Genomic DNA, 142023 nt, shown 5'->3' on the forward strand with positions numbered 1-142023 from the left:
AGTACTTGCTTAAATTCTCAATTAATGTTTTACGCATAAAATGGTCCACTTGAACCAGCCTTCACTAATTCCAAAAGTAAACTCCTTTATCCAAAACAGAAACAAAGGATAAGATCAAAATTTCAGTATCTCACCTGCAAGCAAGCCAAAGTTTCTCCAAAAAATAATGTATTTCCATTTGATAGCAGGCAGATCCGATCAAAGAGGCCAAACACTTCAGTACTGCTCTGGTAAATGGTAAAGATAAGAGTGAAACCAGTGCTGGCAAGTTTCTTTAGTGTAACCATCATCAGAAGAGCAGAGACACTGATCAAAGCAAAGATAAAAAAATTAGCTACAAAGTGACAAAAAAGTAAACACTACCTATTAACAAGACAAATCACTACAACCACGCATGGATAGTGCCAGACCATTTACCATGGATCTGAAAAAAAAAGGACAATTGATACTGTTGGATCCTAAAATTTGAACAGTTCAACTTTCCTACCGTCGCAAGTACTTCAACAAGTAGAGAAAGTGGTAGTCCATATTCATTCTCACATGCATAAATGATCAACCAAGTTTATTTGAAATGTTCCAGTACCATATAATCTACACTATTTACTAGGTAGACAAGTTGTTGCTCCTAACTTCCTGTCCATGAACAAGTATTACATTTCACTAATGTAGATAGCAGAAACTTATATAATTTATACATGGTAGGCCATGTAAATTGAATGTATTCAATTCGAAGTAAGACACTTGAAATTAAAATGGGGAAGAAAGGAGAAAATATAATGACCTGTCAAGATGATAAAGAGGCTCATCTATAAATAAGATATGGGGCCTCATCACCAGCTCCCGGGCAATGCTAACACGCCTTCTCTCACCATTAGGAAGGCCATTCATATAACAGTGGCCTCCAATCAATTTATTTGCATAATCACTCAAGGACATTGCATGGATGGCATCCTCTACCACACTCTTTTTCTGGCAGAAGAAACCAGGAAGTTGAAGCAGTGCAGCATAGTATAGATATTCTCGAACAGTGAGGGACCCAATCAGAGTAGTTTCCCTTTCAACAAAGCCCTGCAAATTGAAAGTCCATCTTTCATTGAGAAAGACAGCAAATTTTTGTTTGTTCCCCTACTGCATAGCAAACATTTTTTTGTAGCAGAAATTAACTTCCAAGATAAAGAGTGACCAAGATTACCATGAAATTTCTTACTATGTAGGAAAAAAACTTGTCAAGTTAATAGAGGGATGGACTAAGCTTCAAAGCTAGTTCAAGGGCGTAAAACCTACAAATTTCTCGTTCATAATCTTCATTACTGCCAACAAACTCAATGCCTAGAACTAGGGTTGGCTACTAGTTCAGGTTCCTGGAACAAGGGACCTGGGACCAGACTGCAAGGTCCCCGCAGTTCTGGTTCCACTTCTTATCTGATTCATTTTTTGCTTTGATCTGATCCAAAGGTTGATTTATTTTTCTTTATGTGAAAAAAAAAAAAGAAAGAAAAAGAGCTTGTTTGGAACTAAACCAGACCAGCTGGTTCCAGTACTCTTCGAGAGGAGAGAGAAAATAGTCTTATTCCTGACAATTTCAGTTCCAATTATCCCGAACTGGATCACAGCAGCGCCAACCTATAACAGACAGCCAGAAATGGGATTGTCCATATTGATTTTAAACAATGTTATCAGACATAGGCCTAATCACATTTTTTATTTGAGAAATGAAAAAAATATGAGCATCCAATATAGGTCAAGAAACAAATCTCTTTTGAGCTAGACACATGGCTAAAATTATATCAAATGTAGAATCGAGAATGCACATCAATTATCATGGAATTAGCAGTCAACATCTAAATTGGTAAGATTGCAGAATCTAGACCAATCTTCGTTTTTATTTATATTTGTTTCTCTTTCTTTCTTTCTTTTTTCCTTTCCTTTTCTTGGACAGCAACATAAATGCACTGCATTAGACTTGAAAGAGCTTATTCTTATAATAACTGGACCAGCTTTTGGCATATAAGAAATAAACTGATGTCAGCTCCTTGAGGATCTTTCTTTTAAGTGAGGATCTTTCTTTTTGTACCAAATAAATAAATAAATCATATAAAGAGAAGATCAAGTGTGTATGATTAGAGGAAATCAAGATTTAGAAAAACAAATAAATAAATTGCTCTCAAAAGACTTAGAACTTACATATGCACCATAAGGCAAGCGTGATTTTTTGCCATTCACAAATATTTCACCATACATTTTGGCTGAGTGATGCAACCTTCCTGAAACACAGAGACAAGCTTGTTCAATTCGAAACACAAAAAGATAATTAGATTTTAGAATAATTAATTCGGCCTTCAGCAGCTGTTCAAAACCAATATCAAGCTAATAAACCTGCAATAGCCCGCAACAATGTGGATTTCCCTGACTTTGCAGGACCCATGATTACTGTCATCGTCCCAGGCAGTGCATAACCACTTGAGCTCTTTACAACTTTATCAGAGTACTTCCTTTTACCCCTGATTGTAACAGTTAAGTCTTTCCAGACAACGGAAGATCCTGCAATCTTTCTCGCAACAACTGCATTCTCTGGCAGTGGTGGTGATGGCAATGAACCGCTATTGAGCTTTGACAGAGATGGGGAAGCTGGTGTTGCAGCAACATTGATAGAGTCACCCCCTTCCTCCACCCTAACATCGATATCTGTATCCTCCCATTCTGGTGAGTCCTCAAATGAGATTGGTTGTCTGAGTGAACCGGGCTTCCGCAAGTAAAAAAAGTTACTTGAAGGCACCCTGCTCGCAGGACTACTGGCTGAAGATGATGAAGATCTATAATTATCTGATTGAGACTGTATCTCCTCCATCTTCTACACTTTAGGACCTCAAACTGTCAAAAGCAACGTTACACATCTGAAAGAATGCTTAATGTGCTTTCCCAACTTAAAAGTCTTCAGCACTATTATTCACACATTTCCAACTAAAAGGTGACTGCCAGTTCCCCTTCATCCATGGAAAAAAACATCACCTGCATAACAAGTCAAGGATAATGAAACGAAGAAATGTAATTCCCAATGATAAATGCATGCACTTCGATTTTTGTACCACTACACGTTGTGCACAACAGACAAGAACCCATCAAAAAGAAATGCAAGATCGTTATTTAATCAATTTGCTATTTTGAAAAATCCACTGTGACAAATCAGTTAAATATAAACCATTGCGATTCTGTAAACAAAAACAGTTAAATGACGTTCCATTTGGACTGGCAGCTCGTATTTTAAAAGAAAATAAAAGAAAAGTAAGACACAGATATAAAAATAAATACCAATTCTAAAATCTGCTAACCACAAAAATAAACAAGATAAAATGAGGGAAACCCAACTAATATAGACGGACATCATTGCGTTCAAGTTTTCTTTCCCTTCTGTTATCTCATTTTCTCAGCAACCTAACAGATAGTAAGAGCGCAACTAACTTTCCTAGACCTTAACTTCCATAGAACACGACGACAAAAGTAAAATAAACAGAAGAGCAAAAACCCATAAGGGCCAAAACCCCACCTCAACTAAACTTAGCAAAAAGCCACTAAACCCCCGCTTTCGTTACTTCACTTCGATCCAACTAATCCAAGATCACGTAATAGAGAAAAGAAAAAAACAAGATAAACCCATTTCAGAACTCAAGTAACATTAACTCTTTAACTTGCTAAAAAACAAATACCTGGTGTGCCCAGTTGTTTAGTTGCGAAGAAAAATGAAGGAAAAGCTTCAAAAGATTAAAACTTTACAAACGGTCTCAGCTTCAACACTACTCTTCAGCTCATTTGACTGAGTTTTTTTTCCATTTGCTTTCAAAACAAACAAACACAAAGCATCCAATTTCACTTTTCCTTTCCTTTATATCAGTGACTAAATAGAATCCAATAACAGCAACCACATCAATCAAAAAGCAAACTCCAACAGTGAGATAACAAGATAAACCAATAGAAAGCTGGAAGAGGAGATTGTAGAGAGAGAGAGAGACAGAGACCTGGATCTGAGTGAAGAGATCGCGGGATGGATTAACGAGAAAAGAGTGAAATAGTGGAAAATGAGAGAGAGAGAGAGAGAGAGAGAGAGAGAGAGAGGCTAGTGTATTAATTATGGAAGTTCAGTGGAGAGTGGATACTGCCTGACCCGCTTTTCCGGGTTTTGTATGCGTTGTTGGATTTGCTTGGCATCTTTCGCTTTATCATTTTTTTTCCTTCTCTTTTGTCTTTTTCATTTTTTTTTCTCTCTTAAATGTTTTCTGTTTTCTAATATTTAATAATTATTTAATATTACTATTAAAATTATTACCATATTCAATAGCGAGTAATATTTAATTTAAATTAAAATAACGATTAAATTGAATAAATTTATTTTTTAATTTAATTTTATTTTTAAAAATTTAATTATTTAGATGTGATTTAATTTTAATAAAAAAATTAATAAAATTAAATTAAATCGATTTATTAATACTATTATATTATTTTAAATAAAATCATTTTCTACACTTTAATATTTTTATTAAAATTTTTATATATAAATTTATTAATAAAATTTATTTTTTAAATTAAAATTAAATAATAAAAATAAATTATTTTATTAGATTATATTTTTCATAAAAAATATTTTTTAAATAAAAATTAATTTCTGTAAATAAACACAAATTTATTTTTTACTTAAAAGATTATTTACGTTAAAAAAATTACGACCAATAAGATTTAAGAACCATTCTCTCAATCAGTGTGGAGGCAATTTTTTCCCTCGTATTTTAAAAAATTTAAAACGGAAAAACAGAAAATGCAGAGAGTTTTCAATAATTTTTGAAATGAGTAGCACTTTATGGCGGGTTAATAGAAATGATTGCGTTTGACCCGACCCAAATGGCGTGTGGGTCACATCTGAAAATTTATATCTTTCAATCTGCTAAATTATTACTCGCCAGACGATTCTGCTCAATAACAGGACATAAAGCCAAGATGTTCATACTTTAAATGCCCTACCACTCATTACGCAATTAATATATATTTTCTTTTAAAATAAATAAAAATAATTATAAATCAATGTGATGAACTGCTGCCTCTAGTCTGGATGGCAAGGAAAGCATCTGTAGATTCTGAGGTTTCAAGATCAAATCCCCTCCCCTACTTTATTCCCTTTTCTTTAATAAAAATAATCACATATATATATTTAGTTTTTTTTTTAATACTGCCAATAATTTTTTGTCAAACTTAAAATTTGTTAAAGATTTAATTGATCGACTAATAATGCTCAATTCGATAATCAAAATTACTATTTTTATTTAAATATTTGAACCGGTGGCAATGTGCAATCTCTTCGTAGATTTTAGCGACCGATATAATATTAACATTAAAATTATACATTTATTATTTAATTTAATTTTAAATTTTTGTTAAAAATCTAAATGAGTTAAATGATATAATTGTTAAAAACAAATTTATAATCAACCTTATGTTAGGTCTATAGTTCATTCATTTTAATATTTTATTTAAATTTTAAAAGTTAATATTGTTGATTATTTTTTTATGATATTAAGAAATTATCGCTATTATTAACGATCGAATAATATAAATATTATTTTAATATAAATTAAATTATAGATTTTAAAATAAAAAATAAAAATATAAAATATTTTTTATATATTTTTTTAATAATATTGAAATAATAATGATTATGTTTCATAATAGCCAAAGTTTAGCTACCACATGTACTTCATTATTGTGGAAATATATATATATTAAAAAAATAAAAATAAAATAAAATCCTAGTCTTGGTTATTGGAAACTTCATGGATAATGATTTGCCTTGCTATTCAAGGCAAAATAATAGCTTGCCATAAGCGTCCTTTTCTTTTTGGTAATCACCATAATTTATATTGACTATTTGCATATCCATTTACGAAACTACCCCTTTATTATTTAATTAGAAAAAACATTCCATTAATAGAAACTATGAAATTACAACTATGGCGGTACAGTGACAATCATTCCAAGCCCAACAATATAAGCCCAAGGCTTTATTTTCATTTTAAATTGAAGGAAAAAAAATAAAAAGAGAAGAAATTTTATTTTGAAAATTGTGAAATTATTTTTAAAAAATAAAATAAAATAATTTTCCTTTCTATTATTTATTCAAAGCTAAATAGAAAAAATAAATATTTTTTATTTTAGTTAATGTCCTAAGCTTCCTCTAAAACTATCCAAACAAATCATTAAAGAAATAAATATATGGATAATAGATTTTAAAATTCCTAATTACATAAAATTTCTTCCACTTTTTCTTGTCCCGATAGGTTTTCCCTCTTATGACGAATGAGGAATAAGACAATCCTATTACGGTCACGGATCTTAATCCCAACAGGAGTTTGAAATTGCCAATCCGTAAATCCAATCATAACTTTCTATTTTCTACAAACAAGATAGGCTCTCCATCCAACCTCTCTCTCTCTCTATATATATGTACACACAAACTAGCACGGACTTTCTTTTTCTTTTTTCTTCGCCAAAAAAAGCTCTACTTCTACACGATATTCCAACGAGTACGATGTCTCACCAAGCGGAATCTTCTGATTCGTGAGTTAACTCGTCCCGTACCTCCATTGATGTTGATATATTTACCTTATTTTTTAAATTGAGGTGCTAATTTTTCTGATTATGTGTTCTTTCGGCAGGAAATCGGCGAAGAAAGACTTCTCGACGGCCATTTTGGAGCGGAAGAAGTCTCCTAATCGGCTGATCGTTGATGAGGCTGTTAACGATGACAATTCCGTCGTTTCGATGCATTCGGAGACCATGGAGAAGCTCCAGCTTTTCCGCGGTGATACCATTCTTATCAAGGTATGTACAGATGTAGTGCTTATGTTAGAGATTAGGGATTGAATTTGTAAGCATAGTGTTAGTTTTTGTGATAACTATTCCTAGGCTGCTGTGCTAGGGTTATGGTTTGGATAGTCTTTTGTTTAAGGGTGTTTTGGGTGTTCTTTTGTTGTGGAATTATTTTTTTTCTGTTGTTGATACATAGTGGGATAGAATTTGTAGTGATACTATGAGCTGTTTTCAATTTCAATTTGAGGTTTAGAGTTGGGCTCAGTGTTTGAGATAAACTCCACATCGTAATAATAAACAAAAAGGAAGCAATTTAGAGGTGGAGTACTTTGCTATTGCTATATCAAACTTCAGTCTCTAGGCTAACCTACCCCATGCCTTCATAGTCATTCACAAGCGAAAGGTTTTCATATTGAGCAGAGAGTAAATGGTTACTCATACTGATCAGAGTATATTGTTATAAGCTCTCTATCAATTTTACGTTTTATCTGTTGTCATAAAGCCTTATTACGTTTTTTAAGTTTGCTATCAGTGATTTCGGAAGTAGAGGCTTTTTTTATTTTTATTTTTATACTTTGGTTGAATTCACTGGCTGCTTGCTCTTTTGACTTGTTTATAAGTTTTAAATAATTTGGTTTGCAGGGAAAGAAACGGAAGGATACAATCTGCATTGCTCTTGCTGATGACACCTGTGAGCCGCCCAAAATCAGGATGAATAAGGTCGTTAGATCTAACCTGAGGGTTCGACTTGGAGATGTTGTATCTGTGCACCAATGCCCAGATGTTAAGTATGGAAAGCGTGTCCACATACTGCCCATTGATGATACCATAGAAGGTGTCACTGGGAATCTGTTTGATGCATACCTGAAACGTAAGTATCATTCCTTTCTCTTGATCATTGTTTTTGGCTGTTTGTATATGATCTTATGCTTTAAAGACATCATCACATCAAGTCTTGTTCTAGTGTTTGGTTAATTTAATGATAGTTAGGACCTATACTCCATCCATATTCTCAGAAAAAAAAGTTACTTATACTTCTAATGAACACTGGAATCACTAATTTTCATAATCATTATCTTGCTTGCACAAGCACACTAAAATTATGAGTTAGGAGAGTTCTGATTTTGAATTATCTTGTCTAGCTACTTGAGGGTAGTTTGTAGTGTTTTTACATTCTAATTGCAGGGATCTTTTAGTGGAAAAAGCTTTACCAAATACCACACAAGTTCTTGTCTATGATGTAGAAATGGATTTATGTCTTTGTTACCTAGTGAGGTCCTTTGTACACACTAGTTTTGGACCTTTAGAATAGGAGCCATAAATTTATGGGAACTTCTTTCTTTTCTTTTCTTATTAAATTTTAGGCCAACTGGAAAATAAAACCAAACATTTGTGTCATTTCGCTGTTTTATCCAAATGTTTCAATTTTGACCAATTATCCAAACATTTCAATTTTGAAAAAAAAAAAAGAGCAAAAATTGGAAATAAATTAGTGTTGCTTGTTATGTATTTACAGCTTATTTCTTGGAGGCATATCGCCCAGTGAGGAAAGGGGATCTTTTCCTTGTTAGAGGAGGGATGAGAAGTGTAGAGTTCAAGGTCATAGAAACTGATCCAGGAGAATATTGTGTGGTCGCGCCAGATACTGAGATTTTCTGCGAGGGGGAACCTGTGAGAAGGGAGGATGAGGACAGGCTAGATGAAGTGGGATATGATGATGTTGGTGGTGTTAGGAAGCAGATGGCTCAGATACGTGAGTTAGTGGAGCTGCCGTTGAGGCATCCTCAACTTTTCAAATCAATTGGTGTGAAGCCACCAAAAGGAATTTTGCTATATGGGCCCCCAGGTTCAGGAAAGACATTGATAGCTCGAGCTGTTGCTAATGAAACTGGTGCATTTTTCTTCTGTATCAATGGTCCTGAGATAATGTCCAAGTTGGCTGGAGAGAGTGAAAGCAATCTGAGGAAGGCATTTGAAGAAGCTGAAAAGAATGCTCCATCCATCATCTTTATTGATGAGCTTGATTCAATTGCTCCCAAGCGTGAGAAGACTCATGGTGAAGTTGAAAGACGGATTGTCTCACAGCTTTTAACTCTTATGGATGGGCTCAAATCTAGGGCACATGTCATTGTGATTGGTGCCACTAATCGTCCAAACAGTATTGACCCAGCTTTGAGAAGGTTTGGAAGGTTTGATAGGGAAATAGACATTGGTGTCCCTGATGAAATTGGGCGCCTTGAAGTTCTACGAATCCATACAAAGAATATGAAACTCTCTGACGAGGCGAGTCATCTTTAAACTATTTGTTTCTCTGTGTTTATATGTGTATCTTAAGGACTTTAATTGTTTAGATGAGCAGATTTAGGTTGATGTTTCTAACAAAGCATTGCCATTGAAAGGATGAAAACTTGTGTTTCCTAAAGTAGTTAGATTTTTGGAATTCATCACCTGCCATGCTTCAGTCATGAGCTAATGTTTCTACATTAGTATCCTACTTTTTTCTGTTGTTTGTTTTTCTTTGTTGGCAAGTTGACAAAAATGGTTTCCTATTGTTCCAGGTTGATCTGGAAAGGATTGCAAAAGATACCCATGGCTATGTTGGCGCTGACCTTGCTGCCCTATGTACTGAAGCTGCACTCCAATGCATCAGAGAGAAGATGGATGTGATTGACTTAGAAGATGATTCTATTGATGCTGAGATACTTAATTCCATGGCAGTTACAAATGAGCACTTCCAAACTGCCCTTGGAACGAGCAACCCATCTGCTTTACGCGAAACTGTGAGTATTTCTGGGAAGCTCCCTCATGATACAGTGTTGACCTTTTCTGTGCTGTACTCTAATTTTTGAACAAAATTTTGACTGGCAGGTTGTCGAAGTGCCCAATGTTAGCTGGGAGGACATTGGTGGTCTTGAGAACGTTAAACGGGAGCTTCAGGAGGTAATACTACTGCATTATTTTTCTCATGTTTTATCTAGTTTATTGTTCTGATATATTTTGGTGCTTGAAATTCATTTTCTTTTCTTTTTTTTTTTTGCACTGCATAGACTGTTCAATATCCTGTTGAGCATCCAGAGAAGTTTGAGAAGTTTGGCATGTCACCTTCAAAAGGTGTCCTCTTCTATGGCCCACCTGGATGTGGAAAAACCCTACTGGCTAAAGCAATTGCGAATGAATGTCAGGCAAACTTCATAAGCGTCAAGGGTCCTGAATTACTAACCATGTGGTTTGGTGAGAGCGAAGCCAATGTTAGAGAAATTTTTGACAAGGCCCGACAATCTGCACCATGTGTCCTTTTCTTTGATGAGCTTGACTCTATTGCTACTCAGGTTAATTTTTCTGTTGCTTTGATTCTTTATTCAGCATATTCTTATCTTGATATAATATATTATTCAAAAAGTTCTTGTAAGTTTGTATTTTAGAAGATTTTCTCAACTTGATTATTATAAAATGGGTTTCTGCTAGTGACTTCCATTTTGCAACCTAATTATTTTCTACTTGGTCTTTTGGCTTTGTCTTATGCTTTATTCCTTTTCCCTCCATTGTTGCAGAGGGGAAGCAGCGTTGGTGATGCTGGTGGTGCAGCTGATCGAGTACTGAACCAACTTCTCACTGAAATGGATGGCATGTCGGCAAAGAAGACTGTTTTCATAATAGGGGCCACCAACAGACCCGACATTATTGACCCAGCACTCTTGCGTCCTGGCCGACTTGATCAGTTGATTTATATTCCTCTTCCAGATGAAGATTCACGCCATCAAATCTTCAAAGCCTGTCTGAGGAAATCACCTGTCTCGAAAGATGTTGATTTGAGGGCCTTGGCCAAGTATACTCAAGGATTCAGTGGAGCTGATATTACTGAAATTTGTCAGCGGGCATGCAAATATGCCATAAGGGAGAATATAGAGAAGGTATCCTACTGTCTTCCGAGTCTGTTGCCTGATTTGTATTAGTTTTTTCATTAAAGTTCCCTTGCTCTCTAATCTTTAGACTACAATCTATGCATACTCAAAAGGACAAAATGGCAAAAGGCTATTTATGCAGTTGAGGACTGTTTTTAGAATTACCCCTTTTTCCAACCTTGTTCTTCCCTGGTTTTTACAAGTTGCATTTCACTTGCCACTTGGAGTAATTTTTTTATCAAGGGAAATTGACTATTTAGTTCCTGTGTTATAAGAAAACTCATTAGTTGGTCTTTTGGTTTTGAAAAATATATTAAAATGTCCCTGACATTTTAAGAAGTTTATTGATGAGTCCTTCCATTAATTTTAATCGTTAAGTATTGTAAAAAAGTATAAAATACCCTGGATGCAAAGGGACTGATGTATAGACTTTTTACAAAACTGAATGACTAACTAATGAGTTTTTCCAAACCATAGGGGTTAATTAATAGATTTTTTAAAACATTATTGGGACTAACTAGTGAGTTTTTCTATAATATAGGGACTAACTAGTAATTTTCCGTTTATTAATCTGGAAGAGTGCTTTCCATGTGGACATTCAACTACTGTGAAATTATTCAGCTTACAATCTGTTATGTGAAGATGGTGTTAGCATTGGGGGTCATGCTCTAAATTGAGTTTGGGAATTATTGCAGGATATTGAGAAAGAGAAGAGGAGAAGTGAGAATCCAGAGGCAATGGATGAGGATGTTGAGGATGAGGTGGCTGAGATCAAAGCCGCTCATTTTGAGGAGTCGATGAAATTTGCTCGCAGGAGTGTAAGTGATGCTGACATTCGTAAATATCAAGCATTTGCGCAGACATTGCAGCAATCTAGGGGATTTGGGACAGAATTTAGGTTTTCAGAAACAAGGAGCAGTGGTGCAACATCTGATCCTTTCACAACACCAGCTGGTGGGGCTGATGATGATGATCTCTATGGTTAGGTTTTCTATCTACTCAAACACTTTTCCTTTGCCAGAATACATGACATTTGTAGCTTTTGGTTAAAGACCGGCAATTAGTTACTGGGTAGAAGAGTAGCAGCTGTTAAAAATTTTGCTTTCTTGTAATATGGAATTTAGTGTTTCACTGTTCACGCTCATGTCTCTTTTAATTTTCTCTCTCTTTTTTTTAAATGTTTGGAAAGGTAGGAAATAAAAATGAAGAAAATAAGTTTATTTTTCTTTCTTTGAGAAAGATTGAATGGAGAGGAAGTTAATAAAAATACTAATTTGCCCTTGATGTATAAATTATATTTTACTATGACTTGAAAAAATTTATAAATAATAATATTGACCAAAACTGTTAAATTATAATAAATTTCAGTATCTATGAGGGAGAAAAATTGGTTAGCTTATGCAAATATGATAGATATAAATGGAAATAAAGGTAGTAATGTTCATAATTTCTCAAGTAATGGTGCACTTTTCTTCTCTATTAAGTTATTTTCATCTCAAATCCGAAATAGAGCAAATTTTCTTCTCTTATATTTTCTCTCTTCAATCTAAATAAAGAAAAATGTATTTTCAAGTTCATCTATCCTGGTTTCTTTTCATTTTCTCCTTTTCCCTCTACGCAAATAGAGACTTAAGGATCATATACAAGGGCAAGGAAAAACGATTAGTGCGTTTGAATGAGAAGAAAGAAAAATAGAAGGCCAATTAGGCAGAAAAATAAAGTTTTATTAGTTTATGTAAATATATTGAGGAAAATATTAGAAGAAAAGTTATTTTCATGGATTAAATAACAATTTTAATTATATTTAATAAAGCACAAGAAGTATAAAGATATGTTTGTGATTTTTAAAAAATTTCCTCCCACGCACTTTCCTCGAGAAAATTTGACTCAACTATATATCTTAAATTTTCTTTCAATATCTTCTCTCCTCCCTCTTTTCTTTTTACCCAAACAAAAATTGAATGGAAACTAAAGTTATTTTCTTCTTAAATTTTCTCTGCTTCCTTAGTTTCCCTTCACCCAAACATGGTATAATCTCATTTTATTTGCATTAATTGTAAATATATATATATTAAAAATTAATCTAGGGTTAAGAAACTGTTGTTATCTTAACATAAATAGTTAATTTCATCATCATTTTCTTAATGAAACAGAAAAAAAAAAATCAATAATTCATTTAGCATTTTATTGTTTTTGAGAAAAGAAAACTCTCTTGTGAACGCTACCTACTTATGTAATGGCATTAGGGACATACACAAACACTTCCATAACAAATTTAATAAAAGAGAAATTCATCATTTGAAGCATACATAAAAAAATAATAATAATAAATAATTGTAAACTTTCTACCTTTCTTCAAAATTACAAAATTACTTTAAATATTCATATTCGAAAAATTCCAATCCAGACCAAAGTATATAAACATCTGGTTAATGAAAAAATATTAATATATTTATATAAATAAGACCTACCATAATTTTAATATATATATTAATGCATTTGCAATTAATTGATTGAGTGTATACACCCGACTGCAGAGTAGACTTATCCAATATATATAGGCTTTAGTGTCTGAAATCTTCATGAAGCAATAAACAAGTGATCAAGGGTTCTCAATTATCGCTTTATCAGAGCAAGAACCAAATGGCTGGCTGTTGACGTATCTGCTAGGAGCCGATGAATGCCTGAACCCTTTTGGCAAGCAACCGTTGGCTGCATTTCCACCAAAAACTGGTTGCTTGTGAGGCCTCATTTTCACAAAATCTCCACCTTGTGCAATCAAAGGCCTCATGGTGCTTGGAACACTTGGGGGGATCACACGTATACCCTGCACAATAGAAGATAACAGCAGGAGACAGTTGAACAGAAGAGAGAAGCTGATTCTTCTTGTGGGCATCTCTCAGGATTTTAGATTTTGATTGATGATTTCAAAATTCAGGTGATTTTGGGTAATTTTCTGAAAGGTTTTATAGGAGATGAGTAATGGAGGTGGTGATGAAAGTGGCCTTAAATAAGCTTGTGAGTTGCTGAAGAAAGCAGATAAGACACAGCTCATGGCATTACTTAGAGAGTGTGAGTTGGTTGAGGTGGGTTTCTCTTTCTTCGCTGTGGAGAGTGAAGATGCTCGTGAATTCTTGTTAATTGCACCTCCAACTTTCTCCTTTAATTCATCTCCACATCTAACCTAGATTTTTCTTAATTCATTTTCCTATGACTTAATTCTGAAAATATATTTAATTTTAAATATATTAACCGTGAGATCTATAATAATAGCAAACTCTAATGGCATTATGATAAAAAATTTATAAAAATAAAAATATTAGATTTATACTTAAATTATACAATATAATAAAAAATATTAAATTTCATTTTTTAAGTCTAAATTTAATTTTAAATTATTATTAAAAGTCTAAATAATCTCAAATAAGACCAATAAATTAAATAAACCGTAACTCATACTTTAAAATCATAATAAATAATAATTTTATTTGACATTTTTTATAATAATTTAATGAATCAAATTTAAATTAAAAATCGAAATTTAGTATATTTAATCTTAAAGTTAAAATTTAATATATTTAATATTTACTATATAATTTAACAATAAATTTGACATTTTAGCCATTTCTTAAATTCATTAGATTTGGTGTTTAAATATTTAAAAAATACAAAAAGCTTAATTAGTAAATTTTTAAAAATTTAAAAAATTAACTGTTTTCAAAATTATAGAAATTAAATAATAAAATAAATAATGATAAATTAAGAGAAATATTTAAATATTAAATTTTTTAAAACGTCACGATATTTTAATATATTTTTAAAATTGAAAAAGATTTTATATTATAAGAATTAAATACTAATTTTTCTATAATTTATTTACAACTTCGCATTGAAGCACATGGATCAAACAATTAATTGAATTAAATTATGGTCACCGATCCATAGGACTTGAAGAGAAAGTGTTTAGGAAAATCTTTAAACCGAATCTAAATAATTTTTCTCAGTTCCAAAATTAAAAGATTATTAATAGAGATTAATGATATGCTCTCCCAAATATAGAGTAATTTGATTGAAGCTTCTGCTCCACCTTCAGCTCGTGATTCTCATTATTGCTTCCTCCAACTTCATGTAATAAAAGCATTAACTAACCAAATTAACAGAACTTTTTTAGAGAAACTAAAAAAAAATTAATAAATTTTAAATCAATGATACTATTCGTCTCTCAAGACTTTTATACTACAAGTTATTTTTTCTTGTAAAAATTATTTTTCAAAAAAAATAAATAAATTTAATTCTCTTTTTACCCAGAAAATATAATTAACATAATTAAAATAATAAATATTGGTTGATCTTTCACTAGATTACTAACTTAAACGACTTAAATTATTAAATTATTTTTAAAACTAATAAATTTTATTTTTAATACATATTAAATATGAGTGTTATAGTAAATTAATAAAAAAATTATATTTTGAAAAAAATAAAATAACTTATAATAAATGAAAAATTACAATACAAGTCTCAAAATTTACTCTCCTAAAGTTTGAGATCCTGACTTAGCCACTGATAGCATACTTCATCTTGAAAACTCAACCACTTGGAAAACCACCCTATAATATTAATTAAATGGTAATTATATTATAGAAAATAATTATATAATTGATAAAAATAAAAATTAGTAATTAATATTTTTTTTTAATAATTTTAAGATAATAAATTTATATTGCTGCTCAAATACAACCTTAAAATATAATATCAGTGTTAGGATATCCATTAATTAGAGTAGTTGTGGGTGTTAAAATGGGAAAAATATGTATATAAGGATTCTTGGTTGAGCTTTAGGTTTCCTAATAATTTATACTTTGATGGGTTGCTCTTAGATTCCTTTGTTTGTTGGAGGTGGTGGATGGAATTATGAGAAGTGGCTTGATTGCATTTATTTTTGTTCTAGAGGAGGTTTCTGTAATTTACCAATGCATTAATAGTTTTGTTAAACCACTTTTCCAAACTTTTCAACTCATTATAAATCCTTACATTTAGAATTGAGCATTTTATCAATTCGATTCAATCTGATTCAATTTGATTAATTAAACTTTTTGATAGACTTGTTATTTTTTACATTTTATTTTTAATATTTTAAAATTAAGTTAAAGTATTTTAATTTTAGTTATCATTTAATCTCCCTATATTATTAAATTACCTTTAATCGATCACTTTAGCTTTTATCGATTTTTTATATGATTAAAATCAAATCAAAATAATTAAATTTTTAAAAATAAAAATTGAATTGAATTAAAAAATAAAAATTAAATTAAATTTTAAATTAATTCAATTCGATTGATGTTTTTTTATTTAAACCGAATGCTACTCGCTCCAACTTATATTTATGATTTGGTGTTGCGAATTTGCTTAGGTATTAAAAGTGGATTCTCTTTGAACGACCAAAACTGTCATGTAAGGGTTTGTCTTTCAATCCCTTTGAGCCTCTGATTGAATAAGTTTAACCAAATCAATTGCTCGGTTGGAAACATTAATTCTAATGTGGCTGAGCATCAACTTTGTGAACTTCAATCGGTTGAATGATTAGTGAGAATCAGCAACTCTTTGCTATGAAAACATTAGATACCGTTTTTGTCTATGTACGAAATTATTAATGCTCGCCATTTAATAATATGATATTACCATTTTATATTATAATTTTTTTATTGCCATTTAATGATATGATATCATCGTTCCATATTATAAATTCACTCTCCTTTAACCATTTGTCAAGTTAACCTTTTCATCTTGAAATTGTGAAGAACATTAATTGAGTTAAATAAGTTAGACCTGAAATAATACCCAAAGATCATCAAGAAATGGAGGGGATTACGCCAATAGTAACTCCCACAAGCAGCTTGAGCCCCAACAAGAGAATCATTGCAAGATAGCAATTGGAAGGGAATTTACTCGGCCAAGCAAGCTAGATACAGAAGGCCCCTCCTAGCGTTTGGAGAATCCGGAGGGCCACAACCTGCCCATCATTCCATAGTTACAAATCCATCGAGGTTCTATCCGGCAATAATTTATAAAATAGTGTTTAGTGTTTCGACCTTCAAAACACTAATATTTAATTATTGAGATATTAAATTATGAAAAACTATTTCTTGTAACATTTGATTAATCACTACCGAATAAAATAACTAATACTTATTATAACAGTTATTATTGCAAACATGGCTAAAAAAGGCAAGCAACTATGTTCGCCATACTAAAGGTATCCGCAATGACTCAACCTCTTAACTTTGATTAAAATATTATAATTCCATGATATGAACATTATGCCCATGCTCTATCAGTCCAATGTGCATGCATAAACTCAATCATTGAGATAATCTCTTGGGCTTCATGCTCTTTCTAATTCTACAAATGGAAATTGCACGTATGCCTGCATAACTCTAATACGACAAAGAAGCATAGACATGAAAGATAAAGCTACTTGCATAGTTATTCCAATCAATATTGAGGCCATTTTAGTTCCAGATTAAGAAACAAGCTACATACCATACACCAATTGAAAAAGAATGTTGAATGGAGAAGTTGGTGTATAGCGAATCTTCCCTTGTGATAGAATTGATAATAATTGATCCTTCATGTGAAAATATAACTCCAATAAAATAGTCCTAATACCAAGAGATGCTGTGAGACAATAAAATATTCTATCCAGCTAATTTGGTATTTCAGTCAATCACAACTACTTCTATCACAATTAGGGCAATGAGAGACCAACTCTAACTAAAGATTAAACTATATGAATACTAAGTGCTGTTGCTCCCCCTCCTCTGAACTGGTTTGTACAGCACAACTGTGACATATTTTGAACGGAAGCGATGAGTAAAACCAAGAGCCACCATAGAACGTGGGGCCTCCCGGTTCTCAATGTAAAGATGATTGAGAATTACACTCTGCGGTGCAGGAATAGTTTCGGGAGCGTCTACACTTGCTGGGTGGCTAAGCAAGGTGTGTTGCAGGTGAGAAGGGACTAAAGGTGGGTCACGTGCCTCATCTTCATTCCCAGGGTAGGGATTGTTGTAACTCGAATCAGGAGATTTTGGAACTTCAAATCCCATTACTGTTGTGTCTTCCTGCATAAGAACTAAACTATCAAGCCACCATTTAATTTCAATAAAATCAAATGTCACGGTTCTACCTACATGGTCTTCGCCATATTGGTTGCTCATCTTGAAAAGAGATGACAACTGGCTAAGGGCTCAAAATCATCAAAGTTGCAACATCAACAAACCTGAAAAGAAACATTTTCTCCTCCCATGAGCCTTTTAAAAATATGATGGAAAAAAAAAACTTACCCCATGCTTCATTTAACAGTTTGAAATCTGCTACATAGAAGAATCATGCTCCCTTACAACAATCAATGTTCATAAAGGTTCATTATAAGTTTTATGCTGGCTGGCTTTTTACCAAACATAATCCCCATCACCTGATTTGGAAAAAAGAGGCTTTACATTCTATCAACAAAATATTGATGGAATTGAATTGCACATCCATTTGCTGGGCCACAATTTGAAATCACAATTCATTAGCTTAAAGTTCAATTGAAAAAGAGTAGGATTTGTACTCATTTGTTTACCCCAGTAAATTCACTTATTAATGAAACTTCATTGGTTTTAGGTATTAACCTTCAGTTTGCTCTCAAAAATATTGAACATTACATTCCTCTTATACTAACCCTTTACCATTGTCAAGTAAAAAATATCTTTAGAGGGACCCAAGGAGTGCAAGCCCCAACAAAAACATACAGTGAGAATTGTGTGACATATTCAAATTTCCTCCTGGCTTAGTAAAACTAATCTAAACAAAACAAGAATGATGCTATACAAGTACAAGAGAACCTCTGCAAATCCATTTAAAATTAGGCCCCGTTGAATCAAAGTAAGCCAATAGGTTGAACCTCGTAAAAGATTAGGTTCAATGGCTAAACATAAAGTCAAAAGGAAGTGGGGTTTTTCTCATTACTCAACATCCTCAGTTGTAGAAGCATGCATGCTTGCATAAAGTTGGTGTAAGAAAGAAGTGTGAACAGAACACATGGACATGCAAATTTCTTGAAATGAACTCCCATAGGGCCACTTCCATAATGCAAAGGAAGCAAACTGGTTGAAGTCCAAGTTACACAAACTTCCTCAATGGAAGAACCTAGAGCTCTGATTAAGAGCTCAGTTTCTTCTTTAGGATGCAGAGATCTTGATTAGTGGAGAATTAGAAGACTAAATAATGTATTCCAGGGCCAATGATATGCTAAAACCAGGCTTCACTTTACAGAGAAAACCAAAAGGACTTCAGTTTGGAGTCTTGAAGAAGCAAAAATTTCGGAGCAAAGTTGCACTGAGAAAATCCCATGTTTAATTGGGATTAAATTTTAGATGTCTAAAATTCCCATGCAAAAATAAATTGAAATCCAATCCTTAATAATTTCCTTTTTCACATAAAAACCAACTAGATAGGTAGGTATTTTAGATATTTAATTAAGTTTCAGAGATGTGAAGACTGCATCACATAAGATTGCTAAGCATTTGGTCTAAGTCAACAACCAACCTGACTACTTCATCTGATCCAGGATAAACAGTATTGACTCCCTTGCTGATTATGCATTATTCCCTATTAATAGAATTCTCACTAGTTTATCTACCGAGGTTCCTCATTCAGAAAAAAGTTGACATACATGCTCTGAGATTAAAAAGATGGACTTGCCTTTTCACTCTTATCTTAGTAACCTACAGCTGAAAAAGAATCCCAACTTAATAAATAAGTATCCTTTTGTAATTGTAAGATAAGTAAATAGCTAATCACAAAAAGATAATAGTCTTATGGTGCACAGATTAATGACATGAAAACTATTTCATTCGGCAGGCATCAGCAACCAAGAAAGGGCAAGCAGCAAAGCATAAATGATATACAACATAATTGTGTGCGAAGCATGAGTATCCTTTTTACTTTTCAAAGACTAAATACTTGCAAGTAAAAGCATCAGCCACATCAACAAAGATGTGGCTGTGTAATCCAAATAACATCACTTCTTAGAGGAGGAAGTAACACGAAACATAGGCTCCATGGAGTATTTTATCGTTTGAAGCAAATCAACCTAAATGGAACTCAGCTTGTAAATGAATATAGCCTAATAATGCTCAGTCATTCATTATCCACAGCCATTTCACATCCATTTGAAGCTATTTCAAGTAGGGATGAGGATCGGTCGGGTTGGTTCCGTTTCATCTGAAATTTTGACAAAAAACCCTAATAACGAAAACTTGGAAAATCGGACTGAAGCGGTTGTTTGGTTCAGTTCAGTGTGTCGGTTCCAATGCCTAACTTCAGTTCAATGGGTTTCGCAAAATTGCTAGATAAAATAGAAACATCTAAACACGTCAAGGAAAAGGGACCATTTAAGCAATAATATAAGCAAATTATAAAAGAAATCAATGAAAGTGTCCTCCATTTTTAAGCAGATAAAAAAAGCTGTAAATTCCTCAATAGACTATCCAATTGACAGTTCCTCTTTGACTAATTCACAATCAGCTCAATTGCATAAACGAAATTTCGAGAAGTAAACAAAAGAAAAAAGATTACCAGAAAATTAATTCTGGACTGGAAATTGTTTGCTTGGATCTTCGAAAATCTAAAATCCCAACTCAATTGCAACTGCAACTGTACAAGAGCGCGAGGTCTCCAATGAGCAGCTTCGATCTATTAGCGACCAAAATTAGTAAGGAAATCAAAGAAGATAAGAACAGACAGAGGCTGCAACGACTATGATGGAGAGCTAACGAATGCAACCAGCGAGCTCGAGCAGAGAAGGAAGGAAGAGAAGCGACGATCGATCGGAGAAAAGAGGAAAGGAAGAGCCGGAGAGAGGATGCTTTTCTAGGGGAATCCGTCAACAGAATCTAACATGAAGCTTCTCACTCGCAATGTAAATTCAAGTGTCCCGCTTTAAGCTGGTAAAGATTATATACTATTTTTAAAATTATTAAATATAAATATATTAGAGGAGCGTCATAATTTTTGAAAAAAATTCTTAAAAATTATTTATTAGTTAAAAATAATTATTTTTTATTGAGTGTTTCAGATTTACAAATATAATAATAATTTTTAATAAATGAAGTTTGATAGTACGGCCAGTTCCCATTAAGACTTGGTGATACAAGCTCTTATATAAGATACAAAATCAATAATTTTCTGAAAAGCACAATCTTGCAAAACGTTTATTTAATTTACCCAAAAATTATTTTTCCTCCACTCAAATAAACTCTAATCAAAAGTTTTTAATTTTAAATATACTTTCAAATTTATTTAAATATATTTATTATAAAACTAAATTTGCGAGTTCATATATCTAACGCTATTAAAATTAATTTTAATGGTTATTGATGGTTAAAAAAAACTATAAAGGCAAAAGCGGCGCAAGGCCCGGTATCCAGCTGCTATGACTTTAGTTTTCCTGTTTTTAATCGACAGCTAAGATTTCAGTTTGGTTCGGAAAACTTGGACCAGGCACCATAGCCATGGACTTGTTGGTCGGCCCATTTTGCACTAGTACTGACATGTAAAACTTTTAAAGTTTGGGTCTGTAGTCGTAAATTTTCATAATTTTATAATATTTATATTTTTATCTATTATATGAGTTTTTATATTATATAATTGAGTTTATGATGCATTCAAAATTAAAATTTAAAAATTTATTTTCTATTCACTTGAGTTTATAATTAATTTAAACTTTTGGATGATTATATATATATATTAATTTTATGGATGTTATTTGATTAAAATTTATATTTATTTATTTCATATTTATTCGAGTTTATAATTAACTTAAAAGTATCTAATTTAATTTTAGGATGGTATTATATATTTTTTTTATTTTTTAATTTATATATTTTATTTTAATGTTAAAAAGTCCTATTTTTGCTTTATTTTAATTAGATTTACATAGATTGATATTATATAGATTGAAAATAATATAGATTGTATTAACCATGTTTTATTATATATATATAAAATAATAAAATCAATAATTAAGTAGTATTTATATGTAATTAAAAAAACTAAAATAATATGTATAAAATTAAAAATACAAAAGTATATAATACCATCCTAAAAATAGATAAATATATATTTTAGTTATAATTTATAATTAATTATGAATATTTTTATAAAAATTAAAGAAAAATAAGTTAAATAAATATTTCATTACACAAATTAAAATTAAAGGACAATTGTGATATATTTTCTTAAATTTAAAGGCAGTTGTAAAACTGATAATAGCAGAGCTTAATGATATTAAAATTAAAATTTAGAAAGTTTTAAATTTAGAAGAATTATTATTCGTTTTTTATTTAATAAAATTAATTATTTAATTTTTTTATTTTAAAAATACATTAAATACTTTCTATATTTTTAAATCGTTAATTATAGATTTAATTAATTTTTTTATGAATTCAAGTATTTAAATTTAGTTAAATATATATTTTATATCCTTGTATTAATTAAAATTAATATATTAAATATCTAAATATAATTCTATTAGTCATATTATCGATAATTATTAAAAAATTGATATTATACTATTTATTTTATTAATTATGTTTTGAATTTATATAAATTAATAAAATTAAATAAAAATAATTTTTATTATTTTTATAAAAATTTAAAGTTAAATCAGTAAAATTTTAAGTATAATTAATAATAAATCAAAATTATTTATATTTTTATATGAATTACTAAAAATATGATTAATATGTATTTAGTTATTGTAATTTTTATTAATTTATAGGTTATAACTTAATATAAAATAATACTATAATGTAAATATAATTAAGATTTGAGCATAACGATATCACCCATTACCATGCATACTTATCTTGTTTTAATTTTTGGCTTTTTTTGTTTCTTTTATTAGAAATATCTAAGTTTGGGGAAAAACAGAAAGAGCGCTTCTTGCAACTTGTGAAGATATAAAAACAGATTTCAAAGAATGTAACATCAAAGAGTCGTTGTCCCTTGCTATTATAACCACGCTTGACGATGAATCGGGACAAAATTCAAGCTCCCCATATGATTCTTTTTTTATTTAGATCGAGACCTGACGTTTGAGTATAATTCATAAGGTATGTAACGAGAAGTACCATTCTTTATTTTTTATAAAAATAAATATTATTTTTTATTTGACTCTTAAAAAATATAAATATTTTTATTTATTAATATTATAATTAAAATTTCGAATTTAAATAACGATAAAAAGGCAGTTGTTAATAAAAAAAATAGTTGCAGAAATAAATTAAGACATATCATAAAAAGGGCACGCGTGATATTAGAAGAAAAAGTAGCGTGGATTCATGTGGTGGTCATGCAGGGGTTCAGATTGTGACTAAAAATAGGCCAACCTACTATATAATCCGCATGGGATCACCATATGCCCTTCCACTTTTCTATGTATGTCTTTTTGCCAGTTCCCTAAGCTCACCACCAAGAGATCATGGACGCATTATTGCCTTGGATAATTTTGAGGATGCAAAACTTGAATATTGATATTTATTAAATATAAAAAAAAAAAAAAAGACAGAGACAGACAGAGGGTGGAACCCAGGAAGAGGAGAAGGGTCATGAAGTGTCACGTGGCAAGGAGGTCCCATCCGTACAAATTTATTCCATTTCACTCAGAAACAGCCCGTGTTTCCCATGTGACACCCCATGTCCCCTCTCCTCCTTCCCCATATCATCAATTCATGTATACGTCAGCTTTTTTTTTTTTCTACGTTTGCATCATCTCAACTTGCAATACAGTCGAGTGTATATATATATATTCAATATAATTTTAATATTTAATTTAAATTTAAAAAAATATTATAAAATTTACATATTAATTTAAAATTAAAAAATTTATTATTTAATTATTGAGTATTATAATTATTAATAAGTTAATCTCTTTATTTTAAAAAATTTATTAAAATATTTTTATTTTTTTATTAATAAAATAATTTTTTATTAAATTTTATTAATTTTTATCGTTAAAAATATATTAATAGGTTAATTTTTTATATTTTTATTTTATAAATAAATAAATAACTAAATTTAATCCTTTGAAAATTATTAAAAATTAATTTATAAAGGGTCAGTACATATAGAAGTAGTTTTGAAGGCAAAATTGATCCACATCTGCCACTGATCCTAGAGAAGGTTTCATGGCTAAAAATAGTAAGCACACGTGGCATACTTGAGACTCTCAAAAATTCAATAATTTGATTTTCTTTTAATAATAAATCCAATAATTTGATTATTGTATGAAAAACGACCTACACAAACATATCATGGTCCTCAACACATGGAGACTTATGAAACAGCCACGTTTGGATTTACACAGTTCAATTGTTTTGATTTCCAATTATTTTTTAATTATAAAATTAATAATTTAAATTATTAAATTATTTTTAAAATTAAAAATTAATATTTTTTTTCCTTAAATTGTTAATTGTCAGCTGCCAGTTGCATGTGAAACAATTTCAAGTGTATGTAATATTTTGCAATTTGCATGAGTGGCACTCATATTTATAAGCCCTTTTCTTTTGAAATACATTTTTTTATTGGATTTTTTAATCATCTCGCATATATTTTAGTACTCTTGTTTGTATTAATATTGACAAAAAAAATCTCCTTTGTATTAATAATTCTTTTTATTAAAAAAAAACTCATGAAATAGTTATGTAGGGTAAAGAAAACTATAATTAATTAACTTGGTTTTCTTTAAAAATATATATAAAAAAATTATTTTAAATTTTATTTATTTATAAAAAATATTTTATATAAATATCTTAATAAAATTTTTAAATACAGAAAATAATTTAATTTTTTTTATTTAAAAAATACATTAAATGATGAATATATCTAATGAGTTAAATAACGAGGAATAATTTTTTCATTTTCACTATTAAAATAAATATCATTGAATAATAAAAAAATTCTAGCTTAAAATTTTATTTATTTTATGCGCTTAAAATATGAAAGAAGACTAATTGAGTAATTTTCTAGTAGCATAAATAAAATATCTTAATTATTAAAATAAATTAATTATATATTTAAATTCTAAAAAAAATAAGATAAATCCATAAGATATATAAGACTTCACTTTTGAAAATAGATTATAAACCTTTTTCAAATAAATGATTGCTTTCGATACACGTACTCTGTTTATATTTTACTTCATCAATCTATCCCTGGTTTTCTTTTGCCAATGTTTATGAAATTATGCACCCATTTACATTGTTAAGATCAAGTCTGACGAGATCATAATTAAATTAATAATAATAAATTTAATGAAAGAAATGAATTAATATAGCATTATAATTATGACCGCTAGATTTCACTATCCCGATTCAAGGCCAGACCCAATATGACAGCCCATAATCTGAAGACTTTTAAGTCTCTCGCATGAGTCAGGTCTAATCCGCTCAGTTTTAGGACCGGACTCCACCTGAATTCCTCAATCAGGTCGGTCCAGTCTTTTTGGCCCAATGATCAAACTCCCTTTATATTCAGCCTTAATCTCTTCTTTCAACCCAGCTCGGAAGAAGGAAAGGAATAAAAAGAGAGAGGAACACCCTCCTTTCAGACTAAGCTTACAGAACGCTTTTTAACCCTATTTTCTGGATTTTAGATCATCAATAATCATTTAAAATAGATTATGATACGAGCTATTATCATAAAATAAATAATATAATAAATTTCTAACAAGCTGATATATAGTTTTGTTCATAAAAATAAATATTTAAATATTATAACACTCAATCATTTATTAAAATCTGCTCTTTTCTAAAAAGGTTGAATATTCAAAAAGGGAAAGTGATATTAACAGTCTCATGATGAAAGCCACATTCAACAAACAACAAATCCACTATCAAAATTAAGCAAACAACAATGCAAATTAATATACAACTAAAAAAAAATACACAAATGAAATAATATACTAAAACTCCAAACCAAACAAAGCCGATGAAAGACTATTTTGGAAAGGAGCAAAATCAGGCTTCCCTGCCAAAAAGACCAAAGAAGCTGAAGCAGATCGACTCTCTTTCGCTCTCTCTTTTTTCTCCTTGAAACCCTCCTCAATGCCACACAATTTACTATTTATCTATACTTTTAAGGATAAAATAGGCGTTTTGTCTTTAGAGGAAAAGGAAAAATAAAAATAAATGGGAAAATTTACTATCCTTAGTGATATTAAAAGGCCGTGGTAGGTCCAATAGGAAGCAAGGGACCCCACACTTTGAGAGAAAGTTTCACAATCAGGATGACAAGATGGAAGTGACCAATGAGATATACAGCAAAATCTGCACTCGCCACATCAGCTTGTACGGATATGGGAGCTTCAGGTGGAGGCTGTGTGCACATCATTGTATTATCCATCAATTTTCTCTGATTATATATATATATAAATTTTCTAATTATGTAAAAAAAAAAAAAATCTCCACCACCATTCGTGTAAATTCAAAATTTATAAGTTTTTAGAAAATTTATAAATTTTTTTGTTAATTAAATTTTGTTATTACTTTAAATGCTAAAAAATACAGATTTTTTTTTTAAAAAAATATTTTCTATAAAATAAATGAAAATTTATTTTTCATAAATTATATTTAGGCTCAATTAATAACATTTTGAAATTATTTATTCTGTAAATATCAAATTGATATTTAGAAATATATTTGTAAAATCACTTGATAATTTTTAGCATGCTAAAATTCTTTTAAAAATAAGTATTAAACTTTTTTTTTTAAATATTCAGATGCTCGTATGGTAATAGTTAGGGCGGAGGAAAGGTACGGAAAGGGACACGTGCTGTACCGGCAACCGAAAAATACTTTGAAGGGAAATGAAGGTGCCGCAGCGGCGTAGCCGGTGGTGCCGCAACGGCGCAGCCGTTACCTTACTAAAGGAAAGCTCCTGCCTCCGCCACTGATAATATTGATGTTATAAATAAATTATATAATAAAAATGATGATGTAATATTAATGTATGACATGATAGTGTAAATTAATTAACCAATAAAATAAGATGAGAAATGTGTGTAAAAAATTATTTTTTGAAAAAAAAAACTGTTTTGATAATTTTTTTTAAGATTCACTTATTTATTTATATATTAAATTGTTATTCACTTGACATTTTACCTAAAACGTTATACATGGGAGCATTGTTATGCCCTAAAATTACTTAAATTTCAGAAAATATATTTTTTTAGACCATAATTTTTATTATTTTTTATTTATCTCAAAATTATTATTTTTTATATTATAATAGGAAGAAATTTTTATTTAGTTCATATAATATAGAGAAATTCACTAATTTATCTATCAATTTTAAAAAATATATTTAAACATTATTTACATTCTAAAAAATCTATTAATTCATCATTCTGTCAATTTTAACCATTAAATATTATAAAAAAATTTAAAAATATTTCTGATACGAAAAAATTAATTAACAAATTTTTAAAAAATTTGAGAGATCAAATTTTTTAAAAATAAAAAATTAATTACTATAAAAATTAAATAGTAATTTTTTCTTATAATAACATATAAATTCACCATTACAATTCTATTTTATTTTATTTTATTTTATTTTAAAAAAATTTCTCAAAATATTTTTAATTTTAATAAATTTAAAATTTTTTAAAAATATATAATTTAAAAATTAATAAAAAAATATTTTTTAATATATATATATATATATATATATATATATATATATATATATATAAATAAAAATTATTGGAGGAAAAAGAGTGCATAGAATCTGTGAGTTTGTGGCCTTATTCTATCTTATCATAATTATGCCTCCCACCACCAATTTCCATTATCATATTATTATTATTATTATTTATAAATAAATTCATAAACTGTGCAGTCTTTATCAATTAACTGTAAGTTAAATAAAATTCAAACTCAAAACTTTAATTAAAAATGATTTTAATATTCATTAACAAAAAAAAATTATGAACATGAAAGTTTTTCTCTAATGATTATAGTTAATTTTGTAATATTCATGAAAAAGGAAAATGATTCATTCAAAAAATAAAATGAATTCATATTAATGTAAAGAGATTTTTACAATTAATTAATTCTTATTTTATTAATTTTTAAAAAATAATTTTCTATAATAATTAAACCAAATCTAAAATTTAATTAATTTACCATATTTGGCAGCCAAGTGGTGGGATGGCACTGAAAGCACCAAACTCGATTGCTTGTACCTGTAGCTGGAAGCACTGTGATTTTTATCCTTAATTTTAATATTTGTCCAAAAGACAGCTTCACGTGCTTAGAATTTATTTTTTCTTACAGTAACAATAAAAAAATAATATTTAAATAACAATATTAATTATTTTTATTTTTAGAAAATATCAAATAGTATTTATATTTTCAAAGTATTATTTTTTTAACTTATATCATGAATTAAACCATATTGAGTAAATAATAATTTTTTTTCTAACGAAATAATATGAATCAAGATATTTATAGTAATTTAATTTTACCAACAACAGCTTGATTTTCAAGCGAATTTTACTTATAAAGTTAGAGAGTTTGAATCATGTAGGCTCAATTATTAGAAAAGCTTTAATTACTTGATTTTTTTTTTTTTAAATAGAAATGAGATTGAAGAATAAAATATGAGACCTTTCAGATTTACTCAGATACACTTAACACTAAATTAAATCTGTAAATGCATTATTTGAATATTATTAATTGGGTATATAGAATATCATATGATTAATAAAAAAGAATAATTTAATTTTAAATTTTCATTATAAATTAACAATTTAATATAACTAAAAAAATATATTAATAAAATTTTTTAAAATTTAAAATATAAAAAAATAAATAAAATTTCGAATTTATTGTAGTTTGTTAGGATGATTTTATTTTATTTTATACAATTTTCTGATTAAGATGATTTTAATATCAATTATAATAAATAGGTCTAAATTAATTTAATAATTTTTAAATTTATATTTTATTTATTAAAAATGATTAATTTAAATTATTTTATAATTTTATATTAATTATTATATATATATTTTTTTTATACCGAAGATGTGGGAGGTGATATTAATGATTATGATAAATAATTTAAAACTATGTATTTAGTAATAAAATTAAGGTAGTGGGTATAACTAATTAGTCTATGGTCAATGTTTGCATGTGACAGTTGAATAAAATTATAGAAAAATCAAATAGTTAATGTATCACATGTTTACTTAAACAATTAATTCAGTAATTAATTTAATTAATTTCATCCATTGGATACTAATAATATCATATTATAATTAAGTTTTAATACTATATAATAAGACTTCTTTGTCTTTTACATAATTTACTAATTAGATTATTCCAAACAAAAAAAAATTAGTAATTAAAGACTTATCTTCTTAAATTTAGTAAAACACTTTCTCTTTTTTTAAAAAAAATTGTTCTTTAAGATTTTCTCAATGAAAAAATAATAAATATATTAAATTTTAACAAAAACAGAGATTAAAAAAAATTACCTTTTAATTAAAATGTTTATATAAAAACAATGAATTTAATTAATATTATAAAAGTACTTTACTTATTAAAGGGTAAATGGGAAAATGAAATATTTAATAAAAATATTTAAATCATAAAATTTCACTTATTTAAAAAAATTCTAAAAATAAAAAAACAGATAGAGTAGGTATACTATAAAGTTCACAGGTATGCCACGTATTCACAAAAAAATTAGGGTTTTGGGAATCGATGAGAAACAAAGGCAACACTTTGTGCAGGTACTATACAGCTAAGCATCAACCAATAAAAAAAAACCACGTAATTATACTAAAAATACACAAACTAGTATAAATGAAAACCACACATTAAAAAAAAAAACAAGAGGGAGAGTAAAATTTAAAAAGAAACTAATCGATTTATATAAAAACACCTGTCAACTTGTCCTTCCTCTGTAAACTGTTACTATCCTTCTTTAATTTCTCTTCTTCTTCTTCCTATCTCTCTCTCTCAAACCTCTACATATGCAAATTTTCCTTCATTTTCTCGCTTATCCGAGAAAGAAGATATTGGTTTTCTTCTTTTTTCTTTTTCAAAAACTAACTGGGTTTTGTATTCAGATTTCTTTCCTTTTTTTTTTTACTACAGAGTTGCAGTATGTGATATTTATGACTGTTATAAAGTTACAGTCATGAACCAAGAAGAAAAGAAAGAGAGTGATTTCGGCCTGAATCTGACATGGAAATTTTCTATAAATATATCTCGTTGTCAGAGAAATCAGACCCACATAACAAAATCTGTGAATTCCGAAATTACATAGCCAGCTTTTGATTCTGTTTAGTTCATTTTTAGTATGTTTATATTTTTAATACCCAAAGGTTTGGCTCTTTCTTTTCTTTTTTTTTTGGGATAAAACCAGGAAGGCAGATTCTTTGTTGGGCACCCAGTTCACGTAATCCATTTGGATTTTAACCAGTGGTAGCAGGCCACATCAGATCGTGCTCGTGGCCTTGTTGCTACAAAAGCTTTATGAAATTTTCTTCAAAAAATATTTTTTTTTCTTTTTTTTTTCTGCCTTTGTATCCCTATTTATACTCATGAAGGAAGGAACTTTGTGCATGGAGAGATTGACAGTCGTTGTTTGCGGGTGTAGCACCATCAAGATTCACATGCAAATGCACGGTGGTGATTCTCTCTCCCTCTCCCTCTCCCTCTCTCTCTCTCTCCATCAACCAAAGTTCTTTGAAAGTGAGAATCTTGATGATGCTGCATCGGCAATAAACGACTTTACAGAAAGGGAAGATTCGTATACACACAATCTAGAAAGTTTAGCTCTTTCTTTTTTTTTCTTTCTGTTGCTGTCAGCTGATTATGGGTATTTTTTTTTAATCAGTAGCTTTTGCTTTGCTTTTCTCTTTATTTGAGTTTATGGATTCTCTCTTTTTTAGGTCAGAAAGTTTTATTATGACTCACAAATAATGGATTTAATGGGTATCTCTTAAAATAATTTACATGTTTTCCTTTATGTTTTTTGCAGTGAAGGTTAAGATTCAAGAAGCTTTGAGTGTCTGACTTGCAGATCTATGATTATTCAAGGAGTTCCAGGAAGAAGAAGAAGAAGAAGATGGAGAAAGAATCACGATGATGCTTCTGTAATTGAAAAAAAAAAGATTTTCTCAATCAATCACCTTTTATCTATATTGGGTATTTAGTTTTAGATCCATTTATGAACTCTCTATACATAGATATAGATCTTTGATTTTGACTTTTACAGGCAGAGAAAAATATTTCTGAATTTTCAGGGAAAGTTAAAGCTATATAAGCAAGTGGCCAGTTGGAAGTAGCTGAACAGAATCAGCATGAAAACAAGGTAAGAATAAAAAATATTTGCATAAAAATCAAGAGCTTATCCAATTTTGTCGCTACATAAAGGCATGTTGATGATGATGATCTCAGCTAAAATAGGCTTACTGGAGTTTTGGCTTCTCCATCCCACTAAACCTCTGCCTTGACTAGAAATTTTTTTTTTTTTCAAAAAAAAAAAAAGCAGAAACTGATTATTTTATGGATTTGGTCTGGAATTAAGCAGCTAAAGATCATTGAAAAAGAAAACGGTTTCTGAGAAAACTTTGATGATCTGGAAAATCTTTCATGGTATACTGTGTCTGCCATTTTTGTGTTGGCTTTAGCATTCAATCACTCATAAATCAGGTATTGGTGGACCAACTCTTTCTCTTTCTAATTCACTCCTCTTGCAGACATATCTAACCTCGTATACTCTACTTTTCGACATAAAAAAATGTTAGGTGTTATTTGGTTGGAGTTAAATTAATTTAAAATTTTTAAATTTTCATAAAGTTTGGCTTGTATTTTTTACTAATTTATTATAAATTTAAGGAAGTTATTTCTTTCACTTGAAAAAAAAATAAATTTTCTAAATAAAAGGTGGAGGTTATTTTCTAAATAAAAAGTGGAAGATATATGCAAGGGAAACAAGTATTTGCGAGTATTTGCTTTATTTATATTGAACTCTTGACCTCAAGGGAACGAGTATTTGCGAGTATCTGCTTTATTCATATTGAATTATTGACCTCACTAAGAGGAAAAGAGAAGAGGAAAAGAGAAAAGTATTGAACTACTTATTTCAACATTTATTAATTGTAAATTAAGTAATTTAATGGCTTGAAAAATAAAGGATATATTTAAACACTTGAATTCAATATATTGCAGATGATTGCACTCTGAGGCTTAGTCTGGTGGAAAGTGCATCATTGTAATCTTGTGAGGTCAAAGGTTCGACTCCCCCACCCCTATTTCAAAAAAAAATATATATATATATTGCAGATGATTATTCTTGAAGAAATTGTTATACTGACACTACTGTGTCTGAAATCTCTCAAGACTAGCAGTGTGAGATATCAAGAAATCTTGCAAGAGAAAATCTTTTCGGAATTATTGGAAAATTGGAGTAGGACTATGTAAAACATATATAAATAAAAGATATATTTTTTTGTTATTTAAAATAAAAAATTTTATAAAAATTTAATTCATTTTTTTTTCATGAGTTCTCTTATTTGATATTAATTATCATTCCCATTTTTTATGGATGCTGGAGTTAAGTATCAGTTTTAATTTTTTTTGTGCAAGCCAGAATTATGAACTTTACAAGTAAAAACTTTTCAGATAATAATTTTTTGAGAAATTAATTAAGAAGAAATTATACAAAATTACTATATAATTTTATCGATTTTTTACTTTAATTTGTGTTAAAGTATTATATGTGTAACCGGCGATTAGCAAATAGCAATAATTACTGTTATTTTATTTATGTACAATACCGCAATACTATTTTGATATAAATTTAAAATAAAAATAAGTAAAATTATAAAATATTTTTTTATATATAATAATTTTATTCATGTGTATTTAAAAAAATATATAATTTATATAATTGAACGCAATACATTCTTATATTATTTTTTCTAATAATATCCCGAACATATTACTTTATTACTAATTTATTTTATTATGAGATTAATAAATTTTATTTTTTAAATTTATATAAAATAAAAGTATATTAGAAAGCTAGTTTATAAATTATTATCTTAAAAAGAACCTAACCTATAATTTGAGGTAAATAAAAAAATAATTCTTCCAAAAATAACTATGTCTACCAAAGAAAAGAATTTTGAAAAAAAAATAAAAAAAAGAAAACATGTAAACAGTTGAATTTTAAAATGTGTAGGCTTAATAATTTATCTGGAAATGTTTCTTACGACTTCTGCTATGCAAAAAGGAAACAAGGTAATTAACTAGCTTGATTAGTTCAAAGATTTAACAAGCAAACTAGAGAAGGTTTCAATGTTTTTCTTATTTTATTTATAAATAAAGAATTAAAAAATAATAATTTTAAAATATTTATATAACTTGAATGGAAATTAGGTGAAGATGACACTAATTTTGTTGCAGAAAAGAATTGTACATAAAAAAACCCAAAGATTAATTCATTTTCTTGCAAAAGAAATAATCATTTTCTTTTTTTAAGGAAGTCTCATTATGTATTGCAATAAATAAATAAATAATTAAAAATTTTAAAAGTAGTAAATTTTAATATGATTTAACTTTTCTATAGTTTTAAAATTTTAAGTGATTTAATTTTTATTTATTTATGAAAAATAATTTAAAAATATTATATTAATAAATTTATATATTTTTTTAAAATAATTTATTTTTAAATATCTCAAACGCTAAAAATTAAAAAATATCTAAAATATATTTTGTAAGAAACAAATGAATCTTATTATAATCTTATGAACTGAAATATCAATTGTCACACCATAAATATTTAATAATTTTTTGATGTGATTTTTTTAAAAATATCTTTTGAGAAGAAGAGAAGCCACGTGGAGTAAATAGTTCCCTTAGAAACATGTGACTAAGTAGAGTAGATTGAAGATTGAAAGGAACTCATAAAACAAAAGAGTCCAAAGTTTCATTTGAATTCAATCTTTTTAATGCTAAAAAGGTCTTAAAAAGCATATGGTGGTCCTAAATGGTCCCATCTGCTGCCCTTCCATTGGGCATTCACGTGGCGTGCATGCAACTCAAGGACCCATTCCTCTCAACATAATTTTATTTTGTTGGCTATTTCCAATTTCCACTCAATTCATTTTTCTCAATGGGGCCCGAAATCTTCCATTTTTGCTGAAACATAAAGATCCCAAGAAATTATTTTAAAATGCATGCTCAATGATGAACCCTTTTAAGTATATATTAATTTAAAAATTAAATAATTATATTTTTATAAATATTAGATACCCAAAAATTAATAATAAAAATGAATTAAAGTATATGAAGGTCATATGGTTAAATTATATGTTTTACTAAAAATATAAAATTATAAATTTTAATTTCAATCAAAATTCAATTGATTATTTAAATTACTCTTTTTGTGTTAAAATTTTACTTACCCACATATTGGATTTAGGCTGAAAATAGAACTCTAGGACAAAAAAAAAAAAAAAAAAAAAAAAAACTAGTTAGGTTTAGGTTGCTAGAAACTGTAACATTGTTTCCTAGGATCAACTAAAATAATGGGAAACTAACAAGATTGTTAGTTGGTATGGATGATTTTCAAAACTATTGGTAGGACACGTATTAAGACCAACCAAAATTAAGTGCAACAAACAATAAATCCCTAAGGACTAAATTGAATTGTGGGGCCTACCCTCAATCACGCTTAGACCAACTAAAGATATGATTTGAATTATATGAACTATTGCAAGGAAACTATACTTAGTCTATAACTGCAAAAGTATTACTAAAATTACAAGGTGGCTGTTAAACAACAAGTGAATAATATATTTATTTCTGTTGCTATAATAATATTTTTTTTATAATGAATAAAAATACTGCTAAAATTATAAGTTAGTAGATTTAGAATAAGTCACTTATTATAATATTATTATGTATAATAAAAATTAAATTTTATTTATAATAATCTTAAATAGTAATTTTAATATAACAATTTCACACTCTTCTTATAATATAGACCTAAGGGTTGACATGATGATTGGATTTGTACTATTACAAGTGGTATTATCATAGTATGGTTAGCTTGGGAGTTTACTAGATTAGATAAACCAAGATTGTACGAGATATGCTTTCACACTATATTTAGTATGATTAGTTTTATATAATAGTTTGTAACGATGAAAATGTAAGTTTTTATTTTAATATTTAATTTATTTATAATGATAATAATAAATGGAAATAGCTATATAACTGACGGTTGAATTGTAATAGTGGTAGAAAATAGGCAACGATAATTAGACAGTGGGAATTGAGAAATAGTAATAGCAATAGCAACAAGTGAAGAACTGAGGAAAGAGTAAGAATGACTAAATATTGTATATGATAGTGGTAATAGCCGAGTGGCAATGATAGTGGTAATAACCGAGTGGCAATGATAGTTTAGCGACTATTGTAGATACAGTGATGGTAGCATTTCATTATTAAATAGTAATAATAATAGTAGAAATAATTAGGTAACGATAATGACGATGATAACAATGGTACTGAATATGAATAATAATAGGCACGTGTATTTTATACAGAGAGAGCATTAAAGTGTAATTAATTGCCTCTCCCTTCCACAACATTGGCAAAGTTATTCAATATTTGATGCATAATGTATATATTTGATAACCAAGTTTTGAAGACTTTTGATCACATGAAGAATATTGGAATAGAAATTACGAAAGAACTTGAACAGGGAGGGCATTTGCTCGCTTTTCAGAGAAATGAGCAGACGAGTAAGGTATTTAGGTTTCTATGGACTCATTGACAGTAGTTTTTGATGGGCTGTGTAGGAGCGGAGAGATCAAGAGGTGTAGAGGATTAGAGAAGATGGTTAGTAAAGAAACTAAAACCAATACTTAAGCATATAAAGTAATGTCAACACATACAAAATTTTGATAGATGGGTTGTCGAGCTTTGGCAATTTCAAGCTTGGAGATTGTGACAGAAGATGCATGATAGAGATTTGAAAGCAGACACCCACATGTAAGGTATGACAATAAATGGGCATTATAAACTAGATCTGGTGAATAGAATGCTTTCAATTTGATAGGGGTACCACTAGAGATGTTAACTTCAGTGGTGATACATTTTGGGTATTAATAAATGGCATTTAAAAGGCTGGGAAAATAGATAGCATGTGGAAGCAAGACGCAGAGCAAAGGAATGGGGCTAGACCACATGTTGTTTAATACATCGGATTTACCAAGGGGATTTTGTGGGAGATGGCAAGTGGAACAACATGACATCGTTGGAACCACACCGTTTAATCAAGCAAGTTAAGCAGGTCAAATTAAGAACGCAATGGCTTTACGGAAAAAATCTCCATATCATAATCAATCAGAACCATTTCCATTTTGCTTAATTACTTGCACAGAAAAGAGAACACAAAAAGATAAAACCAAATAAAAAAAAAAACGTTCCAAGTCATACAATTGTACCGTGCATTACTATAAACAAGGATGTGTGAATCACCAGATTACTCTCGGAAAGAAGTTAGGGGGTAAAAAAGAAAGAAAAAGGTGAGAAAACCACAAGTTGGCACAAAGTGAACTACTATCTGTGTGGAGTTCCAGAAAGAATTGGGCCACTAGCCACAGACCCATGCTTGCCTATGGCTGGGATGCTAAGGGAGCGTTTTCTCATTTTGAAGCTGCCAGAGTTGGACAATCTTCTTCCAGCCTTTTCCACAAGTAGAGAAGGGTACGAGCAAAATGGCTCCCTCATTGGCTCACTTTTAGTTCTCACGAATCGGTCTAGATTCTGCGCGTGCTTATCTTTTGACTCCTCATCGTCTGACCAATACCCATTCTCTAGCACATCCTGCATTGCGAGGTCATCATACTCTTCATCAGATTTTGTGGACTCCTCATCAACTGAGCCGATCTGTACAATTCATCAGGTTCAAACAAGAATTAATAATGAAGTTCTATACGTTGTTTTAATAGTATTTATTTACAATGTTCATAACTGTAAAGAATTATGAATCAAAGTTTCAAGCTTCATAAATTTCAAGGGCTTGACTGCAAGTTTTTCTTCTCTTTACTTTTTTTCACCATGGTCAAGGGTTTGGGACGGAGGATGAAAGTACGAATGCACCAAATTTCAGTGGTTTTCATTGATCTTTTGTTCTTAGAATCAAGTGAGAAATTCTAGATTTTGACACAATGTACTGAAATATTCAATAAAAATCCTGAATCCGACCTCTTCATGGACACGTTGATCATCATCACTATAATCCTCATCACTGTCCATCTCTGGTGGATCATCGACTTCCTCATCACTGCCATGCACTGAATGTTCCTCCTTGCGCTGAAGAGGCAATGGAAATTGAATCCAATTAGAAAAATAGGCAATATTTTCTCTTAATGCCAACAAAGACACCAAATACTGATTTGAATTTAAGTTCCATTCATCACCCCTTATTCGTAACCAGCTATCCCTGAAATTAAAATGAATAGCTTCAAGCAAGATAAGCCATAAATGCAGTTCAAAATACCTCCTTGGCAGGTCCATCAGACATCCGAGGAGAGCTACAACAAGAAGAATGGTGTTTACTTCCAGTATCGGTCCAATCAGCCCTTGACTCATCAAAACTTCCAGCATGACTAGTACCACCGTCACTGGGCCAAGCACTGATTCCAAAGTGTCCAAACTGAAGATTAACTGGTTCAGCTTTACCAATCTGCAATGGTCCATACATAGGGATCCCTATTCCATTATAAGTTCCACAACCCAACACAGGCTTCCCACTACTATCCACAGAACCAACAGGCCATGCCTTTGCCACAGACCCATCAGTATTAACAAGAGCCATCAAATGCCTAGAAGAACCTTTCCTCTGGATAAGTTGAAACATCCCTTTAGAGCTCATTGAGTTGGCAGCACGCTGGTTCCTGTACTCCTCATCAATGACAGCAACTGTATTTGTGGCAGGATCATAAAGTGGCTCCCCTGCCTCACGCCTGCGAAGGCAGCTGAAAAGCGTTGCATGGATGGCTGCTACACTCTTGTCAACATTTGTGTTATTGATTTTGGGAACAAGATGTTTATCAGCCCGTTTGCAAAGGTAATCTTGGATTGTTCTGATGTTTCGAATGTATTTCACATATTTGTTTTTAGCTGGATCCAACGTCATATACTTTGCACGAACAGCAAATCGTTCCAAGTGTTTGTCTTCATTTGTAATATATATCATGAATGGTATGATTGAAGGATGTTTTTTCATTAGCCCCATCTGCACACGGTTAAAATAAAGGAAATGCTTAAATTCGCTAAGGAAAGACATCTAATGATAAGCATAGCAAAGGTATTTTACTTACCACAAAGTTAAGGCTTAAGTGAACCCCCTCCACAACAACTGATTCTTTCCTCTCCTCCCATGCAGTTATCAGACGATCAAGACTGTCAATCACCATCTCACTTTGTGCCTTGAATCCTTCAACTGCCATCTGTTTAGGACTAATATATTCAGAAGCACAAGAACCCATATCCAGTGCTTGACTATCAGATTTCATCATGGATGAACTATCACATACTTCGTCCTTGGGACGTGAGTTTGCAATGCCAGCCAATTTTTTTGCCTTTTTTTTGGCCTTTGCTTCAGCAACTGCCTTAGGATCCAAATACTCCCCTGCATGATATGTTGAAGCCCAAAGCAGAGGATTTTGCTTCTCATCAACAAAACTCCGCATCATGTGCCGAATAGAGTCTGTTGATATTACCGTAGTAACTCCTAATCTGCTACCCTGCGTGAAACATGGGGTAAACTTTTCATTACATAAATACAGAGAAATTTATCTATTCGATCTGTTTATACATCATGGCATCCCAAGAAAAGCAAACAATAATGATGACGATGATCATAAAGGATGATGATAAAGCAAGATGATAATGGAGGACAAAAATATTGTAATTTTAAGCACAAATTCCAAGATAGATCACTGGTTTACAGGATAAAGGGATACCAGCAATGCAGACAGAGTAGATTTGCCACAGCCACTAGTGCCACACAATAGCACAGTTACAGATTCCTTCCTTTCCCGAATTCTGAAACACAAAAGATAGTATATAGAACACAGCATTCAGACATCGATCATCTTGAAATGGGAGAAAAAAGAGAGGAAATAACATAAAAGATACAAAACTTCAGTGCAAAAATGGATTAGAACAATAGCATAACTAGAAAATTCATTTCAGATAATACTATCACCACCATCTAGCAATGCCCCCAAGGAAATAACCCTCTTTAAGGGTTTCAAACTAAGTGCCAAAAAGTGGGAAAACAATTGCTATAACTGTTTTATATTTTATTATGACTATTAATAATGGTAGATCCTAACTTGAATACTTAGTTGTTCATTGTTCATAGAAAGGTTGACCAAATAATTATTAGAAGTACTGCCTTAAATGTCCTATATTCTGAAGGATAATTCATTTGGGTAAAAATGGGCAAGCAACTTTATTCAACTCTTTCAGCTTTGGTTATCTCCCCAAATGAGGATTTCAACCATGCTTGCTGATCCTCAACCAAAAATATCAATACCAAGGATGGACTAAAAACTCATTATAAATGAGCACACGGCAATCCTCACTTTCTTAGGTTCATTTGGCCCCAAGTAGGGCTCAAATTCAGGATCTCATAACTTTGGAAATGACTTCAAAGCAACCAAGACAAAACTCGTTGCCTTATTGGTACATAGCAATACTCTTTATAGAGGAAGAAAAAAACTACAATCAACTGTTAGCGCAAAAGAAAAATAGTTAAAGGAAGACATGCAGGATCCATATAATTGGTTGCTGCTTATAGATACAACTAATATTTCAATAAAGTATGATGTTTATAGCTTACCTACATGCCAAAACCAAGTCTGCCCTCTGGTTAGGACCTACATACTTGTATTCATTCAGAGAATCGCAAACAACATTTATGAAAGTTTCTCTTCTAACAATAACAGTTGTGCGCCTTTTGTATAATTCGAACGATAGGCTCCTGGTTCCATAATCTTTCCACCCACTTCCTTTTGAAGCATCAACCCCACTTACCGCCGCTTCTTTTGGAAGTAGAACATCACTCGAAGGTTCATTCCTCATCAGCTCAAAAACCCTTTGGCTAGTCTGAAAAGAAAGAAAGAAAGGATACTCAGCAAAAGTGCCCTCTTTCTTTAACAAAAAATTGGAATCCAGTAATCAACAGCAATGTCAAGTTGAACAATGAAATAAGTAGCAACTTAATGCCACAAAAACAAATTAGCAAAACAAAAAGAAATCCCATGACACAGAATCATGATTTCTACCAGAAACTTTACCAATTGTACTGCAACTCAATTTCCACCGACCGGACGCTTCTTCATTTCATGGAAAATATCTAACCCATTTCCAACCAGAACATTTTCAAGGAAATAACTCTTATTTACATTTTAAACAAAATGCAACATTCCAGATTTTCACAAGCTCGTAAAAAGTGAAGGAACCTATAACAGAACCAAATAAACATATTACCAATAGATCATTATCCATCAACAAATTACAACTACATTTTACCCATATCTTGTCTCCATTTTTTTTTGGGTCCTACTCAACTATAAATAGAAATATATGAAGTTCCATTTTATTTCCAAACATTTTTGTAAATTTACTTATTGAAAATATGAAGTTTATTTCATTTCCAGATCATTTTGAATTTTGAAACAAGCAGCAAAAAATGTTATTTTCTCTTTCCAGACACATCGTTTCCAATGACATAAATAGAGCTTTAAAGAATAAAGCTTCACGAGGTTCCCATAATGCATGACTGGACATGCCAGAATACAGTCCAATAGGCAGAATCATGGAATTAGAAAAGGGAAAAATGACCCCTGCTGAATAGAAAGCTGGACTGGTTAATTTTTAAAAAGAATATATCAGATTGAAATTTAATCTACTGGTTCCAATCTTGGCCGAGTTCAGTATAAATTTTGCAGTATCATCCACTTGACCAAAATTACACTTCTAATTTTGTCAATTTAAGCAAATTTGCATGGAGAAAAATAATCTTAAGGGGAAGCTGATTAATTAGATAAAATGGAAGCCCAATTGGATAAAATTGCAACCACATTTCTCTATTTGGTCAAAACTGTCAAAAGTGAAATCACAGGATTAAATTGCAATTTCAAAGAGGTTTATAATTTTTTGTGATTGGTCTAGAAGAAATAGCTCAAATATCACCAGTGTTTTCATCATTTCAAGAAATACAATTACAATATCCCTTTTAGCTATGAGAGCTAGTGGGAAAACATTGATGAAGAGTGTTGGTAGAGTTAGTGCTGCAGAAAATTAAAAGAGTGAGAAAATTATGCTGTCCATCTGGAAATCAATTTAATTAGAAAAACCACATGCATGAAAGTCACTACACGACTCAACCATGCCAAAGCTTGTAAAACACCTAAATTGCATAAGGCGGCTAGTGATTGGATTATAGTGCCCAAATACTTAGCCGCTAAACAATATCCCAATTACACACCAAAAATCCTATTTCACACGACTTAAACAGATTTTTAATAAAATATAGCCTTCTAATCAATGCAAAGCCAAAAACCAACAGAGTACAAGACGCTATCAGGTCAAATAACTGGATTAATTCAGACACATCATATTGGAGGAACTACAAGAAAGATAGCATTCAACACAGAGAAGCGAGGAACTGCCACTACAAAAAAGGCACTAGGGAGTTTAACACAATGTCATTTAACTGGACACTGTTTCCAACAGTAGTTGAACAAGGACACGCCTTACAGTTGAACGGCTCAAAATAGAAACATAAGCACATGAATGAGAGAGAAAAAGGGAGTTGGGGACGGGAGCTGAAATTCTGGGCTCTCGCAGAATAGACAACAGATCCGCCAACCCCAATCATCCAGATTCCACAATGAAGAGAAACCATAATCACACCTCAATCCATGATTACCAGCGGAAATCTGACCGACCAATGAATAGAAAAATGGAGTAACGCCCTAAATTGCAGAGGCGACATCTCAAATTTCAAGTTACCGAAAACAAATAAATAAATAAAATATCAAGAGCATTTAAATATGATATACCTTGAAAGCATGACGTGCTTTACATCCCATGAGTTGCAGAGTGCTCTGCAAAACCGGACGCGTATATCGGAACGACTCTTTCCCTTTTTCATTCTTCTCCTCCTCGTCCACCACCACTATATACAGCAGTTTCGCCACCTCCGCCATTCCTGCAACCACCACCAACACCAACACCAGAACCAAAACCGATTTCACACCGGAGAACAAACAAAACAAAAACTTATGCAGAAAGAAATATCTCATGCAAAGCATATAACAAATCATTTAAAACGCGTTAAAATCACGAATCACATAGCCAAAACCAGCGACTAAGAGAAACAAATGAAATAGACACAGAGATAGAAATCAAAGAAGAATGCAAGTGTAGCAATGCGAGTGATTTGATCGAAAGAGAGGGAATTCGAACCTGAATATATACAGATCTCTCGAGTGTATTGAAGAACAAAAATTACAGAAATATGAAGATACAACAAGAGTAATATAATGAAAACGGTTAGGGTTTATAAGAACAGAGAAGCTTTACGATCCGCCATTTGAAGAACGAAGAAGAATTCGCCATTTCTGCTGTGTCACCTGTCCTCCACGCATCGCACGAACAAAGCCTCCACGAGTCCCTTTAATACGCACTTTCTCTCACTAAAATACCGCTTCCGCTATCTCGGTTTTTCTCTCTCTAGAACAATAAATGTATGAATTGACGGATTTGGGCTTAGCTTGCGCTTGAAATTGCGGGAGTGGTCAAGGACGGATTTGATGGTCATTGACTCGTTTGGTTATATTGCCAATTATAGCGGGAGGGAAAGGTGGGGCCAGTCCGGATATCAATGAGTGGCAAGAATGTAATTTTAGCTATTCTAAGGGATAAAGTTTTGTAGCGCATATGAAAGACACCGAAAATGACCCTTACCCTCGGCCATAAACATTTGCGCCTGCGTTTTCTGTGTTTTTCTTTCGGAAAAAATATCAAAGGCTAGTGGTCCGGTCCCACTCCAATTTTTTATTTTAAAAATTCAATTTTAAATTTAAATTAAGCTAAATTAATCGATTTCAATCTAATTTAAATTATTTTTAGAATTAATTTAATTGTAATAAATCAATTTGGTTTTAATCTAATTTCAAATTAAACTGAAATTTTGCTGCGCTGATAAAAAAAAATTGCCAAAAGAAATCTCACTATATTTTTTATTTAGTTATTAAAAATTAAACTCAAAATTTTATAACTATATGAGACACTTCAGTATTTATTAAATTTAAGTTTTTATTAGTAATATCTAATTTTACTTTATTTAGAAATGCATAATTCAATTTTATTGATAATTACACTTTACTTTTATATTTTTATTGTATTTAAAAAAGAAGTTAAAATTCAAATTCTTATAATTTAAAATCTATATAGTTTAATTTAAAATTTTAATGGCACTTAATTTCTGTAGAAAATTTTCTTAAAATTTAAATCTTTTTACTTTGAATTAAATTGAGAGAATACATTTTATGCAAAAATTCTTATTTTCTATATAACTAATAAAAGAATATTATTTTTAAATTCAAGCAAAATTATATGCTTTTATTGATAATATATTGCAGAATTATAATATAATTATGAAGTAAAAGTTTCATAAACAATAATTAATAAATATAAATTTATTTTAAAAATATTAAAATATTATTATTTCTTTGATAAAATATGATATTGATGTAGTTGAGATAGAGTCGTATTGTAATTGATAAATTTAAAAAAAAATAAAATAATTAGTGTTTATAATAGTTATTTTGAAGCACAGAGAAAATAATAAATATAATAAATTATATAAAATTTAAGAATAATCATATAAAAATATGTATTTGAATTTTTATGTTTATTAATTTTTATATTGTAAAAAAATAGAATTAATTATTAAATTTTTTAAAAATTTAATTTACACAGTGACTAGATAAAAAATTCTACTATTATATATGCGACATAATCTATTGAATTATAACTTTATGTGAAATCTCTTTTTTATTTGATGAATAATCGAATGTATTATGCGATTATATTTGCGGTAATAATTTATAATCTATTTTAAACGATTATTTATTATATAAAAAATTATGATTTAATCTTATAAAATAATACAATTTTCAAAAATGTGCGAATAATTTTTTTATACTAATCAATTGTTTGGACAATTCTTTTTATTTGTTTGTTAAATAATATGAAAAATAAATCTATAAAGAAAAATATTACTATTCCATAGAATAAAAGAAAAAAATCAGAAAATGAAGAACAGTAGATAAAACGACAATTATAAATATGTTGCTAAAAGAATATTATTTAATTTTATTAAAAGCAAATAAATGTACTATGAAGTAAAATCAGGTTGAAAGTGTTTTAAATATTTTTTATAATAATAATAATAAATATATTTCAACATTTAAAAAACATCTATCAAAAATTAATAATATTAATTTTATCAAATAAAATTTAAAAAAAAGTAATTTATGTCATAATAAATTAAAATAAAGTAATGATATTAAGTTTAATATTAAATCAAATAGTCATATGTGAAATTAATAACATGCATTTTCGTTTATTTTATTTTTATTATCGAATTTAAAGTATAAAATGATTAAAAGCCTATGAGGAAGCTATGTATTATGTCTTTTCATTTTATTTTTTATATTTCAGCTTTTAACTTTAAAAGTTAATTTATAAATTGAAAAAAAAAAAAAATCAAATCTGGTGTGGCTGCCCACTAAAAAATTAAATAAGATAAGCAAATGGTTTTTAAATTTGGTCGGATCTGAAAAGCGAAGAAACTAAATAATTAAGGTTTAAAATTCAATCGGGTCAAGTTGATATATTATTTATTTAAATAAAATAATTAATAAATGAAAAATATAGCGGTATTGATTAATATTTATTTTAAATAAATTCAATGGGGTCAAGTTGATATATTTATTTTAAAAAATATATTAAAATATTATTAATATTTTAAAATATTTATTAATTAATTTTAATTATTAAATATTAAAAAAATAAAATATTATTAATATGGATTAAAATTTTTATAAATTTAAAAGATTAATTAATAATTTTTTTTAAATTATAAAAATTAAATAATAAAATATTTAACGATTAAAATTAATAAAAAAATTTAATAATAATAAATTTTTTTATATTATAAAAATTAAATAATAATTTTATCATAAACCAAATCAATCATCGATTAGTTTTCATCAGGTTCTTCCGGATGCTGACCCATTTTTTCATGTTTTAATTGAGTTTCACATTTTCCAGTTGTATGGGTAGATCAGACTGACCATAAGTTTTATTTCCAAATTTCTCAGCCACCGGTTGGACCGGTCAGAATTTCACAACTATGGTTTTATATAAAATATTTTTTTATATATATTTTGAACGTTTGTAAATTCAGAAAAATTAATTAACATAATATATTTCTTGCTAAAATAAAATTGAGTTATACATTTTAAAAACTTTATTAAAATTATTATATATAAATTTATTAATATATTTTATTTATAATTTAAAATCAAATAATATAAATAAATTATTTTATTAGAAAATATTTTATAACAAAATATTTTATACCAAAAATTTAATTAAATTCTATAAAATTTTAAGAATCAGAAAAGGTCAAGACACGACAGCATATGTTGTGAAAGGCATCCTTGGAGAACACAATTTCATATGGCAGTTTTAAACTGTTTGCTTTATAGTAATGCTCACCGACGTGCACGTTGTATTAAATTTTTGTTTTGTGCCAAGTTACCTTCTAATTAAGAAATGTCAAATTGTTGATTACATGGTATTGACTGTGACTAAATCACCATCACCGTCCAGTCTGAATTGTCAAGCTCCGAGTTTTCTTCCCTCTTTTATTTAATTCTACAAATGAAAGGCTTTTTGAATGAGTCAAAATAATTTGAAGTCTTCAAACTTTGTGACACTTTTCAATGCCCCCGTTTGAGAGTTTTAACTATAGTTAACAAGCAATCCTTAAAATTTATTAATTCAAAAAGAATAAAAAACATAATATGAGGATGAAAGATATCAATTTAAATTTCTTAATCGAATTTAAAATGAACTGATATTATTAGAATATAAATAATATTATTTATAAATTTATAAATAAAAATATATTTTACTTTTTTATAATTAAATAAAAATACTTTATAATCGGCTATACGGTAGTAAATCTTCTAATAAAATATAATTAATTACCCTTTTTCTGCAACTTTGAAATTACTTGCTAGGTGAACAATTACATATTTCTGGAAATTCAGAAACTTTATAATAATATATTCACTTGGGGATAAACGAGACTTGTTAATCCAAGTACTAAAGGAAGGATAATAGCTTAACAACATTGTCAGTACATGACCAATCAAATGGGTGCTAAATGAGTCACATCATCATCAATAATCAAAACCGTCAATAAAACTTTATTGAATGGACAAATACCAAATCATATTAATTACAATGATTTTTAATATTATTATTTTATTATAAATATTGCATGCACATTTTACTTGTCAATGGTTTTTTTAATTAAAAAAAATTACTCTTTAATCTTTAAAATATAATAGATTAAATATAATTAATGAATTTATTGATCTGTTTTTAAAATTCAACATTTTATTTTTATCGTGTAATTTCATTAAAATTTAATATTTTTTATTAAAAATTTATATTAAATTAATAATTTATATATGATAAAAATAAAAAAATTAAATATAATATTAAAAATATATTTATCAATAATAAAATAAAAAATTATTATTTAATCATTATAATATAAAAAAAATTATTAATTTATCATTCGATTTTAAAAAATATATTAAAATATTTTTAAAATTTTAAAAGGTTTACTTTAATTCTCTATTAATTTTATTATTAAATATCTTACTATTTAATCTTTATAATTTTAAAAAATTTATTAATTAATTTCTTAAATTATTAAAAAGTTTATTAATTAATCATTTTTATAAAGAATATTTTTTTTATAATATTTAACGATTAAAATTAATAGAAAAACTAACTAATAAACTTTTAAAACATCAGTGACGTTTTAATATATTTTTTAAAATCGATAAATCAAATAGTGAGTTTATTCATAAAAAAATAAGCGATATCTCAAAGACAATTTTGATTTTGCATTTTTAATAATTTAAATTTTATATATTTTAATTTTTATTATATGTATAGTGTAAATATTAAATTTATTAAAATTTTTATTTATTTGTGTGGATTGAATTCGATATTTTTTTCCTTAAATTTTAACGAAATTAAATTTTAAAAATTAAAGTGTTAGGCTTGAAAAATAAAAAGAGAAATTTCTTATTTATATTATATTTCAGGGACGAACAAAATAAATTTCCTTAAATTTTTATTATATTTATTAATTTTAAATTTATTAAAATTTTTATTTATTTATGGAAATTTGTGTTTGAAATTTTTAATTTATTGTTTTAATTTGTAAATGAGATTTTATTCATTGAAAGAGAGACCTATAAATTTGTAAAAATTAAATTTTAGAGACTAAAATATTGGGTTTTAAAAATAGTAGTTTCGTCATTTTTATGTTACTAATAGCATTCTTGAGGAAAAAAACCTTTAATTTTGACAGATTCGAACTTTAAGGACCGAAATATTGGATCTCAAAAATGAATTGTTAATTATACTATATTTCATAGATAAAAAATAATTTTTCTTTAAAAAGTGTATAAAAAATTTTAAAATACAACTTTAAATTTTTTTAATCCTCACCATTTCAATTTGGCTTTAATAATCAAACATCCATAAACTAACAATTTTTGTTTCAATTGCTGCCTTTTAAAGTTGAACAAAACTATATAATGCCAATTGCCTAGCACTTTCTTAGAATATATCAAAGAAAAAAGAATCATAAAGATTATATATAATATTAGCAATGCGGACTAAATTAAATTGAATTAATTAAAATTAATAAATATAATTCGCTTTGTAATTTTATATTATCTCTTAAAATACAATAACTTATTGAATTTGAAATCATTTTCAAGTAGAAAAATATTAAAATTTTCAAACACATATAGAAAATGGCTAATGACCATTGAACATCGAAGACCTCAAGAGTTTGCGGTAGGAGACTTAGTGATGATCAAACTACTACTAGAATAAATGTGATTCTTTCGTAACTGAGGTTGAAGGTTGGTGCGCAAATACGAATGGTCAATTCTAATCGTTGCTAAGGTTGAGTCTGCAACATATAAAGTGAAATTATCACCGTGGATGAAAATTCACCAAATATTTCATGCGAACAAATTCAAGTCATACTATACAAATGAGACAGACAACGACAGAAATAAACTTTTAAACTAGCCGTTTCAATATATATAAATATATATATAAGAAAGGGAATAAATTTCAGTAGAAGGTTGTAGGATAAATAAAAAAGAACAAAAGTAAATGAAATAGGCCAAAGGACTTTACTTTACTTAAGATGGAGGGCTAAGAAAGCATCAAAAACAAAGAATCCCTCCATTTGTGATTTTCTTCTCCTCCTCTTTTTTTGTTTAATTATTATTTTTTTAATTTCCAATAAGCATTTGAGTCTTTTCACAAAAGCAAAAAATTTCAATTGGTGTTATTCTTTATTAGGGGTGGCAACGGGTAGGGTACCCGCGAAATTGGGAGTACCCAAATCCAAACCCGATTATATATAAAATTCCCAAATCCGTCCCAAATCCGCTTAGTATTTTAATTTTACTATACGTATCCGTTCCAAATCCGTTTAGGAATATCCGCACACTATCCGAACCCGATTTTTATAATTCAATTTAATGATAAAAAATTAAAAATTTACATATTATAACCCAAATAACAAGCTCTCCATTTTAAGTGTCTGAACAAAAGAAAATAGTATTTTTTCTTTCATGTTTCTAGCATAATTCCAGTATGTGTTACTTTAGTACTAGCAGTTTCGAAAATAGATAGCTACCGACTACAACAAGCATGTCAGCTAGAACCCCCAGTTTGCAGTATAATATTCAAAACAATATTGACAAATGCAAGCATCCAAAAAAACCATAAGAGAAGATGATAACAGCAAAAAAAAAGGTTAAGAAAACCCCTGACAAAAGATGCTCAAAAAATCAATCCATGAGACTAAATATATCAATATGCCAAAAGATGTAAAGTTTATCTGCATAACATTTAAACTGGAAAATACATTAACCTGGTAAGTGAAGAGTTGTCTCCGACTGGGAAGTGGGAGATGTCGCTATACTGGAGAGAGAGAAGGAGATATGGCTGACCGGAGAGAGAGAAGATTTATCGTCAACTGGGAAGAGAAAGGAGACGTTGCCGGTGCGGACTGAGTTGCCGGCACTCGTCAAGTGAAGTGGGGGAGAGATGCGTTGACTGGGAAGTGGGAGATATCGCCGACGGGAGAGAGAGAAGGAGATATCGCTGACTGGGGAGAGGAAGCAGATGTCGCCGGTGCCGACTGGGCTGCCGGCAGTCGTCAATGAAGTGGGGGAGAGGCGTAGATTGGAAATTATGCGAAGGGAAGGGGGGAGAGAGGCGCCGAGAGAGAGAAGCTCGAGTAAAATGAGAAAATGAATTAGGGATAAGGAATTAGGGTTAGTATAGCTAAACGGGTTCGGGTAACGGGTATCCGATCACCTAATCCCGAACCCTACCCGAATCCGAGACGAGTAAAATTTTTCAAATCCGAATCTGCCCAAATCCGTTTTGTAAATACCCAAATCCGTTCTAATAGGGTTTGGACGGATTGGGTACCCGTGAAAACCCGCCCGCCTGCCATCCCTATTCTTTATTTTTCAAATCATGGTGCTTATAATGAACGGCATATAAAAGAAAACCACCACTTATATTATTAACGGCAAAGATGGAGGCTGTTGGCCACCGCTACAAGAATCTTCCAACTTCAGCTACGCATTCTCCGCCCAAAGCTGAAATCAAGTTGAATTCGGTTGGGCTTTAGCAGTTCGAATAGCGTTGTGAATTGGCAGTTTCTTTCTGTTGGACCCAACTAAACGTGTGAAATTATTCTTTTGTTTCCTAATTAGTGGACCCCACTAATCAGTGAATCCTGATCCAGTCAAATCTCATGGCACGAGTGGGTCAAAGGTCGGTGGATCAATTTCGGTTGGAAGTTAAAACAATCGAAACAGAATTTCAATTCTATTATTAAATTATTTATAATTATAAAACAAATATAAATATTATAAGTAACTTATATATACATAAAAAATAAAATTTATTTTATTAAAAAACATATTTTAAAATTTATATATATTATATAAAAAATATTAATCATATATATATATATTTTAATAATAAATAAATTATAAATTATAAATATATATCCTTACTCATTATTTTATATTTAAACAATAATAATTAAATATAATTTATTAAATATTTTAAATGTTTATACTATAATTAGTAATTAATTATTAATTCCCCTATTATCAATAACAGCTACTAATTATTAAATATGAGCTGTATTAAACAGTTACCCTAAATCAGACCGGTCCTCTGCCTCTTGATCATTCCCAGCTGAATCTCCTGTAACAACATAAATAGATCTTTCTCATTGGTCACATGTCATTCATTAATGGAACGGCCATTAATGATTCACGTTTTCAACTGGGACCCATTGCCTCTTATGCTTTTCAATATTTTCAATGCTTGTGCCTTTTTTCCTTTTTTTTTTTTTTATTTTTTATTTTTATTTTTTTTATGAGCCTAATTATTCATTGCTCCATGATTTTCTTTTTCCAAAGAAAAATTCACTGTCATTCAAAAAGCAGGGGATTACGTGGCCAAAAAAAAGTAGCCCATTAATAATGCGTTAGGACCAAGCCCATGAAAAAAAATCCCAGCTAGATCCAAGCCCATGAAAAAAAACACAAATATTTATACAGTTTAATAATATTTAATTAATATAATTAACATAATAAATTTTATATAATAATTTAATATTCGCTCACATTATTTCATTATATTAATATTATTATATACTTTTTAAAGTTAAATTTGTTGTTCAATAAACATTTAATACGAATTCATTAATAAATTAATAATTAAATTACAAATAAAAATTATAATTTAAAATAAGCAAAAATTAGGGAGAAAATATTCTTAACAAAAATTTATGACAAATTAACAATGAATTGGGAATGGCAGGTCAGTTTCTATTTGGACTCACCCTTGGTTGAAAGAGGCGCCCGACTTATTGGTTTCTACACCTCCTCCTCCGAACTGTACTCTTTCTGTTGTTGCAGATCTTATGATTGGCTATAGATGGAATGAGAATTTAATAGCTCAGTTGTTCAATGATAGAGACAGGAGTTGTATTTTGAACATCCCTCTAAGTATTTCTTCGCATCCAGATGCGTGGTGCTGGAAGTTTGCGTCCAAGGGTCACTATTCTGTTAAGAGTGCTTACAGATTTCTAGTTGCTGGGTTTCGACATAGGGAAGGTAGTGAGATATGGAGTCGTTTTTGGAAGACGAAGGTGCCTCCTAAAGTGCTTAATTTCTGCTGGCGTGCTTTAGTTAATGTAGTTCCTTGCCTCTCTTTGCTTCAGTCTAGGAGAGTTCCGGTTGATTCGATGTGTCCGTTGTGTCATGAGGCTCCTGAGACTATCCTACATATTCTTGTTCAGTGTCCTTTTGCCCGCAGTTGCTGGTTGAGTTCGCCTTTGGGTTGGCCTGCATTCTCCGCTGCCTCTTTTAGGGAGTGGTTCTCTTTAGCCTTCCTTACTGCTTCTACAGAGAATGCTTCCCTTATTCTAATGATATGTTGGGCTTTGTGGCATAACAGAAATAATGTTGTTTGGAAAGCTCAGGGTCGAACCGCGAGTGGTGTGTTCTTCATGGCACTGAATTTTTTGCAGCAATGGAGGGGGCCTGTTCTGATTCTACCAGCTGCACCAATGTTGTATCGGCTTTGACTGTTTGGTCTCCTCCACCGCAGGGTTGGATTAAGGTTAATATTGACGCCTCTTTAAACTCGCAACGAAGTTCGCTAGGCTTTGGCTGTGTAGTCCGAGATGCTAATGGTAGATTTATAGCGGCTAAAGCAGGCTATTTTTGCAGTCAGATGGAGGTTAAGTGTGCTGAGGCAGTGGCTTTTCGAGAGACATTGAGCTGGATTAAAGAGTGCGGATGGGATCGAGTTCTTTTCGAATCGGATGCTCAGGTTCTTATTGTGTCCATTAACGATGCTTCATTAGATGATTTATCACCTTTTGGTGTTTTGGTTCAAAATTGTAAATTGCTTCTATCCAGTTATGAGGAAGCAAGATGTGCTTTTATTCACATGTTTGCGAATGATGCCGCTCATATTCTAGCAACATCGGCTCATTCTGAATCAGGTCAAAGAGTTTGGGTTCATGTCCCTCCTCCTTATATAGTTTCCTTGATCGCTTTGAGTTAATAATATTTCTTTCATTTTCAAAAAAAAAAAACAATGAATTAATTTAAAATTAGTATCGATGTATTTATTATAAATTTATGTTCGTTAATAATCCGAATAAAGTTTTAATTTTAAACCCCAAATACCTAAGTTTCATTTACTGCCTTTTGTTCAACCTTCTCTCTTCCAGCCGTCCCTCTCCCTCGGTCGCGTTTCTCTGTCGCACAATCGACGTTTTTGGGGGAATCTGTCGCCGCCTCTCTCCCAGGGTGCTGCATTGCTCCCTCCTACTTATGCAATAGGAGCTGCGGCGGCAACAGCCTTTTAATCAGCCTTGTTTCCGGTAGGTTACTTTCGTTATTTTTTGTCCCTTGCTGCTACTCTAGACTGTTTGAAGTTGAACTAATAGCAGCTCATATTTCTCTATAGAAGCACTCTTTTCCCTTGACCCGTGTTAGTTTCCCGGTCCAGGTTCAATAAAGTTGCCAGGTATGCTTTTTTTTTTTTCGTAATCAAATTTTTGATTGATTTGATTGTCATATTTGAGTTGAGTGGATGAAGAGTTTAAGTGTTGATAATGGTTAATAGATTGAAGAACATATGGTGTTGATGTATCGCATTTGACATTACTTCACTATATTTGTTGATGCATTGTTACAATTTATCAAACCCATACTGTATGTTGATATATGTGAAAATTTCAACACATCTTGTAAATAAGACCAATCTTGCTTGGATGGGCAGCTCTTTGTAAATATGAATATGAAATTATGCTTGTCATAGTTCAGGTTCTTTTCGGTTCTGCTGAAGAGGTCCCCTTTATTTTTGTTTAAAATATTTCCAGAACATCTGTTGCTAATGGTGGTAAATTTGTGGAGCTTTTCAATGGGGACATTTATTGAATATGCATAAAAGGACAGACCCTTGCATTTGTGAGTTTGCCTATTCACATGGGACATTCTACATTTGTGCAAAGTTTTGCATCACAGGTTTCAACATCTTCAACATTGATTTGATATCTGTGCTTTCTCTCTTATATTATTGAGCTTCACATATTTCTTTCTTTACTTCTTTTTATTTTTTAATTTTTTCTATGCATTTGTTCATGGCTGCAAGTTGCTTGAAACTTTTTCTCTTTCACGCTGTCCACTTGCACCTTTGATACTTGTGTTGATCCTTTCCTTTGCCTCTCATTATTTTAAAAATGAAGAAATGCTCGTGGTTGACCCACCTGTTTAAGGCATAATTACAACAATTCACTCTCCTAGATTTCAATGTGGGTACATTTAGGTGTAAGTCTTTAATAATTACTTTTCTTTTTTTAGTTTAAAAAATTTAGAAAATGAATTTGTTGCAAGATTCAAATGCTTACTTCATAGAGTATGAGATCAATTCTTATGAACATATTACTGGCCTAGTAAAGCAAGTTTTCAGAAATAAATTCATTTTGATATGTATTGTTATGCACCATTTATTTTAAAAAGGAAGTATGACATGTAGATAAAATCAATTTTTATTCTCTAAAGACTTTAATTTCACGTCCCTTGTGTTTTTGGTTCTTAAAAAAATTATTGAAAAGGAAAGACGACTCTATTTTGAATCTCACAACTCTTATTCTTATCCATATTACAGGATTCTGAATTTTTTAACCTCTTCTTCTCTTGCTTCTTATAGTGCCCAAATGGAAAATTATATTACTTTATTATTATTATTTTTTGTAATTTATGTTCTAATAAGTCTGATAGTAATATCATTGAACAATTAGATAAAGCCTAAAAACTGCTTTTATTTTTTCGATGACTCATGTTTTGAGGTACTCCATGGATGCAAGGGCTCCTGTCCGGGCTGTTTGATGCAACAGCTACATTCTTGAGCAATACTCTCAATTCAAAAAATCCAAAAACCTCCTTGAAAATTCAATTGAATTGCCAACTTGAGTGATAGAACTATTAGTTGGTTGGGCTAGAGTTCATTGTAATTCCATGTCTTCAATAAGGGAAACTTGTGCCAATCTTCCACCTTTTTAGATGTCAGCTCTTGCGCTTTTGGCTCCTAGTGAAATTTTTTTGCCATTGTCCTTTTAACTCTTTTTTTTGGATTTTGTCTCTGTGGATCAATATTCTGTTTCTATGAGAAAATGTATCAGTGACAACATGACATTTTTGGTTTTTGATGCAATTTAAGCTGATATATGCTTTAATCAATTTTAAATAAGTGGGTTTCTCTTGATCTGTGTATTTTAGCATTCACAAGTTTGTTTGCAATTTTGTTTAGTGTTTTCTCCCCCTTCTTTTGAGAGGTGCAAATTGTGTTAGCTCAACTTAAGAGGTTCTTTGTTTGTTGTGGGTTAGGTTGTAGATAGCTGATAGTCTTATTAAGGTTTTAGTTGGTTGTTTTAGAACTTAGGATTTAGGGTTATATTGGATGCAACTTTTTTTTTTTGGCTGTGCGTTAGGTGGAGATATGAAATTATTGAAAAAGGGGTTTGGATGGTCAATTGGAATGTCTATTGAGGCTGCTTTGAGGGACCCCTTTTTGCAACTTGGTGTTTTAGCACATATTAAGCCAATTTTTTTTATAATGAGAAAATCTAAGAAGGGGCTTATGTTAAATGCCTGGTTATCTGACTTCTCTTGTTGTGTTGTTTTCAGATTGGTGTCAAGAATTGGCAATAACCAGTTAAGGGTTTTGAAGGAAATTCTTGTCTACTTGAGCACTAAAATTGTTGGAAGGAAAGGGCACGAGGGAGAGAAAATGAACAATCAAGTCCATTCCTCGAAGGATGTAACTCCTTATGCAAATTCATCATTTTTGAATACATGGAAGGGTTTGACTTTTAGTAATGAGTATAAGAAAAAGAAGTCTAAGAGGCATAAGGCCTATGGTGATGATGTTGAGCTAAGTGCTACTGAAACCGAGGCTATTAGCTTGGAGGGCAACATAGATCAAAGTAATCGTGAGATAGGGAAGAACAGGAAGAAGAAGAAGAAAAGGAAGTCATTGCAAATTAATGTTGAATCTGATGTAGTATCTCATAAAGTTAGGAAGCGAGATAAGGTGGGTGATACTATTGAAGAAGTTAGTAAAAGTAAAGAGGATTTGGAGGAGTTCTGCATTGGAGTAGGGGAAATGATGAGCTTGAAAAAGGATGACAATATGGATTTGGAGAGCAATTTTGAGTCAGGAGTACTGGACTATAAAAAAAAGGATAAGGAGAAGAAGAGCAAGGATAAAAATGGAAATGGAAGGGATCACCTGGATGAAAATATCCTGGACCATGTTGAGTCTCTATGGAAGGAAAGGAAGCAAAAGAAGTATCAGCTTAAGGGTGATTTGGGGACTAAATTACCAAAAGTCATGGCTGGGATGCATGGTAATGAAAGTAATGCAATAGAGGAAGATGGAGGTAATATAGATTCAAGTGAAGATGTAAACCTAGGTGCTCATGCTCGTAATGATCAAAGAAAAGATGAAAAGGAGAGAAAGAAACGGAAAAGAGAGAGGCATGCTAGTGATGCTGGGGTAATAATTAATGAAATTGATAAAAAAAATGTTGATAATAATAATGAGTTGGATGGAAATATCTTGGAAAATGTTGAGCATTCAAGGAAGAAGAGGAAGAAAAAGCATAATGTTGATTTGGCAGTTGCATTGAAGGAACATATGGATGTGAAATTATGTAATGAAAGCAATCTGATGGGAGAACATGAAGGTAATGAATGTTCTATTAAAATTAAGGTAGGAAGGGGAAAAATAGAAGACTGTACTGTTAAGAAAGTCAAGAAGAAGAAGAGCAAGTCAATTGAAAACAACTCTGAAGGAAAAGGTAGTGAAAGAGCACAAAGAGTGGGCAAAGGTGTCAAGCATACCAATCCATTTGAAAACTTTATACCACAAGGGACATGTAAGAGGGTAAGATTTTCTGAAGAGGTGGAGGTTTTTCCTTTATTTAATGGTCCAAGCACTGATAATGTTCAAGAAGAAGAATTGGTGCGAGGGAAGCGATTCTCGCTTGAGGAAGATGAGATGGTTAAAGAGGCTGTTTTGAACTACATTGATGCTCATGGATTAGGAGAAGAAGGCCTAACAATGGTTCTGAATTGTAAGAAGTATCCTGAACTTAGAAACTGTTGGAAGGAAATAGGGGCAGCCCTACCTTGGAGGCCTTCGGTGAGTGTCTATTATCGAGCCCATGTCTTGTTTGAAAGGGATGAAAAACATTCTTGGACCTTAGAGGAGTATGAATTCGTGCATAAGTTTCATGAGAAACATGGTTCTAATTGGAAAACTTTGGCTGAAGCACTTGGCAAACATAGAGTTCATGTGAAGGATACATGGCGTAGAATAAAAGTTGCCAATAGGAGAAGGGGGAAATGGTCCCAAGAGGAGTACCAGACGTTATTTGATTTAGTAAACATGGATTTGCGCATGAAAGCTTGTGAGGAAAGTAAATCATCCAAACATGGAATGTTGCGAGATAATATCAGTTGGACTGCGATCAGTGAGAAGCTGGGGACCAGAGCTACTCCTATGTGCTGCATGAAATGGTATGACCAGCTAACTCCACCAATGGTAGCTGAAGGTAAATGGCTTGATGTAGATGACTACCGCCTTGTGATTGCACTCTATGTCTTGGATGCTTGCTGCATGGAAGATGTGGACTGGGACAATCTTCTAGAGCATAGATCCGGTGATCTGTGTAGAAAGAGATGGAATCAAATGGTTAAACACATTGGTGAATATGGGAATAAGTCATTTGCTGACCAGGTTGAAATTCTTATAGAACGTTATTGCCCAGACGTGCTTGAAGCAAGGGAGGCTTATAATAGCAAACCTATAGTTCCTTGAGTGAATGGTCCCGCATGTTCTTTTTTCCTTTTCTTTTTAGTCTCTTTTGTGATGTTATGAAGCCTAAAGATGTTGCAACCTGCATGTTTACATGGGACTGGAACTGTGGGTTATTGTGTAAAGTTTTTTATGGCTTTTGTTTACTCTGGGACTGATAATAGGCCCAGTACAAGAGTTTCTCGTAGCAAATGAAAATTATGGAACCTGTTCAGAAAAACTTTTAGGATTCATTTCCTCATTTTTTGTTATTTTTTTTCTATAAAGATTATCAAGTGAAAAAAGAAGATAATAGCAAGCACCTTATATTATTGGGAGAAACAGTTTGTGTAATTTTATTTTATACTTTACTGCTTTTTCTGGGTCTTTTCTTTTTTTATTATTGCTAACGTTGGTGATCTTATTCTCATCCATTATTTTGTTGTTGCTTTGGCATGGAATCAAGCAAATGATTCTATGTGTTTCCTGTATTCTTCTTGCTCCTGTTGAAATAACTTCTTGTTGGCTGGTGTGGAGACACTTATGAGGGAAAAATAGTTTTCTTAATAGGCAGCACTCAAGAATGTGTTTGATAGAATAGAGAGGACTTATTTGTAATAGTAGTATCAGCAAGTTATGGGCGTGAATTTTTTGAATTCATTCTTGTTTAGAAGATATTTTATGTAGATAGAGAACTGTTCTTCTTCATATTTAGTAGGTTTTTGCCAAAATTTTATTTGGGCATTCAGAAAATTTTCTTGAATTATCCTGTAATTATTTTTGGCATTTAAATTGGTTTGTATGATTTTATAGAAAAAGAAGAAGAAGATGAAAGTTATGTCTCTATAGGCTGAAGTTGGTATAGAGCATTGTTCTGCAAATAAGTTGTGAAATCTTTGTTTGAATGCCTTCAGACCAACTTTTTAAAAGTGACTGGGAAGTTGTAGTTATTATCCATTTTTAATGTTTTTGTGTATTTAGAAAGCTTAAGGGATTATGTTGCTTGGTTTTCAATGTTAGGTTTTTATTTTTCCTTGTTAAACTGGGTTGGGCTTTTGAAATTGCTATCGAGAAGTACTTAGAAACTTCTTTTGAATTGTTTGTAGCTTTTATGTCCTAAACAAGTCACAAATGAGAATCAACTTTTAATTGCTTTTAATAAAACCATTTTTAGGGTGCTTTTCTTAATTGAAACAACATTGATAATGCCAAAGAAACCAAGTTATGTGCTTTATCTATAGCAATTCTCTCTCTCTCTCTCTCTCTCTCTCTCACACACACACACACACACACGCACTCTGTCCCTTGAATTTGTGCCATATACAAGTGTAATCTATTGATTTGGCTATTTTCTGGTGACTGAATGCCTCTTAAAGTCTACCCATGATGATTAATATCTAATACATTTTGTGCATGTTTTTGCATGCTGACATTAGTTCACACTGGTAGTTAGTAGAAATTCTCTATTCTCTAAAATTCAATTTGTTTCTTTCAATTGGAACTTGGAAGCAAGCAATGATAATCTTTTGGATGATTTCTTATGCCATCAAGAGAATAACCATGAATGCCATAATTTGAGTTATCGGAGAAACAATATTCTTACTTCTCTACTGAAAGGACGGACAATGAACTTTCTTTTTTATCGTTTATATGTTTGTACATTGTATGGTAAATAAGTTTGAAGATAGTAGCTACTTACTGTTTATATATATGTGTGTGTGTAGACAGTAGAAGTGCATTTTGGGTGTGGCAAAGATTGCGACAAATTTATAGTCCAATCATTACTATTTCTATATGGTGTTACTTGTTAGGATGTAGCATTAATTTGTTAAGTGCTCTAGTGTACCCATGTTTTTCATGTTCTTCTCTCATGGATGTATCTTATCCTTTTCATAAGTAGGAGATTATTTTGCTGCAGGTGATTGATTGACTTTATGGCAGATCATAAGAAGCACATAATCTTGATGGTTTCAGATTTTTTTTATCCCAACTTTGGTGGCGTGGAAAACCACATCTATTACCTATCACAATGTCTGTTAAAGCTTGGTCACAAGGTCAGAAGTTGTTAATCGGTCTTAAATTTGGCAACTTTACCTTCTAGCTTCCTGTATTTTTAGTAATTAATAGAATGCAGAGACAAACAATGAAGATTTGGAAATGTTTATATTTGGTTTGGAAATGAACTAATGGGGAATCAGTTGAACATACATTATTTTTAAATCAGTCAGTCTTTAAATTTGGCAACTTTGCCTTATAACTTCCTGTGTTTTTGGTCATAAGTAGAATGCAGGGATAAAGGATGAAGATTTGGAAATGCTTATATTTGGTTTGGAAATGAAATAATTGGGAATCAGTTGGACATAAATTATTTTCAAATATTTTTCCTTACGAATTGGTAAAATACAGACTAATTTGGTACTTTAAAAAAGGTTCTTCCTAGATTTCCTTTCTCTCCTTTTTGTTTGCATTTACACCCACGCAAGTAGAACTTCATTACAAATTGCTCCCTTATATTTGTTTCATTATTTGCATAACTTTTCTGTTCTGTTTTTTCTTATGATTTTGCTTCGAATGTATTGTATGTTGAGCCTATTTTCTGCTTTAGTATCCTTGTTGGTGTTTAGATATTGCTGATTTTATAAATTATTTGATATATGAGTTTTCAGGTGGTGGTTATGACTCATGCCTATGGCAATCGCACTGGGGTCAGATACATGACTGGTGGCTTGAAAGTTTATTATGTACCGTGGCGACCATTTCTTATGCAGAACACTTTACCAACCTTTTACGGGACACTTCCAATTATAAGGACTATTCTTATTCGAGAAAAAATATCTTTGGTGCATGGTCATCAAGCTTTCTCGACTCTATGTCATGAAGCTTTGATGCATGCACGTACTATGGGATACAAAGTTGTTTTCACTGATCATTCACTCTATGGATTTGCTGATGTTGGAAGCATTCATATGAACAAAGTCTTGCAGTTTACTCTAGCCGATGTTAGCCAGGCTATCTGTGTTTCTCATACGAGCAAGGAAAACACAGTGCTTCGATCAGGTCTACCTCCAGAAAAGGTCTTTGTGATACCAAATGCTGTGGACACTGCAATGTTCAAGCCCGGTCCTGAGCGACCTTTGGGTAATGAAATTGTTATTGTTGTCATAAGTAGATTGGTTTATCGGAAGGGGGCAGACTTACTCGTTGAAGTCATTCCAGAAGTTTGCCATTTGTATCCGAATGTAAGGTGTTCCAACTGTGTCATAATTAATCTATTTGTGTTTTACACCTTAAGGCATTTGTATTTGCTTCCTTGGCATGATGGTTTTGCTTCTATATGAGCAATTAGTAATACTACAAACAAGCATAGATTAGGCGACTGGGTGGAATATACACCACCTACATTGATAGATCAATAAATTTACTACCATCTCTCATTATATCAACACCTTCTCCACAAAAAATAAAATTAGAAACAAGTAGCAATAGTTCTTGGTGAAGGATCTCAGTATACTTATTTTATTTTGTAATCCTGTGCTAATTTTTATTTTTGTCCTATTATGTTTAACATGATATAGGAGTAAATTTTGGTTCATTTTTCTGTTTTCCTCTTTCTCAGATTCTTTATTAAATAAAAAATGGCAAGTGTATAGCACATGGTTGATAGTTTCCATTGCTTGGGACATAAGCTTTATGAATCAACTGAGAAAAATGTGCATGTACCTACAATGTTGCCTTTTCATGTTGAACTCAGGAATTATTCTTGTGAGAAGTAAAATTTTACATCCATTTTGTTTTCTTATGAAAATTTTGGAAGTTTGTTTTCATGTATCATCTACTCATTTGTGCTTTGATGCAATAGCAAATTTTTGTCATGGATTTGGATCCCATCGCTTCTGGAGCAACAAGGAGATAAAGGACCTCTTGGTGGTGTCCTTCAATTAATTACTTGGTTTTTAGTAGGCGTCAGACAACATTTTCTTTTCCTTCTTTTTTTTTTTTGGTGCTGGCCTGTAGTTAAATCTTTAATATGCCTCTTGGTCATCATTGTGAGCAAGAGTGTTACGGATGCGTATATAGGACAAAAGTATCAGAAGAGGAATAGGATTCATGCCAATAGCAAACAGTTGATAAGGGAGATTAAGGATTAAATTGAATGCAGGAATCCTTATCTACAACAACTTTTTATTTAAGTGGGTAATTATCTTCTTATCATGTAGGAGTTTCAATTCAGTAGGATTATATGATTTTATTCAGTAGTTATCTGCTTGTAAGTTGCAATTCTCTAGTTAGCATAAGCTCCTAACTAGCACAGAATTCTTCAATTACGATGTAAGCTTCTCTATTTAAAGAGATATTAAACGGAAACAAAATAAGCTGAATTATTTCCTTCATAATCGAGATCTGAACTTTTCCTTCATAATTGAGATCTGAACTCTCTCTCTTCCAACGAGTTAAAAGGCTATCTTCCGACGAGTTAAAAGGCTAGAGCTCCCGCATTGAGCTCAGCAGGAACAATTGGGCGTGGGAAGAATCACGGAAATTCAAAGGCTTCGGTCTTGGATCTTGAATTCACAGTTAATAGACCTGTGACATGATCCCTAGTTAGGAAACCTAACGAGTAGGTTATGGATTCAAACCACAAAAAGAACCTGTCAGATACAAGGGGAAGGATGTTTATATCTATCCGATGCAGTAGTTCTGTAATGGTTGCAAAGATATTATTCTCTTCTGAAACTTAAAAGCAAACTTTTGGTCTAAGAACTACTGTCCTTGATAGTTAGTAACTTAGTATGCTTGACAGTTGTATTTCATTACTATTTATTTCCTATTCAGAATTATTTGAGAGTTTTTCCCAGTATGGGATTCCTAATTCCAAAATGAGCATGTTTAAGTTGTGTCCTATTTAGTGTGTGAATTTATCTAGTTGGAGTCTTAGCTCCAAGTACATTAGGATTTTAGTTATTAAGTTTATAATTCCCTATGTAAGAGTTATTTTTCCGCAGTTTTTGATGATGGAATTTGAATTATTTGATTAGAAAGGCTTGGCGCTTGGTTCATATTTTTCTATTTACTTGACGCTTCTTTGTTCTTTTTCTTTTTTTCCTTCCCTGTATGCCACTGCTTCATTCTTCTGCTGCCACAGAACTTCAGGTGCTTTTCACAGTTTCAAACTATTAGCAGTTTTCTCTCTTTAATAGCTTGTCACGTGTAGGTCTTAAGAACTGAAATAATTGAGGGCTTAAGTGTAATAAGTGTGAAAGGAGTTGTAGTTGAATGAGGAAGATAATAGAATAAGAATGTATTGCTGATAAAGGCTGGATAATTGAGATAGAGAAGTCAAACATTATAGTGCCAGAGTGGCGGGAGGCTTTGAGCTGTTAATTAGGCAAGAGGAAGTTGTATAAATAACTAATGATGGCTGTAACAATTAATAAAAGCTATCTAAGAAATATTAAGATCTTGATCACTTTCTCTTTCAGCTTCTCTCAGTTTTTTCTCTGTTCTTTCTAATCTCTACTTTCTCTTATCAAATGCATCTCCAAAGTTCTGCAAAAGATGCTAGAAAAGATGCCTAATCGATCTCTTTTGGTTTGATGCAACCATTTTGGTCTAAAATCACTGCGACTAATCATCATCAGCAATTCTCCAATGTCGTATTCAATAGACCAGCTGAAGATGCAACTTGGAAGGATGCCCCCTTTATTTGTGCTCAATTTCCTGATTTTCTCCATTCTTTGGGGCAAGAATGCCCTACAGGGCTAGGTATCCTCACATATAGGAGGACAGGTTTAAGAAGTGAAATAATTGATCAGTGTAATAGGATTGAAAGGAGTTATATGAGGAAGATAGTAGAATAAGAATGTGTAGCTGAGATTAGTTGGATAACAACAGTTATAGTGGTGGGAACAGTTAGGCAAGAGGAAGTTGTATAAATAACTATTGAAGGCTGTAACAGAAGCTATCCAAGCAATATTAAGGTCCTAATCACTCTGTCTCTCAGTTTCTCTCTTTTCTTTCTTTCTACTCTCTACTTTCTTCTTTTTCCACCACTGTTTCTTTCTTATCTCCTAGGATCAGATCTGTTAGGGTTCACAGCCTGAAGGTCCTGAACGCTCTAATTCAAACTCATAATCATAGTTTCCTTCTGTAAATTAGAAGCCTAAATCTGATAAATTGCTTTACATTATCAAAACATAAAGCATCCATAAGCTGGTTCCTTAGCCTGTCTCACATCGCTTACTCTCCTTAAAGCCTCTAATGCAGGAGCCTCACAATTAGGCTCCCTTTTCAAAATTAAGAATAACGTTGAAGTTCAACCTTTTACCATTAGTGATCTTACTCATGGATTTGAAAGTAGAGATAATTCTCTCAAGGATATTTCATATATGTCAACAAAACTCGGTTTTATTGACATTTTGATGAGTGCTGTCATTTCCTGAAATTTCAATACAATATCACTTTAATAAAATTTCATATTGTTAACCTACTTTAATTTTCACTTGCCATAAAGATAAACTCTCTTTTTTTTACCCTTATTTGGTTATCTCAAGTAGTTCTCATAATTGATGGGTAAAACTATGGGGACCTGGAGGCCATCTTGGTTCTGTAACTAGGCATAACCTCTTTGAGGTCTGTGTTTATTTTGATATAGGTAAAATCTGTTCTTATTGGCTATATGTTTACAAAATATATTCACATGGAAATATTGTGTCAACTCATTGGGAAACTTGTATTAAGGTTCGTTTTGTTGTTGGTGGAGATGGGCCTAAACGTGTGCGGCTGGAGGAGATGAGAGAGAAGCATTCTCTTCAAGATCGAGTTGAAATGTTGGGGGCTGTGCCCCATGCTCGTGTACAGTCTGTCCTGATTTCTGGCCATATATTCTTAAACAGGTATAAAAGGTTTTATAGTTTGTCGACTTTGAATTTAATTTGTACCTTTTGTTTGGTTGGTGGCTTTATATGCTTTCTTGAAATTGAGGTTCTTTAATATGAAACGGCACTTAAATTTCTGACCAGCTAATAGTTATTAGCTTTTACTGTTGATAACTTTGGCTTGCTATATGCTTAAATCTTCCTTTGTCATTAACAATGTCATTCTTCTTATGCAAATAGAAAGTGCAAACAGTACTATAGCAATAGCTGGTGTGGACTATGGCCTTTTGTTGCGATTAAGTTATTAGCAAGTGGGTGTATAACAGTTTTCCTTGCAGAAGTAAAAATTTTGGTCTTAAATCCCCTTTTCAGTTCATTTCAGATCGGCTGTGGAAAATGCTAGTTTTATTGCTCACTTTCTAGCCTAAATGGAGCATTCACATTGCACAAACATAGGGCATTGCATTCTTCGTACAAAAAACCACTAGATTAAACTTGAAGGAGGAACAACCGATGCTTACTGCCTCACTCTGGAAGCTTTGTTTTTTAATGTCCCTTTATTTATTTATTAAGGCTCTTCAACAGTTGAACATAGTTCTATCTTGATCTCTAGGACTTTTAGCTTTTCAAGTCCTAGGATGCTTGCTACTTCTACCATAGTCATCTTCAAGAAATTTTTTTATCTTGCTTACCATGTCCAACCTTATTATCTTGGACACTGAAGATTCACAAAAAGGTACTACCCTTGTCGTTTAGAAGCTTGTCATTGGTAGGGTTTCATGTATTATACTATAAATAATTATTAATAGCTACACTGCAGTTATTCCTTTCTCTGATTCCTTTAGCATGCATTTTTATTTCCATTGAATTATTTTCTTATCATTTTTTTTTCTTATTGGCCTTTTTCTTTGTCCAATTTTGGCAGTTCATTAACAGAAGCATTCTGCATAGCAATATTAGAGGCTGCTAGCTGTGGATTATTAACAGTCAGTACACGTGTAGGAGGTGTCCCAGAGGCATGTATCTTGAGGCAACTTTCTCCAATCTGGTTAACATGTTTATGCATGCCTGTTAGTTTTATTTGTTGATACCATGTTTGAGTGATTAAATCTCTGAAAATTCTAAATTATGAGGCCAACAAACTTTTTTCTCGGCGTAGGTTCTACCGGATGACATGATCGTACTTGCAGAACCAGACCCTGGTGATATGGTGCTAGCAATTAGAAAGGCAATTTCTCTTCTTCCAAAAATTGACCCACAAGTTATGCATGAGCGTGTAAGTGTAGTAAATTATTTTTGGTAACTTAAATGAAAATTTTCTACAACTTTGACTGTGGATTAATTTCTGTTTTAATGTATGCTATTAGATGAAGAAACTCTACACTTGGCATGATGTTGCCAAAAGAACAGAGATTGTATATAACCGTGCTTTGAAATGTCCAAATCAAAATCTCTTAGAGCGACTTTCACGGTATGCGCATGTAAAATCTTTTGTTATCAGATAGTCTATTACAAGTCATTAAGATGGACTTATTAGGATGAGGTGACTAAATGATCTTCTATGTTTTTATTTGCATGAGAATAATGTAAGATACCTGTATATGGTGCTTATGAGATTTGAAATTTTGAACAATCTAATTGCTTGAAAGCATAAAGATGCAATAAATATATAATTACTGTCTAATCTTAATTCAGTTGTAATACTGCCATGCATGGTTCTCCTGTTATGGTGAAAATAATTGTGGGCATGCAATGTCTCAAAAGTCTGAAGTCACTTAAAATACATCAGGAATTTTGAGGCTTGCTGACTTTTTTTTTTTTTTTTTTTTTTTTTTTTTTTTTTTTTTTTTCCTTAGGTATCTCTCCTGTGGTGCTTGGGCAGGAAAGCTTTTTTGCTTGGTTATGATAATCGATGTTTTGCTTTTGCGTCTAGTGCAGTTGTGGCAGGTAAGAGTTATGATCTTTTTTTCTTTCCCCCCTCCTACATCGAGCATTTCCTTTTCATTTTTGCAACACCCTTTTTTTGATGTATGATAATAGGGTGTTCTTTATTATTATTATTATTATTATTATTATTATTATTATTTTGTTAATGTTTTCTTTTTCACATTCCATCAGCCAGAAGAGGATATTGAGGAGGTGCCTGAATTTACTGTTTCCAATAATCACCAAGACTAGAGAGATGTTCTTGAACTCCGGTGAGGCCCAAAGCTTGAGATTATATAATCTGAAAAGTTAGTTTTAGCGCATGTGTTGTATCCGATTTGTCTCTGAAGCATATATCCTAACTGGAGTGAATTTAGTTAATCATCCCTTGAAAGGTGAAAGAGCTCCCAATTTAGCATTATGGTACTTTTTTAGCAATATCTCAATAACCCCTCTTATAGGCTCTGTTTGGAACTATTTATTTTGCAAGAAAAAAAAAAATTCAAATGATTTTTTGTGAAAATATGTCTAATTTCAATTTCTTTTAAAATGTATTTTTTAAAACAAAGTTTAAAAGAAATAAAATCTTTCATTCCAAACAACTGAATTATTTGAAAAGAATGGTATTAAATTTTTGTAAAATTTTTAATTTCAAATGGGAGATGATAATAGTGGTATAGATGCTACTGTTTGCTTTTCTTGTTTTTTTTTTTGTGGGAGAGGGCTTTTATTTATTGATTTTTGCCGAAGGTAGATTTTCATTGATTGGAAATAAAAATGCATCTTGGTTCAAAGGGCTTAAAAAAGTCTATTACATATGAAGCCCAAAATAGAAATGGATTGCTATCAAGCCAAAAGTCCAAGGAGCAAAAATACTACTCGAACTTGAAGGAACTGGGTCAAACCTGAAAAGGAAGTAAACTCGGCTTCACAAAATAGAGGAATGTAGAGGGTGCTGTCGATGAGGGTCTGTTCACAAATTGAAAACTTCTCGAAGCCAAACTGTGAGGGAGGGCCTCCCTTTTAATAGATCACAATCTCTAATTTGAAAATCTAGAAAAATCTCTATAATATAAGTGGAAGCTAACAAAGAAAACGCAAGGATCAGTACTATAGTTCAACAGAAGATAAGATCTAAAGAGCAAAGGCCTAGAGAAAGGCCAGCTTGCATGTGGTATGGTGGTAGGACGTGCTCGGAAGGGCGAGCGACCCATCAGCGGTTGTCGAGAAAGGCCAGCTTGCATGTGTGTGGTGGTAGGACAGTGCTCGTAAAGGATCGAAACGACAAACGACCCATCAGCGGTTGTCGCGAGCGTTTTGGAAATGGTCATAACACCCGATACCAAAAAAGAGTAGATGCGTTGATAAAACGGTCATTCGAGTGTCATGGATAAACCTGCGCTAACCAAGAGCAACGCTCACCACAATAACGAGAAGCCTATCAAAGAATCCTCTCCCAAAGAAACGTAGATCTGTCCAGAAAAAATCAAAGAAGATCAAAGGAAACAAAAGGGTAACCAAGCATTCCATGCTTCTATATAATAAGATTTTATTTAATAATGAAAAGGAATTGTTCGCTCATTTCATTTAACTTTTAAAATGAATTATAACTTTTCCAATAAAAACATAAAATTTTGATAAAAATTTCGCAAATACCTAATTCAGCATAGTTGAAATTTCATGGTTATGAAATACAATTATCTAGTGAAAATAAAAAAAGAAAAAAAATGAAATACATCGATAGAGTAACATAGACCGCGCCATGAAATTCAATGAACTAGAAGCTTTAATTTCATTGAAAATCAATTTTTTGTTTAAAAATAAAAAAAATTTAATATATGAAAACCTAAATCAGAATTAAAATTTTATAAATATTTTAAGCATTAAATTAAAATCGTTAATTTTTAATAAAAAAAATTAAAATCACGAATTTCATCATTTGAAAATCTGTTTGACATTAAAACATTTTAATCTAATTAAAATATTAATATTTTAAAATAAAAAATATAATATAAAAAATAACTTTCTTTATTTTTAAATAATGAATTATTAAATCAATTAAATATTTAAGAAATAATCAATTAAAAATTGTTGTTATTAAAACAATTAATATTAAATCGTTGAAACAGTTACAAAAAAAAAAAACGAAAAAGAAAAATCGTTGAAACAAATCAGTCCGCTGACGGCCTGGAGGCTAAAAACTCCAAAATTTTGGTCTTGAAGACCCCATAAACCCTAACAATGGTCTCTCAGGAAATACCAATCGATCCATCACAGTTCTTCACAAATTTCTCTGCAACCCAACAACTCCTCCCTCCAAATCCGACAGCCGCCACCGCCCCCAAAACTCAACAACTCCTCCCCTCCCTCAACAGGCTCCGCTCTAAGGACCGGCACAAGAAGGTGGAGGGCCGTGGCACCCGAATACGTATTCCTGCGGACTGTGCAGCACGTATCTTTCAACTGACCCGAGAGCTAGGCCACCGCACCAGTGGCGAGACCATAGAGTGGCTTCTCTATCACGTTCCCGCCTCCGACTTCCCCACAACCACCACCGCAGCCTCCACCTGTTCTGATACTATAGCAGTTACTGCTAATTCTTCTCTGCATGTTATGCCTTCAGCAACCAGTAATGCTGCTTCTAATTCTTCTAGTTCTTCGCCTTGTTCAAAACAGAAGATATCAAAATCAAAGAAGACTAATACGCCTTTGCATGTTTCTTTAAATTCTTGCGCCTCTGTATCTGGTAGTTCTTTTCCTGCCTCAAATTCTTTGGATGCTGTACTTTTATCAACACCCATAAGAAGAGAATCAGAAATAGTAAGAATGCCAATGGCAGTGGTGGAGCCAGAGAGGAAGAAAGAAGATTTGAGGGGTGAATTTGATTTGTTTCCTGGTGCAAATGGGAGTTTGCCCAACATGTCTTTCACTTCCTTGTTAATGCAGTTGGAGAGGGAGGATTAATGATTATGGGTAGCTTCTACAACCATCTGTTTGATTTTTTTGTCTGTTTAAATAGCTGTCTCTCTGTTATGGGTTTTCTTATAGGCTAACTTACAGTCTAGTTTAAGAATATAGATGCCTTTCTCGGCCTTCTCTTTGTTGGATAACTTGATTAATAGTTGAGCAGTTCATTGGGAAGAAAATTTACGCTTTTTGATCTGTTGATCTATGGCCCTGGTGGTAACTCTTTTTTTCTTAATGGTTTTGATTCTCCAGCCAATTATACATATTATTGTGATGAAAATCAATGTGAAGATCTCAGTTTTGCAGACTTGTGTATTTCATCAAACCTGGGTAATAGTTTTTTCGCTGTTCTGTTGAAACAGCACTGCAGATTGGTGAGATCTAGTAGCATCTAGTGTCCAAGCATGTGTACAAGGAAGATAATTACAAGAAGTGAAAATCTACAGGTTCTGGTTCTTTAACTGCAGAGGAACACTGCATTTTTCAAGATGAATCATAGATCAAGCTGAACTAGCTTACACATACATATTCTCTGTAAGAACTTTGGTCTTAATTTCCAATAATAGCTGAATAAAAAGTCATTATTGTAGTGTCAGAGTATGAGAAATAAGCAAATATGCTGTGAATATAATATCTGCATGTAGTTCAGAATTTGCCAAAATTTACCCATTAAAATAACTAGAACTGTACAGAAAACAAAGCATGAATTAAGTATGTCTCATCAAGAAACAACAGTAGCAAAAACAAACCAGCTTTCTCTCTGCAGACATTTCCATAAATATCTTTATTGCTTTTATGTATGTTTGCATCTGCCTCTTACTCCTGGGATGGCTTGTTGTTGGAGTGGAGATTGTTAATTACAGGTTATGTTCTGTGAAAGAAAATCCTTACCACCATTGCTGTTGTGAGGCTAAGCAGATACGGTAGCGTTTGCAGAGGAATCCACATTGCATTTCCTGGAAAAGAATTTGTATGAGCACATCCATTCCCTTGAGCTTTAACTTTCTTGCTGATCTTTCCTTATAAAATAAGGTGAGGCCAAGGAAAGTAAGTTCTCATATGAGAACTGGTAGTATTGATTTTAGATCAAGTCTTCTGAAAGTCTCAATGTTAAAGTCAACATCGGTAAGTAGTATGCTATTTGCTCAGACAAGATTTATGGGAGATTGTATGAGGCTGAAATATCATCTCCAAGACTTACCAAAAACCTTAAGAAACGGAAGGGTGAAAGATTTTGTGAGATGTTTATGGGGTTGACAAACTCCAGAACGCAAAAGGCAGTGTTGATTCTTCAAAAAGTTCCATTAATGGCTAACACAATGAGGAACCTTCTTGTTCTTCAATTGTTCAACTAAAATACAGATCAAACATACTTCTATGGATTCTGTGTGCAGGGTCAAGAACAAGCATTAGCAATTCTTTGAGTTTTGTACACTATTTTTGTTTATAATTTATTTTTTCTGATTTTCAGCAGTTTGCATAATATGGTATACATTTGTTCATTCAATCCGGATAACAGAAATTTTTTATATAGGTGGTAAGAACTAAGAACTATAAAATTTGATCTGAAAACTAGTTTATGAATTCTAAGATTTTAAAATTTAAAATCCAAGCTGAAACTTGGTTTTTTTCATTGAATTCTCAATATTGCAATCAAGTCATAGAAAATGATGTATTTAAGTTCAGATATATTTTGATAAATTTGGTTTTTATTTTTTTATGTTTTCTTTTATTCCCTTTCCTTTTTGTTTTTTTAGCGTGTGTAATTATTGATCTGTGTCTGTACTCTTTTGTCATATTCACGCTAGCACTCTTTTGTCATATTCACGCTAGCAGTATGTATGGATGTACTGTGTCATTTTTTTTCGTACGTCATTTAATTTTATCCAACATCACTTAAACACGATCTTAGATTTTAGGGGATTTATTTTTCCATGGAGGATAATAGGTATTTAGGGATTTTAGGGGATTTATTTTTCCATGGAGGATAATAGGTATTTAGGGCCAAAACGCCTCAGGTCGAGTCTAGTCTTGTCTAGCCTGTGAGGACAAGCCCTGAACCGATATGAGGCTGCCTTGAATTGGTATAAGGCTTATAGTCACGTGTTGGGCCTTCGTTGAACCCTAACTCGGTTCTTTTCTCTTGGGCTGTCTCAGACTCATGCATTTGGTGCCCGGTGGTCATGAGTGTCTCTTTATTCGCTCATTAATTATTTCATGATTTATAATGAGAAAAATTTTGAAATTTCAATTATTATCGCACGATTCTAGGAGGGACTGTCAAAATGTCATTTCTTTACTTTTCCCAATTTCAAATTTTCACTTTTGCTTGTTGCTTTTTTTCTTGCGCTATTTTTGCTATTTCACTCTTCTCTCTTCTCTCTTTTCTGTTATCTCGATTCTCTGATTTGAGGTATGTTTTGCTCTTCCCATGGCTTCTTATAGAATTCGAGAAGTCGATGGTCTAACTTCTTCTATCACAGGGGCATAATTTGGTCTTCTTTATCAAACAACACGAGTTCGAGCTAACATTTCTTTTTACCCCTTTTTTCATCGAAGTCTTTCGGCGTTTTAGGGTGACTCTTTCATCTTGTTCATGTGTTATTTTGAGTTCGTCTGCATGTGTTGGGGTTTTGTCCCTTCTATTGATTTGTTTTCCACATTCTTTCGTGGGTTATCAATATTTGCGGGGTATCAGAAACTCAATTAAGGGTTGGGTAGAGAACTTTGTTGTCGTTGAGTTGAAAAAGAGTTTAGGAATTAGCTGGAATATTCACTTCTCTTGGGGGAGGTGCCTCAGGGCTGTAATAATTTTTCTTAGTTAAATCTCATGGATCAAATGTGCCTTTTTCGATTGGCTTTTGTACAAAAAAATATAATATTGAGAAGTGTATATTTATTTCTAACTTATGGGACTGTTAGCAATATGGTACCTTCAATTTTTTTCTCTTGTATTTTTTTTTTACTATTTTGAGCTCTCGTTGAATTGATTTTTATTTTTCAGCTTTCGATGTACCAATGGGAAACATCAAGCTTTCCAAGAACTTCACCCTATCTAGGAAGAGCATGAAGGACACCTTAGCTATTTTTAAGGCCAACAAGTCAGTCGCTGATGTGGCGAAAGAGGTTTTCCAGCTGCAACTCCAGCATCATCAGCTCGCCCTTCTACTCATGCTGTCGCACCTTCCTTGGCTTTGGTGCCAGTGTCGGGGGGTTCCCGTTCTGCTGCTTTTAGGACATCGGTTCCTCCCAAGGCGCCAACCTCCTCTAAGGCTCCATCTGCTCCAAAGGAAGTTCCTAAAGAACTTATCGTTGTTAGTGAGTCATAAGAGTGCAGTTCGGAGGAGGGCACTAGGTCTCCCACCTTTAGCGTTTCTCCCATCATGGCCGTGAGTGATGTCATTCTGAGTGATTCCTGTATGGTTTTCGTCGAGGTTTGCCATGTAGATCTTAGTGGGTAAATAAGAATGAGAACTTCGGTGACGATAAGATCTCCTTCGTTCTCACAGACAACGCCAATTGATATTTGAGATCCGAGAATGGGTTTAGGCTCAGGTATATTTTGATAAATTTAGTTTCTATTTCCATTCTGTTTCCATCTATTCCCTTTCCTTTTTGTCTTTTTAGACGTGTAACCACCGTTCTGTGCTCGTATCCCCTCTAGTATATTCACGTTAGCAACATGTAAGGACATACCGTATACTTTCTTTTCGTCAGACGGCAATTTAATTTCATCTAGTATCATTTGGATGCGATCTTGGACTTCACAGAGTTTATTTTATTATGGAGGATAGCCGTTATTTAGGACCAAAATACCTAGGACCGAGTCAAGTCCTATTCGACTTGCGAAGACAAGTCCTGAACCGATACGAGGCTATAGCCACGTGAATTCTCGTTAAACTCTGATCCGATTCTTTTCGCTTAGATCGTCTCAGGTTCGGGAGCGGTTATAAGAAAATAATTTTTTTAAAAAAATACAAACAATTCTTTTATTTTTTGCAAAATAAATAAAACTTGTCACCGAAGAAAGTGCTTTTAGTGATCTTTGCACTTTGCTGACAAATATAAAAGACTCTCTCCCTTTATAATTTATTTTTTATTCTATTCATTTTAAATATTTATTTATTAACTCAATAATATAACCTTATTATAGATATATTTTAAAAAATTAAATTTATTAATTATAAAAAATTATTTAATAAAGTAATGTTATCTGGATTTTACATTCAAAGGAGAATGAGTTTGACAATTATTAAATTTATATTTATATTTAGATTCACATTTAATTACATATATTTTAATTGATTTTGATGGTTTGGTTGGGATAAAATACTAATATTTAAATATTAAGAGAATAAATTATAAAAAAATATTTTTTATAATATTTAATTAATTATTACTAAAAACAACTATTAATTATTTACTAAAATATTTAATAACTATTAAAACATTTTATAATCAATTTCTCTCTCTTCTTTCACTGAGGGGATACAAATATTTAAAATAAAAATTAATTATTCTTAAAAATTACAAAACACCCACAAACTTATTTAAAATCTAAAACATAAATAGAATTATTAGTTAGACTTAATTATAAATTATATGTAAAATGAATATACTAGGAATGGAATTGTGGATGCAAATTAATATTTTATAAATAAATTGCTATAAGAATTATCCTATAAAAATAGAAAAATAGCACAAAAAAAATCTCAAATTTTATTATTTTTGTAATTTCATTCTATTTTTTTTTCTCAATAATTGCTCTCCAAATTATAATGGTTGAATTAATTATACTTTAAATTTTTTTTCTCAATAATTACACCTTAAACTATGACTGTTGAATTAATTATATTCTTTGAGAAAAAAATGGTAGAGTATCATTATAAAAATAGTAAAAATTTTTGGGATTTCTTTTTACTATTTTTCTTAAAAAAAGTATTTATTAAAAACATATCTGACTTTTTTTTTTTACTCCCAATCACAATTTTAAATTGAGCCTTGTTATGGTTAGCAAAGTAAGGTCTTAAATTATTAATGTGCGCCTCAACAACACAACTTACACATTACCATTTCTAGCAATCCGTTTTCAGTAAGAAATTAAAACATCAAACACCTTCCTAATAAATCCAAGCCAGCTTTAACTTTTTGTAGTATTAGCCATTGGATTAATATCGATCAGATTAAATGATATGACTCTTTTTTTTTTTAATAATTAGTAGTCTTAAATTTAAATTTTGAATATAAAATATTTTAAAATGTGAAAACGATTATTTTTGTTGCTTTAATAGATTTATCCGATGTAAATTTAAATTATTTAAACTATTAAATTGCATAAACGATATAGTTTAAACTGAAAAACATTTATCCTTAACTTGAGTTAGTTTAACGGTTAAAGATGCGATTATTTATTTACTAGATTTAAATTCAAGATTTACTTATTCACGGCCGAATAGTCCAAATTTTTAACTTATCATTATAAAAAAGTTTGAATATATAGTTGCATTATGTATTAATTGAAATTTACTCATTAAATGTCTAAATTAAAATTATAAACTATTTAACATTTAAATTTATAAAAATTATAATAATTAAACATAAATTAATCATATTATTAATAATTTATTAAAAAAATAAAATTAAACATGCTATTCTAAATTTTGTTTACAGTAGTCTTTTTTATAAAACCATCGGTTTTGGCGTTACAAAGAAAGCCTTAAGTCTCAAGAATTCATTGAACAAATGTACAAAATCTAACAGAAGATTACATTCACAGATTGGACAAACAAAATTTGCCAGCTCTCATAATTTCTCTCTCTATTCAAATTTCCCATTTTCTTAATGAACCCTAAGAACCCTATTCTTACAAATCCTCTACTATAAAAGCTGCCCCACAGGTTTTTGTCTAAATCTATATCTTAAAAAGTTTTTTTTTTTTTTTAAATATGGTAGGATAGATGTCATGACACTTCCCAGCTCTTCACCAAACACTTCAACCACCTCAGAAAAAGCCAAACCAAAACCCAAACCCAAGAAAGACCGTCACTCAAAGGTGAATGGTCGGGACCGCCGTATCCGGCTGCCGACGATCTGTGCAGCTAGGATCTTTCAGCTCACTTGGGAACTGGGTAACAGAACTGATGGTGAAACCATTGAGTGGCTTCTGCGCATGGCTGAGCCTTCTATCATTGCAGCCACTGGCAATGGCATTGCTCCTGCCAACCCTTCTCCTCCTCCTGCTTCTTCTTCCAACTCAAGCTTTATTAATCCTTTATCCTCCGGCCGGCTTCCAATGGGTTGTTTGGGTTTTTCAGGTGGTGGTGTTATATTCCCATGTGAGGCAAGAGTGGCTGTACCTGAAACACAAGGGATTGTGGTGGATAACAATGATCAGAGCAAGCAGGAACAAGCTTTTCCAGCCATCATTTGAAATGTATTTCCTGTGAACAATGTGTTCCAATCTGAGACAGTGAATGATCATGAGTGTAAGAAAAAATAATAATAATAAAGCAGCTGCATGTCCTCTTCCAGTTCTTAAAAGATTAAAGAGAATAATAATAATGAGCATATATTTTCAATACTTAGGTTTTTTTTTTTCTCTCTCTCCTTCTTTCTGATTTTTAAAATTAATTATAATAAATTTTACATATGGTGTGTTTGGCATTCTTTTCCTTAAGGATTAAATTATTTCATAATTGAAAATTAAAAGGGACACGTTCTTCTTTAATTAGGAATTAATTTATTTATTTTATTTATTTATTTTGAAATAGATTGGGGATTGAAAAGTAGAATCTTAGAGCTCTCAAATCTACTAGGATGCACTTTTCATCAGACTAAGTTTCGGAGTGCTAGAAATTATAAATAGAAAAGTTAATGAGTTATCTGTCATTAGTACTAAATCATTTCTATCTCCACTATTTGCAAGTTGTGTGGGGGAGAAAAAAAAGTGAATTTTCAGATAATTACATGTAATTTTTATTTATTTTAAAATAAAAATCATTTTAAATTAAAAAATCAAATTCTTTTATTTTAAATATAAGAATTTTAAAAAGTAATAATTGAATTTTTTGTAATTTCTTTGTTTTCAAATGACTTTGAGATTATATACATAAGGGGTGTAGAGGATGAACAACTTCATTCTTATCAACAGTTATTATGTCAGAGATTCTGCAATTTTTGGTTATAAAGTTTTCAGTTTCTGCGGTGTTAACGTTTAGCTACACCTGCTGTCATTTTGGTCGCATTTGCCAATTTCTTACTGTTCCTTTTTTTTACTGTTTTTTTTAAAAAATCTTACCCAATGTAAATTTCGAATATTTATAATATATATAAAATTTATTATAATTAATTCTGAATTATATTATAGTTAATGATAAAATTATATTTTATATATATATAAGTGGTTTTAAAATAGAAATAGTAATGGGTGGGAAAATTTTGAATACTCAATCATCCGATTCTAATAAAATGAATTTGAATAATTATAATTGAATTTGAGATAAATTTAAATTTAAAAAATAATATTTATAATGAATTCATATCGTATTTAGATTTTATTTATAAAATATTTAAAATTATTTATATAAATAATTAATTTAATATAAATATATTTATTTTATGATAATATTTTTAAATATTTTTATTTAAAAAATTAAAAATTAAATATTTTTTAAAAATATTAAAATTTTTAAATAAAAATTATTAATAAAAAATATTTTTTATATAAATTATTAATTAAAATATATAGATTAAACTGTTTGAATTTTATTCGGATAATAATAATTGAGTTAAAAATAAATTCGAATAGTTTATATTAATTTTTAATTAAATTTGAGACAGTTTGAAGTATTTTTAATATAAATCAAATTCAAATCGGATAATTTAATTTTTACGGTAGCCTACCATTTCCGTCCCACAACTTTATGATTTTTTACAATCATAGCAAAAAATTTAAATTTTAAATTATAAAGGCTCTACTTTCAATTTAATTGTAATTATAGTAATTTTTTAATTTAATTTTAATCAACTATAAAATCAGCTATATGACATGCGATATAATTATTTTATAATTGAATTCTAATTAAATCGAATCGAAATACTGGATGTATTAAATTGAATAGAAATATCTTAGAGAATTTTTAAATTTTTGTTAGTATATTTGAAAATTTTGATTTTTAGTTTAATTTTTTCACTTAAAAATTAAAAAAAAATCAAACCGAATCAAAATCACTAAATATATTATTTTGTTTTTGAAATATTTTAGAGAATTTTTAAATTTTTATTAGTATTTTTGAGAATTTTGATTTTTAGTTTAATTTTTTCATTCAAAAATATAAAAAAAAAAATCAAATCGAATCAAAATCACTAAATACATTATGTTTTTTTAAATAAAAATTAAAAATAAAAAAAATAGAACCTGAAATCTCTTAAATTCACTCATATGCACCTAGATCAATGTTATATATATGAATGCCTAAATATATCATTTTTGTTGAAGTATATAATATATATATATATATATATATATATATATATATATATATATATAATGTTGCTTTTATTTTCCCTAAACCTAACACTCCTCGGATATTTACGCCATCCACCATCCTCTTTTTCGTCTTTGACAATCTACTCCTCTCCCTCCCAGCTCAAGCATTTACTACCCTAAGATTCCAAAACCATCTTTTTCTCGCGGGTCGAGCCGCAACTCTCTCCTCTCCTTTCTCCTTCTACATATGCTCAATGCATCTCAGACTGCAACTCCTTACAACCGCTTCTCTTTCTCCTTCGTCCTCTGTCCATCTGTATGTTATGGAGAATCAAAATAGTAATGGAGATGTAGATCTAGATCTGACAGGAACTCCTCTCCTGCCTCGATCCTTCTGCATGGCTCAAGCTCTTCATCTACTTGAATTTTAATTAGTTGTTTTAAAATCCATTTTGTTGTAATGAATTTGATGGATATTTTTTATTGTGTTAATTTTTTTATAGTTTTTATTGTATTTTAATTGAATTTACAATTAGGTTTAATTTGATCTTCTATTTACATCCTTTAATGTTTAAATATGTGTACGAGTAAAAGTATTGTTTGGTGGTTGCTTGCATATTAATTTTTTTTTTTTAATTTCTCTCTCAGAAATTTGTTTGATTTAAGTTAACTCTCTTATATAGTTCAAAATTAAAACTTTCCGCTACAACCGTGAAAAACCCGCAAAGCTGTGGTCTTTTATCCAATAAGCTTGCAAGATGCAGAGAGAAAATAAAAAAGTAAAAAATACATGATAATGACTGAAAAGATGAGTATTACCACTCGTAATAAAATAATTAAGATACAATGTTGAATGCTGAGAAGCTTGTTAAAGAGATGGGATGATCCAGATCAAACAACAACCTGCATATTCCAAAATTCTGAAGAAATTTGCGATTGGTAATGAATAATTTCTCCAGTAGGTATAAATGCTTCTAGCCAAGCATGCAACTGCAAAAACTAGCATGCACAATTTAAGAACATTCAGAAAGAAACAACACTAGATAATAGTGGATAGGCATGAGTCAGAGGTTGCAAGAAACCTTGCACATTTGACAAAATAGATTTGATGGGGCAAAGCATTGTTAGAGGATCAAGGTAGCTCCCCTTCATGTGTTGTTCTTAAAATTGCTGTTAAATCTGAAAGAAAATTGGCATGAGAAAGCTGGTGCTGGTGCTGGTGCTGGTGCTGGTTCTACAAACTGAAATTGCGGAATTTGGATTAAACTCTATAATAACAGTCATCGGTATTATCTACTGATTCCAAATGCTTGTTTCGGAACATCCGCCACTTTTTCTTCTTCTTAGTCTCATACGTAGGCCAATCTGAGAGTACAATGATAGCTTATTATTAATGTTTACTAATGACTCCGAGCCAATAACTCAAAAACTTGTGTAGGCTCTTGAGAGAATCACATTTAATAGTAAAAAATTTGAAGCAACTAACTATATCCAGCTAACATAATTACATAATGCTCAGATGAAAAATCAATGACTGGCGTACACCCCTCGAGCAACAATTGAACCTTATTATAGAGAAGGCTTCTTTCCACGCAACAACTACCAGGCATTTGACTGATATTGCTTCTAAGCTATCATTATGGCTAGACAATAATTGAGCGCTTTGGTTGGGTGCTTTGAGTTTGAGTTCAGATACTAGTTTGCTAGAGATTGCCAACAATGCCTCCCTCCCAGTTCCCACTCTTTCCTTTTATATATATATACATATATATATCTATTTCATTTTCTTGGTTGCTATTTCCTTTCCTAAATAATTTTCCTTTCCTATTCTGGAAATCCTCAGCAATACTATTTTACCTGCAAATTTTGCTTTTGTGAAAGTTTCAGCACCTTCCTTAATTCTAAAGCAGCACATAGTCTCAAACCAAGAAGTTTAACTATTGTATCTGGTACCCATTTTAGAAGAAATTCTTACCTCCTTGTGCAAATATTGAGTTGTAGTGCACCTCCGCCCAGAAGCTTAAAAGAATTACTGCACAGAAGATGTATCTCATTAAAAATTCATCCGAGTCTCCTAAATAATCATCAAGGAAGTTGGCAAGAGAGATGGATTTTTGTTCATTAGCACATGGCTCTTGAGAAAGCAATAGTTTTAGGTAGCAGAGCAGGAGTAAACATAGAAATACAAGGGAAGAAAAAGGAAACAGAATATCTCTCATAAAAGTAAAACACCAAGGCTATCTTATTCTGAGTTGACGTCTATGTTCTAATTCCAATTCTGATTATCTTAATATGGTAGTATATCTCTGAAATAGCTTCCTGCAAGTAGTTTGGGATTTTTCCTTTCTTTGATTATTATTTGGAGAGGGGGAAAGGGGGGGAAGGATGGGAGGAGAGAGTGACAATCTTATTCCTTTCATACTTGACTTCGATAATGGTTCATCTCCTTGTCTGTTATCAACAGGAGATGAATAAAACACATGAAAGTAGGTATACAAAGACGAGAAACAAATGTTTTCACAAATCAAGCTTGCGCAAGCTTAATGATCAATAAAAAGTGGGAAAAGAAGTCCCAAACTAGAATAACATCCAATGTACTTTTTTCAGCTAGGTAAAACAAATCTTTATCAGAAATCAAATCCGTATGAACCAAGTTGGTCTGTTTGCAGACTTACTAAAAAAAGTCCAGGAAGTAATTCAGTTCTTTTGGAGGTAGATAAGGGCATAATTAGTATGGACATGCAGTTAAAACTAAACAAAGAAGGTAATTTCTCCTTAGCATTCCATTTCATATTGAGATCTTATCCTAAAGAGTCCATGAGTTACAGAAAGCAAATCATGAATGTAAGAACCAACTTTTTTGCAAATTAATATGCTAATAAAATACTATGGACTCAGATTTTAGGAATGTGAAGAATTTACACGCATGATCAACAATCTTATGTCTGCATTGTAAGAACGTTACTTCTTTGCAAATTAGTATGCTAATAAAATATTATGGACTCAGATTTATGAATGTGAAGAATTACACGCATGAAGGATCAACAATCTTATGTCTGCATCTACACAAGGAGTCCAAAAATATCACCACTTTGATGGATAGGAAATAAAATCTTGATTGAAAGTTGAAATTTTAATTGCTTCACAATATATTACTTAACAAAAAAATACAAATATTTACTACTGAAATTCTCTTCCAACCAACCATATTTTCAATTAAAAGTAATAAGATCAATTAGTATACCTCTTTTTGATTGTTGAACATTTGGAAGGATCTCAATGCAGCAAGTGTCCTTGAAAGACGTTATGACAATTATTTTGACACCATACTGCAACAAATTATTAACAAAAGTTAGGCAGGAGAAGCATCCACAATGAAGCATTTAAGCCTCACGGCATTCTTCACATTGGATATTGTAACCCAGCAGCATGTTTATGACTAGATTTGCAGCCATCCATGATATGCAAGATATTGTAACTCACCATCCATGACACATACAAGATAGTATAATTAACTAAGTAAATGAGAAGTTGTTTCCTGACGTTCAAATAATATGTTAAGAGAACATAAAATTTTCCCCTTTCTTTATATACCATTACTTAAATATTCCATTTCATGGTATTTCTTTATCAGCAACAGTGATACACCAAGTGGAAGTAAGCTGCTCCCCACCAAAATACCATACCCACTTTCTCCCATTGGTGCTTTGACTTCCCTTAAATTGTCATCCCCTTACAATAGAAGCAGATGCATCACATTATGGCAAGTGATGACACCTATATTTCAAGCAGAAATGATCAGAAACGTCGATGCCAATAACTCTCAACTACTTTCTTTTATGCGTGTAATTCTTCACTTCCGATTAACAAGTATGGCAATATGGAAATGTGCCAAATCAGCTCATGCATCAAGAATTCAAGATGGCATACGTTCTCTGAGGTCCTGATACCTATTATCTACCTCTCAAACTTTTGCCTGTTAGATCAGTACAAAGTAAATTTCAGCTACTGGAGTTCAGACAAGTAACAGAACCCATAAGAACTACTCACGGAAAGCATTTAACAATTTGAAAAACATGCCGGGGGGGGGGGGGCAAATCTAACACATAGGTCTACAAAGCATACCGAATCTGCCGCAGCCTGCAAAGTGACATGATCACCCCATTCACCACTCCTATTCCATCCACATTGCGGCAAAAGCAAGGTCAACTTTTATTCAAAGAAAATGATCATGTCAATAAAAACCTCCAAAAGAGATACCTGGACATCTTTTCCAAATAGTCACCATAAGCCATGGGAACATATCCCTCATAGGTCTCAGGATAAGATTTGAGCTGATAATTCATCACAAGATAATATGTCCATATCAACTACATCAGCAAATTCTACTGAACCCAGAAACTGAATTTTAAGTAAAAAGAATGGCTAACCTGGTTTACAACTTCTTGTCTCACAAATTCATGGTGCTCAGGGGTTAGATAAAATTGATCTGACAAAGCGCGGAACTGGAGACATAATTAAAGAATCAGTGAGAAAGCTCGTGAAAAGCATACTTTTTTTATTAACATAATTTTAGATAGTAACAGTGTCCCATAACAATTATTCTGATAAATTAATATATAACTAGCAATCTGATTAATTAGAAAGTAGTGGTACTTCTAATGTGGATAGGATGAAATAAAATCAAATTGCTAGTTTCCAGGAAGAATAGACATGAAAGTGTTAGGTAGAGACAAGAGATTTGATACAGAACCATAATGTAAGCACAACCTAATTTCTCCTCTTATAGACCAAGTATTCTGTAATGACGTTACCAGACATTACCATAATGTGAAATCCATATGCATGCTCCAAGGTTAAAAAAGCTCACCTGACAGTTACCATCTCCTTGAACTTTACGCTCAACTAAATCATACACCTGCAATCTGAGGAAAAAAGGTATTTCTATAATCATGTAAGTCCCATTAGTAAAGGGAAAGATATCCCTATTGTATATATCACCAACGTCCAATGAACTGAAAAATCATAATCTTATGATTCAAACAATACAGTAGTCACAGAAATAATTTGCTGATGCATCATGGAAATTGCAACACAGGTTCGTAAAAATGGAAAAAGAAAGTCTGACAAAGAGAATAAGCATATCCAATGTTATGGATTAAAAAATAAAGACAGGCTACCTGTCCAATAGCCTTTGATGATCTAAAGTTGCTTCATCAACTGAGGGTATTTCTCCATTGATTCTAGGAACATGCTGCAAAAAACCAGCATAAAAAGTTGGGATATAAATTATAACCCATTTTTAGGGTATGGCAATTGTTAAGTGTGCATTTCATTTTCAGTATTTTACAATGATTGAGGCAATAATTGGTAGTCAAGCCAACTCTATAGAAGTTTCAGATACAGAACAATAGAATGGACAGAAGGGATCAGACCTCTTAAAGAAGCACCATGGATAAAATATTAACTCCCAACATACTGGTAGTCAACAGTTTTAGAGACCACCACAGAGAAGTATCATCCCCAAACATACAAAACAAACATGCATAAGGCACCCTGAAATAAATCTATAAATCAAGAGTTTGAAAGAACTTCATATGGCATGAGATGCCAAGAATGAGAATGTGACTTTACTTTTTCTCAAAGTGACAGCTTTGAAAGACACCAAAGGGGTACAAACATATTACAAATATAAGAGAATCATTATGAGATAAAAACCAAAAGTGCCTCGACTTTGACACTTCAGTGCACTTACAGGAATAGGGACCATTTCATTCAACCATTTTCCCACTTCACCATCAAAAGCATACTCCTCTGCTAGCTCCAGTGAATATGACCAGTCTTCTGCAGAATGAGAATTTTCCCGAGGGCTAGAGCATGAACTAGAAGGTCCCACATCATTTGCCTCTTCCTGACCACCTTCGTGCCCTGCATATTACGAAGAAAAATAAGCATAAAGGAGTGAATCATAGAACCTCCCCATCTTGCAACCAAATAAATATTAAGATTCACATCGTTGTTTTTTAGGATATACCAGAACCATAGTTCTCCATAGATTGATCATTCCAATCTGGTTGGAAAGAAGAAACTTGCAAATGTTTATTCTCTCCATGTGGAGACTCGGGTGCTTCTGCAACTGAGAGTTGTGTTAGTTCTTCTTGAAGAGCAAGTGCAATAAGCTCATCATTCTCTACTGTGCAATATTCTGCATCATAATAGTCTTCCTTGAAAAGCTGCTCAGCATAATAATCTACATCATCTTGTGTAGCATTGTCACCATACATGTAATTAGAATAAGGGTTGCTTTCAAACAACTGCAGACCCCACTGAACAACATCAGAATCTTGTTCATGTGTAATCATTTGCAATATACAAAGCTTTTCCACTTCACACGTTTCACTTAATGGAGTTACAGCAATAAACTGTAATCAATCTCTGGTCAGTCTTGATATTAAATCTCAAAAAAAATGCTCTACACAGCTACCACCTGAAACAAATATTACAAAACAATTTTTCTGCATCAGATTGAAAATTTTGTTAAAATATGTGATAAGCAATACAAAGAAAACTTGAATTTGCAAGCAATTAGTGTCGATAAAAATCAGTAAAATTTCTTTTTTTTTTTTGAAGTGGTATTATTACTAACTACAATGGATTACATTATATAGATCTATCAATAACCACACAAAAATATTTGCCGTTCTGCAGACATGACTGTAAAATTTAAAATGCAGGCAAAGATAATTAAACTCCACAATGATCCCCCTCAACCTGAAGTGTTAATGCAGGCACAAGATAAGTCAAACTCTCTTACGATAACATCTTGTCTAGATAAACAATACTAAAAGAAAAAGGAAAACTTAAAATCAGCACATAAAGTTGATGGAAAGAAGAGGGAGGGAAAAAAGAAAAGCAGAAACATATACTCGCATTTAGGCATTGTTAAAAAAATATTAAAACGGACCACATAAAGCTCAGTGCATTCGAGCTTTTGTCTTACTCGGGTCCTAAATTGCTTCATTTTTCCTGCATTTTCTCAGCAACCAAACATATAGTACGCTATCGCATCCAAAATCTCCAAACATCAAAAATAAAATAAAAAATAAAAAATGAATGAACACAAACCTCAAAACACAAGAAACTGCACTTGAGAGATTATCAGATTTTACTCACACGCAAACATCAACAAAAATTCCCAAAACAAACAAACAAACACGAAGATCCTGAGATCACAGAAGAGAACATTTCAGTTTCCTTGTGGAAAATAATTTTTCTCTAATTTGCGTTTATTAAAATGATAAAACTTGAGATTAAAGATAAAATTAGTGAAGGCTCAGACTTGTATGAAGAAGGCGCACGCAGTCGAGACGCCACAAAATGAGAAGCAGTGAATGAACTCACAATGAAGTGACGTCAGGATGTAAATGGCTGTCCTTGGGACGTTTCGTTACGTTTCGTTTCGTTTCGTTTCGTTCCGTTCAGAGACAGAGCTTTTTGATGCTCGCTGAAAGTGAGAGGTGGGAGAAAACACATAACAGACGTCACTTCACGGCCTCTCTCTCTCTCTCTCTCTTCACCTCTACTGTCAGTCCCGTCCGGTTAGATTCCTTTCTTTTTTCTTTTTTTTTTTCCTTTTCTCTTAGGAAAAAAAAAGTAAATCCATTTAAATTTTAAACATTAAAATCGATTTCTTTACCAAAAAAAAAACATTAAAATCGATTTAATTGTGAAAATTTTCATCATAAATTATATATGCATTAAGATTATTTTATTATATAAACAAACACTATTTGATTGATTAACAACTTATTTATTTAATAATTTAAAAGTAATATTGTATAAATAAAGTGAATATAAATGAGCTTTTAATATATTATATTGCTTTAAAAAATTTTTTACCATATAGTATTGACATAAATTTAATTATATTTATAATTAATATTAAATGAAAAAAATAATTTCAGTCATGAATAATATTTATGATCAACACTAAGCTGTTTTTTTTATTCAGGATAAATATTAAGAATGTATATTTTTAATTTATAAATGTGATTATTTTATTTTATAATTGTAATTAGTTTGACTATTTTAACTCGTTAATTTTTACTTTAGATATTATTTATCTGTATTAAATTATTTTATTTAAAAATAAAGTATTTATAATGAATATTATTTTTTAACTCAGTAATATTTAATATAAAAATAATATAAGATACTTAAAAAATTTATGTTATTATAATATAAAAATAAATAATAATTTTAAAATATTAAAAAAAAGTACTCTGAAACTCAGTCTGGTGGAAAGTGCATCCTTATAATCTTGAGAGGTCTAAGGTTTTACTCTCCCAACCCTCTATTTCAAAAAAAAGAAAAATATTAAAAAAAAGATAAATTATAGAACGGAAAACATAATATTTTTAAAAAATTAATGTTGAGGTAAACTACTAGCCAAAAAATGTAAAGGATTATGTATAATATTTAATCTATTTCACATAATTTTTTTATTCATTTTAAATTATAGACTATTTCCTTTTATATAGTAATTTATTTATTAGATTGCATTTATTTCAGAGAAAATAATATTTTTCATATAAAATATATTCGAAGAAAATATCTCATCTTTCATCATTTAGTTGCACTGTTAAGAAAATAAAAATTTTAATAAGTTTATATAATGAATATTTAGTGGTAGTTAATAAATTTATAAAAGTTCAGAAAACGATTTTTTATTTTAAAAATAAAAAATTATTTTCTTTAAAAAATTTAATTTATCTTAATCATGAAAGTAATTTTAATTTAAAATTTTTTTGAGTGCTTCAAAAGTGAAAAAATACCAAAATTATTTATTTGAAAATATTTATATAAAATTAATAAAATTTTAATTTTTTAATATACTCTAAAGAATTATTAATTAAAAATAATTTAATAATAAAATAATATGAGTAAACGATATATTATAAAATATGATGTAAAATTATTGCTGCATATGTATTAATTATATTTTTTAAAAAAAATTATTATTTAATTCTTATAATATAAAAAAATTTACGAGTTGGTCTCTCAATTTAAAAAATACATTAAATTATTTTTAATATTTTAAAAAATTTATTAATTAATTATTTCATTAATTTTATAATTAAATTTTTTAAAATTTTTTTAAAATCTTTCACATATTATATTTGCGTAGTTTAAACAAGTTTGTGTTATTTTTAAAAAAAAAAGAAATTAATTAAATTTAAAAACATTTAAATTGAATAATATTGGAAGATGTGATTAGTGGACACTATAATTGTTAGGTGTGGGTTTTGTAACCGGAGGGATTTATTTACTAGTTATTTAAGAAGACTGCACAAGAGATTAAGAAAATGATTAAGGGTGGAATTAATTAAAGGAAAAAGAAGGGTATAAACCCGTGATTCATGGTCATGCTTCTTGTTCTACTTAATGCTCCACTAATTACCTTGTAGTACGAGGTTTGTAATAGATAATTATGGATTATGACCTTGTCTGATGCTTTGGACCACTTAGATTGCATACTCCATATATATATACATATAGATACTCGAGTTCGAAATTAATAATTTAAAATAAATTTTAAAATTTTATTTAATAAAATATAAGTCCATTATTTTGAAATTAAAGTCCGTTATTTAATAAAATAAGTCCATTATTTAATGAAATATAAGTCCGTTATTTTGAAAAATACTAAAAAGAATAATAAATTTATAAAAGTTGGTCCATTATTTTTTGCCAGTAAGAATTTGTTGTTATGTCTATCCTGAAATTAAAAATTTGTCAAGGAATATTATAAAAAATCTCTCCTCTCGCTCTCTCGCTCTCTCGCCAGCGAAAAGAACTCTGATGACCCCACCTAGAAGGTGATAGGGCCACGAAAAAGGTGAAACACATAGACCGTAGCCCTCAGTTTATCCAGTCTAGGGTCTCCTTTCGAAACAAAGTGGTAGCTTCTTCGGACATGGACCATGATAACAATGAAGTTTATTGGAGGAAATTGATTTTGATGAATCTGAGATTTCTGTGGATTCATCAGGAGCATTTCCGGTTATAACTTTTTCGGATGACCTAGAGAATTTGCTGGCAAAACGTTGGAGTAAGGCTTTGGTTCTTTGTTTGCTTGGTAGGAAAATTGGCTTCAAAGCGCTGTAAACACGGTTACAGGAGATGTGGAGTTCGGTGAAATTCAGTTTAAGAGATCTTGGCAATGGTTTCTTCTTTGCAAATTTTGCAGATAATGAGGGCTATCTTAAAGCTCTTCTTGAAGGACCCTGGATTAGTTTGGGGAGCTACCTCCATATGCAGCCTTAGAACCCGAATTTCGACGTTGCAACAAAACGTGATGGACACTGCTGTTGTTTGGATTAGACTGTTGAGTTTCCCCTTGCACCTCCATAATAAAAAGATGTTGAATCATGTTAGCAATGCGGTTGGTAAGCTGGTGAAAATTAAGAACACACATGTCACCTTACGCGGTAAGTACGCACGCATAGCGGTGCTAATCAATCCAAATAAACCTCTAGTTTCTAAGGTGGATATTAGAGAGAGGTTTCAACTTATCGAGTACAAGAATATGCCTAGCATTTGCTTCACGTGTTGTAGGGTTGGCCATTCTACAGGCTCTTGTGAATCTAACCGAAGCAGTAGTGGTGAAAGCTCGAGCAAGAATCTGGATCAAAGACCCCCCTCTCAGCCGGACACCACCTATGGAGAATGGATGGTGGTGGCGAGACGGGCAAAGAAAGCCCAAGTAAGGAAAGCTGATGAAGGAGTCATCCAAGGCGATCACAATGGGTCACGGTTTGACGTTCTGCGAAAGAATATAATACTGATAGTAAAAAGGACCTTATTGAGGAAACACATGCAAAATTTTTTGAGGAAATTGATTCTGCTCAGAACCCGAAATCAAAAGGGACCACCCGAGGTAAAAGGAAAGACTCCAAATCTTCCACGAGCATTATTCTGCAAGATTTAAACCTAAATGGGAAGGAGATCCCTGCGACATCCATGGGCATCATGTCTGGAGTTTCTTGTGGCACACGTTCTAGGAAAGATTCTGGTTCACGTGATCCCTCTTACATGCAGAAGTCCCATGTAAACATGTCTTACTTACCCTCTTCCCTGGATCCCAAATCTCATATGGTAGTGCGTTTTCGGACTCAACAAGGGCCAATTCCTAGAGCCACGGATCCTCAGAACAACTCTGATGGAACATGTGCTGAAAATCTCAGTTCGGAGAATCATGGCAGGCCTCCTAACCCAGTTTCCATCTAGGGGTTCAGTACTATTATTTCGAGAGGGTCTGATATTAAATTTCTTCTAAAATTTTTAATTTACTTCAGACAGTCAATTCTAAAATCAAAACTTAAATCCATTTATTGTATAGAAAATATTTTTTATATTTAAAATAATTTAAAAATAATCAATAAAAAATATTTTTAAAAAATTAAGTCATTTTGTAAAAAAATAATTTTTAAAGAATAAATAATCTTTTATATTTTGAAAATTTTACTAACATTGCTATATTAATATTTTTTATTTTTTAAATTATAATCAAATAATAAGAAATAAGTTATTTTTTTTAAATAATTTTATTAAAAATATTTTCAATGAAATTTTTAAATATAAATTATTTTGATAAAATTAAATTCAATTTTTATAACTAAAATTTTTAAGAAAAAAGTACAAACTTTTAACTTATTAATATGATTGAAATAGAAAATTGTAAAATTTTTGTATTTTGAGTAACAATAATTTTTGTTATAAAATTATTGAAATATCCTCAACTAAGGATAAATCAAAATTTTTTCTACAATGACATGCTAACTAATCAAAATGTGAATTAAATTTTTATTTGTTATGTTTAAAATTTACAATTAAATAATTTATTATTTAATTTATTAGTATAAAAGAATTTTTTAATTAATTTTTTAATTTTAAAAATACAGTAAAATATTAATAAAATATTAAAAAAATCTACTAATTAGATATTCATTAATTTTATATAATAAATATTTTACTATTTAATTTTTATAAGAAAAAAAATTATTAATTAATTTTTTAATTTTATAAAAATATAAACTAATTAGCTCTTTCCATTAAAAATATTTTAGTTTTTTTTTATATATTTTACAGTAAAAATTAATAAATTAATTAATTAGTAAAATTTTTAAAATTTTAAGAACATTTTAATATATTTTTCAAATTAATAGGCTAATTCGTTAGTTTTTATATATTATAGGGACTAAATAATAATTTTTTAAAAAAATTTAAATTTTAAACAATAGAAAATATAATTAATGAAAATTATATATATATATATATATATATATATATATATGGTTTTCCCACCCATTTCAAGCGATACAAACGTCCCCTGCTACATCGCCATTTCTTTCTCTCTGCCATTTCTTCCATGGACAAAACACCAACTCTGGCTGCGGCCCTCCGATTCATTGGCCCCTTATCCCTCCACTTTCATCATCTCCATAATCTTTCTGCTACCTCCATAACCAAGCTTCCAAGCTTTTCTTTCTTTGTTCTCTCATGTGCAATTTTGCTTCAACCACGCAGTGGCTTTCAAGCTTTTTCTGAGTGTTGCTCGCCTTTCTTGGGTAGAAAGATATGAGCAGAGAGAAGGGTATTGCACAAAGTAGTAGTTGTTTTGTCTCTGGAACCCATTTCTTTGTCGTTATTTTGAGTGTATTGTTATTGTTCTTGCAACCCATTTCTTGCCAAGATGTTGAAGGCTACGATAGCGATGGGGTCAATAGCAATCCAGCAGCGAAGGAGCTATTCTCTGAGATGGTTGTTAATAGTTTCTCGAATTTCACCTCCATCTTCAAGCAAGACATCAGCAAATACTTAGGTTTCTGCATAATGGACGTGTGTGTATTTGATCTTCACTATATCCCTCTTTTTTCTTCTTCTTTTTCTGAAGATATTTGGTAATTGATGGAGTTTATAACTGTTGATTAATTTTCCTTTGTTTGCAGGGATTCGGATTGGAATATGGCGTTCAATTTCTCTGAAAATAGTGAATTCATCACTAGTTGTGCCAGGAAAACCAAAGGTATGAAAATCAAAGGAATCAGAAACTCGGTTATTAGACTATGCAATCTATAGAAACATGAATTAGCTGGATATGCTTACAAATTCAATGGCATGGGTGAATTGATTTCTGTTTTCAACTTCAACAGAAGCTACGCAACTTGGTTCAATGGAAATTTTCCATGGAACTAATTTACAATTGGGAAGGAAGAGAATGTACATTTCCAAAATTTGGTTCATGAATTGGAAAGGAAGTTTTAGTTTTTGTGCTAAGCTAAGAGTAGGAAGCATTTGGGTGAGTACTGGATGAAGAAATTAATTTAGGTTTTAGCAACTAATTAAGCAGAAGAGAACATTTAAATGTAATTTATTAACTTGATGCAATAAAATTTAGAGGTTTTTGTTTTCTTCATTTTTTTTTTCTTTTTGGTATTTTCTCCTCTGATATTCTCTTATTTTCTGAGCTCAACATTGTACATTGGTGTTAACTTTGCCTAGCATTTTCTTCAAATTTCATTTCTTCTTAGATTAGTCGAATGTAGGCAGCCAATAGGAGTAAGGATCTTATGGTTTGAGTTATACTGATTTCATTATGCACTCTCCATTTTATTTTTTTTCCCAGCGAGCAGCTTAAATTCTTGAAATTTATCTTATGTTCATTACTGTAATTGAGTATCGTTTTTCCTATGCTAGTATCCTGGAAACTATTTTCTGGTATTTTGATGAATCAGGAGATTTGGCACAGCGCATGTGCACAGCAGCAGAAGTAAAGTTCTACTTCAATAGTTTCTTTTCAAAAGGATCAAGGACAACCCATTATATGCAACCTAATAAGAACTGTAACTTGAGCTCATGGGTTTCTGGATGCGAGCCAGGATGGGCATGTAGTGTTGGTCGCGGTGAAAAGGTTGACATGAAAAATTCAGAAACTATTCCTAGTAGAGCTGATGATTGTGCACCTTGCTGTGAGGGGTTCTTCTGCCCTCATGGTCTTACATGCATGATACGTAAGTTCTAAAAAGCTTTAACCATGTTATGACTGATATTGGGTTTTTTTTTTTTAATGTTTCCCTTGGTATTTCTTTTTGCATTCTTTTTACTAACTAAAACTTTCTACATGGCTTCAAGTAAAATCTTAAATTACTTTAGATTGCTGATGACCAATGTTTTATTTTTTCTCTCCATTTTCATGATCTCATTCTTCATAATATGGTTTTCACATTTCCATTCCAAATAATCAAATGTAAAATTTAGTCTTATACTTTAAGACACTATTCACCCTCCATTTTTGCTTCCTCTGACTCAATATTATATGTCACTTTCAAAAGATTATACATATGCTAATGTAATAAAAATACATTATTACATGTTCTGTCATCCTTCAAAAATTTTGTTGGGAATTGCCTTTCCAAGTAAATGCCTCTTTTTACAACTTCAAACACTTTTGTTTATGGAAAGTAAGCACAGAGAGAAATCTGCTGTCAGCTATTATTTTCCCATATTTCTGTGCATGTACTTGTTGCAAGATGAAGAAGAATGATTCCATGGATAGAGAAACAAAGTGATTGTTGGTTTATGATTGACTCAAGAAAATTTGTATTTTGGCACTTTAGAAGCCCCCTCTAAAAAATTCTCTTATTCAACATTTAATTTTGGATAATAAGGAAGACCTTAACTAAACATAACTGTTCAGATAGATAAGCCCAGGAATGAATACTCTGCTTGAGTCACTATCAGAAGCATTCTCTTGCAGCATTCCTAGTTTATTGCTATTTTTCCTGGGGAACTCCTAATTAATGTCCAAATATTTTCACTGATGACAGTGAAAAAATACATCATCAATTTACTGAATAGGGCATTCTTCCTGAAACGTTTAAGAGTACATCTGACATGCGATTGAAGGATGATCTAGGAACTTAACAGTGTTCTTTGAAACATTAAGATTACCATCTAAATCACATTCCCAGCAAAATGGGTTGAATATGGAAAGGATTAGTCTTTTCATTAGAATAAGTTACTGCATTTGGCATAATTTTTATTTTTATTTTTATTTTTGAATTGTCTTTCTTATTTAGTATAATACTAGATTTTCTCTCTTATACTTTATAGTGGTGCACTGTTATATGTTTTCTTGGTTGTGTTGCTGACCAACTTCTTTATGGATTGCCATTTTTCTATCTTGTCACTGAAGCATGCCCACTGGGTGCTTACTGCCCACTTTCAAAACTGAATGATACCACTGGCATATGTGACCCGTAAGTTCATTCTTATTTTGTACTCTACTATTTCTAGTTTCTTCTGCTTTATCATATATTAATAATTATTAGCAGCAATGTTTTGCAGATACAATTATCAACTGCCAGCTGGGAAGCCCAATCACAGTTGCGGGGGAGCAGATATTTGGGCTGATATTTTGAGTAGTAGAGAGATATTTTGTCCAAAAGGATCATATTGTCCATCCACAATCCAGAAGCTTTCTTGCAGTAGTGGGTATTGATAACTATCCCAAAACTTCCAGCACATATCTATAGAGTTGAAAGTTACAGCTCTTTCTTTGTTGCATGTTTTTAATTTGTCTCTCTAAAACTTGCCCCTTCACCTTGAATGTTATTGTCAACATTCCTTTTCCCTTTTCTTTATAAATTACTGATGGAACTTCTCTTTTTTTTTTCCTTGATTCAGATATTACTGCAGGACTGGTTCTACATCTCAAGCAGGTAGGTCTTTTTGGCTTTAAACACCCTTCCCTAATCAGTAATAGGTGTTAAACCTTGGATCTCTGACTTTAACAACCAAATTCTAGCCATTGGGATTGGCATGTCCCTTAGGGACTTCCTACTATGAAAAGGATCTATACGTTTAAAATTAAAGTTTGATATAATTAACATGTTAATTGTTGTAGCTGCATATAACTTTTATTGATGACCTTGCAGGGTGTTTTCGGTTGGCAACTTGTGATCCAAAATCATCAAATCAAAATATCACTGCATATGGCATCATGATTTTTGTGAGTGACAGTTCCATAATTATTTCATTTGCTCTATCAACTGTTTCTGTCAATTAAATTTCAAATTTGGTTTATCTTTTTGAGATTAGTGTTTAATCTACTGGTTGCAATCAAGCTTTAGAGGGTTTTATCATGGGGTAATTATGATAAGAAATGGACATAGGAAGATAGAATATTAGTAAAATGAGTAAAGAATGTTTTAAGGACTGTAATTAATGGTGACTTCTTTTAAAGGCTCAAGTGAAAACAAATTACCTCATGTTTCCCATATGCATTTTCTTTTCATCTACCAAAATATTGGTCAAATGTTTGGACATTCTAGTAATCTATGTTCTTGGAACCATCAGACATTCTGTGATCTCAATCATGCATATAATTTCAGCTCAACGTGCATGTAAAAATTATCCTGTACGTACATCTATCAGCTCTGACATTTCACTTATCAATGTAGGCTGGATTGAGTTTTCTGCTACTTATTATTTATAACTGTTCTGATCAAGTTCTTGCTACTCGAGAAAGAAGAGAAGCAAAAACTAGGGAGAAAGCAGTTCAAAGTGTGAGAGAAACAGTTCAAGCACGTGAAAAATGGAAGGATATTGCCAAAAAGCATGCAATTGACCTGCAAAGTCAATTATCACGCACATTTTCTCGTGCAACATCTGCAAAAAAAGCTGATGTTGTGAAGGGTACTGGTCAAGCTAAACCTGGAACGGATGCTGCCTTGCAATCCATTTCTGGAGCCAGTTCATCTGCACCAACAAAAGGAAAGAAAAAGGACAAAAATAACCTAACAAATATGCTGCATGAAATTGAAGCTAACCCTGAGGGTCATGAAGGCTTCAATCTGGAGATTGGAGATAAAAATATCAAAAAGCATGCACCAAAGGGTAAACAGTTGCAGACTCAGAGTCAAATGTTCAGGTATGCATATGGACAGATCGAGAAGGAAAAGGCTATGCAGGAGCAGAATAAGAACTTGACCTTCTCTGGGGTCATTTCCATGACTAATGATATTGAAATCAGGAAAAGGCCTACGATTGAGATTAGTTTTAAGGACCTAAGCATCACTTTGAAACGTAAAAAAAGACATCTGCTAAGGGGTGTGACGGGGAAATTATCACCTGGGAAAGTTTCTGCTGTCATGGGCCCATCTGGGGCTGGAAAAACGACATTTCTTTCTGCTTTGACTGGAAAAGCAACTGGGTGCCAGGTGTCCGGTACGGTTCTTGTAAATGGCAAGGCAGAGCCAATCCAAGCGTACAAGAAAATCATTGGTTTTGTGCCTCAGGATGATATTGTGCACGGAAACTTGACGGTGGAGGAGAATCTCTGGTTCAGTGCAAGGTGCAGGTATGCAACAGTAAATTCAATCAATGCAGGTTGAATATTATCAAGCCTTTAATGGGCGAGTCCAAAGCGTTTCTCTAATAATTTGATGCCAACCAACACAGTGGTAGCATTAATTGCATCTAACATATTTTTCTAGCATATAACCTATTTGTAGTTGTACTTGCATCTAAGAAAAAATAGAATTAGGACATAAATTTTTGAAAGTTACAAAAGCACCTGGCTTTCATGTAACAGTGAAACAGCTGATCCTGTGAATGGCGTTTGAGGATAAATAAGAGACTTAATATATCTGCATTTCAGATATATATTTGAAATAATCCAACTTTTAAGCTCATGTTATTGTTAAAATATTATGTGGGCATTTACCCAGAAATGGAAGTTAAGAGTGCCTCACTGTCCCAGTTATTATGGCTGTGCATTCTGCAGCTGCTTTGTTCAATTTCTGTCTTGCTCTATTTGAACCTGAACACTGTGGCATCTAGGGGTGAGCATTCGGTCGGTTCGGTTCAAAACCGAATCGAACCGAATAAACCGAAATTTTAGTGTTTATGAAAACCGAATCGAACCGATTTTGATCAGAAACCGAATCGAACCGAACCGGTCTGATTCGGTTCGAATCGGTTCGGTTTGATCGGTTTCGATTTTTAATAATTTTTTTATTTTTTACACTTTATTTTTAATATTTTAAAATTTAATTAAAATATTTTAATTTTAATATGATTTAATTTCTCTATAGTATTGAAAAAAAATATATTATTATCACTAATCGGTTCGGTTCGGTTTTTTTGGTTTTTTTCTGATCAAAACCGAACCAAACCGAAATTTCTGAAATTAAAAACCGAACCGAACCGAAATGTATAAAAAACCGAACCAAATTTTCAAATCGATTCGGTTCGGTCGGTTTTTTCGATTTGAACAGAGTACTGCTCAGCCCTAGTGGCATCCAGTTGTAGATTCATACATACTGGAACTAGCAACAGTTTCTTTTTGCCATTTTTGTTTTGTTTGTGACTGGATTTTTGTCGCTGTAGACTCTCTGCTGATCTACCAAAACCAGAAAGGGTTTTAGTTGTTGAAAGAGTCATTGAGTCCTTAGGACTGCAGCCAGTGCGGGATTCTCTGGTTGGGACAGTGGAGAAGAGAGGAATCTCTGGAGGTCAAAGAAAACGAGTAAATGTTGGGCTAGAAATGGTTATGGAACCTTCACTTCTGATATTAGATGAACCCACATCTGGTTTGGACAGTTCATCTTCCCTTTTACTGATTAGAGCTCTTCGACGTGAAGCTCTTGAGGGAGTAAATATTTGCATGGTTGTCCACCAACCAAGGTAAGTATATGCTTTACATTACAGGAACACAGAATGCTGTCCATTTATTTATTTTTTCTTCATACATATTTTTGTCCATCTTTCTATAAGTAAAGATTTAGAGTATATCATATATTTTCTAGGTAAAATACTATTTAGTCCTTTTGTTATGGAGAAACACATTAATTAGTCCGTCGATTTTAAAAAATACACTAAAACGTCCCTAACATTTTAAAAAGACTACTAGTTAGACTCTCCGTTAATTTTAGCTGATAAGTGTTTTACTATTTAATCCCTATAATTTAAAAAAAAACTCGTTAATTGGTCTCTCAAGTATTAATTAGTTTTTTTGTACCGGATAGTACAACATTTTAGACTTTTTTGCAATACTTAAAATTTAAAACTAATGGAGAGACCAATTAGTAAATTTTTTAGAATGTCAGGATGTAATGTATTTTTCAAAACAGAAGGATTAACTAATGGGTTTTTTTATAATATAGAGACTAAATAGTAAATTTTCCTATTTTCTAAATAAGAAAAATAATATTTTCCCCTTTCTTCAGCTATACATTGTTCAGCATGTTTGATGATTTGATACTTCTGGCAAAGGGTGGCCTGACAGCATATCATGGACCAGTAAAGAAAGTTGAAGAGTACTTTGCTGGCCTTGGGATTACTGTACCTGAGCGTTCAAATCCTCCAGATTACTTCATTGACATCTTGGAGGGGATAGTAAAACCTAGCTCTGATGTGAACTACAAACAGCTTCCAGTTAGATGGATGCTTCATAATGGCTACCCAGTTCCTATGGATATGCTGCAGAGTATTGATGGACCGGAAGCCTCAGGTGATTCAACTAATGATGCTAATCCAAGTGAAGCTGGATCTGAACCACAGTCTTTTGCCGGAGAGTTTTGGCAGGATGTGAAGACTAATGTTGAGTTGAAGAAAGACAATATAGAAAGCAATATCACAACCACAGATGACAAATCCAACCGGAAAACCCCTGATGTTTTTCAGCAGTACAGATATTTCCTGGGGAGGTAAGGCTAATATTTATTTTTCATAAATATGTAGCGAGGAATTATTATGTGAATTTGGATTTGCTGAACAATAGGACTTTTTGAGTGAAAAGCTTTGGTTCTAGTAGTTTCAAATTCATCTTAATGATTCAAACATTAAGTTCTCATTCTGTTTTTTCTTTGCAGGATTTGCAAACAGCGGCTAAGAGAAGCAAGAACACAGGCAGTAGATTTTTTGATTTTATTACTAGCAGGAATATGCTTAGGAACATTAGCTAAAGTGAGCGATGAAACTTTTGGAGTGATTGGTTACACATATACTGTCATTGCAGTCTGTAAGTTAAAATCCTTAAAACTAGTTTTCTGTACATGAAAGTAACCGCAGCTTTAATTTGATTTGGCCTTTACTAGGTGCCTCAAACTTTGAATAAGAATGCGTAATGCCTTGTAATGAAAAGGACAAAAAAGTTCACGTCTTAAAAATGTCATACAGTAAAATGTAATTCTCAATCAGACTGCTTAATAAGGTCCCCTTATCAAGAAATCTTTCGTACAAGTTTCCATTTCTGACCAACCTCATATTCTGATTGATTTCAGCTCTACTCTGCAAGATCGCAGCTTTGAGATCATTTTCTTTGGATAAGCTACATTATTGGAGAGAAAGTGCTTCTGGCATGAGCAGCATGGCTTATTTTCTTGCAAAGGATACTGTTGATCATTTCAACACACTTGTCAAGCCACTAGTGTACCTATCAATGTTCTACTTCTTCAACAATCCAAGATCATCGTTCACAGATAATTATGCAGTTCTCATTTGTCTGGTGTATTGTGTGAGTGGGATAGCTTATGCATTAGCCATTCTCTTCGAGCCAGGTCCAGCTCAACTTGTGAGTATTTTGAGTAGTTTACACTGATCAAGTTCCTATACATATACACAAACAAGCAAGTGCATATTAAGCTATCTTTGTGTCATGCAGTGGTCAGTGCTTGTTCCAGTTGTTTTGACCTTAATAGCAACTCAAGGTGAAGACCGTGAAGACAGTAACTTTGTTAAGAAACTATCAGACTTTTGTTACACTAAATGGGCATTGGAGGCATTTGTCATAGCAAATGCTAAAAGGTTTGTGATACTATACTTCCTGATTTGTGGTAATTAATCTTCATGCATATGCCAGCTTAATCTTGATCTACTCTGCCTTAACTTTCAGATATTATGGTGTATGGCTGATAACGCGATGTGGTTCGCTTATGGAAAGTGGTTATGATCTCAATCATTGGTATCGTTGCTTAATCTTCCTCGTTATTTTCGGCTTAGGTAGTCGTATTATTGCCTTTTTTATCATGGTCACCTTCCAAAAGAAGTAAATTCAACATTTCTGTGCTCCATCCTTACTGTACAAAGTAGAAAAGATCAAAGCCAGACAATCCTCTTGAGGTAGAAACTTATATAGGCACTGTAACATACTGAGAAAAGTACAGTATAGTCCTTGAAGAAGATGGGGATTGCTTGGAGTCCTCAAAACCTGTATAAAGGAACAAAATCAGTACAGAATTATGTGGATATAGATGAGTGCAGCAATGTAAATCGACTAAGATAACTTCGTTTGAGCATGATGATTTTGTGTAAAGGGGTCATCTTTTTTTTACGACAAATATAAAGAGTAGGAATTTAGTGAACAAGGCAGCCCAATACTAGTCTTTTCTCCTCTCTCTCCGGCCCGCCCACGGCATTTCCCCCTTGTTCTCTTTGCTTTTTTCGGGCTTTGCTTTTATTTTTAGGTAAATTTCATCTAGGATCACTAAATTTTAATCACTTATTCATTATAATTACTAAATTTATTTTGAAAAAATTATCAACGAATAAATATTTACATAAAATAGTCATTCTGGTGAAATATATACGTGGTTTAAATTAATAATAAAAAAATTTATTTATCACATAATATAAAAAAAAATATCTTTTTGGCCACTTAATTAAATTTATAAAAAATCCTCTCCCTCTTATACTTTTTCGTTATAAATTATTTAAAAAATCCATTAAAATAAATCTTGCAAAAATTAAAACGTTATTTTCATATATAAAAATTATTTATTGTAAAAAAAGTTGTAATAGTTATTGTCATTTGAACTCTCCTTAATTTCATTAATACAGTTTTTTTTTCTTCCTAAAAAACTTATAGACTTGCATTTTTTTTATATTTTTAATCACATCAAATTAAAAAAAAAAAACACTAATGCAAATTGTTTTTTTTATGATACCTGCTGTCAGTTTTCATATTTTTGATATATATATATATATATATATATATATTTTACATTTAAGTGAGTAGGCTGTAAGTACTTTTTACAAAATTAATTAAATATTTTTCTAATTAAAAATATATGAATAAATTTATAAAAAATATAATCTAATAATTAATCTATAATTGATATTTTTTAATTGTATAATTAAAAATAATAAATATATATTATTAATATTTTGTATTGTTATATATAAATTATAAAATAAAAATATATTTGGATTACTGTGGAATTTCCATCAATAAAATTTAAAAATTTAAAGATTAAGAGTTTATAGTAGTTAAAATTTTTTATTATTATTATTATTTAAAGCTATATAGGATATAATTCACATCTCATGAGTGACTATTTTAAAAAATTATTTAAATATTTATAATTTTTATAAAATAAATTAAAATATTTATAATTTTTATGAAATAAATTAAAATTCAATGAGGTGAAAATTATCTCCTTTATTCGTTTTTAATTTTAAAGGCTCCGTTTGTTTGTGAATTTTCTATAAAAAAATATTTTTGTAGAAATATTTTCTAACAAATTAACTTATTTTTTATTATTTAATTTTAATTTAAAAAATAAAATATATTAAAAAATTTTATATAGAAGTTTTAATAATATTTTCAAAATAAAGAAAATGATTTTATCTTTTCAAAAAAGCTATTTTTTTAAAATGATTTATTTTTTTCTTTAATTAGGAAAATATTTTCTATTTACTCATTTTTTTAGTGTCAAATATTTTTTTTAAAAATATTTTCCAGCTAATTTAATATTACTATCTCGTTTGAGCATGGTTGGCTTAATGTACGGTATAAAAAAAAGGCTTGTGTTTGAAGATTTTATCTTAGTAAATAGATTTGCACATTAAGACCTTGCTCATGAAGAAATGAGTCACAGCTCTTCAATTTCCCCCTATGCATTAGTGATGAATACTACGTTATGAAATATTAAATGCAGTTTGAAGAAAAATTGTTTGTTTAATATCCTTCTGGCATCAACCTAAACTAGAGCAGTTTGTTAGGTAAGCTTTATATTCTCTTTAGGGAATAAGTCTAAATCCTCTAAGGAAAAAAAAAAATTATTTTCTATATTTTTTTTGAATTAAAAATTGAAAATTAAAGGAGTAAATGCACTTACCAAACTAAACCTATGAGTGCGACTTTTCTATACTTTAAAATCAACTATATATATAAAAATTTATTAATATAAATAATCTATGAAATATACTTTCCACACATAATTTATTTTATGCAAATAAACAAAGCCTAAATTCTAAGCTAAGGCTTCATGTTCTTGTTAATCACAAAATATAAGATTGCTCCGGAAAAAAAAATGATACCCATGTATTCTCATGGAAGATTACCTTTTTCTTTTTTTTTTTTGAACAGTCTCATTGAAGATTATGCTCTCTCAGGGTCTCACATCTTTCATTGAAAAATTTAGAACATTGTTCAAATAACATCAAAAGAAAACAGTGCAGAAAATATGCTAAAAGCATAGAACATTGGACATGAATAATAAATTTCTCATCTTCCATTTGCATACTACAGCATCAATATCTCGATACCACTTTCTGGCTTGAGGAAATGTAAATTACATGTCCAAATAATCCCACTGTTTGGTTTCTGTCAACCTCTTATGGACCTGTATAGGCAGGGATCATTTCCCTAAAAATTAGAGATTGTATTCCTGAAATTCACTTAAAAGAGCATCATTCAGCAAATTACATAAATGGCGAAACGGTTTCAAAATTTCGGTTGATTAACTAAAGGTGCAGGTTCTGAGAAATAGATTTTATCTCCAAACCACATCACCCATAAACTTAAGAGCTGGGACACCTCTTATCTCTACATCAAATAGGGGTGCCTGGATTGATCTCAAACTGCTGAGCGCTGGATCATTCTGGATGATATCAAGTGCACGCATTTGATCCTACAATATTTAGAACAGAGCAGAAGCGGATGTAAAGCTTTAACAGAAAGGAATAAGGTTCCATCTGTTTCTAAGAACTTTTTTTTTTGAGATATGAGAAATGTCAAGCAAATGTGCTTCACGGACAGAATTGGTAGCTCATAATTAATAAATGCTCTACATTGCTTACATAGTTGAAAATAAGGATATCTAGGTTATATTTTCACCAAAAAGTTTCAAAACAAGGTAACTTACTAGGCCAGTTCAGCCAATATATCAAGACGTACAAAGATAATCCACTTGCTTTTGCAGTCAATGGACTTTCAGAAAAACTGCAAGTGATTTCTACGCAAACCTTCCCAAGGATTCATGCAATTTTGGATTTGATTGTTTCCCTATTTAGGTGTGAAAAAGCAAATAGAGAAATTTCTCAATTTAAATATCCAAAAGAACACGGCGATACCTAATCCCAACTTCAAACCAGTAATGGTTGAACAAAATTTACATGGACCACATTTTTGGAACAAAATCTAAAGCCAAGAGTAGAATTCAAGGTAATACTTCAAAAAAAAAATACGGAAGCTTTTATTGCAGATTGAATGTACCTTCCTTTTCATTGCACAGAACTTGCAATCTGATGTGGATGGAGGTAGCACCTGATTGACAATAAGCCTCCTAACTGGAACACTTTCCTTTCTCAAGGATGCGTGCAGCCTTGATGACTCATTTACTGCCATAACCTTAAATGGTCAAAAAACAAAATGGACAGTAGGTGATTAATTAAATTAATGTTAAAGCAAATACTTCAAAGCCATTTCTCTCTCAAAGCTGCTCTGTGACAGTCAAACATTATTATGGATAAATATTATGACATATTTGTTTCATAAAGAGCACATTTATTGATATGAAGGAAAACCATGCAAAACAGTAAAATGCACTCCCAATTCATAACTTAATTCAGCTGTAAATATCAAGGCAATACTTCTATGAACGGCAAGTGGATGGTGGCAATAGAGTGGTCCATGTGTTAGTGTAGATGGGTGCGATGGGAGAATAATTTTTGCCAAATTGTGTATATATTACATGCCTAGGAGAGGTATGGCTCTATGTCCATGGAAATAAACAAATTACGCTAGAATTAACAAAAATTAAATGGATTGAATAAAATTGCAAATTCAACAAACCTTTGTGCTTTTAGGTCATTTGCTCTTTATATTACCTAAGAAATCCGTCCATAAAAGAAAAGATGATCTGAGGGCATACCGTTGGAATTGTCACTATAATAAATTCAGTGGTGTCTGAGTCTTGGAAAAGGTGTCGCACTCTAGCCATCTTCTCTCTTAATTCTCCAAGCTTGTCCTCCAGCTTTTCAGACTACAAGTTTAAAAACAAAATGCTTGGATCTTAAATAAGGCAAGAAACACACCAAAACAACAACATTCATACTTACAATATCTTGCCCTGCCTCTTTTTTTCCAAATAGAGACTTGAGAGCTGAACTTGCGGAAGCTAATTTCCTCTTCAGCTGGATTTAATAAATCAACGGATATCACTATTTCAACAAATTTTAAAATGGAAACATGGCAAGGAAAGAAAAATTACGTACAATTACACAAACAAGTTCAACAACTAGCTTTTCTATGATGATAGTGTTCAAAATATACCAGTGTACTTCAGCTAGGAAAACAATTAGAAAAACCATACAGTAAAACATTCAAACAGGGTTATAGGACATAAAAAAAACTTTCAGACATTTTAGAATGTTCCTAAATATAAAATTCAGTAATATTTCACTTGAGTGACTTTTTAGAAAACAATGCCCAAAACAATTCCCCTTCAAAGCTGGGTTTGGACTCATACCTTCATCATTTTGCCGATAGACGAATCCAAGAAGTCAGGCAGGGAGAGAAGCCGAAGTGTATGACCCTACAAACCAACACACAGATAAACAGATATGCAAAGATGAAAGGTAAAGTAATCTCTAAAGTCCCAAAACAATGACTAACCGTAGGTGCAGTATCAAAGACTATTCGAGTAAATGTAGTATATTCTTGGGTTTCAACAAATTCCATAACCTAAAAAGCACTGGTGCAGTTAGAATGACTGCTACAAAGTCTCAGGAGAAAGATTTAGCAAATAGTTGAGGGAGACAGAGACTTCACATGCCTTCGAAATTGCAATAGCTTCATCCAGACCAGGCGGTGGAGTGTCCAACAACTCTCCTAATTTTAATTCCTCTAACTACAATAAATTCACAAGATAAGCCATAAATATATCAAACTTGGTCAAAAATTAAGCAATAAGTTTTTCTAGTAGATTTTATAGAGATACAAGACAGTAGCACTCGGACTCAAACGCAGTCATGGCAAAGTTCTAAATCTTTTGGGATGCAACAATAAATGGAGATTTTATTATGCATATATTTACAAAACAAAATATGTATCCATAATCTTTTGGGCTGCAAAAGTGGAGATTTTACATCTTGCTGCATGTCCATAGAAATAAATAGAGTGACTGATGAGAGGACTGATACTACCAAAAATTGCATGGAAATATTTTGCCAATCGCAACAAATTCTAAAGACAAGCTAACCTGGTTAGAAAGCGTGCCAAGGCCCATGCCATCCATTAAATTTTTGACACCACTATCACCACTCTTTTGATTTTTACTGCGAAATTCTTCTCTAGCTTTCTCAGGGCTTATCTGCGACAATGCTAAATTTAAACATATATATCATACAAAATGGAGATGAAGCAACGGTCCATTATGAAGTAACATCATTATTGACAAATGATGTCATTTGAACAAATACCTCGAGAGCAAATAGTGGAGAATCCACTCCTTCAACAGGAACAAGTGCACCCCCCGTCAAATCCTGGAGATAATAAACCAAACTCAATGTATTTTAGGAATTTAACTAATCATGAAGTAGTTTGGAATTAACTAAAATGTAAAAAAAGAAAGGAGCAGGGGGTTGTGGGTGGGAGGGGGGGGGGGGGGGGGAATTTAACTCAACACATAAAAAGAGGAACTAATACCTGGGCAAATGAATCACTTAAGGAGTGAGCAGGATCAGTTGAGACCACTATTGTAGGGTGACCATGGTTAGCAAATTTTACAGCAAGGGATGCAGCACAGCTTGTTTTTCCTACACCTCCTTTTCCGCCTAACATGTAGTACTTTCGCTGGATGCCAGCAACCATCTCGTCAAACGCCACAACATCATCAGCACGAGTCACTGCTGATCTCACTACAGGAAGAAATATGCATCTGAAGTTCTCAACTAAATTTAGTTGCAAGAGCTTACACGTAAGAACGCCATATCATTCTAGATTTCTAGAGTTTCCTTCTAACTACAGTAGCCGCAAAAGATCCTTATATGGAAGCTGAAAAAAAAAAAAAAAAATTGTGCATTCCCGCCCTTGGCAATTCATTACAAGTTAAGGACTAAAACAACTCCTTTACATTCATTTGATTTCTTTAGCTCTATTGTTCTTGTCACGATAAGAATTCAATATACCTGACTAAACCAGTGAGCAATGGAGCATCGACAAGTACGTTTAACAATATAACACCAAACCTAATGGATTATTATTTGCTATTGGTAATCACATCCAAACTAAACACTTCGATCTGTGTTACTGAGCTTCTCAAATATCACAACATATCAAATATTAACAACACTACATAATGTGCAATCCATTTTCCCTTTTGGCCAGTTCTTAACACAGAAATCCGATTCTCATTCCACAAAAAAAAAAAAAGGAAACCACAAGGTAGATTGCACTATAGGCGCATATTCCATTTGAAAAAGCCAAGAGAAAATTATTACCTTGGAAGGGAGCTTTAAGGGGTTTTGTCTGGATTGGAGATGAGATAGAAGTGAGAATTCTATTGCTTCTGCAAAGGAGATTAAAAGTTTGGGTTTTGGACGCACGATTGAATAAAGCTGCCATGGCCATGGAATTAGTCTGTCGCCGGAATTCTGAACTGAAACACACTGAATATGAGAAGAGAGAAATACTACACCCAAGTATTTTCCGATTCTGGGAAGAAAAAGAAATGAATAACCAGAAAATCTTCTTTTCTTTGATACCGGAAGGCAGAAGTGGACTGTGCCTGTGAATAAATTGTTTTGGATTTGCTAACTTTGCGGTGTTTGGGTTCAGAGAAAAGGAAATGGCTTAGGAAGCAGTGCAGGGGTGGCCAAGGGTTTTGACCAGGGTTTTAGAAAATTGTTAGTCGTTTTCTCGAAAAGTTAACATTTAGTTCCCGTCTTATGTGAAAATTAATTAATTAGTTTTTAATTTAAAAATATATTAAAATATATTAATAATTTTAAAAAATTTTATTAAAAAATATATGCTGTTATTTTTATACTAAAAGGTGATTCAAAAATTTTTTTCTTTTAAAATTACTTTTAATACTAAAAGATGGAGATATTTTTTATTTTTTTATTAGTTAAAATTAAAAAAGAGATTTTTTAATAAATTTTTTAAAACTATTGAAATATTTAAATATATTTTTAAAATTTAAAAATAATTAATTAATTTTTTATGCAAAAGAGTTTAAATAGTAATTTTTTTAAAAAGAAAAATCTATAATCAAATTTTTTATGTAATTTATATTTTTCCCTTCTAACTTAAGAAATTAGGATCCTAAAGGGACTTAAATATTTCTTTTCAAAGTTTTCATTAGCTTCTAAATTAAAATATTTTCTTTTATTAGTTTTTGTAATTAAGAAGGTTCTGGAGAAGTAACATGTACCTTGTTTTCTATTTTTAATAAAATTATAACAAAAATTTCTTAAAGAAATTATTTTCCATTAGCTAATTTCAAAGATAAAATTTATATTCCAATTCAGTTCACATTAGGTATTTTCTGTATTGGAAATTCTTCCAAAAAAACCTTATATTAAAAAATAAAACTAAATAGTTTTGGAGCAGTAATAACTATATATTAAATTTTTGGTTTAATTAATGATTTTCAATTTTATAATGTTGAAATTATGCAAATGTAGGCTCTCTCCTTCAATTTCAACAAAGTTAAATAAATAAAAAAATCAACACATAACTAAAAAATTAATTAAAAAAAGTATATACTATAAAAATATTAATTATTTTCCTGAGCATGAACAAATAAGAAATAAAAAAAATTTTGTCTAAAAAAGGTCCATATGCATCCAACACATCAATATAAAAATCATAAATATCTATATATTTATATCTTAAATCCATATAGCTCAGTTTAAACTAAAACTTCCCGATAGACCTGAAATTCAGCTGTTCCAGTTCTTGCTTGAGTCTCATTTATATCATCCTGGTCTCATTCCTTTGAAAGTAACCAAACTTTGTCTGAATATACGTGCTAATCTTTTTGATACATAACACACAATCTCTTCATCTGCAATGTTATAAGCTAGATAGTTGCTTCCCCTAAACCAAACCACCCCATCAATGGCTCTATAAGGCTCAAGATCTTCCATAACCATACATGGTTCTTTCTTTAAGAATTTCAATGGAATCACAGTCTTCTTTTCAGCCCATTTTCCCTTCTTGTAGTTTTTCAACACCAACACTTGTAGCTCATTGTTTGATATCTCAGCTAGAGCCAACTGATCTTCCCATCTCAACACACAGGCTTTGGAGTTATCTGGGAAGCAGCTTCTTGCCAAATCACAGCTTGTGAAACTCTCATTCTCCATCTCAAAAGACACTACCTCATAGTTCTCTGATCCATCCTTGCTTGTTCTAACAAAATAAGCAATCCCTTGTATCCCCATTGACCAAAGTATGTCGTTTTCTCTGTTAAAATTTTTGAAAAAATTGGTGTCAAGAGCTCTCCATGAGGGCTTCTCAACTCTGCCAAGTGTGAGAATCTCAAATCCTCCATGTTGATTGGTTTCGTTTTTACAGCTATATGCAGAAATCACTTTGTAGTAACCATGGTGAACAAAAGAAGGGATCAAGGGGATCAAGATTTCACTCTTGTGGGGTGGAGTAGGCAAATCAAATACTCTATGCAGTGCTAAGTTCCTGATTCTGAACTTGTTAAAGTCTCTGTTTCCTTCCATTATCAATCCATCAAAGGTGTAAATCCGTTGAAATGTTTCCCCATTTTCTCGATATGGTTCTCGATTATGAATATTATACTCCCTGTTTCGTACCATATTCTTTACAATGAAGTTGCGTTCTTGCATTAATTCAAACCACTCTTTGCATACTGTCTGGCACTTTGTCAAACACCTTACAGGCAACCAGCTCAAGATTTCTGATATGATTTCAGTTGGAAGAAGTGGTTGATTTCTACTGGGAATCTTACTTTTCTTCCTTCCCTTCCTTGGAGTTGCTTTGGATATTGATTTCTTGCTGGGAGTTGAATTCTTGGTGATTTTCTTGCTTCGAGTGACCATCTGTTTCTTGCTTCTAGTGATCATGTGATGCCCCATGATTGATATTCCAGAAGCTGCTTAGCACAATTCATCAACATATGTGAAATTTGATTATTTTCTACCATTCCTTACAAATAAACACACCCAATATCCAGCCTTCACACAAAACAAAAAATTCTTATTCAAACTTGATTAACAATTTAGGTAAACCTAGAACTAAAGCATGGCTTAATTAACGAGAAAGTAAAACAAAGAACAGAAATTAACAAATGTAGTATACAGAAAATTATTTAAAATAACATAATAATTAATGTTCGATGATGATATGTATGAGAAAAAAAATTCTAATCTTGATTAATTAGGTAAATTGAAAAAATATAATAAATTTCAAAAAGTAAAAAATTAAAAGTGAAAGAAAACATACCTTGAAAACTCGAAGTTGGAGATCCAATTCCAAATAAAAAAAATTATATGTATTTATAAAGATGGTTTTACTCTTCTAATTTGATTATGAAAGGTTTTAACTGATTGAATTAGGATTGTTGACTGGTTTCCTAATTTAATTTCATTATTGATTTACGTTTGTTCATTTTAAAATCTGGTGTTATTTAGTTTAAATGTGTTATTTTTTGAAAAGTTATTTTTTAATAAAATTTGAAATAAATAAATTATTACAGTAAAAAACTTTAACTTTTTAAAAAGTTAAAAAAAAATATTAACAACCAAAAATAAATTTCACACTTTTGAGAACTTTAAGTTTTCTATCTAAATTATTTCAAACCAAACAAGACATCAGTATTAACTTAAATTAGATTTAGTTTACTAACAAGTCTAATCATTGGTAAATTGAATTGCATATAGAATCTAATTAAATTTTAAATTTTAAATTATATCAAACTAAATAATAAAATTTAATGATATGAGATTCAGAAAAATAGAATTTTACAAGGTTTTGTGAACTTAAAAAAACTTAGTCCTAGAAGAGCGTATTTCCTCCCTTTTATCCTCTTTCTTCCCCTTCACGCGAGATGGCCTCCCCGCCACAGGACCATCTACCCCTGGTATAGATCTGTATATAGGGGTGACCTCAGGACCATCCCTGTGTTAGATAAGTATTTAATTCCTTTCGGCGAGTGCGTGGACAGGGCTGTGAAATGACTGAACTCGCAGTCTTTTTTTTTGTGGCCGGGTTTAAGGAAAAAGGACCGAAACCTAGGAAAGGGCTGGTTTTGGGGCTAAGATGGGCTGAACCGGTCTGATTGAGTGACTTAAGTGGGAGTCCGGTTTAGAAGAATGAACGGATTAGGCCTGACTTATTCGGGGGCTTAAGAGCCTCCTGATTGTGGACTGCTACTATCGGCCCGGTCTTATAATGGGAAATCCAGCGGTTATCAAAATTTATTTTAGATTAATTTTATTTTATATTTCATTAAATCTTACAAAATTCTAATTCATAGAATTGCTAAGAGTGAATCTTGCCATAATCTATTTCCATCTAATGAATTAACAAATTTAAAAGCTAATTGAAAATTTTGCATATTTGTTCTTTGAATTTTTGCAATTGGGATTTGGATCTCAGTTGTTCATTATAGTTATTATAACCGTAGAAAGCGGAGGGCTTTGAGGAAGATGAAGAATTTATGTTGAGTATATATTTATATGCTTATACTAATTAGATTTAATTTATTAAATGCTCAAATTAATATTATAATTTATTTAATTTTTAAATTTATAAAAATCATAATAATTATATATAAATTAGTTAAATTATTAATAATTTATTAAAGAAAAGAGTAAAAATAAATCACACATATTATTGATTATATTTTAAATTTTTATAAATTGATAAAATCAGATAAATATAATTTTATTATTTTATATAAAATTTGAAGTTCAATGAATAATATTTAGAGTATAGTTAGTAATAAATTAAATTATTTTTTAATTCTTTTATAAAACATCTATAATATAATTAATTTGTGTTTGATTTTTACAAATTTAAATATTTAATAAATTATAATTATAATTTATATATTTAATAGACTAATATAAAATAATACAAGAGTAAAAATATATATCTATCTGATAAAAAATTAATTTAAAAAAAACATCTCCTCTTTAAATAGAATCACATCTACCTTTACAATTCAATTTCCAAGGTACATATCCCATTAGATTTGGAAAGAAATATTATTTTATACAAATTTAGTTTGGGACTTAAATAAAAATTAATTAGTTAATCTTAATTTTTAAAATATATTACAATATACCAATAATTTTAAAAAATCTATAATTAAAATTTTGATGTAATTTATATTTTTTCCTTGTAACTTCAGAAATTAGGATCGTAAAGGGATTTAAATATTTTTTTCAAAAGTTTTCATTAGCTTCTAAATTAAAATGTTTTCTTTTATTAGTTTTTGTAATTAAGATGGTTCTGGAGAAGAAATTTGTACCTTTTTTTCTATTTTTAATAAAATTATAACAAAAATTTCTTTAAAAAATTCTTTTCCCTTAGCTAATTTCAAAGATGAAACTTATATTCTAATTCAGTTCACAATAGCTGTTTTCTGTATTGGAAATTCTTCCGAAAAAAAAAAACTTATATTCAAAGATAAAACTAAATAGTTTTGAAACCCTAATTAACTGTACATTAGAATCTTGTATTAATTAATGATTTTCTATTTCATAATGTTGAAATTATATAAATGTAGACTCTCTCGTTCTAATTTCAACAAATTTAAATAAATAAATAAATAAAGACAATTAAAAGAAATTAATTAAAAAATAATATACTATAAAAATATTAATTATTGTCCCGAGCATGAACAAATAAGAAATAAATAAAAAAAAAAAAAAACTTGTCTAAAGAAGTCTATATGCATCCAATACATCCATATAAAAATCATAAATATTTATATATTTATATTTTAAATCCATATAACTCAGTCTAAACTAAAATCTCCAGTCCTAACTCTCATAAAGAAGATGCCTGGAATATAAAAAAAAAAAAAAAAAAAAAAAAAAAAAAAAAAAAAGACCTGAAATTCAGCTGTTCCAGTTCTTGCTTGAGTCTCATTTATATCATCCTGGTCTCATTCCTTTGAAAGTAACTAAACTTTGTCTGAATATACGTGCTTGTCTTTTTGATACATGACACACAATCTCTTCATCTGCAATGTTATAAGCTAGATAGTTGCTTCCCCTAAACCAAACCACCCCATCAATGGCTCTATAAGGCTCAAGATCTTCCATAATCATATATGGTTCTTTCTTTAAGAATTTCAATGGAATCACAGTCTTCTTTTCAGCCCATTTTCCCTTCTTGTAGTCTTTCAACACCAACACTTGTAGCTCATTGTTTGATATCTCAGCTAGAGCCAATTGATCTTCCCATCTCAACACACAGGCTTTGGAGTTATCTGCGAAGCTGCTTCTTGCCAAATCACAGCTTGTGAAACTCTCATTCTCCATCTCAAAAGACACTACCTCATAGTTCTCTGATCCATCCTTGCTTGTTCTAACAAAATAAGCAATCCCTTGTATCCCCATTGACCAAAGTATGTCGTTTTCTCTGTTAAAATTTCTGAAAAAATTGGTGTCGAGAGCTTTCCATGAGGGCTTCTCAACTCTGCCAAGTGTGAGAATCTCAAATCCTCCATGTTGATTGGTTTCGTTTTTACAGCTATATGCAGAAATCACTTTGTAGTAACCATGATGAACAAGAGAAGGGATCAAGGGGATCAAGATTTCACTCTTGTGGGGTGGAGTAGGCAAATCAAATACTCTACGCAGTGCTAAGTTCCTGATTCTGAACTTGTTAAAGTCTCTGTTTCCTTCCATTATCAATCCATCAAAGGTGTAAATCAGTTTAAATGCTTCCCCATTTTCTCGATATGATTCTCGATTATGAATATTATACTCCCTGTTTCGTACCATATTCTTTACAATGAAGTTGCCTTCTTGCATCAATTCAAACCATTCTTTGCATACTCTCTGGCACTTTATCAAACACCTTACAGGCAACCAGCTCAAGATTTCTGATATGATATCAGTTGGAAGAAGTGGTTGATTTCTACTGGGAATCTTACTTTTCTTCCTTCCCTTCCTTGGAGTTGCTTTGGGTATTGATTTCTTGCTGGGAGTTGGATTCTTGGTGATTTTCTTGCTTCGAGTGACCATCTGTTTCTTGCTTCTAGTGATCATGTGATGCCCCATGATTGATATTCCAGAATCTGCTTAGCACACAATTCATTAACATATATGAAATTTGATTATTTTCAACCATTCCTTACAAATAAACACACCCAATATCCAGCCTTCACAAAGCAAATACTTCTTATTCAAACTCAATTCATGTTCATCCAAACGAAATTTTTTTTTCTTTTTCATGCAATTACTAATTTTATGGAAAACAGTATTATCAAATAAATCAAAACTATATAATTTTCTCTTGTGCAGAATTTTATTTTATTTTACTTTTTAAAAATTTTCAAAAAACAGATATTTTATTTTTATAATAATAAAGAAAGCAAAGAAAACACTTTCTTATGAATTCTAATAATTACAAAAAGAAAGAAGAACCAAAGGGACCATGCTCTTTGAGAAAAGGAATTTTACAACTTAGGTAAACCTAGAATAAGAAGTATGGCTTCATCAATGGTTTTTTCCTCTCTTCCTTACCGGGAGGGCAATCTTAGCAGGCCTAATTCTCTTCCTTGCTTTCTTGTCTCAACTGATAAAAAAGGAAAAAAGTCCCTAAGCTGCTTCAATTGCAAGTGATGATAGCTTGACTCTTGATTCAATTCGCACATAAGACAGAAAATTATTTAAAAAATGGATAACATACCTTGGAGACTTGAAAGTGAAAGATAACATACCTTGGAGACTTGAAGTTGGAGATCCAATTCTAAATAAAAAAGTTATATGTATTTATAAAGATTGGTTTTCCTCTTCTAATTAGAATATGAAAGGTTTTAACTGATTAAGTTACGATCGTTGATTGGTTTCTTAATTTAATTTCATTATTAATTTATTTTTGCTCATTTTAAAACCAAGAATTTTTTTAGTTCAGATATATTTTGTGAAAAATCACTTTCCAATAACAACTCAATTAAATTGGAGTAAATAAATTATTTTCTCTATTAAAAGAAATCAATAAAAAAATAAATAAATTTCACACTTTTAAGAATTTTAAATTTCCTATCTGAATTACTCTAACTAAATAAGACATTAGTATTAACATAAATTAGATTTAGTTTACAAACCAGTCTAATCATAGTAATATCGAATCTAATTAAATTTTAGATTTTAAATTATATCAAATTAAATAATAAAATTTATTTCAGATTAATTTTATTTGATATTTCATTAAATTTTACAAAATTTTAATTCATATTTATTATTTAAATTTTTATAATTGGAATTTAAATCTCAGTTGTTCATTATAGTTATTATGACCGTAGGAAGCGGAAGGGTTTGAGAAAAATAAAGAAATTACCTTGAGTATTTATATTCTTATACTAATTAGGATTCATTTATTAAATGCTTAAATTAATATTATAATTTATATAATTTTTAAATTTTAAAAAAAGAGATGAATAATAATTTTAAAATAATTTTAAAAAAAGAACACAATTATAGCACGACGAGAGTATGAGTTGTGATTGTTCAAGAATCTCTATTTTCTGGTGGGGATGGAAATTTAATGCTGCTACTTATTACAACCTTTTTGTCTTGGAAAAGTATGTGATGAAATCTCGTGGTTGGATGCCCCACTTGAGTATGCGAATTCAGGTAAATTTCAGCCGAAAAATAATGAATATCAACCTTTTAAATTTGACCCTTTGCAGCTGATCCCCACAGTTTTCAACTCTTCTCCTGCGTTTGAACTTTTGGGCTTCTTAGAGATTGATTCTGTGATCCCTTCACCCAACCCTTCTGATTTCTACTGGTTCAATTTCGGCCATGAATAACGTCATACTCTTAATTTACAATATGTTACATTATTATATAATTATTATTAAAATAAGTTAAATGAGTCGGCCAATTTAATTATTTTTAAAATAGTTAGAATTGACAACAATTTTTTATTCCACTCCTGTCCCCTCATTAGATTACTCATTCAAATTTGGTTCGAGTCTTATCTTCATTATATAATCCTAAAGCTTCTTTGAATAAAGCATCTTCAACTTCAACAATGAAAAATACACGGTCACTTCTGTCATCATCATTCATAAAAAATGGTCCAATAATTTCCATTTCCATTTAAAAAATAAATAATAAAAATAAAATAAAAAGAGCCGCCTTTTTTAAAATCTTTTTCTTTTCCAGCTCATCTAGGTGCGAATGAGACTGTTATCTGGTCGGAGACCGATCGCAAATTGTCGGACCAGGTTTTTGAAGCCAAATACGACTTGGAAATCTTCCCTGCCACATGTCCCATATCTGGCCGTTTAGATGGATCCACGTGTACGCATTGTACAGCTAGGCGCGTCAGTTTCTCCGCCACGTCCACCGGGAACGAGTCCTTCAATCTCCTATCCATCCACCGCCTCAACCTTCCTTCTCTTCCTCCATCATCGTCCCCACCATCGATCACCGCTCTCGCCGTCTCCACCAATGAAGTTCGTAAAAAATCTCCTCTTCCCTTATCGTACTTGTATCTCAATGGTTCCTCGCCGGACAATAATTCCAGTATCAACACACCGAAAGCGAACACGTCGGATTCCTGCGTTGCTATTCCGCTGGCTTGAAATTCCGGTGACATGTAGCCTCTTACACCTTCAAATTGCATAGCTCCACTATTAGATCTCTTCAATTCTTTCGATTTATCTTCTTTATCTTCATCTTCGTCACTCGCTTCAGTGATTTCGCTCTTCCCTTTCGAAATTGAGCTCTTCTTTCTTTGGTTCTTATTCTCTTGCACTTCTCCACACAATTGTGCTGTACCAAAATGACAAATTTTAGCATTAAAATGCGGCTCCGTAACGATAACACTGCTGCTCTTGATGTGCTTATGTACTAGGGTTAAGTTCAAGCCTGTTTTATTGTGGATATAATCGAGTCCATGAGCCAGGTCGGCGGCGACCTGCATTCGAGAAGTCCACGAGGAAAGAACCGTGAAATCCGGATTTCTCTTGTTCCGTAGACAATCAGCGAGATTGGCACCGGTGATGAACTCGTAAACGAGGTAGATATGGTCTCCTGATATTGAAATCCCCAATAGTTTGATTACGCTCGTGTGGTGGCTCCGGCAGATAACTCCCAGATATTCACTCAGCTGTGACATTTCCATTTTCCGGCGGAACTTTCGCTGGAAGATGATCGTCTCCCTGTCCCTTAGAGTACACCGCCAGCAGGCAGTGGAAGAAGTGGAGTAGCGTTTGGCGAGGAAGTTGTTGGTGGCGGAGCGAATCTCAGAGATGTCGTAGATTGTAGGACTTTGAGAGATGGATTGGCGGAGGCCGGAGAGGGAGGTGGTGGAGACGGTGGACGACGAAGTAGTAGTGTAAAACGCACTTGATGTATTAGAGGTTGAGGGTAGAGAGGGAGCAGAGGCGGCGGAGGAAGTAGACGAGCCGGTGAAGGTTGGCAATCTCTGCGTGGAAGGAGTTCGTGGAGATTGAGATGAGCGAGTCCGGGAAGCCTGAGTTGGACGAGTTCGAGAGGAGCGGACTGAGTTGGGATCTGACACGTCGACCGCCATTTTGGTTTTGCACATGTGCGGGCCTGGAGAAGAAATTTAAACGAAAAAGCGACCGAGAAGAAAGAAACTCGAGCGACAGGGGAAGCAGTATTTAAGATCTAACCCAAAAGCGAGTAATTGACGCGACGGACTCATCTGAAAAACCGGAAAGTAAACAGGAGGCTGCTTGGTCGTGCTATAATGCGCATGTTAGAATGGCTCACGTTAGCTTTCTTTCCCCTGATTAGCTGGCCTAGTTCTCTTATTGGAATCTCTCAAAACGACATGCAGTGCTGTCGTGTTGATGGTTTGTCGGTCTTCAAATCGGGGAGAAAAAAATATAATAAGTAGAAAAATACTTATTATAAATTTTATTACAAATTATGTCGGAATCTATGTAAATCTAGTATGGGTAGATTTTTGATATTTTTTTATTTGATTTGAATTAAAATTCAACTCAAAATATGTTCAATTTTAGAAAAGATTTTAAAATTATTAATATCAAAATTTCAGTAATGCATGCATATAAGCATATGCAAAGATTAACAATTAAAAGATTTGGGGCTTGTGGTCCATATTTTATGAATAAGAATCAAATGTGTTGGTGAGAGTCAGAAACTGCAGACGGAGAAAGGTATTTTATTAGCTTACTCTTTAAAAAAATCCTTAAAAATATTTAATTATTACAAATTTATTATTTTATACACTTACTCTTTCAAATGCATCAATGTGATTTGCATAGACGAGCATTGGTAAGTCCTAGTATTTTGTCTTAAATCATGTGGATTCCAGATTTTGACTGCTACAACAATTTCTCTAGGGAGCATGCTACTTGCCATTATAAGTTTTACTTGGGGTTTAATTTAGAATTGAAATCAAATTGGTTCAATCTAAAATTAGAATTGGTCAAAACTATATTGATTAAAACCGAGTTTATGACTATTTCTTTGGGTTGCTGCTACTTCCTTGTAGGTACAATTCCATAATCAGTTTTACTTTTAATTTTGAGTAAGTCCAATCAAAGGAATCAGATAGGTTTATGGTCAATAGCTAATTTGGAATTGAAATCAAATTGGTTCCATCTAAAATTAGAATAGTTCAAATCTATATCAATTAAGATTGAAAAAAAAAAAAAATCAATTCAATTTAGCTTTATTTCCCTAACAGGATAAATGGACATCATATTTTCTTTTTTTATTTATTTTTTAAATTCTCTAATTCAATTGATCTAATAGAGCAGATCTATTAAAATAATAAAATATTTTTTTAAATTTGAAATATATTATATATTTTGATTTAAACTCATGATTATTAATTAAAAGAGCAGTAACTCTTACCATCTCATCTTAAGAAGGATATTCAACTACATGTACGGCTTATTAATGTGTTAATGTGTTTGGAGCATAGAGTTAACCTAATATCAAACGCTCTGGTAAAGCTGAAACAGGACAAAAGACTTGGGGCTAAATTCTGAGCAAATGGAGGAACTCTTGCAAGCAATTACAAATGTAGGTAAAATTCAGTGAATACAGACAACCTGTTTCTTATTCTTGGACCATAAAGAATACTATGATTATAGGCACCAACAATCAGCTTTTCCTGGATGCATGAAGAGTATTGGTCAACTTCTTTTCTTGTTTTTTTTTTTCTTTTTGGTCAAACACGAGGAAGGGAACACAACTAAGAGAGATGAACCAATGGACATTTAATACATGAGTTATACGGATTTTAAATCTTTATATATTGAACAGTTATATTTTATAAAATTTAATAATTAATATTTTATAAAAATTAAATTTATATACTTAATATTTTAATATTAATAATTTAATACATCAAATTTAATATAATTTATCAAAAATCTTTTACATTAAAATAAATAAAATTTATACACTTATGAATTTAATCTGATAATAAGTGTAAAAAAAATAAAACAAAATTCATATACTTACTGAGTGATAAAGTCTAGATAATATTTGCTTTAATGTGACCTAGTCTTGGTCAAACGCGTCTTTTAGCATCAAGTTAAGTGGCGAAAATTCTAGGAAGCTTCATGTTAGACAATCAATCTCATAAATAAAAAATCAAAAATACTATTTTATTAATAGAAAGTTTTAATAAATTTCTTAAAATATAAATACGAATTTATTATCCATCTAAATATTCAAATATTAAATTGTAAATCTCTGTGTAATATTTAATATCACTTCACCTTCAAATGCTTTCTCCTCTTGCAATGGCCAGCGTCAAACCCTGGATGACTTTCGACAGTCGACTTATTTGTATCAATGGAATGTCCGACAACGACCCAGATCTTGGCATGAACACATGCGGCGGAGGGTGACTGTCAGCCCTTTGGTTCTACTCCATGTAAAGGAGAATATTCCTATGCTCACCTCCGGTGACATCTATTACAAATGCCATTACTAACTTTGGAACAGTTTCAGTAAATATGGTGATGGAGGAGCTTAGTCGGAGTGCGACAGTCAACAACTCTATGCATGGGTGCGATGAGGAGCATGCAGATGAGCCACCTGTGAGAATAATATTGTTGATGGCGATGCTGATGGGTCTGATGATGTGTGGAAGAATTAGACAAGGACGTGGGCCATGGTCTAGATTATTATATGGGACAATAGAAATAATGATAATTATTTTAATTAGGTATTGATATTTTCTATAAATGCCAGTAAATCATATATTATTCTATGCTTGATTGTGATTGATATTAAAAATTAAAATTTCAAAAATATTTTAAAGTTAAGATTTATTAAACAATGTTTATTTAATACTATGTTTAAGAAAACTAAATTAAATATAGAGACTGCAATTCACATAATGAAATTATGATAATTTAGAAATAAATTTATATCAAAATATAAATTTTAATATTTTTTATTCCTTATATAATTTGGACTTAAATTTAAGTTATTAGCTCATTAAAATTCATAATTTTAATATATATATATATAAAAACTTATGATTGTCTAATAAAATTTCCTTCCAAACATTGTGTAAAAACACATATAAAAGGAAAAGAAAATTTTATCATTTAATCCTTAAATGTTATAATTATTAACGTGTCAATTTCTGTATTTTCATAAATTTATTAATACATTTTTATATTTTCTATTTATCAACGAAATATTCTTTTATGTTTTATTAAAAATAAATAAATAATTAAAAAGTAAATTATTAAAATTTAATTTTATTCAAAATAAATTTATTTATTTAATTTATAAATATTATTATTATTAACAAATTAATCTCTCTATTTTTTAAAATTAATTAAAATATTTTTTTTTTAAAAAAATAACGCTTTTTCCTCTTTAAAAAAAAGAAAACATATAATTTACTCTTTTTGTTATATTTTTAATAACAGAAATAAATAGAATTAAAAAAACTATTCAATTGATGAAAAAAAAACTTAATAATAATAATAATAATAAATTAAACAAAAAACCTCAAAAAACAAAAAGCTCTTGTCTGCAAGAAAAGCAGGGCCATCAGGATTAAGATAAAGCCCATCATCTAAAACAGCTATTTTGTGCGAAATAATCTTTTTATTATTATTTTCTTAAATTTAGTTAAAAAAATATTTAAAAAATTTAATTTTAGTCAGTAAACTCTTTTATTTAATTTTTTGATATTATCATTGTGTTCCACTGTTTTTAGAAATTTATTTTTATTTTTTTTATTAATGAAATAGCTTTTTCTGTCTCAAAGAGAAAAGAGTTTTTTTTGTTATATTTTTAATATAGAAAAAAAAAGTCTTAATAAATTTTTTAAAATAAGGAATTGATTTATTAATAATAATAAAAAAATTAAATAATAAACCTATCAAAACAAAAAACCCTTGTATGCAGGAAAGGCAGGGCCATCAGGGCCAAGATAAGCCCATCATCTAAAACAGCTGCCTCAAGCAAGCCAAGTTTTTTCTTGGAGAAGCAGAAGCAGATCTTGAGACTACAGTCAATTTCCAAAGTTGATCTTGTTTCAATCCTCACATGCGGTGACAGAAGGATGGACTTTCTTTTTCTTTTTCTTGTCTTTTAAGTATGCATTTGAGAATTTGACAATTCCATTAAAATAAACTTAAATTACAATTATTTCAAGAAGTTCCAGCTAATTATTATCCTAAACTATGTATAAATGTATTTTTTTTCCTTTTAATCTAATGACAAAAATAAATTAATTTGATCAAAATAACTAATTTACTAATAATATTGAGGGTCAAGCTGCTTTATTTTTAGTAAAATGGATATATTATAAATTTTGATAAATTAAGAAATTTTTTTTATAAACTCCAAATTCTTTTTTTGCCCACACTATATATATTCTTTTTTTGATGTGATACACAGTCATGATTAGTGATTTCTCCAATTTGTTTTGTGGTTGTCCATCACCCACCAATGCACGTGAAGAATATATGCATCCATATAGAAAAAAAATTAAAAAAAAATTATATGATTTTATTAATTTTTTATTTTAAAATATATAATTTATTTTAAAATTTATATTAAAATAATATGATTTATATTAATATAAAATTTAAAAATTATCATTATTTATAAATAATATACATATTATAAAATATTATTTAGATATAAAATTAAATTATATATTTTAATTTAATAAAAAATTAATAAAATTAATTTTTTTCTTTTCAAATGTTCCATATATAATATTGGAACATGGAGGCCCTCCCCTCTTCTTTCTTTTTGTGATGATTTATTTTCTTTCTTTTCATATAGCACATGAATGGTCAATGTGAGTCCGTCAATTCTCCATCTTCTTTCTAGCTCAAGTACATCCCTAATTAACCCTAACCCTAACCCTAATTCTACCCGAAAATATAACCTAATTTTATGTCACTGTTCACGTCACATCTGTCAAACACTCCCATTTCACTCTGTCTTTTCTTCTGCTTTTAATAATATTTAAAAAATAATAAACTTGAGGTAGCAATTAAGATGGGTAATTAATATAAGTTATTGGGTAGTGGCAAAGGTGATATTTTTGAAGAAAGCAAGTGCCAAAATGTAGAGAAATGACCTGAATCAAACAGAAACTGTTGGGAGACATGAATGGTTATGGGAAGAAATATTGATTTTTATAAAGAAAGAGACCCTAGTAGGGTTTCTGTAGTGACGATTAGAGGGGTGACATCATATTACAAGCAGTGACATCAGGCTGCAATTGTTCCTTTTGCAGTTGTTATGATCATATTCTCGTTTATATAAAATTTTATATTTTTTTCGAACATGGCGAAAACACACACTCAAATGCTCAAAAGAACCACCTCGTTCTTTGCCCTAGCTACCTTCCTTCTTCCTTCTTATTTTTGCCAGAGTTTCTTTTTCATTGACTGCTAATGGTGCCTTTTAGCTCTCTAAGCTTCCATGTCCTCGTAGTTATTTGTGGTTTAATCAACATGAGAGCCATTAGTGAATAGCTCCAAATTTCACGAATTATAGAAAACTAATACACGTGGTTTAGTGAACAAAAACTCTGGTTTGTAAGCAAAAACATGATTATCGTACTAATAACTCTTCATAGCTTACATGGGGTAATAAATACACAGAGAGAGACAGACAAAGAACATAATCACTAGAATGGTCTCAAATCACAGAATCAGTGGGACCACGTGGGCCACTACAGTCATCACCTGCAAAAGAGTGAGTGACAGCCGCTTCAGAAACTAGCAGTGCGCTATATTTATCACCCCCCATCCTTTTGATTGGATGCTTATCAAATATTACGTAAATATTTTTTTTTATTTGTTTTTTTCAATCCAACGCTTCTCCTTACCTCTTCACTCCCATCAATGGAATCTTATCTTTTGTATTAACATTCCACAGAACAAAATGACACATGCATCGGACGGTCCTTGTTTTTTTTGCTTTTCTTTTTCTGTTTTTTCTTTTGGGTGGCTGCAAAATCTGCAGAGAGTAAAACTAAGCAATAATGGGGTGGCGGGGGTTTCTAGTAATAACAGATAGTTAAATAGAGTGTCCGTACAGTAAGGTGACCGGCTTTTTCATCGGTAATCGGTAATAAACATCTGTGTCTAAGCAAAAGATATGGCGGACGACATTCAAAGCGGACAGATAAAATACGTCACGACAGGGAACACCGGTCCCCAGGTGGACAACCGGCAGGTGACGTAATCTCCAGTTCTCGTACGTCTACACACGTTACTCAGTCTCAGTTTCAGTCTCAGTCGCGAGTGGGGCGTCTTGTCTAGTCTCTCGCTGCACTGCAGTGTGTAGGAAGGTGATAGCCTTTGGCCTTTGTATACAAGCATTGCATAACTTAATTTATTATTTATAAATATAATATTAGAAATCAAGATAAAAAGAAATTTATATGAAAAATTGAATCAAGCCGATAAATCCAATCATAATCCATTCTCACCTTAAGAATTTGAGAAGTGAAAAATATATTTATAATAAAAAGATTTTTCTATTTTTGGATGGTTTGAGATATTCATTTGCTGCAACCATATACAGAATAACCAAAGCAGTAAATTTAATTATTTTAATCTCACATTATTTTTATATAGACAGTTAATGGCACTTTCGTAATTAATCCAAGTATTTCGTGTGTTTCTTAAAACAAAAACGCCTTGCGTTTTTTTTTTTTTTAAGTAAAAATTATAAAAAAAAAAGCGGAGAATTTTGGAGCGAAGGGTCCCAACGAGGAGACAAAATTCAACGTAAGAGAGTAACTATTCTTCTCGCCGTTAAATCTAACGGACTAAACGCCCGTACGTCAAAAAGTCTGATTGAAATTCGTTAAGCTCTTATCCGTTAAAGCTAACGGAATTATCAAAAATCTCTGCAATTATTGTCCCCCATCCCTCTTGTGTCCACTTCTAAGTTAAAAAAAAAAAAAAAGCTGTCACCGAACTTCACCGGAATCTCGCCGGGAAGTTTACCTGTCTCGGGTTTTAAGGTAATTAAATTGTTCGTACCGAGGTTTAAATCCTCTTTTCTTGGGTGTCTTTCTTTGAAGATATACATATTACGAAGATTTGCTGTCTCTAAATATTGAAATTTTATTTCATCGAGAGTTTATGTACTTGTTTTTTTTTTTTTTTTTCTAAAATTTTGTTTTGTTTTCAATCTTGGGTTTTCTCTGAATATTTAAATGGTTTTGTTTTATTATTTATTTAGTTATTAAAGCTTCTTGCAAGACAGAAACCAAAGCTGGCTCAGAGTTAAACTGGCTGTAGAGCTGTTTTTAAGATTTGTTTGTGCTTCGCCAGTTGGATCTGTAACTTAAAGTCTGAAGTCTTGTTACTGTATGGTGATAACAGTGAGTTTCATGGTGGTTTTTTAACGGACTAGGGTTAACAGTACGTGAAGTAGAATCACAGTACAGAATTATATATATAAATATATAGATTACGGGGATAGTGTTATGTTTTCACCTTCCTTTTCGTTTGCGAACTCTTGAGTTGGCTCATCTTTATCTCTACCGAACAGTGAAAGATTTTGCACACTGTTTTGCTTTGGTGGGTGAATCCATGAGAAAAGTGCCAACAGTTTTTGTTTTATATTTCAGACAAAGCCAGCTCTTGTTTGCTCCCTCTCGGGTGAAGCTTAATATTTTTCAGTAGTGTTTTGCTTCTAGAGTTCTTGTTGTTTCTGTGTTTCGTCCTTCAAGATTCGCATCTGCTTCCCTAACTGTTCTCTCTCATTCTTACATGATTTGTTTTCTTTATATATATATATATATATTTTTTTTTCTGCATTGATGCTTCTCTTTATTATATGTATATATAATTTGATAATTTCATTTTAACATATGAACTTTTCAGGAAGCGAATGAAATGACGACCAGATTGGATTATTTTTCTTACAATTTTCTTTAACTTCTACGGAAGTAACCCTCGAAAGGGCTTCAGTTGTCTGATGAGAACACTTGAGATAGATTCTACTGAGGATAATAGGTGAATTCCCAAGAGTGTAGATGGATACAAGCAGTTTCAGGCCAGGTGAATCACATGTAGCACAGCAAAGCAGAAGAGATAAGCTAAGAGTTCAAGCGAGCTCAGCTTCAGCAGCTCATCATTTAGATGACTTCTCTAACAACTTGGAACAGTTGTCGGTCCATTCCGGGTTAAACCCAGATCTTGTTCAGGTTCGAAATGTTAGAAACGCCAGTATCCTTTATGACCCTACTACTACTGTGTTTTCGTCTGAAATGCTCAATTTTGCAACTCGTTCTACTGGAGTTTTACCAGCCCAAAGGCATGCAATGGCTGATCAAGAACTAGCTGCAATGACCCATAACATGTCTCATCCAGTTTCCTCCAACATTAAAGCCAATTCCAGTGACCCACAAGCGTGTAGCAACTGGAGAAGCAGTGATACGCAGCAGTGTTATGACTGGATGGTGAATTATGCAAGTGGATCATCAGTAGGTAGAGAAAACAATCAAAAACCTATTTTTGTTGGGGATGTCTTGTCAAATAATGCAAGGGTAACCGATATTTCTACACCTACACAATATGTGAAGCCTATTTACGATGGATATCAAAGTGTTCAATCTTCATTGGCCATTCCCTCAAGTGAAATTCATGGTCAAGGCAGCCAAAGGCAACATAGAGAGATGCAGTTCGCTTCTCATATGCATCCATTTTACCACAACACACTGGCTGATGTTGTCACTTCAGCTTCTAATGCATATGGAAATCATTCGACTGCTTTATGTTTCGATAATGCCAATACTTGGATGAACAGACCTGTCGAGAGTTGCCATCAATGGAGTAGTGAAATGGGTCTTGTTACAAGGAAGAATAGCCAAGAGTTGAGGACTCTTGCACGCGATCCCAATACTCAGGTTCTATCTCTGTCTCTTTCATCAAATCCACCATCTAGAGGGAATATAACTCAGTTTGAAGAAGGATACGAATCTGAACATATGCAATCAAAGCCTGGTGAACTCAAAGAATCACATAATCAAGATTCCAAGATTTTAAAATCATCAAATTATTTGTGTTCAATGTCAAAGCCGGCAATTATCAGTAGAAGTGCTGGGAAATCGCTTAGTGATATGGTGGGTACGTCTAATTATAATGTTCTTCAGAATGCTGGTCCTCTTGGGCCTTTCACAGGATATGCAACGATTCTAAAGAGTTCTAAATTCTTGAAGCCAGCTCAACAGCTATTAGATGAGTTCTGTCGTGCAGCAGGTTTAAAACTCTTGAAAACTTGTGAGGGGTCTGCGAGGATTTCTGGAGATTGTGCAGAGACGGGGGCTAAAGTCAATAACACAACGTTCTACAGCTCTAATGAAGTGAGTGGTGATGTTGCAGTTGCAGTTGCGAGCAGTACTTGCGAATCTTTAAGGTCTGAATACCAACAAAAGAAAGCAAAGCTTCTATATTTGCAGGAGGAGGTTGGTTACATCTGCTTGATTTCTTCTTTAGGCACCACTATATTTGCTTCCTTTTACTAGTAATTTCATGATAATTTTCTTTCCTTTTTTGGTTTTACCCCTTTGCTTTCATGTTGAAAGAAATATTATTATATTGTTAAAATATTGATGCTTGTTTGTTGGAGCCTCTCTGGCATAAGTACTTTATTAAGAAATTCTGCTTAAAGATCATTTGCTACTTTGAATTTTGACTTGGTGTACTTTGCAATTCTTGCATGCAATGTACAATAGGTATTTTGGTGTATCAAACACCAAGTTTTGCTTGACCGTCTACACATTCTTCTTCTTCTTTTTTTTTTTTTTTGGATAAAACCCACATACATGAACTTAGAATCACATGCCACTAAAACACACATACATGAACAAACCGCTCTCCCAACCTAGGCGTTTGCATTCCAAGTGAAAAAACCTAAGAAACCTCAAGTCAGCCGGATAGTGTCTTCGGTCCATCATGGACCAGCTACATAATGCCCGGTAGATTATATGATGTTACATGTTCAATGCTCAATTTTACATTGAAACTTAAGTGATTTTGTAAATAATTTGAGATGGAAGATAAAGCATGAATATGAACCTAAAATTTTAGTATCTGAATAGGTTTCATAAAAAGGAAAGAATGGTTTTAAGATTGGGGAACAGTGTCAATGAAGCACAAGAGAGAGGAAGGGAATAGGGAAATCCAGGCTAGGGAACATCTAAGTCTGTGAAATATCGCATTGTCGTGTCATGTTCTGTTGTGAATTAATAAGCACTGATAATATATCAAAATCAAATAATTGTGATAAGAAGTTGATCATAAGGTTATGTTTAACAGCAAATCTGCTTTTATTCTATTGGATTTTCATCTCTTTGCCATTTGTGGATGCCAATGACTTTGTACTCTATCATCTGTTTTAGGGTGAGATTTCTAGCATAGTACATCAAAGTTGTTGCATGGGATGCTTATGGATTACTGGTCCTACCTTTGTCATCATGTAGGCAGCATTTTATGAAAGTCTTATTTCTCTTTTTGGCTCTTAACTTTCGTCTTTTCATCTCTTAAGCCTTTCTAAGTAGGTCTGATCTCAGGATTAGTAGCTATGTTTTAGTTCATTGTCTATGAGTGACTGGCTAGCTAAATAATTAATTGTTTGAAAGTTAATTGATGTTCAATATTTCAGTCACATAATGAAACCATGATTTCGCCTATAGCTACCCGGGGTGAGCCTCAGGTGTAATTGAGAGAATATAGTAATTTTCTTCTTCTTCCATTTTTGCTCTTCCAAGGAACTGTTGCTAATGACTTGATAATACACTGTTTGAAATATTCTATGATGTATATTTTGCTGGAAAATTTTATCCATTGATGAGGCTCCTTATATTCTCTTGTGGGTGTTTCAGTCTCCACATGGGATCTTTATAGTAATGCATGGAAGAGTCATTTCTAATTTGTTTAAGTTATAAATTAGATTAAAAAAAAATGCACATTTCTGTTTTAAGATTATGTTTTCTTCTTGGCCTTAGCTGATCTGAAATTGGATTAGAAAATTTACATGGTTAACACATGCCTAATCCTGTGGTTTCATTTATCTAATTTCGTGTAGTTCAATTTTGAGATTATCTTGTTTATCTCAATCCTGATGGTATTTTCTTAAAAGGGTTTCCATGCTTAATCACCTAGAACACAATTACTGCTATAGCACAGCGGAGGAAAAAAAATGGAGCAGTGGCAGGGAATACGGTGAATTCAAGTCCTTTAATACTCCTACGTGATACTAAAATTTCCAAGAATATTAAACATTCTTTAGGTTGAAGGTTGCAAGAATAGTTTTGTGTCTGTTATATTTTGATAAAAGGAAAGGATGTACTACTGTGGTAGAAAAGGTTTCAAGATTCCTGCTTGTAAATAGTTGCAATGATGAAATGGTTAAGATTATAATTCAAGGGAACAAGAACAGGACATTGATGTCCCCACTTTCCCATTTAAGATTAAGTGAAGCTGGACTTGTTCATGTGAATGCAATCATTTATGGATATAAACAGTCATGAGGTCCCCTCACCAATGTTAGAAGTCTTGTTAATTACATGACATATTTAACAGTACACTCCACTTTCAAATTCCAAAAAGTTGCTGTCCCTATAATGACACCATTATTGCTGTGAAAAAAAAATAGGCTGTTTATCTTAGCTTGCTTAGTAAAATTGCTGTCTACCACTCATTTCTATCTAAAGATTTTCTTATTTTATTGTCATTATCATTACAAGATACCATCTTTCTAGGATTAAATTGTTCCCCCATGATGGTGTATGCTCATGGGATTGTCTAGAATCTGTATGCTTTTAATGTTGCTGTAGATTTTCAAGATTGGTGACTTTGTAGCTCTATGTTGTTGACAGGTATGCCATAGATACAAGCAATATCACCAGCAGATGCAAATGGTGGCTTCATCATTTGAATCAGTTGCTGGTCTCAGTACTGCTACCCCGTATGTTTCTTTGGCTCTCAAGACTGTGTCAAGGAATTTTCGTTGTGTAAGGCATGCTATCTCGGATCAGCTCAAGCATGTAGCAAAGGCCCTAGGGGAGGATTTGTTGTCCCCTAATACAGGTACAAGTAGTAGCAAAGGTGATACGAGCACATCAAGGCTCAAATACACGGATCAAAACTTTCAAAGGTACAGATGTGGTGGGGCTAATGCGGGCTTCTTTGAATCCCAACAACACGTCTGGCGGCCCCAGAGAGGTCTACCAGAACGTTCAGTGGCCATACTTAGAGCTTGGCTGTTTGAGCATTTTCTTCATCCGTGAGTCCCTCCTTTCTCTAATTACCTTCCTCTCCTTTGATGCTTTTCGTGTATAATTCAATGCTCCAACATTTCCTTTTTTAGGTACCCTTCGGACACCGATAAACACATGTTGGCCACTCAAACAGGACTATCGCGTAACCAGGCAAGTTAGCTATTTGTTTATTTCTTTCATCATTATGTCCAGTGTACTGAATTTTATGATTGAACTTACTGCTTTAATTTTCCTGCCTCAGCAAATTTCTCGCTTTTGCTAGCCTGAATTCTATTTGATGTTCATGACATAGTTTATAATATCAAGTCATGCAAATATATACGTAGATGCTAATTAATGCATGCTCTATAAATCAGGCAGCAAAGGGATTGCAAAAAGAAACCATGCTAGATGATGGGTATTGATTTTTTTTTTTTTTTGTGGTTTTAATAATCTGAATGATGAGTGTAGGTCTCAAATTGGTTTATAAATGCTCGGGTGCGTGTTTGGAAACCTATGGTTGAAGAAATACACATGCTTGAAACCAAAGGTTTAGCAGAAAATCAAACTTATGCAAATCTTGAGGGAAAATCTGTTGAGGGTACCAGCCACCCATTGCAGGAGCAATCTTCAAATAATATAGGTGCAGATTCTATGCTTAATAAGCAGTTGGAGTGCTCCGGTACAGGTTCCTCATCGGGCAGCGGAGAACATCTGGATGCAGAGCAGTGGAGTCAAGAAAAAAGATCAAGAATAGAGTTTCAGGCCCCAACTAGTATGGATGGATCAGTGATGAATTTTCTGCCATACCAGAGGACTAGTGGTGTTGACATTGGAGGACTAGGAGCTGTTTCACTTACACTCGGGCTCAGGCACGGTGTTGAAAATGCTCAACACCAGCAACCGCATCAGCAGCATCCACAATTGCAGCAACGTGAGGATCAACATAGGCGGCGATTCGGAGGTCAGATGATTCATGATTTTGTGGGTTGATTGTGTTTTAAGTCTTAAATCTTTGAATGGAAGTGAAAAGCGAATAATTAAGGAGAGAGAACAAGAAAAAGCTCCTTTTTTTATTTCACCAATTTATTTATCTTTTACATTGTCTTGGAAAAATCCATTTGCAATACTTGGATCGAGTCTTGAGGCTTAAAAAATTTGTTTTTGCTACTGATGCATGGTAGCCAAATTTCTCCATGAAATGTTCTACAAGTTTAAGGTTTAATGTGGTGAAGGTATTATGATTTGGTTTTATTCCAAATCAAGAGAGTTGGGTGGTCTAACTTGTATACCAAAACCAATGTAAAGCTTTCGGTTTGATCTTACAATCCAAATTTCATTGCTGACTTAATGTTTTTTCTCGTCTAGCTTACGTTTTTCATGTCTGAAAGCTTTTTGCTTTCTTTACTCAGGTTCCTAACTGAGATGTGATTGAATGCAAATTTTATGATACAACAGGCTAAGCATTTTGATTTTGTTATGACAAAACGAACAGCATTAAGAATGCAGACACCCTCAATTGCAATAGCAATAAGAAATTTAACGTGATTCAAGGTATATAATCTTTTAGAATTTTCAAAATCTTTAGAATATTTTTCAAAATCTTACATGATATATGAAAAAGGAAAATATTTATAACCCTTTTGAGCTCATAGCTCAACTCTGACTGATTTTAATTTTTGTCTATTCAATTTTTATCCAATTGAAAAATATACCCAAAATCTAAAGTCACATAAATAATAGATTTATTTATATTTTGGTATAATTTGCTTGGATTCGTTTCTAAGTTCGAAATTTCAATAATTCTAATTGGTTAAGTAATTATCAAGTTCAACATTCGATTGATTTAATTTTAAATCGAATTAAATTGAATAAACTCAAAATTAAAATTGTGGTATTTATGAAAATCAAATCGAATTGATTTTAGTTAAAAATTAAATCAAATTAGTTTAATTTGGTTTGATTTTATTTAGTTTGATTAAAAATTAAATTAAATTGGTTTAATTTGATTTAATTTGGTTTGATTTTATTTAGTTTGATTGATTTGATTTTTTAATAAATTTTTTATTTTTTACCTTTTATTTTTAATATTTTAAAATTTAATTAGAATATTTTAAGTTTAATACAATTTAATATCTCTATATTATTGAAAATAATATATTATTATTACTAATCGGTTCGATTTGATTTTTTTCTGATTAAAATCAAATTGAATTGAAATAATTAAAAATTTTAAAATTAAAAATTAAATCAAATCGAAATAAATAAAAAATCAAAATGAATTTTCAAATTAATTCAGTTGTATCAATTTTTTCGGTTTGAGTGCCTAATTTCACCAAATCACGTGAGATTAGAAAGCGTAGAATCATTTGGTTAAATGAAATTGAATCGTTGAATATTCCTCAAAGGACCATGGCATCAAGTTATAACATAAACATCCAAATTTTCAACCTAAGAAAATGTAGGATCAAAGTGGAGATGACCAAGTTTTCTTAACATATACAAATCTCTTTACTTGCATGGCCATAAACTTCTCCTAGTAATCCTCCACACCACTTGGAAATTCAAAGACTCAACTTAGGCTGATATGCAAGAAACGAGTATTGTCAGACAAGATTCAAAACTAGAAAAAGAACACTTAACTAAAAATGGCCCATAACCATATATATAAACAAGCCAAACCAGCCGAGGTATTTTGCATTATTTTAGCAAAGATTAAGAAACACATATAAAACATCCTAGTATCCCTGCCTTCTGCTGAATCCTTTTGTAATTGATCTGTACATGGATGTGAAGAAAGTTTTTGGGATGATCTTAATAATGATGCTGGTGGTGGACATGGCATCATTAATAAGTGGGCAAGAAAATCAAGGTGATGGTTCTGAAAAACCAGAAGGTGAAGAAAGTGGAAAAGGTGATTGTCAAAATGATTGCATGCCTTCATGCATGGGAATACAAGATGCTACAAAAGAAGTTTGTCAAATTAGCTGTGATAATGCTTGCAAACCTCTCACTCAACGAAATTCACTCTTTGGTGGTTTATTTTAATGCATGCCGGATCTTCCAGTTTCCTCATCTTCTATAGTTATTTTGGATTTTTTATGATTGGGATTTTAAATCTTTTTTTTTTTTAATTTTGAAAAATAATTTTGAATATCATTCAACTGCAATTCATTGGTGCAATTTCCATTAAATGAATGTATATATTTTGAATATTTTGAATATCATCCGCCACCACCATGTTTTTTATCGAAATCCTTCCATTAACACTGCTGGCAGCTGTAGTTTTCTTTGACAAACTTATTCTGATCATCATCCTCCAAGCAAGTTCATGATCATACACCTTCAGAACTTCCATTAATTAATTAAATAAATTTGAAAAACTTTAAATATTTAAAAATAAAAATTAAGACTTGCACAACCAGGATTGATCCGACCCAACATAGATTAAGACCTGCACTTGATTGAGAGATAAGACCTAATTAAGAGTTATGAGAATTGGGCAAGAAGGGGAAAAATAATTGTCTGTTTATAAAGGAAAGAAAGAGGAATTGCTAGGGTTTATGTGGTTGACAATGATTTTGGTGATGGGATATCACCCACCAAATGAGGCAAGATTAAGTGGAATGACCATATTGTAATGTTGGAGTCACACAGAGTAACCCTGTTTGGATGTAGAGAAAATGTGAAGGAAAAAAAAAGTGATGGAAAATGAAGGATAATTATCAATTTTCTTTGTTTAGGAAGGGAATGAAAATTAAAGTGAGAAGGGCTATTTTATTTTTAATCCTCCATTTTTAGACATTTTTTCTTTATTTTTGTTCTTATTTTCTATTTATCTAAATACAAAAAAAATAAAAAATATATTTTAATTATTTTCCTTCCTCTCTCATAAAGTATTCAAACAGAGAAAATAAGATAAATACTCTAAAAAAAAGGGAAATTTGTCAAAAAAAATGATGAAAATTAACAGGGAAATTCCACTTATGATCGATAAATGAAAAACTTAATCAAGATTTCCTTTGTGGGATTTATCCTTTTCTCCCCAGCTAATCATTCTAAAGACCCCTCTATTTCCTATCCTCTAAATATTTGAGCAATTTGGCCACTCAGATAAATATTTTTAAATGTATATTATAAAAAATATTAATCAAAAAGAAAATATTCAAATAATGAATTTTGATCCCTTCATATTATTAACATATCTCAAAATTCGTTAGTAAATAATTTTACAAGCACTTTACTGCTTTTAAATTACATTATTTAAATAATAAACCCTAAAATCAATCCATAATCCAAAATAATTTACATCTCAAATTCTAGAATACAACTCATTTACTATTTTTAATTTTTATTTAATTAATTAGTGATACTTAAATAAAAAAATAATTTTAATTTTATTTTAGATTATTAAATAAAACTCAACTGGTTAATCTATTAATTTTAAAAAATATTTTTTTTTTAAATGAGAATTGAGGATTATAGGAGTAAAATTTGAGATCTTTCAAATTTACTTAGATGTACTTACCACCAAATTAAATATGCGAGTATAATTTTAAAAAATATATTAAAATGTAAAATTATTAATTTAATTAAAATATAAAATTATAAATTTAAGACATTATTACAATGCTTAAATATAAATCATCATCACAAAGGTGATAGCGTTACTTCCTTTTTCCATTTTCACTATTATTATTGTGGTCACCATATTGTCGATCAAATTCTTTCCTAGGTATATGATGGTGTTGACTGCTCTGACGATGGTTATCAACATGATGCTCATCTTCTGCCATTCTCCGACCACTTTGTGCCTCACTTTCAACGGCGAAAGCTTTCTCATTGTTTCCGGTGAAACAAGATCCTACCATCATCACAACTACAACCATCATCAAAAGCTTCATTCTTACACTCTTTTGATTTGTTTTGTGTTATCGGTATCAAACAGAATTATATGATGATGTGTATGAATAAATAATTTTATTTATATTGAAAAATAAAATTTAATAGTTTATATATATGCATAAATTTACTTTCCAAAACCATGGAAAATGTAAATATAGTTGGGGTAAGTAGAGGATGAGCAAATTTAAAGGCAGTTTATATAGGGTATAGGTCATGTGGCTAGGGTTTTTTTATTATATATATATATATATATATTGTAAAGTTTTGAAAATCGTTTCATTTAAAATGTTTTTAATAAATTATTTAATATTCAAAATCTACTAATTCAACTAATTTGAACTCGTATCGGACAGATCCATTAAAGGATAAAACACTTTCTTTTAAATTTTTAGACCTGCGTTGTATCTAAAATTTAAATTTAAAATCTCTAATTAAAAAAAGATATCGAAATTATCCATCTCACCGATATACATCTTAAAAAAGTTATATGCCGCTATTTTTAAATTTAAAAATTTTATCACATATACAAAATATAATAATAGTCATCTTAGATTATTTTCACAACAAATAAAATTATTATTAATTTATTAATAACTTTTTTATTGTGAAGATAAAAAAAAATATAGAATATTAAATTATTTTGTTAATTTAGATTTAACGCGTTAAGGGTTTTTTAATTTATTAATAAAATTTTATTTATAAAAAAATACTTAAAAAAAGACCAAATGCATTAAATTTAAACATAATTAGACTTAAATAATTAATATTAAACATTAATTAAGATTTTATTTATTCATATGAGATGATTACATCAAATATATACACAGACTAAAGCTTGAGCTTTGAATTAAGTACCCAAACATTATTCTAGTGCTGAAACTATAGATGGCTGCTGCTCAGCCATGGATATTAGAGCTCGCAAGAACTAGCAAGCCTTATCATTCCAAGGAAGAAGAAGAAGAAGAAAAACTTTATTATAGAGCTTAATTATGATTAAGATATATTAAACTTTGCCACCTCCATTATTATCAACACCACCGCCACCATATTTATTCCTGGGAATGGAATGGTGGTCGCAGCAATTATCGTTGTCGTGATTCTTATTAAAAATTTCCTGCTGGTTTTCGACAAGGTGGCGGCTGCTCCATTTCTCAGCTTCATCAACAACCGAATCTTTCTTGTTCCCAGCAAAGGAGGATCCAACCATCATCAGGACTAGAGCAACCACTACTACAGTCTTCATTCTTCCACTCTTTTTTGCTTACTTCTCTTTGTTTAATTACCAAAAAACAAAGAAAATTATTCATACTTCAAGAAAACTAACTATACATATTCAAGAACTACAACAAAGAAGAAAAAAAAGAGAGTGAGAGAGAGAGATTATATATATATATATATATATATATATATATAGCTTACCCTAATACTGAGCCAAGGGTCTGTGTACATGGAGGAGAGGAAGACAACTCTACTCTCTTTTTATAGAGAACCATATGAGGGATTTCTGTGATTAAGGCGGTGTTTGTTTGGCATGAAATATTTTTCATATTTTTAGCTTTTGGAATGCCTATAAAAATTAATTATATTAAATGTTTTTTAAAAATAAAAATTAAATTATTTTAAAAAATAAAAAATTATTTTATACATTTTAAAAATTTTATAACATATAAATTTATTAATATATTTATTTTTTAAATTAAAATAAGCATAATAATTTTTATTTTTTAATTTAAATTTACTGTTAAATTATCATTAAAAATCTAAATAAAGTTATTATTTATTAGGATTTTATAGTGTGAGTAACATTATTTTCGATTTAGTTAGACTTATTTAATTTTTTAATAATAATTTAGAAAAATAAAACATATTTTACCGGCGGTAAAAATTAGAGGTAAATTTGACCTAATTGCTCTGGAGATGGGATCTGATGGGTAATAATGAAATGGGTTGACCATATAATATAATATTAAAAAATGATAAAATGATGAATTTAATGAAATTTTAGTCCATATTGGAGAGAATTTATGGACAAAATGATGCCATTCATTACTAATTACAGCAAGTTTGATTAGGGTTTTAGTGTTGGCACTGTAAATAGGATCTCTAATTCTCCACCTAGTGCTATAATAATTATTGTATTTTAATAATTTAATTTTTAAATCATTGTTTACTTCTTAACTAATACATTTTTTTTCTTCTTATAAAAAAAATACATTTTTTAGCTTTATTTTTTTTAATAATCATGGTTTAATTTTATTTCAGAATATTGTGATTTTTTTTTGTCTTAAATATATATGTTATCTTTATATTGAGAAGTACATTCATAAAATTGATAAGAAAAAAAAAAATAGATGCAACATACAAAAACTGATTTTAAAATATATTTAATTTTTTTAATTTAGTTATACTAGATAAAAAAATGCACATCTTATCATTTAATGTTCATATTACTTTAAAAAAAAATAAATGCTATTAAAATATAGTTGATGTGAATGGTACTGCGATCGGTTAAATTTGAAAAAAACAGAATGTGAAATGATTAGCGCCTACAATAGTCATTCCAAATATGGTGAATATAGAACTTAAAAATAGTTGTGTAAGAAAATTTCATATTTTTATCTCTGTGTTCGTTAGCCTATATACTGTAAAAAGATAGAGTTAATATAATTTTTTTTAAAATCCAGTAATAATGTGATTGGCTATTTAATAAAAAATTTTATCAGTTAATCGATTGATGATTTCGCGATTAGAGACGTAATATTAATTTGTGTCTATTAATGGTAATTTTATATCAAGATTTAAATTTTTTAGAAAGCGTGAATTTTGATAAAAAAAATTAAGTGTAATAGTATCCGAATTATTTTTTTCAGATAAAATTACATATCAGTTTATCAAATTCTTATCACGTTTTATATTTTTAGATACACCTTTATAATTTACATCATCATTGTTAAAAAAGTATGCATTTTCAAAAATAAAAAAAAAAACCAACAATTTACTTATTTAATTAAAAGCTAGCAATTAGAATTCATCTATTTAAATAATACATACATTTTCTCCTAGATTAATCATTAATTAAAATCTAGCTATGAAAATAATCTACTTAATTTTCCAACATATTTAAAAATTATGGGAAATTATTAGGATGTATTTAGAGAATTTTTATCCATATTAGGAAAAATATAAAATAAAAAGTCAAAATATAAGTAATAAGATTATAATATTAAATTTACCAAAGTTATTTTTAAATAAATTAATTTGTTTTTCAGTTGAAAAAGTTTTTAAAATTCATGTAAATAAACTAAAATAAATAGTGTATTATAATTAAGTTTGTCCCATTATATTACTTTTAATTATATAATTCTCATTCTTGAATAATAATTTCACAAAAATTAAATTTAATTAATTTTTTTAACATTTTTTTATTTGGAATAAACGAATACAATTTTTTTTAATTTAAAAAAACTTTACTTTAAAAAATAAAAAATATTACATGATTTTATAAATTTGTTAATAAATTTTATTTTTTAAATTAAAATTAAATAATAAAAATAAATTATCTTATTTTTTTAAAATAACAATTATTATGAGACAGAAATAATAAAATTTTATTTATTTATATATGTGGTGTGGTTACATAAGACATACATAAACAGTGGCGGAGCCAGGAGTTTCCCTTTGGTAGAGCACCGGCTGCGCCGCTGTGACACATTCATCCCCTTCAAAGCATTTTTCGATCGCCGGTATGGCACGTACCTTTCCTCCGTCCCGTGTACATAGACTAAAGCTTGAATTTTGAAGAACTTGAGGCTTACCTCAGCTATGAATATTAGAACCAGCAAACCTTATCAATATTCCAAGGAAGAAGAAGAAACTCAACCCTTTTATTACAAAACATTATTTTACCGCTTAACTATGATTTAAGATATATTAAACTTTGCCACCTTCATTATTATCGCCGACACCACCACCACCATAACCACCCCTAGGAATAGAATGGTGGTCACAGCAGTTATCGTTGTCCTGATGCTTATTAACTTCTTGCTGGTTTCCGACAAGGTGGCGGCTGCTCCATTTCTCATCTTCACCAACAACTAAATCTAATTTCTTGTTCCCAGCAAAGCAGCATCCAACCATCATCAGTGCTAGAGCAATCACTACTACAACCTTCATTCTTGCACTCTTTCTTTTTTTTACCAAAACTAAAGAAAATTATTCATAATTCAGACAACCACATACAAGAATTATCCAAAAAAAAAAGATTATATATGATGATTGTAGCTTACCTTAGTACAGAGCCAAGAGTTCAAAATGGAGGAGAGAAAGAGAAATCTATAGTGTTTTTATAGAAAACGCAGCATCTGTAGGGTTTGTGTGGTTGAGCATAATGATGTAAATTTAGTGATGGGATCTCCACTGAATTAAAGAGGGTTAATAATTGAATGGATAATATTATTTTAAAAATGATTAAATGATGAATTTGAAGAATTTTTTGTCCATTTTGGAGAGAATTTATCTACAAATCATCATTAATCATAGAGAGTCTAGCAAGTTTGATTAGGGTTTCATTGTTGGCACTGTAAATAGAATAAATAAAATACTCCACCATAGGTAAAATTATGAAATTATCTAGCAATATATATATATCCTCTTAGTAATTACAGAAATTATTTATTAAGTTAATTGGCTAAAATTAATTAATTATTTTTTTATTTTTTTATGTTTGGCATATGTTATTTGTTTTCAGCTCTGGACTTTTTCTCGTAAAAATTTATCTAAAGCGATCTTGTTCTTGTAAAATAAAAAAAATTGAAAAAGTGAAAAAAAAAATCTAAACAAAAAGGTTTTCCAGTGAATGATGATGCATGTTTGAATTATGGAGAGGTAGCACTAAATGGGTTGACACTATTTTTAAAAAATTTAACAATATTAAAAATTATAAATATTATTTTTATCTCATAATTTTTATTTTTTTTATTTTTTTTACATGTATTAAAAATTTATTAATTTATTAATTATATTTATCATAAAAATATTAAATTTTAATAAAAAAGAAAAAAGTAACGAAAATATCATGATATTTAATAAATTAATTTAATAAAATAAATGAATAATAAATTAAAAAAGAAATAAAAAAAAATGACGAGACTGTCATTTTCGCAAAGATTAAAAAATAGAATCGAATATCTCTCCCATTTACTTATAATCTTTTCCTCTTATCACAACAGCATTATAATAAAGAAGCGTTATAATAAAGAAACAACAGTTTCTCAACGGTATAAAATTATTATAAAAAATTAATTTTTCAACATATATATGTAACAATATATTTTAATAATAATTTATTATAATAAAATAATAATTTTAACCGAATTTTTTATTTATTATAAAATAAATAAATAAATCATTATTTTATACTGCAACAGCAGAAATAAATATTTTCAAATCATTACTATCAACTTATAATTATAATTTAAATATATAAAATACCGATTTAAAGTTGTGACTTTATACTCATTTTTATGTTATAGCATATAATATGTTTTTTAAATTTTTTCACTTATTATGTCTTATCTTAGATTGAATATATTAAAAAGGTATGATTATTAATTTTAATTAAAATATATTACTATATATAATAAAAACTTTAAATTTTTTTTGTAATAATTTTAAATATACTGTTAAACTGTGTATTAATAATATAAAGATATTAATTTTAGTAAAAATATTATTATTTAAACTCCAAAATATAATAATGACGTAAAAGAAGTGAATTTATTTCTTACACTTTGGTGTAAGTGGAAACTGTGATAGATGAGTTTATGATCAGGGAAATGGCTATCAGCTCAAGAGGATTGATAAACATACAATAATGATTCTTATCTGAAATATAAAACATATATTATTTATATATTTTCCTGCTGCAGATAATTATACATTACCATACACTCCTCTCACATCTCCCTTATAAACGTCATACATCTAACTAGCGAAAGCAAGGTTTAATTTACCCACTACCACCGTTGCCGCTGCCATCGCCGCCGTTGTTGTTAAAGTCCTGCCTAGGAATGTAATGATGGTTGTTGACACTGCTTCCAGGATAAGTGTAGCCAACATTCACATCCTTGTTCTCTTCTACATTCATTTCTACACTTAAAGCTTTCCTATTTGTAGCCAAGCAAGACCTCATCATCACAAACATAAGGAGGACTAGGGCAAGCCTTAGCCTCACAACACCCATCTGCTTAATTCTTCCTGTGAACAATAACCTGTTTGTAAGCTTTAGAGATTTTTTTTTTTTTTTTTGTGGAAGAGATTAGGGAGGAAGGAGAGGGATTAACCTGTTTTATATAGAGAGGAATGGCATTGGCACACCTTATGAGATTTTTTTTTAAAATAATTTTAATGAAAATATATATGGGATGTCCACTAAAATGGGACAAGATTAAGTGGGATGGCCAAGCTATCACATTCAAAAATTGATGAGATTTAGGAATTATTTAATTAATTTATTCCTAAAAATAAGCACTATAAATAGGAAAACTCCACCCTTAGTGGTGGATTTGGATGCAACAAATTTAATTTCAATTTGATGTCAAAAGCTTAATTAGTAGCAAGTAACTTTTGGGTATTAGGAAGTTTCTTGAGAAACTTTGTAGGTAGCTACCACACTATGAAGTGGAGACATTTGGAAAGCCTTTGCTTGGATTTAGAAGATATTTTTACTTGTTAATCATTGCTTTGCTTTTTAGGAGTTAATCAATCATTTGTAGGAAGACACTTGGCTCAATCTACACTTTATTTAGCTCAATCTTTATGGATGTGTGGATTTTGATTATGAGAACAATGTCCTCTTAACCCAAAATCCATGTTGACTTAATTATATTTCTTCATTATTAAATCCATAAATGAATTATTATTATTATTTGCAACACATTAAAAGAAATAAAATAATTATTGATTATCGCTGGGTTTCTTCGTCCCGGTCTAAGATCAGGCCCATTGGGGAACCCATAATCTGAAGGATTCTAAGCCTCCTTCAAGAATCAGGTTCAACCCACTCAGCTCAAAGACCGGACTCCAGTCAGTTTCTTCAATCAGGCCGGTCCAGCCTTTATGACCCGAGGATTAGATCCTCTCTAGGCCCAACTCCGACCCCACCTTTCAGCCTAACTCAAAGAAAGAAAGGCGACCAGCCCACTCGCCTGGTGGGCCCATCCGCACCCGCGTCTGGGATAATCAGGGGTCGTTATGCATGGAACAGCAATCTGATTTCTTCGTACGTCCATATCAAAGTAACAGAGACAGGTGACCCAATGACACACATTCTGTTACACATCACTAGCGGACAAAAAGAAACATATAAAAATAGAAATACTCTCCTCTAATTCTAAGTTTTTTCCAGTTTTATAAAACCTTGTAAAACTCTATTTTCTCAAATCATCAATTATGATTTAAGTAAGCTCATTATTTTAATTTATAGCTTTTCAAATTTTTGAATATAACTGTGTTTCTTATTTCATTCTTACGACTTAAAAACTCAATTATTTCATCATTTAATTTTAAAATTATAATTATTCACATCATGTAATTTTAAATAATTTGGAAAGACAATGATTAGTTAATGTATTTCTTATTTTTTATTTTTTATAAGAATTTAGAAAAATGAGTTCACAAAGAAAATTATTTTCAATTTAAAAAGCTAGAAAATATATTCAAATTATCATTGTTTTTAGAAATATGTTCTTTTTATAATATTCTCCATCTTAATTTTATATTAATTTAAAATAAAAAAATTAATATATTTTATATTAATTTAAAATAAAAGAAAATTTATATATCGTTAAATATATAAAAATATAATTATTAAAAACCTTATTTTATTTATGTATGGAGTTATGTATTTTTCACTTTTTAAATATAATATAAAAAATAATTATTTCAGTATTTTATATTTCTTTTATAAAATTTAGAGAAAAAAATTACTTTTATTTTTTAATTAGAGTAAAAGAGTGAAAATGAAGAATTTTTATTTTTTAAAAAAAATAAAAATATATTTTAAAAAAATATAAATATTTCCTGTAATTAAACATGTTGTATAATATTTTTGGGACAGCTACAAATAAAATTGTTTAAAAAATTGAACAAAGGGAGCATGTCAAAATAAACATTAGTCTTTATAATTATTTTTTAAAATATTAAAATTTTCTTGTATATTTTGAAACGCGGATCATGATTTGAGATTCAAAAAAAAATAGAGTTTTAATATATATCTGTGAATGAATTTAGTCTGAATTGTTAACGATTTCTTCTTTTATTCTCTTTTTTATTTATTTTCTAGTCACGTATAACCACCATTCTACTATAATGTTATTTGTCGTTATTATATAGAGTTATACGTATGGACGTACTTTCTCTCTTTCCATCATTAGACAACTATTTAATTTTTTTCGGCACTTGTACTCATAGGATCATAGATGTAGATAGTCCGGATCATAGATGTAGATGAATTCATTCTTCACTGATCCATTAAGTCAGGTGAATTGGATTCTTTTTGTTGAGTTCAAGTCTCACTCTGCTCGGCATATTCGAGTGTGATATGAATCATGAGTGTGGTATGAATCGTGTGCTATTGGACAGGCTTATATAGTAGATTCTGATGAATTTTTATCCAGGACAGTTTGACTGCGGTTCGGAGAATCATCAATGGGAAAATAAAATGTATTTTATTCTGAGGCCCAAAACTCCAATTGTAATGTAATAATTATAATAACAACAACCATAAACTCCAGTCTTTTCTTGCATATTTCAAGTTTTAGAGCCTTAATATTTCAAAATTGCCAGCTTAACTCCAATTATTAAAAAAAATTACTGTTTTTTCTTCTATATAATTTAGTGAAATTTCATTTATTTTTAATTATTAAACTCGATTAAGGACAACCATTCATCCTAACCCAATTTCTTCTTGTTTTCTCGTGAATCAAACATTTCAAAATCTTCACCTAAGGCCATTATTAATTGTTTTTGGAATCATCCAACTACATCAATTCAAAAGAACAATTAGTATGAATTTTCCCCATCCATATTTGCCACTCCATGAAAATGACAAGCACCCAAATAAATTAAATATGACTGAGATTTGGGAACAAATTATCTATTTATGGAATTGAAAAATATTCCTACTTAATCACAAGTTTTCATTCAAAATGCAATATTGAAGTCTAAGAGAAGACTTTAAATTTATTTAGATATGATATTCATGAATTCAATCAAACCGCATGATGAATTATATTTTGAAATTGATCGATTCGATTTAATATTTTAAATAAATTAGATCGATTCGATTCGCTTATTTTAATTTTACTTGGGTTCGATAACCAAGAGATTCGGTGCT

At 30.9% G+C, this 142023-nt stretch overlaps 14 protein-coding genes and 2 long non-coding RNA genes across 32 annotated transcripts in view; 7 read left to right on the top strand and 9 right to left on the bottom strand.

Annotated features, from left to right (window-relative positions):
- The window catches only part of LOC110613738 (ABC transporter G family member 3), a 7938-nt gene extending 3774 nt beyond the window's left edge, over positions 1-4164 (bottom strand). Inside the window, exons 1-6 of one of the 3 annotated variants that reach the window (XM_021755014.2) lie at positions 4014-4137; positions 3705-3831; positions 2377-3009; positions 2185-2264; positions 782-1068; positions 135-306 (exon numbers count right to left, since the gene is read on the bottom strand). In XM_021755014.2, coding sequence (XP_021610706.1) covers positions 135-306; positions 782-1068; positions 2185-2264; positions 2377-2848 — 1011 coding nt within the window. In that variant the 5' untranslated portion in view covers positions 2849-3009; positions 3705-3831; positions 4014-4137. Of the gene's footprint in view, positions 1-134; positions 307-781; positions 1069-2184; positions 2265-2376; positions 3010-3544; positions 3653-3704; positions 3832-4013 lie in introns of those variants that run through there. The other 2 variants (XM_021755012.2, XM_021755015.2) reach the window with 2 other exon arrangements.
- Positions 4165-6470: 2306 nt separating this feature from the next.
- Positions 6471-11892, top strand: LOC110613480 (cell division cycle protein 48 homolog). Its single transcript, XM_021754636.2, has 9 exons — positions 6471-6600; positions 6699-6864; positions 7495-7723; positions 8369-9135; positions 9411-9632; positions 9721-9792; positions 9900-10181; positions 10404-10763; positions 11450-11892. The coding sequence occupies exons 1-9, from the start codon at positions 6485-6487 to the stop codon at positions 11738-11740; spliced, it is 2505 nt and encodes an 834-aa protein (XP_021610328.1). The 5' UTR covers positions 6471-6484; the 3' UTR covers positions 11741-11892.
- Positions 11893-17340: 5448 nt separating this feature from the next.
- On the bottom strand, positions 17341-20731 carry LOC110612791 (SNF1-related protein kinase regulatory subunit beta-3). Of its 3 annotated transcripts, XM_043955554.1 has the most exons (4): positions 20379-20731; positions 19503-19531; positions 17948-18036; positions 17341-17878 (listed from the first exon to the last, which is right to left on the bottom strand). In XM_043955554.1, exons 3-4 carry the CDS (start codon positions 17972-17974, stop codon positions 17552-17554), a joined length of 354 nt encoding a protein of 117 aa, XP_043811489.1. In that variant the 5' UTR covers positions 17975-18036; positions 19503-19531; positions 20379-20731; the 3' UTR covers positions 17341-17551. The 3 variants fall into 3 exon arrangements, with proteins under 3 accessions (XP_043811489.1, XP_021609283.1, XP_021609284.1); XM_021753591.2 differs by lacking the exon at positions 19503-19531; XM_021753592.2 differs by lacking the exons at positions 19503-19531; positions 20379-20731 and adding an exon at positions 19347-19466.
- A 15473-nt stretch (positions 20732-36204) lies between these two features.
- On the bottom strand, positions 36205-42636 carry LOC110613987 (P-loop NTPase domain-containing protein LPA1 homolog 1). Of its 2 annotated transcripts, XM_021755430.2 has the most exons (8): positions 42380-42636; positions 41974-42122; positions 39747-40012; positions 38863-38944; positions 38218-38643; positions 37395-38132; positions 37100-37207; positions 36205-36781 (listed from the first exon to the last, which is right to left on the bottom strand). In XM_021755430.2, the coding sequence occupies exons 2-8, from the start codon at positions 42118-42120 to the stop codon at positions 36452-36454; spliced, it is 2097 nt and encodes a 698-aa protein (XP_021611122.1). In that variant the 5' UTR covers positions 42121-42122; positions 42380-42636; the 3' UTR covers positions 36205-36451. The 2 variants fall into 2 exon arrangements, with proteins under 2 accessions (XP_021611122.1, XP_043812119.1); XM_043956184.1 differs by lacking the exons at positions 38863-38944; positions 41974-42122; positions 42380-42636 and having other exon boundaries at positions 39747-39884.
- A 9970-nt stretch (positions 42637-52606) lies between these two features.
- Positions 52607-57606, top strand: LOC110613056. Of its 5 annotated transcripts, none has more exons than XM_043955698.1 (4): positions 52607-52748; positions 52838-52894; positions 53250-53394; positions 55057-57606. In XM_043955698.1, the coding sequence occupies exon 4, from the start codon at positions 55160-55162 to the stop codon at positions 57251-57253; it is 2094 nt and encodes a 697-aa protein (XP_043811633.1). In that variant the 5' UTR covers positions 52607-52748; positions 52838-52894; positions 53250-53394; positions 55057-55159; the 3' UTR covers positions 57254-57606. The 5 variants fall into 5 exon arrangements, with proteins under 5 accessions (XP_043811633.1, XP_043811632.1, XP_043811631.1 ...); XM_043955696.1 differs by having other exon boundaries at positions 52667-52748; positions 52835-52894; XM_021753978.2 differs by having other exon boundaries at positions 52667-52748; positions 52835-52894; positions 53250-53337.
- LOC110613633 (phosphatidylinositol N-acetylglucosaminyltransferase subunit A) lies at positions 52671-66551 on the top strand. The gene is made up of 10 exons (XM_043955699.1): positions 52671-52748; positions 52835-52894; positions 59148-59283; positions 59896-60468; positions 63968-64122; positions 65030-65120; positions 65264-65380; positions 65472-65575; positions 65961-66051; positions 66223-66551. The coding sequence occupies exons 3-10, from the start codon at positions 59164-59166 to the stop codon at positions 66280-66282; spliced, it is 1311 nt and encodes a 436-aa protein (XP_043811634.1). The 5' UTR covers positions 52671-52748; positions 52835-52894; positions 59148-59163; the 3' UTR covers positions 66283-66551.
- Positions 66552-68179: 1628 nt separating this feature from the next.
- LOC110612928 (transcription factor TCP11) lies at positions 68180-70470 on the top strand. Of its 2 annotated transcripts, none has more exons than XM_021753789.2 (2): positions 68180-69003; positions 69250-70470. In XM_021753789.2, the coding sequence occupies exon 1, from the start codon at positions 68272-68274 to the stop codon at positions 68992-68994; it is 723 nt and encodes a 240-aa protein (XP_021609481.1). In that variant the 5' UTR covers positions 68180-68271; the 3' UTR covers positions 68995-69003; positions 69250-70470. The 2 variants fall into 2 exon arrangements, with proteins under 2 accessions (XP_021609481.1, XP_021609482.1); XM_021753790.2 differs by having other exon boundaries at positions 68181-69003; positions 69360-70470.
- Positions 70471-74959: 4489 nt separating this feature from the next.
- On the top strand, positions 74960-75427 carry LOC110613634 (transcription factor TCP23). The gene has a single exon (XM_021754859.1). It carries the CDS (start codon positions 74960-74962, stop codon positions 75425-75427), a length of 468 nt encoding a protein of 155 aa, XP_021610551.1.
- Positions 75428-78282: 2855 nt separating this feature from the next.
- LOC110613139 (OVARIAN TUMOR DOMAIN-containing deubiquitinating enzyme 12) lies at positions 78283-85033 on the bottom strand. 2 transcript variants are annotated; one of them, XM_021754104.2, is made up of 11 exons: positions 84887-85033; positions 83520-83972; positions 83241-83413; positions 82666-82739; positions 82356-82410; positions 81916-81990; positions 81746-81819; positions 81611-81659; positions 80730-80814; positions 79461-79517; positions 78283-78850 (listed from the first exon to the last, which is right to left on the bottom strand). In XM_021754104.2, exons 2-11 carry the CDS (start codon positions 83845-83847, stop codon positions 78747-78749), a joined length of 1074 nt encoding a protein of 357 aa, XP_021609796.1. In that variant the 5' UTR covers positions 83848-83972; positions 84887-85033; the 3' UTR covers positions 78283-78746. The 2 variants fall into 2 exon arrangements, with proteins under 2 accessions (XP_021609796.1, XP_021609800.1); XM_021754108.2 differs by lacking the exons at positions 78283-78850; positions 79461-79517; positions 80730-80814 and adding an exon at positions 80821-81461.
- A 4839-nt stretch (positions 85034-89872) lies between these two features.
- Positions 89873-98991, top strand: LOC110613252 (ABC transporter G family member 28). Of its 2 annotated transcripts, XM_021754291.2 has the most exons (14): positions 89873-90387; positions 90496-90572; positions 91282-91557; positions 92742-92805; positions 92894-93040; positions 93233-93267; positions 93484-93557; positions 94009-94907; positions 95939-96235; positions 96778-97257; positions 97423-97571; positions 97834-98123; positions 98214-98356; positions 98445-98991. In XM_021754291.2, the coding sequence occupies exons 1-14, from the start codon at positions 90125-90127 to the stop codon at positions 98599-98601; spliced, it is 3351 nt and encodes a 1116-aa protein (XP_021609983.1). In that variant the 5' UTR covers positions 89873-90124; the 3' UTR covers positions 98602-98991. The 2 variants fall into 2 exon arrangements, with proteins under 2 accessions (XP_021609983.1, XP_021609985.1); XM_021754293.2 differs by lacking the exons at positions 89873-90387; positions 90496-90572 and having other exon boundaries at positions 91421-91557; positions 92881-93040.
- Positions 98992-100924: 1933 nt separating this feature from the next.
- On the bottom strand, positions 100925-105674 carry LOC110612961 (ATPase GET3B). Its single transcript, XM_021753836.1, has 11 exons — positions 105275-105674; positions 104481-104692; positions 104255-104317; positions 104035-104145; positions 103609-103683; positions 103449-103517; positions 103303-103368; positions 102893-102967; positions 102706-102816; positions 102048-102182; positions 100925-101463 (listed from the first exon to the last, which is right to left on the bottom strand). The coding sequence occupies exons 1-11, from the start codon at positions 105402-105404 to the stop codon at positions 101326-101328; spliced, it is 1185 nt and encodes a 394-aa protein (XP_021609528.1). The 5' UTR covers positions 105405-105674; the 3' UTR covers positions 100925-101325.
- An 895-nt stretch (positions 105675-106569) lies between these two features.
- LOC110613298 lies at positions 106570-112714 on the bottom strand. Its single transcript, XM_043955812.1, has 2 exons — positions 110875-112714; positions 106570-106713 (listed from the first exon to the last, which is right to left on the bottom strand). The coding sequence occupies exon 1, from the start codon at positions 112049-112051 to the stop codon at positions 110918-110920; it is 1134 nt and encodes a 377-aa protein (XP_043811747.1). The 5' UTR covers positions 112052-112714; the 3' UTR covers positions 106570-106713; positions 110875-110917.
- Positions 112715-114033: 1319 nt separating this feature from the next.
- LOC110612980 (serine/threonine receptor-like kinase NFP) lies at positions 114034-115728 on the bottom strand. Its single transcript, XM_021753861.2, has one exon. The coding sequence runs from the start codon at positions 115554-115556 to the stop codon at positions 114168-114170; it is 1389 nt and encodes a 462-aa protein (XP_021609553.1). The 5' UTR covers positions 115557-115728; the 3' UTR covers positions 114034-114167.
- Positions 115729-122325: 6597 nt separating this feature from the next.
- Positions 122326-129089, top strand: LOC110612822 (BEL1-like homeodomain protein 8). 5 transcript variants are annotated; one of them, XM_043956219.1, is made up of 5 exons: positions 122326-122477; positions 123346-124928; positions 127344-127750; positions 127835-127895; positions 128196-129089. In XM_043956219.1, the coding sequence occupies exons 2-5, from the start codon at positions 123498-123500 to the stop codon at positions 128715-128717; spliced, it is 2421 nt and encodes an 806-aa protein (XP_043812154.1). In that variant the 5' UTR covers positions 122326-122477; positions 123346-123497; the 3' UTR covers positions 128718-129089. The 5 variants fall into 5 exon arrangements, with proteins under 5 accessions (XP_043812154.1, XP_043812155.1, XP_043812156.1 ...); XM_043956220.1 differs by having other exon boundaries at positions 122329-122477; positions 123409-124928; XM_043956221.1 differs by lacking the exon at positions 122326-122477 and adding an exon at positions 122673-123120.
- Positions 129090-133389: 4300 nt separating this feature from the next.
- LOC110613353 lies at positions 133390-134154 on the bottom strand. Its single transcript, XR_002487597.2, has 2 exons — positions 134049-134154; positions 133390-133898 (listed from the first exon to the last, which is right to left on the bottom strand). It is a non-coding gene; the product is annotated as an uncharacterized LOC110613353 (long non-coding RNA).
- Positions 134155-136227: 2073 nt separating this feature from the next.
- LOC110614001 lies at positions 136228-137230 on the bottom strand. The gene is made up of 2 exons (XR_002487695.2): positions 136916-137230; positions 136228-136831 (listed from the first exon to the last, which is right to left on the bottom strand). It is a non-coding gene; the product is annotated as an uncharacterized LOC110614001 (long non-coding RNA).
- Positions 137231-142023: the final 4793 nt, after the last annotated feature.

Source organism: Manihot esculenta, chromosome 4 (assembly GCF_001659605.2).
Source record: "Manihot esculenta cultivar AM560-2 chromosome 4, M.esculenta_v8, whole genome shotgun sequence".
NCBI lineage: Eukaryota > Viridiplantae > Streptophyta > Magnoliopsida > Malpighiales > Euphorbiaceae > Manihot > Manihot esculenta.

Bases quoted from the DNA above. Each gene is read 5' to 3' on its own strand.
- LOC110613480 (XM_021754636.2), top strand. From the start codon at position 6,485: ATGTACACACAAACTAGCACGGACTTTCTTTTTCTTTTTTCTTCGCCA. The intron at 9,633-9,720 runs GTGAGTATTTCT...TTTGACTGGCAG, and splicing joins CATCTGCTTTACGCGAAACT to GTTGTCGAAGTGCCCAATGT. The intron at 9,793-9,899 runs GTAATACTACTG...TGCACTGCATAG, and splicing joins TTAAACGGGAGCTTCAGGAG to ACTGTTCAATATCCTGTTGA.
- LOC110612791 (XM_021753591.2), bottom strand. From the start codon at position 17,974: ATGAGCAACCAATATGGCGAAGACCAT. The intron at 17,879-17,947 runs GTAGGTAGAACC...GTTCTTATGCAG, and splicing joins ACCAATATGGCGAAGACCAT to GAAGACACAACAGTAATGGG.
- LOC110613987 (XM_021755430.2), bottom strand. From the start codon at position 42,120: ATGGCGGAGGTGGCGAAACTGCTGTATATAGTGGTGGTGGACGAGGAG. The intron at 38,133-38,217 runs GTAAGTAAAATA...AACCGTGTGCAG, and splicing joins ACTTAAGCCTTAACTTTGTG to ATGGGGCTAATGAAAAAACA. The intron at 36,782-37,099 runs GTCGGATTCAGG...TGAATTGTACAG, and splicing joins ATCAACGTGTCCATGAAGAG to ATCGGCTCAGTTGATGAGGA.
- LOC110613056 (XM_043955698.1), top strand. From the start codon at position 55,160: ATGAACAATCAAGTCCATTCCTCGAAGGATGTAACTCCTTATGCAAAT.
- LOC110613633 (XM_043955699.1), top strand. From the start codon at position 59,164: ATGGCAGATCATAAGAAGCACATAATCTTGATGGTTTCAGATTTTTTT. The intron at 64,123-65,029 runs GTATAAAAGGTT...CAATTTTGGCAG, and splicing joins GGCCATATATTCTTAAACAG to TTCATTAACAGAAGCATTCT. The intron at 65,121-65,263 runs GCATGTATCTTG...TTCTCGGCGTAG, and splicing joins GTGTAGGAGGTGTCCCAGAG to GTTCTACCGGATGACATGAT.
- LOC110612928 (XM_021753789.2), top strand. From the start codon at position 68,272: ATGGTCTCTCAGGAAATACCAATCGATCCATCACAGTTCTTCACAAAT.
- LOC110613634 (XM_021754859.1), top strand. From the start codon at position 74,960: ATGACACTTCCCAGCTCTTCACCAAACACTTCAACCACCTCAGAAAAA.
- LOC110613139 (XM_021754104.2), bottom strand. From the start codon at position 83,847: ATGATTACACATGAACAAGATTCTGATGTTGTTCAGTGGGGTCTGCAG. The intron at 82,411-82,665 runs GTAGCCTGTCTT...TTTTTTCCTCAG, and splicing joins CATCAAAGGCTATTGGACAG to ATTGCAGGTGTATGATTTAG. The intron at 81,991-82,355 runs GTGAGCTTTTTT...TTATGTCTCCAG, and splicing joins AAGGAGATGGTAACTGTCAG to TTCCGCGCTTTGTCAGATCA.
- LOC110613252 (XM_021754291.2), top strand. From the start codon at position 90,125: ATGAGCAGAGAGAAGGGTATTGCACAAAGTAGTAGTTGTTTTGTCTCT. The intron at 91,558-92,741 runs GTAAGTTCTAAA...TTGTCACTGAAG, and splicing joins TGGTCTTACATGCATGATAC to CATGCCCACTGGGTGCTTAC. The intron at 93,041-93,232 runs GTATTGATAACT...TCCTTGATTCAG, and splicing joins AAGCTTTCTTGCAGTAGTGG to ATATTACTGCAGGACTGGTT.
- LOC110612961 (XM_021753836.1), bottom strand. From the start codon at position 105,404: ATGGCCATGGCAGCTTTATTCAATCGTGCGTCCAAAACCCAAACTTTT. The intron at 103,684-104,034 runs GTTAGCTTGTCT...AATTTATTGTAG, and splicing joins TTGGCACGCTTTCTAACCAG to TTAGAGGAATTAAAATTAGG. The intron at 101,464-102,047 runs GTACATTCAATC...TAAATATTGTAG, and splicing joins TCTGTGCAATGAAAAGGAAG to GATCAAATGCGTGCACTTGA.
- LOC110613298 (XM_043955812.1), bottom strand. From the start codon at position 112,051: ATGGGGCATCACATGATCACTAGAAGCAAGAAACAGATGGTCACTCGA.
- LOC110612980 (XM_021753861.2), bottom strand. From the start codon at position 115,556: ATGTGCAAAACCAAAATGGCGGTCGACGTGTCAGATCCCAACTCAGTC.
- LOC110612822 (XM_043956219.1), top strand. From the start codon at position 123,498: ATGGATACAAGCAGTTTCAGGCCAGGTGAATCACATGTAGCACAGCAA. The intron at 124,929-127,343 runs GTTGGTTACATC...TGTTGTTGACAG, and splicing joins TTCTATATTTGCAGGAGGAG to GTATGCCATAGATACAAGCA. The intron at 127,751-127,834 runs GTGAGTCCCTCC...TTCCTTTTTTAG, and splicing joins TTTGAGCATTTTCTTCATCC to GTACCCTTCGGACACCGATA.